The sequence below is a fragment of the Zea mays genome, chromosome 8, assembly GCF_902167145.1.
Source record: "Zea mays cultivar B73 chromosome 8, Zm-B73-REFERENCE-NAM-5.0, whole genome shotgun sequence".
Taxonomy (NCBI): Eukaryota; Viridiplantae; Streptophyta; class Magnoliopsida; order Poales; family Poaceae; genus Zea; species Zea mays.
The window spans coordinates 170251116-170394538 of record NC_050103.1 but is presented as its reverse complement, the minus strand read 5'-3'; the positions used below and the strand labels follow the sequence as shown (position 1 = coordinate 170394538).

The 143423-nt window shown below is 45.0% G+C and overlaps 6 protein-coding genes across 13 annotated transcripts; 4 read left to right on the top strand and 2 right to left on the bottom strand.

The window, feature by feature from the left end:
• Positions 1–27551: 27551 nt before the first annotated feature.
• LOC103636402 (uncharacterized) lies at positions 27552–36958 on the bottom strand. 2 transcript variants are annotated; one of them, XM_008658759.4, is made up of 16 exons: positions 36762–36958; positions 36428–36571; positions 34591–34723; positions 33370–33628; positions 33190–33284; positions 33058–33107; positions 32498–32547; positions 31300–32123; positions 30839–31198; positions 30622–30763; positions 30188–30324; positions 29025–30058; positions 28812–28845; positions 28447–28558; positions 28226–28355; positions 27552–28119 (listed from the first exon to the last, which is right to left on the bottom strand). In XM_008658759.4, exons 3-16 carry the CDS (start codon positions 34607–34609, stop codon positions 28021–28023), a joined length of 3345 nt encoding a protein of 1114 aa, XP_008656981.1. In that variant the 5' UTR covers positions 34610–34723; positions 36428–36571; positions 36762–36958; the 3' UTR covers positions 27552–28020. The 2 variants fall into 2 exon arrangements, with proteins under 2 accessions (XP_008656981.1, XP_023156685.1); XM_023300917.2 differs by lacking the exon at positions 34591–34723 and having other exon boundaries at positions 30839–31192.
• Positions 36959–39135: 2177 nt separating this feature from the next.
• Positions 39136–41262, bottom strand: LOC100275633 (uncharacterized). Its single transcript, NM_001149680.1, has 2 exons — positions 40881–41262; positions 39136–40785 (listed from the first exon to the last, which is right to left on the bottom strand). Exons 1-2 carry the CDS (start codon positions 41234–41236, stop codon positions 40725–40727), a joined length of 417 nt encoding a protein of 138 aa, NP_001143152.1. The 5' UTR covers positions 41237–41262; the 3' UTR covers positions 39136–40724.
• An 11561-nt stretch (positions 41263–52823) lies between these two features.
• Positions 52824–60979, top strand: LOC100279714 (uncharacterized). Of its 4 annotated transcripts, none has more exons than XM_035961421.1 (20): positions 52824–53406; positions 53512–54093; positions 54221–54295; positions 54594–54709; positions 54793–54907; positions 54988–55116; positions 55499–55546; positions 55934–56091; positions 56186–56382; positions 56515–56807; positions 56893–57042; positions 57129–57512; positions 57621–57770; positions 58196–58271; positions 59251–59378; positions 59496–59696; positions 59792–59929; positions 60026–60154; positions 60255–60446; positions 60562–60979. In XM_035961421.1, exons 2-20 carry the CDS (start codon positions 53959–53961, stop codon positions 60706–60708), a joined length of 2961 nt encoding a protein of 986 aa, XP_035817314.1. In that variant the 5' UTR covers positions 52824–53406; positions 53512–53958; the 3' UTR covers positions 60709–60979. The 4 variants fall into 4 exon arrangements, with proteins under 4 accessions (XP_035817314.1, XP_035817315.1, XP_035817313.1 ...); XM_035961422.1 differs by having other exon boundaries at positions 52866–53406; positions 56183–56382; positions 59795–59929; XM_035961420.1 differs by having other exon boundaries at positions 52866–53406; positions 56183–56382.
• Positions 60980–75855: 14876 nt separating this feature from the next.
• LOC103636401 (uncharacterized) lies at positions 75856–78505 on the top strand. Its single transcript, XM_008658756.2, has 2 exons — positions 75856–76477; positions 78012–78505. The coding sequence occupies exons 1-2, from the start codon at positions 76039–76041 to the stop codon at positions 78089–78091; spliced, it is 519 nt and encodes a 172-aa protein (XP_008656978.1). The 5' UTR covers positions 75856–76038; the 3' UTR covers positions 78092–78505.
• Positions 78506–81361: 2856 nt separating this feature from the next.
• On the top strand, positions 81362–90772 carry LOC100285918 (uncharacterized). Of its 4 annotated transcripts, none has more exons than NM_001413825.1 (16): positions 81416–81601; positions 81682–81892; positions 83116–83232; positions 83382–83438; positions 83790–83867; positions 84025–84069; positions 84380–84439; positions 84644–84766; positions 87314–87391; positions 87494–87563; positions 88024–88131; positions 88571–88704; positions 88789–88859; positions 89505–89550; positions 89631–89694; positions 90197–90772. In NM_001413825.1, the coding sequence occupies exons 2-15, from the start codon at positions 81734–81736 to the stop codon at positions 89679–89681; spliced, it is 1197 nt and encodes a 398-aa protein (NP_001400754.1). In that variant the 5' UTR covers positions 81416–81601; positions 81682–81733; the 3' UTR covers positions 89682–89694; positions 90197–90772. The 4 variants fall into 4 exon arrangements, with proteins under 4 accessions (XP_035817402.1, XP_020397774.1, NP_001400754.1 ...); NM_001158807.2 differs by having other exon boundaries at positions 89502–89550; XM_035961509.1 differs by lacking the exon at positions 84644–84766 and having other exon boundaries at positions 81362–81601; positions 90197–90702.
• Positions 90773–106275: 15503 nt separating this feature from the next.
• LOC103636400 (phospholipase A1 EG1, chloroplastic/mitochondrial) lies at positions 106276–107954 on the top strand. Its single transcript, XM_008658755.4, has one exon. It carries the CDS (start codon positions 106360–106362, stop codon positions 107719–107721), a length of 1362 nt encoding a protein of 453 aa, XP_008656977.1. The 5' UTR covers positions 106276–106359; the 3' UTR covers positions 107722–107954.
• Positions 107955–143423: the final 35469 nt, after the last annotated feature.

Here is a 143423-nt window from a genome sequence, read left to right as displayed (position 1 = left end):
GTGCTCGGCGACTTCCCTCGGTATGTCGGGCATGTCTGAGGGACTCCACGCGAAAACGTCGGCGTTTGCGCGGAGAAAGTCGACGAGCACTGCTTCCTATTTGGGGTCGAGCTCGGAACCGATCCGGATCTGCTTGGAGGCGTCGTTGCAGGGGTCGAGAGGGACGGACTTGACCGTCTCCGCCGGTTCGAAGTTGCCGGCGTGGCGCTTCACGTTGGGCGCCTCCCTAGAGAGGCTCTCCAGGTCAGTGATGAGGGCCTCGGATTCGGCGAGGGCCTCGGCGTACTCCACGCACTCCACATCGCATTCGTACGCGTGTCGGTACGTGGGCCTGACGGTGATGACCCCGTTGGGGCCCGGCATCTTGAGCTTGAGGTAGGTGTAGTTGGGGACGACCATGAACTTGGCGTAGCATGGCCTCCCCAGCACTGCGTGGTAGGTTCCTCGAAACCCGACCACTTCGAACGTGAGGGTCTCCTTTCGAAAGTTGGAGGGCGTCCCGAAGCAGACGGGTAGGTCGAGTTGTCCGAGGGGTTGAACGCGCTTCCCGGGGACGATCCCATGGAAAGGCGCAGCGCCCGTCCAGACCGAGGACAGATCGATCCGTAGGAGCCCGAGGGTCTCGGCGTAGACGATGTTGAGGCCGCTGCCTCCGTCCATGAGGACCTTGGTGAGCCTAACATTGCCGATGATGGGGTCGACAACGAGTGGGTATCTCCCTGGGCTCGGCACGTAGTCTGGATGGTCGGCCCGGTCGAAGGTGATGGGCTTGTCGGACCAGTCTAGGTAGACTGGAGCCGCCACCTTTACCGAGCAGACCTCCCGACGCTCTTGCTTGCGGTGCCGAGCCGAGGCGTTCGCCACTTGCCCGCCGTAGATCATGAAGCAGTCGCGGACCTCGGGGAACCCTTCTGTGGCGATGTCCATCAGCTCGCTCGCCCTGGTGGGGGTCTTGCGACCCAGCTTGCTCACCAGGTCGCGACAGGTGGTGTCGGCGAGGAACGCACCGATGACATCTGAATCGGTGACGTTGGGCAGCTCTGTGCGCTGCTTCGAGAATCGCTGGATGTAGTCCCGGAGAGACTCTCCCGGCTGCTGGCGGCAGCTTCGGAGATCCCAGGAGTTTCCAGGGCGCACGTACGTGCCTTGGAAATTGCCGGCGAAGGCTTGGACCAGGTCGTCCCAGTTGGAGATCTGCCCCGGGGGCAGGTGCTCCAGCTAGGCTCGAGCGGTGTCGGAGAGGAACAGGGGAAGGTTGCGGATGATGAGGTTATCGTCGTCCGTTCCACCCAGTTGGCAGGCCAGCCGATAGTCCGTGAGCCACAGTTCTGGTCTCGTCTCCCCTGAGTACTTTGTGATAGTAGTCGGGGTTCGGAACCGGGTCGGGAACGGTGCCCGTCGTATGGCGCGGCTGAAAACCTACGGACCGGGTGGTTCGGGCGAAGGACTCCGATCCTCCCCGCTGTCGTAGCATCCCCCATGCCTGGGGTGGTAGCCTCGGTGCGCCCTGTCATCGAGGTGGGCCCGACGGCTGTGATGATGACGCTCGTTGCCGAGGCGACCCGGGACTGCAGGCGCTGCGTTGCACGTGCGCCCGGAGTGGACCGAGGCTTCCCGCATGAATCGGGAAGTCGCGGCGCGATGTTCCGAGGGGAACCCCTGCCTTCGGGAGGCAGAGCTTTCGGCCCGTCGGACCGCGGCGTCCTCCAGAAGATTCTTGAGCTCTCCCTGGATACGTCGCCCCTCGGTGGTTAATGGCTCTGGCATCGCGCGGAGGAGTATTGCCGCTGCAGCCAGGTTCTGGCCGACTCCGCTAGAATCCGGCGGTGGCCTCACCCTGACGTCGTCGGCGATGCGGTGCTGGATGTCCTGGGGGAGATGACGCGCTTCTCCGGTCGGGGGTTGGACCGCCCATTCCTGCCCGATGTCCCGGCGGATCGGCATAAGCGTTCCTGCTCCCTCGTCGAGCCTGGCCTGCCTCTCGCGGATTTGCTCGAGCTGTGGGTCAGGACCCCCCGCCGGGACGGGGACCACAGCTAGCTCCCGAAGGATATCAACGCGAGGCACGGGCCTAGGGGGATCACCGTTTTCCGGCATACCAAGATGGTTGCCTTCGTCGGGACCCCCTAGATCGACGTGGAAACATTCACGACTTGGGTCGCGGTCCTCGTTGTCGAGGCCGCGGCTACCATCGGAACAGTCGGAAAGGCAGTTGTCACATGCGGTCATGAAGTCCCACACGACACTGGGGTTACCAATTCCGGAGAAATCCCAATAGAGGTCGGGCTCGCCATCTTCCTCGGACCCCGAGGGCTCATAGGTCGAGTCGGCCGTCAGTCGGTCCCAGGGTGACCGCACACGATACCCCAGAGGGTTTGGACTCGTCTCTATGAGAGTGCTCACCGAAGCGGGGTCGCTTGGTGGGTCAAGGTCGAATCCAAAAGACGCGAGATGGGAATCGGTCGGTACCTTTTGGTCGACGGGCGGTGACGAGGTCGCGTCTGGGACTGACTGCACCATTGTCTCAGGTACGAGGGTGACGCCCAGCAAGTCCTTCGCGAGCGTGTTGGCGTCGTGCGTTTGCTTGAGATTGGCGTGTTGCGGAGAGGCGGCGCTCGTCTTCGTCTCAGACGCGAGATCGATGCCCGACGCGCCCTCCGTTGGGACGCCGGCGCCGTCGACTCGCTTGACAGCCAACGAGGTGCCGCTTCCCGCTTGGCCTTGGTTGCCTGTAACATCCCAAAAATCCTAACCCAGGTTTGAAACCCTAATCTACCCTTTCCCCTCCCTTCATCCTCTAATTCCAAGACCTCCACTAGTTTTCTTTCATCATATGCATACATTTTGTTTGATCACAAAGCACCTCACTTAGATTCTATTTTCTAAACACTTAGAGTATCCACAAAATATTTTGTTCAAAAGAAAAAGGGGCAAAATGGGAAATAGAAATTAGAAAGTAAAAAGAAAAAGAGAAAAGCCTTCTCCTCCCCCTGCTGGACCGAAACCCGGCCCAAGCCCGCGACCTCTCCCTTTCCCACGCACCCGCGCTCCTCCGCTTTCGGCCCATCTTCGGCCTACCTCCGCGCGCGCGCCAGCCCCGCCCCTCTCTCGCTGGCAAGGCGTCCCCACCAGTCAGTCGCCCTCTCTCTCGCGCGCTCACTCCCTCTGGCAGAACGGCCCCGCTGGTCAGTTGCTTCGTCGTCCTTCCGCCGTCTCTTCACCGAAGTCACCTCCGGCCATCGCCTCCGTCCTCCCCTCTGCCACCTCGCCGCACAGGGAAGTTTGGCACCGCTCCGTCCTCCCCCCTTGACCAGCGTCCTCGCCGGTACCGCCCCGCCGTAGCGTCCCCTCGGCGGCGCTGTGCGGCATTAATGGCCGCACTGTGAAGCTCGCCGGAGCCAAGAAGCTCCACCGCTCCCCCTTCCCTCGCGCGCCTATAAAAGGCTCGCCCCGAGCCCCTCCTTCCTCGCACCAGCCCCGGCCATCCCTCTCCCCCCCTCCCCCGAGCACAATTCGCGAAGCGCCGGCGTCGTTCTCCTCTCCGGTGAGTCCCTTCCTCCTCCTCCCTCTCCTTCTTCGTTGGTCCGACAAGAAATTAAGTGGGGCGAGCAGCTCCCTCACGTAACCACGAACCCGAAGCACCACCTTCCAACCCCCGTCCCCCACCCAGAGCCCACCGGCGGCGATCCCCGCCGCGGAACTCCGCCTCTCCCCGTGGGCAGCCCCCTCCCAACCCTCTCCGGCCAAATTGAGCCTACCATTGGAATTGCCAGCCCCCGCCCATGCCAAACCACCCTCCCTTGGTCGAAGAACCGGGCCACCGGCGGCAAGCCGCCGTCAAGCTTCCCCGGCGACCGGCTTTTTCTCCCTCGCTCGGCCGGTTCGCCCCGCCGTCGGGCCGCGACGCCGTTTCCTCCCCCCCTCTCGCTGGCAAGTGGGCCCACAAGAGCGCCGTCACCCTCGCGGCCGCGCCGTCTTCCCCCTCGCTCTTGGGCCGTCGCTGGGCCGCAAGCGCTTCAGCGCGCGCGCTCGCGCCCGGGGTGGGCCAAAAGCCGTGCCCCCAGCCCAGGAGAGAGGAATTCTCTTTTCTTTTTCTTTTTCCACCCTTCCCATTTAAAATAGTTTTCTCAATATTTTATGTACAAAAAATTATCAAAAAGAATTCCCAAGGTTACATACAATAATGTTGTTAGAAAATGGCACACTATGATTGATAAACCACTATTGATGTATTGTTTTACTGCTTGTTTCCTAGAAGAAGCGGGGACCGAAGATCCGGATCCCGTAGCTCCGGAAGAAGGGTCGGAGCCCGAACTTCCGGAAGTAGATCTTCTGTGCCAAGAGAGCTTCAACGAAGGCAAGTCCATCCTTCCCTTGATGCATAAATTACCCACTCTCTCTACCACTGCCTAGACCGGGAACTATGGGGGAATGTTGCATTGTGAGCGAGAGATGGCCCGCATTAACATACTCATTCTGGATACGAAAGGTGGTTTGGGAAGAAAAGAAATGTGTTTTCTTCAAACAAAGTCCCCTCTTGAAAAGTTTTGCGATGAAGGGTACTCACCCTCATCACCCTGGAGTGGGATGATCAGGGACTCCCTGGTTTAGGGGAGGGCCTAAGGTGTTGGCTCAGCTGGTTTAGGTGTGAGCAGAAGGATTGTCCCCTCTTATAAGGACCGGCTTGTCATTTTCACTACCTGTACTCCTTTATCGTACAACCACTCGAGACTGTGTGGGCAGTCACTCAATCCGAACTCGTGCGGTCCAACTGAGAGCACCTAGAGGGGGGGTGAATAGGTGATCCTGTAAAAGTTCAAAACTTAAGCCACAAAAACTTGTTAAGGGTTAGCACAAGTATGGCCAAGTGGCTAGAGAGAACTCAAAACACGATAACCACAAGAAAGCAATCACAGAGTTGACACGGTGGTTATCCCGTGGTTCGGCCAAGTACAAAACTTGCCTACTCCACGTTGTGGCGTCCCAACGGACGAGAGTTGCACTCAACTCCTCTCAAGTGATCCAATGATCAACTTGAATACCACGGTGTTTTTCTTTCCTTTGATCTTTTCCCGTTTGCGAGGAATCTCCACAACTTGGAGTCTCTCGCCCTTACAATTGAGTTCACAAAGAAATACGGAGTAAGGTGGGAATGAGCAACGCACACAAGACTCGAAAATCAGAGCAACAACACGCACACAAGTCGCAACAAGAGCTCGCAACGCAACACAAAGAGTTCACAACTCCACAAGAGCTCTATATGCTATCACAATGAAACGAATGCGTGAGATTGATGTCTTGGTGCTTAGAAGAGTTGTAGGAATGCTTGGTGTACTCCTCCATGCGCCTAGGGGTCCCTTTTATAGCCCCAAGGCAGCTAGGAGCCGTTGAGAACACATCTGGAAGGCTATTCTTGCCTTCTGTCGTCGGGCGCACCGGACAGTCCGGTGCACACCGGACACTGTCCGGTGCCCGATTTCTTTCCTTAACAGGCGAAGCCGACCGTTGCCGACCGTTGCAGATCTGGCGCACCGGACAGTCCGGTGCACACCGGACAGTCCGGTGCTTCCTTCCGACCGTTGGCTCGGCCACGTGTCGCGCAGCGATCGCGCGGCTGACCGTTGGCCCGGCCGACCGTTGGCTCACCGGACAGTCCGGTGCACACCGGACAGTCCGGTGAATTTTAGCCGAAGTCACCGGAGAAAAACCCGAGAGCGGCCTCTTCGGCCGAGGCAGCCTGGCGCACCGGACACTGTCCGGTGCACCACCGGACACTGTCCGGTGCACCACCGGACAGTCCGGTGCCCCAGACCGAAGCAGCCCCTTGGCTGTACACAGCCAAGTCTTCTCTTCTCTTCTTCTATCTGTTTCTAACACTTAGACAAATATATTAGTACACAAAACCAATGAACTAAGGCTTAGAAACATACCTTAGCTTGTGATTTGCACTTTGATCATCCTTGGGCATATTTTCACATTTAAGCACTTGTGTTTGCACTCAATCACCAAAATACTTAGAAATGGCCCAAAGGCACATTTCCCTTTCAATCTCCCCCTTTTTGGTGATTTATGCCAACACAACATAAAGCGACTAGAACAAGTGCAAAATCACTTCAAATAAAAATAAATTTGAGTTTTGTTCAATTTTGGCATATATGGATCATCCTTTGCCACCACTTGGTTTGTTTTTGTAAATCAAATTCAAATCTCTATCTCTAAGTCAAACACACATGTTGAAGCATAAAGAGAGTCATTCCAAAAGAGATTGATCAAAGATTTCAAAAACTCCCCCTATTTCCCATAATCAATACTTCTCCCCACAAGAAGCCAACTTTGACAATAGAGACAATACGAGACAATAAAAGCTTTTGACAAAACAAAAACTCTATCCTACTATTTTCAAAATCTCTCAAGTGGTAGCTGATCCATTTCTCACTTTGGCCTTTATTTTCTCCCCCTTTGGCATCAAGCACCAAAACGGGATTAATCTTGGCCTTTTAACCTCATTGCCTCACCAAAGTCTTCAATTAAGAGCAAATGGCAATAAGATTTCATGAGATGGACTTGGAATTAGTTACCCTCTCATCGGAGTGCAGTGGAAGTCTTTCATGGTCCAAGTCCACCTTTTCCCTTTCAATCCTCCTTCGAGACTAAATTATCAAACTCAAGCACATGGTTAGTCTCAAAAGGGTCAAGTTGTAACACATCTCCCCCTAAACATGTGCATCACTTTGCAACGGACTTGTGAGGTCCAGGGGGTGTTGGTACAACTTGAGCACCACAATAAGCAACAAAATGCAGAATGAACTTGATCAAATGCATAAACACATGTATGCTACAATTCAATCCAAGTTCCGCGAATCTAAGACATTGAGCTCACTACGCAACCTGCAAAAGGTCTTCTCATCTAGAGGCTTAGTGAAGATATCGGCTAGCTGGTTCTCGGTGCTAACATGAAACACTTCGATATCTCCCTTTTGCTGGTGGTCTCTCAAAAAGTGATGCCGGATGTCTATGTGCTTTGTGCGGCTGTGTTCAACAGGATTCTCCGCCATGCGGATAGCACTCTCATTGTCACATAGGAGTGGGACTTTGCTCAGATTGTAGCCAAAGTCCCTGAGGGTTTGCCTCATCCAAAGTAGTTGCGCGCAACACTGTCCTGCGGCAACATACTCGGCCTCAGCGGTGGATAGGGCAACGGAGGTTTGTTTCTTAGAGTTCCATGACACCAGGGACCTTCCTAAGAATTGGCACGTCCCCGATGTACTCTTCCTATCGACCTTACATCCAGCATAGTCGGAGTCTGAGTATCCAACTAAGTCAAAGGTAGACCCCTTTGGATACCAGAGCCCGAAGCAAGGCGTAGCAACTAAATATCTAAGAATTCGCTTCACCGCCACTAAGTGACATTCCTTAGGATCGGATTGAAATCTAGCACACATGCATACGCTAAGCATAATATCCGGTCTACTAGCACATAAGTAAAGCAAAGAACCTATCATTGACCGGTATGCTTTTTGATCAACGGACTTACCTCCTTTGTTGAGGTCGGTGTGTCCGTCGGTCCCCATCGGAGTCTTTGCGGGCTTGGCGTCCTTCATCCCAAACCGCTTTAGCAGATCTTGCGTGTACTTTGTTTGGGAGATGAAGGTGCCGTCCTTGAGTTGCTTCACTTGGAACCCAAGGAAGTAGTTCAACTCGCCCATCATCGACATCTCGAATTTCTGCGTCATCACCCTGCTAAACTCTTCACAAGACTTTTGGTTAGTAGAACCAAATATTATGTCATCGACATAAATTTGGCACACAAACAAATCACCATCACATGTCTTTGTAAAAAGAGTTGGATCGGCCTTCCCAACCTTGAAAGCATTAGCAAGTAAAAAGTCTCTAAGGCATTCATACCATGCTCTTGGGGCTTGCTTAAGTCCATAGAGCGCCTTAGAGAGCTTACACACATGGTCGGGGTACCGTTCATCCTCAAAGCCAGGGGGTTGCTCCACGTACACCTCCTCCTTGATTGGCCCGTTGAGGAAAGCGCTCTTCACATCCATTTGGTACAACCTGAAAGAATGGTGAGCGGCATATGCTAGCAAGATTCGAATTGACTCTAGCCTAGCCACAGGAGCAAAGGTCTCCTCGAAATCCAAACCTGCGACTTGGGCATAACCTTTTGCCACAAGTCGAGCCTTGTTCCTCGTCACCACCCCGTGCTCGTCCTGTTTGTTGCGGAACACCCACTTGGTTCCCACAACATTTTGCTTCGGACGAGGCACCAGCGTCCAAACTTCATTGCGCTTGAAGTTGTTTAACTCCTCTTGCATGGCCAACACCCAGTCCGGATCTAGCAAGGCCTCTTCTACCCTGAAAGGCTCAATAGAAGAGACAAAGGAGTAATGCTCACAAAAATTAACTAATCGAGATCGAGTAGTTACTCCCTTGCTAATGTCACCCAGAATTTGGTCGACGGGATGATCCCTTTGAATCATCGCTCGAACTTGGGTTGGAGGTGCCGGTAGCGCTTCTTCCTCCATCACATGATTATCTTGTGCTCCCCCTTGATCACATGCCTCCTTTTGATGAACCTGTTCACCGTCTTGAGTCGGGGGATGCACCATAATTGAGGAAGAGGGTTGATCTTGATCATCTTGTTCCTGTGGCCGTACTTCTCCAATCGCCATGGTCCGTACAGCGGCCGTCGGAACATCTTCTTCATCTACATCATCACAATCAACAACTTGCTCTCTTGGAGAGCCATTAGTCTCATCAAATACAACGTCGCTAGAGACTTCAACCAAACCCGATGATTTGTTGAAGACTCTATACGCCTTTGTATTTGAGTCATAACCTAATAAAAACCCTTCTACAGCTTTGGGAGCAAACTTAGAATTTCTACCCTTCTTTACTAGAATGTAGCATTTACTCCCAAATACACGAAAGTACGATACATTGGGTTTGTTACCGGTTAGTAGCTCATACGACATCTTCTTGAGGAGGCGATGAAGGTAGACCCTGTTGATGGCGTGGCAAGCAGTGTTAACGGCTTCCGTCCAAAAGCACTCGGGGGTCTTGAATTCTCCTAGCATCGTCCTCGCCATGTCGATGAGCGTCCTGTTCTTCCTCTCTACCACACCATTTTGCTGTGGTGTATAGGGAGCGGAGAACTCGTGCTTGATCCCCTCTTCTTCAAGGAACTCCTCCACTTGAAGGTTCTTGAACTCGGACCCGTTGTCGCTCCTTATCTTCTTCACCTTGAGCTCAAACTCATTTTGAGCTCTCCTGAGAAAGCGCTTGAGGGTCCCTTGGGTTTCAGACTTATCCTGCAAAAAGAACACCCAAGTGAAGCGGGAAAAATCATCTACAATAACTAGACCATACTTACTTCCCCCTATGCTTAGATAGGCGACGGGTCCGAAGAGGTCCATATGCAGCAGCTCCAGGGGTCTTGAAGTGGTCATCACATTCTTGCTGTGATGCGCTCCTCCCACCTGTTTCCCTGCTTGACAAGCTGCACAAGGTCTATCTTTTTCGAATTGAACATTGGTTAGACCTATCACGTGTTCTCCCTTTAGAAGCTTGTGAAGGTTCTTCATCCCCACATGTGCTAAGCGGCGATGCCACAGCCAGCCCATGCAAGTCTTAGCCATTAAGCATGCATCTAGACCGGCCTCTTCTTTTGCAAAATCAACTAAATAAAGTTTGCCGTCTAATACACCCTTAAAAGCTAGTGAACCATCACTTCTTCTAAAGACAGACACATCTATATTTGTAAACAGACAGTTATACCCCATATGACATAATTGACTAACAGATAGCAAATTATATCCAAGACTCTCTACTAAAAATACATTAGAGATAGAATGCTCATTAGAAATCGCAATTTTACCTAACCCTTTTACCTTGCCTTGATTCCCATCACCGAATATAATTGAATCTTGGGAATCCTTATTTTTGACGTAGGAGGTGAACATCTTCTTCTCCCCCGTCATATGGTTTGTGCATCCGCTGTCGATAATCCAGCTTGAACCCCCGGATGCATAAACCTGCAAGGCAAATTTAGGCTTGGGTTTTAGGTACCCAACTCATGTTGGGTCCTACAAGGTTAGCACAAATATCCTTAGGGACCCAAATGCAAGTTTTGTCTCCCTTGCATTTTGCCCCTAACTTCCTAGCAACAATTTTCTTATCCTTTCTACAAATAGCAAAGGAAGCATTTAAAGCATAATAAATTGTGGAAGGTTCATTTACTACTTTCCTAGGAGCATGAATAACATTCTTTCTAGGCACATGATGAATAGCATTTCTTTTAGGAACAACATTTCTCCTAGTAACATTTCTATCATACTCATAAGAGGAACTAGGAGCAAACATGGCATGAGAATCATAAACATATGAATCAAAAGCATCATGACTTACATTTCTAGTTTGTCTTCTATCATGATACAAAAATGCATGGTTCCTTTTAGCACTAGTAGTCATAGGGGCCTTCCCTTTCTCCTTGGCGGGAATGGGAGCCTTATGGCTTGTTAAGTTCTTGGCTTCCCTCTTGAAGCCAAGTCCATCCTTAATTGAGGGGTGTCTACCAACCGTGTAGGCATCCCTAGCAAATTTTAGTTTTTCAAAATCACTTTTGCTAGTCTTAAGTTGAGCATTAAGACTAGCCAGTTCATCATTAAGCTTGGAAATTGAAACTAGGTGTTCACTACAAGCATCAATGTCAAAATCTTTACACCTAGTACAAATTTCAACATGTTCTACACAAGAATTGGATTTATTTGCTACTTCTAATTTAGCATTTAAATCATTGTTGACACCTTTCAAAGTAGAAATGGTTTCATGACAAGTAGATAGTTCAAAAGAGAGCATTTCATTTCTTTTAACTTCTAAAGCATAGGATTTTTGTGCCTCAACAAATTTATCATGCTCTTCATACAATAAATCCTCTTGCTTTTCTAAAAGTATATTCTTTTCATTCAAGGCATCAATTAATTCATTAATTTTGTCTATCTTAGATCTATCTAAGCCCTTGAACAAACATGAATAATCTACCTCATCCTCATCACTAGATTCGTCCTCACTTGAAGAAGCATAGGTAGAGTTGCGAGTACATACCTTCTTCTCCCTTGCCATAAGGCATGTGTGACGCTCGTTGGGGAAGAGGGTTGATTTGTTGAAGGCGGTGGCGGCGAGTCCTTCATTGTCGGAGTCGGACGAGGAGCAATCCGAGTCCCACTCCTTGCCTAGATGCGCCTCACCCTTTGCCTTCTTATAATGCTTCTTCTTTTCCCTCTTGTTTCCCTTTTCCTGGTCACTTTCATTATCAGGACAGTTAGCAATAAAATGACCAAGCTTACCGCATTTGAAGCATGATCGCTTCCCCTTGGTCTTAGTCTTGCTCGGCTGTCCATTGCGACCTTTTAGCACCGTCTTGAATCGCTTAATGATGAGAGCCATTTCTTCATCATTAAGCCCGGCCGCCTCAATTTGCGCCACCTTGCTTGGTAGTGCCTCCTTGCTCCTTGATGCCTTGAGAGCAATGGGTTGAGGCTCGTGGATTGGACCGTTCAACGCGTCATCGACGTACCTTGCCTCCTTGATCATCATCCGCCCGCTTACAAATTTTCCAAGAATTTCTTCGGGCGACATTTTGGTGTACCTGGGATTCTCACGAATATTATTCACCAAATGAGGATCAAGAACAGTAAAGGACCTTAGCATTAGGCGGACGACGTCGTGGTCCGTCCATCGCGTGCTTCCATAGCTCCTTATCTTGTTGACAAGGGTCTTGAGCCGGTTGTATGTTTGAGTTGGCTCCTCGCCCCTTATCATCGCGAACCGTCCAAGCTCGCCCTCCACCAACTCCATTTTGGTGAGCAAGGTAGCGTCATTTCCCTCATGAGAGATCTTGAGGGTATCCCAGATTTGCTTGGCGTTATCCAAGCCACTCACTTTATTATATTCATCCCTGCACAATGAGGCTAGAAGAACAGTAGTAGCTTGTGCATTCTTATGGATTTGCTCATTAATGAATATAGGACTATCCGAACTATTAAAGTGCATTCCACTATCTACAATCTCCCATATGCTAGGATGGAGAGAGAATAGGTGACTACGCATTTTGTGGCTCCAAAATCCGTAGTCCTCCCCATCAAAGTGTGGGGGCTTGCCGAGTGGAATGGAAAGCAAATGTGAATTTGAACTTTGCGGAATACGAGAGTAGTCAAAAGAAAAGTTAGAATTAACCGGTTTCCTTTGTTTGTCGTGGTCGTCGTCCTTTTGGGAAGAAGAGGACTCATCGCTGTCGTAGTAGACAATCTCCTTGATGCGTCTTGTCTTCTTCTTCTTCCCATCTCTTCGCTTGTGGCCCGAGCCTGAGTCATTGGACTTGTCATCCCTTGGCTCGTTGACGAAGGACTCCTTCTCCTTGTCGTTGATCACAATTCCCTTCCCCTTAGGATCCATCTCTTCGGGCGGTTAGTCCCTTTCTTGAAGAGAACGGCTCCGATACCAATTGAGAGCACCTAGAGGGGGGGGTGAATAGGTGATCCTGTAAAAGTTCAAAACTTAAGCCACAAAAACTTGTTAAGGGTTAGCACAAGTATGGCCAAGTGGCTAGAGAGAACTCAAAACACGATAACCACAAGAAAGCAATCACAGAGTTGACACGGTGGTTATCCCATGGTTCGGCCAAGTACAAAACTTGCCTACTCCACGTTGTGGCGTCCCAACGGACGAGAGTTGCACTCAACTCCTCTCAAGTGATCCAATGATCAACTTGAATACCACGGTGTTTTTCTTTCCTTTGATCTTTTCCCGTTTGCGAGGAATCTCCACAACTTGGAGTCTCTCGCCCTTACAATTGAGTTCACAAAGAAATACGGAGTAAGGTGGGAATGAGCAACGCACACAAGACTCGAAAATCAGAGCAACAACACGCACACAAGTCGCAACAAGAGCTCGCAACGCAACACAAAGAGTTCACAACTCCACAAGAGCTCTATATGTTATCACAATGAAACGAATGCGTGAGATTGATGTCTTGGTGCTTAGAAGAGTTGTAGGAATGCTTGGTGTACTCCTCCATGCGCCTAGGGGTCCCTTTTATAGCCCCAAGGCAGCTAGGAGCCGTTGAGAACACATCTGGAAGGCTATTCTTGCCTTCTGTCGTCGGGCGCACCGGACAGTCCGGTGCACACCGGACACTGTCCGGTGCCCGATTTCTTTCCTTAACAGACGAAGCCGACCGTTGCCGACCGTTGCAGATCTGGCGCACCGGACAGTCCGGTGCACACCGGACAGTCCGGTGCTTCCTTCCGACCGTTGGCTCGGCCACGTGTCGCGCAGCGATCGCGCGGCTGACCGTTGGCCCGGCCGACCGTTGGCTCACCGGACAGTCCGGTGCACACCGGACAGTCCGGTGAATTTTAGCCGAAGTCGCCGGAGAAAAACCCGAGAGCGGCCTCTTCGGCCGAGGCAGCCTGGCGCACCGGACACTGTCCGGTGCACCACCGGACACTGTCCGGTGCACCACCGGACAGTCCGGTGCCCCAGACCGAAGCAGCCCCTTGGCTGTACACAGCCAAGTCTTCTCTTCTCTTCTTCTATCTGTTTCTAACACTTAGACAAATATATTAGTACACAAAACCAATGAACTAAGGCTTAGAAACATACCTTAGCTTGTGATTTGCACTTTGATCATCCTTGGGCATATTTTCACATTTAAGAACTTGTGTTTGCACTCAATCACCAAAATACTTAGAAATGGCCCAATGGCACATTTCCCTTTCACCAACCCCAGGGTTAAGAAGGCTGGGGAGCACCGGGAGGATAAGGAGGGGGAAAGTTTTGTCCGGTTTGGACATGGTGGTGGCCTGACTCCTTCCGGATAACCGTTAAGGTTAGGACGTACGAGCAAGGAAAGAGATCCGGCATTCGGGTCTCGCGACGGTGAGATCGTAGAAACCGGGCTAGTGGGTAAAGTGTACCCCTCTACGCAGAGTTGAAACCTATTCGAATAGTCCGTGTCCACTGGTATGGATGAGTCTGGTATGGTATGGCAATTAGAATTTTCTCTATGAGTTTTATGGAAAGGGGAATGTGTGAATGAGTAGGTATTAGGAAAAGACTAAGGCCACGGGAGCGGGAAGCTCAGTGGCGGTTGAGTTTTTGGTTATTATAAGACTATGGGAAAAACCTTCAAGTATCTGCCTTTCTCTAAGAAAAAAAATGTTGAGTGACCACAACTCCACCAAATTGAGCATGTATATCATAGGTCTCTTTCTCTCTACGGGAGCGGGGTGGGCTTGCGGAATACCTAGTGTATTCACCCAGATTTAATTATGTTTTTCAGCAGCCGAAGACTTCTTTTCTGCTATGCTTGATTGAGAGGGTTGTGTCTGCACCCAGTTCTGCCTGTGGCTTGGGCTAGTACTTTCTACTGCGCTTCTTAAAATTTGGCTCTCTCTCGAGCTTGTACCCCCCGGTATTGTAATAACCTTTATTTAAACTCTGTACTATTTGAAGTAAGGAATGTATTTACTAGCCTCCTGGGACTAGTAATTTGTATCACATTTGAGTCCCAAAGGATCGGGACGCTTCATTGCCCCGCCTCCTCCTCCGTCGACGGGGGAGGGGACGGGACAAGCCCGAATGTCGTCCTTCCACCACGTGGGGAAGGCGTCGTCGATTTCCCCGCCGGCGAGCGGGTTGTCGACCGCCATTGTCGCTATTGCGCGGCGGGAGAAGGAGTATCATGTCGCAGCTGCCGTCGAGGGACATGAACTCAAGATTCCCGAAACGGAGCACCGTCCCGGGCCGAAAAAGTTGCTGGAGACTGCCCATCTGGAGCTTGACGGGAAGCTGTTCGTCAACACGCAGCAGGCCCCTACCTGGCGCGCCAACTGTCGGTGTTTCGAAACCCGGGGGGGTCCCTGGACCGATGAGTGAATCGTCGCCGCGTGCCCCAGCCCAGATGGGTCGACGCGAGGCGGAACGCGAAGGGGGGAAAGGATGCAGCCGAAGGGAGGCAGGCGTGAGAGAGTGGATCCCGCGACCTTCGTGTTAGCCCCGCGCCTGAGTCGGGTGCGCTTGCAGTAGGGGGGATACAAGCGTCCACGCGGGAGTGGGAGCGAGCGGCCTTGCGCGAGCGTCGTCCCGTCCTTCTCCGCGCGGGCCAACCAACCCCCTGTAAGAGGGCCCTGGTCCTCCCTTTTATAGGCGTAAGGAGAGGATCCAGGTGTACAATGGGGAGTGTAGCAATGTGCTAACGTGTCTAGCGGTGGAGAGCTAGCGCCCTAAGTACATGCCATCGTGGCAGCCGGAGAGGTCTTGGCACCCAGTTCACGTGGTGTCGTGGCTGTCGGAGGAGTGCTGGAGCCTGGCGGGAGGACAGCTGTTGGGGCTGTCGAGTCCTTGCTGACGTCCTCTTGCTTCCGTAAGGGGGCTGAGAGCCGCAGTCGTCACAGGGCATGCGGGGCGCCATCATTACTCGCATGGTGGAGCGAGCCAGATAGGACGCCGGTCTGGTTCCCCGTAGCCTGAGTCAGCTCGGGGTAGGGTAATGATGGCGCTTCCTGTTGACGTGGTCGGTCCATGCCCTAGGCTGGGCGAGGTGGAGGCTCCTCCGAGGTCGAGCCCCCGGGTCGGGCGAGGCGGAGTTCGTCGTCTTCCGGGGCTGAGCCCATGTCCGAGCCCTGGGGTCGGGCGAGGCGGAGTTTGCCGTCTTCCGGGGCTGAGCCCGAGTCCGAGCCCTGGGGTCAGGCGAGGCGGAGTTTGCCGTCTTCTGGGGCTGAGCCCGAGTCCGAGCCCTGGGTCGAGCGGAGCGGAGTTCGCCGTCTTCCGGGGCTGAGCCCGAGGTCGAGCCCCCGGGTCGGGCGAGGCGGAGTTCGTCGTCTTCCGGGGCTGAGCCCATGTCCGAGCCCTGGGGTCGGGCGAGGCGGAGTTTGCCGTCTTCCGGGGCTGAGCCCGAGTCCGAGCCCTGGGGTCAGGCGAGGCGGAGTTTGCCGTCTTCTGGGGCTGAGCCCGAGTCCGAGCCCTGGGTCGAGCGGAGCGGAGTTCGCCGTCTTCCGGGGCTGAGCCCGAGTCCGAGCCCTGGGTCGGGCGGAGCGGAGTTCGCCGTCTTCCGGGGCTGAGCCCGAGTCCGAGCCCTGGGTCGGGCGAGGCGGAGTTCGCCGTCTTCCGGGGCTGAGCCCGAGTCCGAGCCCTGGGTCGGGCGGAGCGGAGTTCGTCGTCTTCCGGGGCTGAGCCCGAGTCCGAGCCCTGGGTCGGGCGAGGCGGAGTTTCCTAAGACGCCCGAGGCCGGCCTTGGCTGCTGTCAACCTCACTCTGTCGGGTGGCTCAGCAGTCGGAGCGACGCAGGCGGCGCTGTCCTCTTGTCAGACCGGTCAGTAGAGCGGCGAAGTGACTGCGGTCACTTTCGGCTCTGTCGACTGGTGGGCGTGTGTCAGGATAAAGGTTGCTTCTCGGTGAAGACTGGGCCTCGGGCGAGCTGACAGTGTGCCCGTTGCTGGAGGGGGTCCTCGGGCGAGACGTAGGTTCTCCGGGGTCGGCTTCCCTTGCCCGAGGCTAGGCTCGGGCGAGGCACGATCGTGTCCCTTGAATGGACCGATCCTTGATTTAATCGCACCCATCAGGCCTTTGCAGCTTTGTGCTGATGGGGGTTACCAGCTGAGATTTAGGGGTCTTGAGGGTACCCCTAATTATGGCCCCCGACACATAAATACGAAGGTACCACGTCCGTCATTTTATTTGGCACTCTCTGTGATACCACGTCCGTCCGTCGTCTCTCTGCGTCGTGCGGTGCTGGGGCTAGAGATGGTAACGGGTAGTTGAAATTCGAAACACGATGGTTTTTTACGCACATTAGGTTACGGATTTGGATCAATTTTTCACATTTATGGATTTTTTGTTAATGAGCATAAATCCATATCCGACGGGTTTATGGGTACGAGTTTGTTTCTATAGTACCCAAACCCGTGAACCCGTGGGTTTTATAAACCCGACCAAACCTAGTGTATATTGTCATTTTATTTTAGAAACGAACAACAAACTTGTTATCTCCCTATTTACTTCCTATTTTTTATCAAATGGTGAATGTGTAAGTAGTTGGTGAGAGTGTTGCTCGCTTGCTATTAAAGTTTTTATTAGCGTTATATATGTGGTGGATGGATAATTTAGTGCAAGGTCACCTAATTATACAGCTTATTATTTGTATTTTATTCTCTCTACTAATAATTTTTATACCAATTCATAAACTCGTTGTTTATCACATAAATTTTGGACCGTGATATCATTAATCATTACGATACTTTATGATTATGAGAAGAACAAGTATATTGGAGATAAAATCCACGGGTACCCGTTCACCCGACGGGTACGAGTTTGGACAGAATTTCAAACACGTTATAGATACAGATTGTTTAATGGGTATAGATATTTTTCACGGGTACATATTTAGGATAGCAAAACCAAATGGTTTTTGTAACCGTTGCCGTCTCTTGGGACACGAACGCACGTGTGGCCTCTTGGGAGATTGCGGCGAACGGCTGCCTGCTGGACGGTGCATCAGTGCATGCACGCAGAGGCGAGGAAGGCGTGGCGGATACTCTTGCCAGCGTCACAGCGTGCGCGGCGCCTCTGTTCCTGGCCCGGTTCTTGTCCGGGCTTTGGCCTTGACGTCATCTTAGCATGCAGATCCATCAGATCAGTGGGTCGATCGCGGCACATTAATTAATCAACCAATCGCGCCCACCACTGCACTGGCACCGCACCTTGAGATCGGTAAACTAGCGCAACGGTCTGGCGCGCTGTGTGCGTGTGCTAGACGACGAGCACGACTCATGTCATGCGAGCCGCATCGGGGGAATTTTAATAACACGTGGACAGATGCCGTGCCCAGCTCGGCGGATGCAAGGCGCGTTTCACGTGGTGTCTCAGATCTGTTAAAAGTAAACGGTTGTGTCAACAGAGAATGAGAACTCGTAGTCCCTTTTCATTGATCTAGTACATATTTATACACAGTGAAGGGGTGTCTTTGTACCCCTTCGTGGATTACAGAGAGAGAGAAAGAGTTACAACTTTTCACTAACAGACACCTTTTCTAACAGACACCTAATCACTAACTATCTCTATTTCCCGGAGTCCTTTGCTTCATGCATCCTGGCGACGAACGGTCGTACCTTTTCTTGAACGGGTGTCTTTTCATAAAGATGAGATCACCGTTGAATTAATTCTTAACACTCCCCCTTGATCGAATCCATTTTATTGAGATCAACTTGGAATATATAAACTAACAATCTCTAATCTATTATGTCTATTATTATCTTGTAAAAACCCTGTGGGAAAAATAGATGATATGACATATGTCCTATGTTGATATTACCTCATTAAAAACTTTATATGGTAAAACCTCATCGAGGGAAAAATCCATAGAAAGAAAAGAGTATAATATAATGTCAACTAGGTTATATTTTGGAGAGTGATACTCCCCCTGATTCCTGCAAATCTCTAAGTCGTCTCATACCTATTCCTTTAACATATTTCGAAAATGTGGAATATGGTAATGACTTTGTAAATAAGTCACCGAGATTATCACATGACTTAGTTTGCAAAATGTTTATTTCCCCATCCTTTTGTAACTCATGAGGGTAAAACAATTTTTGGAGCAATATGTTTTGTAATATTACTTTTTATATAACCAGTCTCCATCTGAACAACACAGGCAGCATTATCTTCATAGATAATGGTTGGTGAGTTAATTGAACCAATGCCACATGACTGCGTTATGTGGTTTATCATTCTGCGAAGCCAAGTACACTCCTTAGAGGCTTCATATAATGCAATAATTTCAGAATGATTAGTGGAGGTAGCTACCAAAGTTTGTTTGGATGATTTCCAAGAGATAGCAGTTCCACCCTGTAAAAATACAAAACCGGTTTGTGATCTGGCATTATGGGGATCAGATAAATAGCCAGCATCAGTATATCCAATTAAAGTAGGGTCTTGACTTCTACTATAGAAAAGACCAAGATCTCTCGTGCCATTAAGATATCTAAAAATATTCTTAATTCCGGTCCAATGACGTTTTGTAGGAGCTGCACTATATCTCGCAAGTAAATTCACTGCAAATGCAATGTCCGGCCGGGAATTATTTGCAAGATACATGAGTGCTCCAATAGCACTGAGATATGGAAATTCATAACCCAAAATCTCTTCTCCTTCATCCTTTGGTCGAAAAGGATCTTTATTCATATCGAGAGATCTTACAACCATAGGAGTTTTGACTGGATATGCTTTATCCATATTGAATTTCTCTAATACTTTCTGGATATATGCCGATTGATATATAAAAATTCCTGAAGGTAAATATTCAAGTTGAATACCTAAACAAAATTTGGTTTGACCCAAATCCTTCATCTCAAATTCCGTCTTTAAATGATGACGTGCTTCATTTATATCTTTTTCGTTTCCAATAATATTGAGGTCATCAACATATACTGAAATGATACAAAATCCAGTGGAGGATTTTTTAATGAACACACATGGACAATCATCATTATTAGTGTATCCTTTAAGAGAAAGGAAATCACTTAAGCGATTGTACCACATTCGCCCTGATTGTTTTAAGCCATATAGTGACTTTTTCAACTTTACACAATACATGTTACGATTTGCCGATGGATTCGGTATATTTATTCCATCTGGAACTTTCATATAAATTTCCGAATCCAGTGACCCATATAAATATGCGGTTACTACGTCCATCAACTGCAAAGATAGACGATTTTGTACTGCCAGTGAAATTAAGTATCGAAATGTTATGCCACTCATTACTGGAGAATATGTTTCATTATAATCAATGCCGGGCTTTTGCGTAAAGCCTTGTGCTACTAACCTTGCTTTATATCTCACCACTTCGTTGTTTTCGTTTCGCTTACGAACGAAAACCCACTTGTATCCTACTGGGAAGGTGCCTTTAGGTGTTAACATCACTTCCGAGAATACTTCTCTTTTATAAAGCGAGGCAATCTCTTTTTCAATAGCTTCTTTCCACTGATTCCAGTCTGAGCGTTTTCTACACTCTACCATGGATTTAGGATCTAGATCATTAAGGATGTCAGCAACTTGTTCAGAGAAATAAGAGTCGACTACAGTAGCCTTGCGGTCAAAGGTTTCACCAGTTTCAATATAATTGGTAGCAAGTTCATCTACCCTTAAGGACACATTAGGATTTCCCATATCCATGGTCCTCGGGTTTTCCGATATTACTTCTTCGACTATGTGCGCATTCGAAGAGGGTTGTGTATCAATTCCACATTGTGTTTCATCAACTTGTTGTTGATGTGCATTTACCGTCTTTCTTTTCTTTAAAGGAGGCGAATCCTTATTGGTTGCCTTACTTCTCCCCCTTTTATTAGTAGGATTTTGAGTGGTTTTGTTTGGTACCTCCACTCTTTCAGGCGCGTTCCTAGCAGGAATGAAAGACTTTATTACACCTTTGTAATTAGTGAATGCATCAGGCAGGTTATTTGCAATATTTTGCAAACCAATAATTTTCTGAACTTGTAGTTCATTTTCTTTAGTACGGGGATCTGAGGAGGAGATACTTTTCGCATCCCAATCAATTTCTCGGCATTCTCCTTTCTGGTACTTGAAATCTCCCCCTAATGCCGGGAAATGTTCCTCATTAAAAATACAATCAGCGAACCGGGCCGTAAATAGATCACCCGTTAGGGGTTCTAAATACTTTATTATTGACGGAGATTGGTAACCCACATAAATCCCTAACTTTCTGTGGGGGCCCATAGAGGTACGCTGTGGTGGTGATATCGGTATATAAACGGCACACCCGAATTTACGCAAATAGGAAATCCTAGGAGGGTCCCCTCGTACTAACTCCAAGGGAGAGGAGTCATGATATGCAGTTGGTCTTAGTTGTAGTAGGTCGGCAGAGTGTAAAACTGCATGACCCCAACATGACGTAGGCAAAGAGCAATTCATTAGTAATGGACGTGCAACGAGCTTTATTCTTTTGATTAAAGATTCAGCCAAACCATTTTGAGTGTGGACATATGGGACTGAGTGCTGGACCTGAATTCCTAAAGCCATACAATAATCATTAAAGGCATGGGAGGAAAATTCAGCAGCATTGTCCATTCGGATCGATTGGATCCGATGTTCAGGATAATGTGCCTTTAGCTTTATAATTTGTGACATTATTTTAGCAAAAGCATGGTTTCTAGTAGACAGTAAACACACATGTGACCATCTTGTAGATGCATCGACTAAAACCATAAAATATCTGAACGGTCCAGAAGATGGCTCAATTGGGCCACAAATATCGCCTTGAATTCTTTCAAGAAATCTAAGTGGTTCCGCTCGGATTTTAAGAGGTGAAGGTCTTAAAATCAATTTCCCTGTAGCACATGCAGTGCATATATAATCTGAAGATTTGGGAAATTTTGCTTCAGTCAAATCATGACCAATAGAATTGGTGATAATTTTTCTCATCATCCCGATACCTGGGTGCCCTAGTCGATCATGCCAAATTTGAAATGCATCGACATTCTGAAAAATTACCTTGTATGCAACATGTTCAATGGGCTTGATGTATGTATAATATAATCCGGATTCTAGAGTTGGAATTTTTTCACATATCTGTTTGCCATATTCAGTAGGTTTGGTAAGAAGTAGATATTCTTCTTTATTTTCTTCATATGTTTCCACATGGATCCCATTCTTACGAATATCTCTATAACTTAATAAGGTACGAGTTGAATCGGGATATAATAAAGCATTCTCGATCACAATTTGAGTACCCATTGGAAGAGTGATAATGGCTCTACCAGAACCAACTATCAATGCATCTCTTCCTGCAATTGTTAAAACATTTCCTTCCCTTTTCTTTAAAGTCTGGAAATATTTTATCTCAGTTAATATAGAGTTTGTGGTACAGCTATCCACAAGGCATAATTCCTCCTCCAATGAACTGTTTCCGGTAGACATCTATATTAATAACAAGAATTATGTGATTAATTCTTTATTTTATTAAATATTTATTTATACATACATATGGTATCTGATATCAATATTACAATAATAATATTATGGTATATATGAGTTTTTGTACTATCATTAGTACAACTCTTATTGTAATAACTATCTTCAAATCCTAAGCAAACTCTATATAATATGACTTCTAACTATGAATTATATTACAACACTTAAATGATTTGGGTATCAAATTTCAAAAGTAGATATCTAAACTAGATATCCACATATGTCGCCCGAGTTGTATTCAATCATCATGTCGTCCATCTGCTGAGCGGATGTCTTGTTGTTGGAACAACCAATCTCCTTATCTTTCTCAGTAGCTTGATTGAAGTGGGCTTCATATCTTGATCTTTTATTGCCATCTCGGAGTGACCTTAAATAAAGGTCTACCAAATGCTTAGGAGTACGGCAAGTGGCCGCGAAATGCGTGTTACAACCACACTTGTGACAAAGACGTGGTTTGTCATTTGCAATTTTTTCATTTCCACGAGCTCTCTTGTTTTCTTTATGCCTAAGGTTCTTTTTAAAGTTGCGACCACGATGAGCAGGAGGAAATTTTGGATTTCTAAGTGGAGATCCATTAAATTTCCTTTTATTCAGAGCTTTATTCTGTGCATGGTGGACCTCGGGTAGAGGTGCAGCACCAACTGGACGTAAATGATGGTTCTTCATAAGTAACTCATCATTCTTCTCGGCTTGAATTAGTGAGTGAATAAGCTGGGAATAAACTTGGTGGTTCTCTTTACGATATTGATTACACAATACCCTGTCTGACGGGTGCATAGTAGATAAAGTTTTTTGTATCTTTTCTGCATCCGTTGGTTCTTTTTCACAAAATTTCAACCTTGTACATATGTTATGAACTGTATGATTGTAATCAGTTATAGATTTAAAATCTTGTAAGCGTAGATGATTCCACTCATGTTGTGCTTCAGGACATATAATTTCCTTTTGCTGTTCATAACGTTCTTGAAGTGCGACCCATAGGTTTCGAGGATTTTCTTCCAAAAGATATTCTTTCTTTAGATCTTTATGGATGGAAGTCCTTAACAAGAGTAATGCAGTGTACTTCGCAATATCAGTTATATTTGGATTGTTTGCGTCAGGTGCATTAATGGTATGTAAAATCCCTCTAGATGCAAAACCAATTTTGATATCTGATGCCCATGCAAGATAATTGCTACCATCGATAGCAAGTTCCTCAAATTCCTTTATTCCTTGCATTTTGCCTACAAGGTATAACCATCGATTTATTATGTTACCTATGTGGTAAATATAAAACCTTAATGGCCGTGTTGTAAAATTAAAATATTGTTTATCCTATAAAATTCTTTGAAGTCATAGATATTCGAAGTTGTTATAACCTCCTAATTATGTATTGCCACAAATTGTTATTTTTTTTAAAAAAATAAGGTAATCTCCAGTAATGGAGTAGACCAAGTATCTAGAGTATTATTTTATGAGAAGAACATGTATAGATAATCATCATATTAAGATATGATGTAGATCTCTTAGTGATAGGCAATTTAAATTGCTGCTTAAAAGGTATGGTCTCTAGGCAGAAATATTCATTTTTTTTGAATAAGACGCAGCCAATGCCCTAGTCTCTATCACCTTATGTTGATTCTTAAAATAATTTTAGATACATTTAATTTAATGATATATGTGTTATATAAGAATTTGCAAATATATGTAAATGTATATTTCTTTTAACCCTAAGAACAAATCAAATATATATTGATTGTGAGAGTTAAATCTGTAGCGTAGTGTCATCATTTTTTTTTAAAAAAATACATAAAAGGCAAAAAAATGTACACAAACACATATATACATTCACATATTCACGGTTACATTTTACAACTGTAACATAATATATAGATACATCTAACTAATGTTATAGTAGAAATGCAAAAGAAAATTGCTAGAATATGTAAACTAACACATATGTACAAATTAATAAGACGGGTATGGGTCTGAATGAACCATAACCATATTAAAAAGGGGAATTAGGGGTTCTGTGTATATCCGTAGACAACTTGGCCCATGCAGCGTTCTAGCCCATCAGCGGCGGTTGTCGAGGGTAAAAGAAAATAAAACCAGGGGCTTCGAAACCCTAGTCTCATCTTCTTCCAGCCGCCGGCACCAGACGCCATCGCGGGCTCGGCATCCATCCGCTGGCCATGCCACCATCCGCGAGCGCGGCCTCCAGCCGTGGATCCGGCCGCCAGCCGCCAGCCGCAGGCGCGCTGGACCTCCAGCCGCGGGCAGCAGGCGCGCGCTTGGCCGCCAGCCGCAGGCGCGCTGCTCGGTCGCCAGGCGCAGGCGCGCGCTGGATCGCCAGCGCCGTTCGGCCGCCATCGCGGGCGCGGCCTCCAGCCGCGGGCGCTGCACGGACGCCAGCCGCGAGCGCGCGGACGCCAGCCGCGGGCGCTGCACGGACGCCAGCCGCGAGCGCGCGCTGTACGGACGCTAGTCGCGGGTCCGACCGCCTACGGGTTCGCGTCCCGGTCGCCGCCATCTTGCCATCAGTCCAAGTACGCCGCATAAGCACGAGCAATCCCCCCTGTCTTCCCCTTCTTCCTCTGTTTTTTTTAGGACAGAGAATCCTCCCTCTCCTCATCAGAGAAGAGGAAACCAGATGCACTGGCGCCGTCAGAGTTTGGGGATTCGACTTTGACGGAGTTGAGGTTCGCCCACAGTCCGATTTGTGCACCTCGGCTGCGTTCAATCAAGGCAGGGGATGGCATCGGGACCACGGATGGTGGCGGTGGTATGACCTCGTCGTCGTTGAAGAAGGGTGGACACCCTGTTCTTGCTGCTCTGGTTGGAGGACGACCGAAACCTGGCGGTGCCGGTGTTGGTGGTCTCCAACGCGGTGCAGTAGGTTCCACCTCCGGTGTCGGTGAGTAAAGGTTTGGAGCCGCGACCGTGGCGAGCATCTCCTCCATGGGAACTGCATCAGGTTGCGCTTGAGAGTTGTAGTACTGGCGGGCAGCGGTGAGAGTAGCCTCCAGCACGCCGGCGTCGCGCAGAGCACATGGTCCGAATCCGTGAAATGGACAGTAACCATGCGGGTAAGTCTCTCCCATTTGAAACACTGATGCAGGTACTTGTGTGGACGTTGCTGTCGCCGGCGGTGGAGGGGGAACCACCACTGGTGGTGCTCGACGACGACGAGATGAACTGCGATTATGACTGCGGCGATTTGGAATCCAGACACCGGTGGCACCGGTGTTAACCAGATTCACCATTACCCTGTGAATGGCAAAGCCAATCCGATTGTCGTCGAGGATTCCTTCACGGTATGCGCGGAGGAACTCCCTGATGACGGCACGGCGGATCGCCTGAACAACGCGTCGAAGAGTAATCGGTGGCATTGTACTTACAGTTTTCTTCGCGTTCTTCTGTTCTTGTATTCTGCGATGTTTTTCCTTTCTTCGCGTTCTTCTGTTCTTCTATTTCTTCGCGTTGTTCCCTCTTTCCCAAACTCAGTGGCTGAGTCTATGTGCTGATAACGTGTTAAAAGTAAACGGTTGTGTGAACAGAGAATGAGAACTCGTAGTCCCTTTCCATTGATCTAGTACATATTTATACACAGTGAAGGGGTGTCTTTGTACCCCTTCGTGGATTACAGAGAGAGAGAAAGAGTTACAACTTTTCACTAACAGACACCTTTTCTAACAGACACCTAATCACTAACTATCTCTATTTCCCGGAGTCCTTTGCTTCATGCATCCTGGCGACGAACGGTTGTACCTTTTCCTGAACGGGTGTCTTTTCATAAAGACGAGATCACCGTTGAATTAATTCTTAACAAGATCCACACCGTACCGTACGTGTTCCGTGACCGTCCATCAACACGCGCGTGGAACTGCATTGCATATGATCGCCACCTACCTAGTCACCTAGATCTTCACTTCACTTTGTTCTATCACCCGCTGCAGGTTTAATCCGGTTGCGGATGCGGCTTTTACACTATTTCATCTGATCGGACACCGCGTAACGTATCCGTCCCAAAGAATGCACGTAGGTACAAGTAACGTGACACGCAGTAGCAGACAGTTAAAATATATAGTACGAATGACGAAGAATAGTTAGTTACTTCAAAATTAGGCAATACACCGTGTCAGCTATAAAACTAGTTTGGTAACCCTATTTTTCTAAAAGATTTTCATTTTCCTAAAAGTTTATTTTTCCCTTGATAAAATTGAAATATCTCGAGAAAATAGGAGCCCGAAAACAGAATTATTGTAGATGTCTTTTTCGATATCCCTAGGTACATGCGCACAACTGACAGCGGAGTCGATATGCTTCGGAACCTTTCCGTGCCAGCTTTTGCATGCAGACCCAGGCTCTGCCTCTCTCTGCTGTCTTGGGGTCCCTCCCACCTCCCGTCCTCCACGAAGGACGACTCTGAATTTGGCCGTAGTGGATGGCCGTGACCGTGAGCCCGTGACGTCGACCGCCGAACCGACCGTCTCCTCCAGCTCCGGTCTCCTCTCTCCTCCAGCCTGCCTCAGCTTCACGCCTTCACCCCCGTTACCTACTACTGCCCCTGTGGCCCTGTGCCATCTGCTACTTCGCCTCGGATGATTGGGCAATTAACGAGGCGAGGAATGCCCCCAGTAGTAAGTAGTACGGTGGCCCCAGTAGTAAGTAGTACGGTGGCAGCGGCAGAGCAGGAGTAGCAGCAGCCAGCACATGGCATGCGAGCATTATTTAATTTAATAAGAATATTAAATTAAGTATATGAAAAAAAACGTGCCCAGCTTCACTGCAGAACGCAGTCGGATGCTTATGAACGTTCATAGATGAGGAGTTCCAGAGCCAAAACCAAATCCGCAGATACGACCATATACTTGAAGTTGCCTAGCAAGCAGCAAGGACTACCACTGCCAACGGCACCGACACCGGATGTCCTGTACGGAGGCCAGCCAGTCAGGTCTAGTAGGGACTCGAGAGCCAGGTTTGCCAATCCCTTGTCCTGGTGCAGGCATTGTCACTCGGCTGCACTGTGCACAGCGATGGCGCCAGTAGCGTTTGCACTTTTTTACGTACGACGAGGCAGCCGTCGTCACATCCGGGAGTGGCAGGAAGGAGCAGCCGCACGAGCAACCACAGTGCACCCACCGTCCGATAGATACGATCGACCACGCGCCACAGGAACGCTGTCGCCGAATGATTCCGGCACCGACTTCTCCTCTGCGCGCCGTCGTGGTTGTCGCTTTCCCTACCCCCCTCCCCCCCTTTGTCGAGCCATCGGCGCCGTCCAACCGTGACCGTGACGACATGATCCTCTTGCCAGCCACTCGTCGTCCTCTACCGATTTCTCGCCTTCTCTTCTCGTTCCTCTCCTGCTCTCGTCTCTTCTTCCCTGGGCCACCATCGCCCATCGGCCTGTAACGGGAAAACAAATCACAAGCCACTTTCTTTCATCGCGAAAGGCACGGATGTACGAGGCCATTCCTCATCTTTACCTCATATCCGGCATGGATTCATGGTTCACAGGAAAGGTCACTTGAATTATTGAGTTAAAACCGTCAGTCCTCACATAGTCAACAGGCACATCAATACATCATTCATCATCTCGGGCTGTCCCTGTCCTTCTCGTATACAATTCCTCTACGGGCTTTAGCCAGTCTAAAGCGACAGTAACTTAGGGGAGCATGAACCCTAGCAGATTACATGGCGGGCTTCACCGAGTGTCGCTAAAATCATACTACTACTATATACTGTTGGATAGCCGACGGTACAACACAACCACCATCCTACTCGGACAGACGCCCTGGCAACAACAACGGATCAGCGCACCAGATGCTACAGGGGAGGGGAACTGCAACAACATACACAAAAATGGTTTTGGAAGAGGAGGGGGGGGGGGATATCTGCGGTGTTGTTGTTGGTCGGTGTGATGATGGATACAATGGTAAGAGGGAATGTATCGCGCCAGGGTACGCTGACTTTGTTGAACTAGAACTCTGACATGAGCAGCTTCGGGCCTGGCTTCACGCTCACAAAGTCGAAGGGGTTCGGTTGGTCCACGCTGATGTAGTCCTTCGTCGTCAGCACCTGCATGCATGGGGGTGAAACAAACATATAGCAAGCTAGTTGTGGCACTGCGATGCCCTGGGAGGCTAGCTCGGCGCAGAACCGCGAAAAAAATCAATCGGCGTACCAAGGTCTCGAAGAACATCCTCGACGCTTCCTTCCGCGTCTTCCCGCGCACCAGATGGTCGATGGCGACGCTCTTCCTCCCCAGACCGGACTCCTCGTCGAACAGAGTCTTGAGATATCTCGCGACACCCCTGAACGGAGGAGACCATAAGAATGTTGGAGCAAGGCCCTGGACATACTGGATAATCTCGTGCAGCTCTCTCTCTCTCTCTCTCTCTGTACCTGGTGCGAGAAGACCAGCCGCTGTTGTCGAGAGACTGGAACTCACTGGGATTTGGCTCGTCGGCGTCGACGAAGTCGTCGTCGTTGTCGTCGTCACCATAGTTCAGAAAATCTGGAACGGCACAAGGTCAGTCAGACGGTGGGAAAGGGCTTGTGCTAGCTCTGTCACAGCACAGGACCAACGAAGACTTAGCACGCGCTGGTTGGGGAAACGTTTGCTGTGTTCTAATAAACCCAGGATGTAATTATCGTCCGCAGGATTGATTGTGTATAAGTGAAAAAGAAACGTCCTAGGTGCCACTCGGAATCTCCTATCCGTACACGTAGGACATACACATCAGAGCACATCAGAGTGGATAAACTACCTGTATCAACGCCATGAATCGCACTCCCAAAATCCTGTAAACGGAAAACAGGAGACTAATTATTAATATGGCCTTGATGTAACTGCACAAAACAGTGCAACTAGTTCTACAGCAAGTATTGGAATGGGAAGGCCAGGAAAAGCATGATGTAGTAAGCAATTAAAAGGTTCTCATGGCATCTGCAAATTTTGAGTGTGTGTAAAATGGACTCACGTTGCATTCCTTCACTTCATAGTCATTCATCATATCCAGATCCATATGAGAACCCGTGTTGTTTTCTTGGAAGCCAGAATTATCTCCCGTAGCAGACGCGGCATTTTCATCCTCCGTTGGCCGAGGAAAACCAGAGGCATCTTGATTATACTCCACCGTGTTTTCATCCTCGGTTGGCTGAGGAAAACCAGAGGCATCTTGATTATACTCCACCGTGTTTTCATCCTCTGTTGGTCGAGGAAAACCAGAGGCATCTTGATTATACTCCACCGTTTTTCCATCCTCTGTTGGTCGAGGAAAACCAGAGACATCTTGATTATACTCCACCGCATTCCCACCCTCCGTTGGTCGAGGAAAACCAGAGGCATCTTGATTATACTCCACCGTGTTGTCATCCTCTGTTTGTCGAGGAAAACCAGAGGCATCTTGATTATATTCCACCCCAGTAATCTCAGAAGCAGGGACCTCAGTACTCCCAAAAAGATTAGCGTCTCTATGAACAAAATGATTAAACTCCCTTGTCATGCCGTCCACTGCATGAGCACAAGCTTGGCCAGAGTTATCTAGAACCACATCTTGACTAGAAACATTTGCATCATTACTCCTCTGCAAATCAGATGGAACACCTTGAAAACGGTCACTATACAATGTATCTACTTGAGCATGCTCTCTGTCAGGAGGTGCCACTTCGTGCTCATTACCAATAAAAGGTTTAGCCACCTCTTGAAGCTGAGTGCCGACAACAAAATCATTAGATGCACGGTTAACCTGGTAGTCAGGAGGAATTTGCAAACCAAAAGCAGCTGTAGCGCCATATGCAACATTTGCGCCTGACAACATGGCATCTGATTGAATCCCATCTGGTATGTGAAGTGGGCCATCAATAGTAGCAGAACCAAACCCAGCAATATTTCTATATTCTGGTATTGTTTCAGGCATGTCTAATTGACCATGTAGTTCCATTCTCTGAACAGCAGGGTGTACAATAGTCTCATATGTCCGATTGTGTAAATTGTTTAGCTCCTCAGATAGGCCTTGTAGAGACAAAAATCAACCAATCATCTCTCAAAATGCTTCCAACTTTCTTTTTTTTTCTAACTTTTGATTTGTCACGGCATGCAGAAATAGAAACCAGAAAAACAAAGACAACACAAGAAACTTACAGGAAAAGATGGGCTCGTGGAATAAATCATCTTCCAGTGAACCTTTCTCAATCATCCATATTTCGGAACGAGTGCATGGAGCCTTTTTACGAATGCGCCGTATATCCTCAGTATTGATCAACTGTTGCCGTATAGTACTGGAGAAAGAAAAGACGGTCAGCAAGTATACTCACACCAGAAGTTATTTTGGAAAGCATTCATTAATTGCTTGCAGAGACGCATTCAGCATCTCTACATAAGAGCCTGGTTCAGGTTGGCATTACAACCACATGACAAGAAGTTAAGGCCCTTAAGGGGCTATGGAGATAGGGATTTCATATCCAGACAGGATAAAAAAGAGGCAGTAAGAATTCAGCAAAGAATAAGCTTAGGAAAACAAGCAGATCCTTGTTCACATAAAAAACTCATTTGACAGTTATAAAGCAAATACATACTCAGCATGCAGGACCATGGCATCATCTATCTGCACTTTTCTCTTGAGTGTACCCATCTTCGACCCCAACCTTGGGCGTTTCAGAGATGATTCCCTTGGTGGTAGTGGTGTTGAATCAAGTGTGAACCCAGGGGTCCTACCGACTAATGCAAAGTCAAGTGATTAGGTAAACACACTAAATCCAGGCGACAGAAATGCAGTTTATAAGTTATACATACCTAAAATAGATGCCAGTATATCATCATCATGAGGAACAAAATCATTGGTTCTTTTAACATGTGGTCGGCTAGGCAACTTTTTAGTGGTCTCACTCTCTAAAGCTGGTAAGCTATATTCCAGGTGTCTTTTTCTGCTTGTTAGGCTGCCTATTATGTTACTTCCATCAGATTCAATTGTTCCTTTTTCCGCAGTTATCTGCCCCAAGTCAATCGCATGATTGAATTCAGCATTCGGAGCTGTCAGCATTTTCTCAGGCTCGGCAAATTCTGAAGTTGATAGTTCATTCAGTCTATCGTTAGATGCCACTACTTGTTGCATTGCTTGGACTTCATGTTGAAAATCTGCACTTAGTACTGTACCTAAATAAAAATAGTAGAAAAGTTACATGATCTCTAACCCTGGCTGTCAGTGACCATGGCATGGGGAAAATAAAAACCAACAAAGGATATCAAATGATTACCTTGTGCATCAAATAATGGACCATCCATCTGTACCAGGTTCACCACAGATGGTCCAGCAGAACCATCAACACATGGCTCTGAATCATTTACAGCCAAAGGTACATCTTCAATGGTTGCATTGACAGTTACCGTTTCATCAACCGATGCAGCTATACCATCAGAGCCGACCAACTTATCAGCAGCAGCTTCCAAGTGTGAAGCTTGACCCTGGGATGGTAAACCCTCACTTGTGTGCTGTTGCACCGATGCATCAGAGTCCTGCACAACAGAAGACTCAACTTGCACCGGTTTCGCCAATCCAAGTTCTGTCATCTCAGCACCCACCACATCACTGGCATTTCCTGTAGCTGAATGGAGAAAATCTGAGGCTGGTGCAGCAGGAGTGTCAGCCTTTGCAGTTTCATCATTAGTTGATGGTGATGCCTTTCTCTGTGGACTCAGAACAGGACTTTCATGGACTCTGGAAGGAACTGTCTCTTCCATTAAACCAGGTGTAGCTGGGGCCTGAGCGCTAATGAACTCTGGTGATGCAGGTTCATCACAAGTAAATGGGCTAGGTTGATAGTACGAAGTTGATGGGCCTGCAATATCCTCATTATTATGCAATAATATATCATTCAAATCAGGAGTCTGTACATTGTAACCAGTCCAGTTACGGATACTGTTTCCTCCTAGGTCATCTGCATTCAGTGGACCTAACTTTACATGACTAGAAGGCCCACCGTCCATGTTGCTGTATCCTTCAGCTGTTATGTTTGTACTTTTGTTATCATCAATCTCCATATCAGTAGAAGGGACCGATGACCGACCTTGAATAATAATACTGAAGGCACAAACAAAGAAAGATGAAACCAGTGTAACTTCAGCAAAACATGATCAAAAGGGCAACAATGCAACATCACCTAATTTCAAATGTACAGTTACTACACGCAGATAGCTGGTATTCTGACAAAAAAAGGATTTCTAAATAGAAGTTACTAAACAAAGATAGCTGGTATTCTGAAAATATCATTGAACTTCACAATCCTAGTTTTGCAGCATAGATAAACTTATAATCATTCTCGGAGAACCAGGGAGTCAAAACTTTGGATGTAAAAAATACACAGATTGTTACAGCCAGACAAAAAAAAAGTTAAATCAAATGTCCAAGAGATGATAAGAAAGACCATATTCAAAAAAAAAAGGAGGCAACTTTACCCATCATCAGACTCGAGATGAATTGAGTGGTCCTTGTTCAGAATTAATTCCTGACAACAGAAAAATATAATCAGCTCTTAGGGGTGTTTGGTTCCCCTGACTAAAGTTTAGTTCGTGTCACATCATATGTTTGAATATCAATTATAAATATTAAATATAGGCTTAGTTAATAAATTTGTATCGTCTTTCAGTCTTCAACAGTGTAATTAATTTTATAATTAAACTATATTTAATACCCGTAATTATCATTCAAACATTCTATGTTACAGGGACTAAACATTAGTTGGGTGCCTGGGTGGAGCCAAACACCCCTTTAGTCAGAAAGTTTAATGCTGGTATCATAAAGTCAGGCCACTCTTCTATCTAAATAAGATAAACTATCAATACAGATAGGACCTTTTCATTTATTCTAACTTACAATGAAGAAAAATCACAAATTACCTCAACTTCATAAATTGTTAAGTCCGCTATTAGATAGAGCATAGTAACATCATGCAATAAGAGCATAACATAGAGAAAATTATTCCAAGAGCAAAAATGGAGAAAAGTAAAATATTTACCTCCTCCAAGTCCAAGCCAATATGTGATGAACTGCCATCACCAAATCTTTCTGCACATTTAATACTTTACCATTGTTAGAATGTTATTAAAGAAATGAAGTCAGACAATATGTGGACAGACACAGGACCAACCATCTAGGCCAAACTGGGATGTTGAATATCCTGTTTTCTCTGGGTTGTCTTGCAAAGTGATCTGCTCTTTTGTGCTCACATGATGATCAGTATCGCTGGATCAAAGCAAAAAGTGTTCAGAAAAAACTGAACAGAGCATTACTAAATAGTGAACTTATTAAACAGAGGCTGCAGCTTTACCCTTGAAACACAGCTTCTGGCAGTTCAAAATCATCAAGATCGAATGTCTCAGGCAGAGTTATAGAGTGATATGGAGCAGTTGACTCCTCAGGAGGTAGATCAACAGCAGTGGACCTGAAAGCTTGTTTTATCTTCAGCAAAGCTTCGCTGCAGTCATGGAATAGGTAGTTGACCTTCCGAGAATAGATTCTGACCACGCCTAACATAAGATGACTTGATAACCGAAGTGCGATTGGAACGTCAGGGAATATGATGGAATCTGCAAGGATAGCAACCATTGATTTTCAGCTCTGAATTTTAGAAAATGTACAGTGCAGAATTGTTAGGCCAAACACGAATACTATTATTAAATTCTACACAATGTCATATGACCTTCTAGATGGTCAAGTATCAGGGTTGAGTGGTATCAACTTTGTATAGCCTGTATCTGATCCTGCTGCTACCAGTTACATTGTTGGCCGTTGGCCCAACCAAATGCAAAGTAGTGTGATCTATTAGCAGTGTGAATTAATGACGGAGCAAATATGATGAACCAAACACCACATCAATGCTTATGACAGCTGTCCCACTAATAACGATAACAAGAGTACAAGACATACACAGGCTTCCTGAAATTCATGCAAGCAATAAGAAAATAAGATGGCGAAATTAAGCCTAATCCCAAAAAAACATAGGACAGAAGAGGCATTTTTACATTTAGAGGGAAGATGAAGTGACACTAATAAATCATAGCGGTCTGTATTTTCTCTAAGCAATCTTTTTCCTTAAGATGTAATTCATGTTGTTGAACCTCCTGCTAATATATGGTAATTGGTAACCTAATTATGGAATGTGAGGTGATATAAGCTACGATATCTACAGTTTTTCTACATAGAGAATTTGTGTAATTTTGCTTTCAGTAATAACATGGTTGCATGTTTCCCAATAAACAGATGAAATAGCTAAGAGACATCAGTTTATGCTAGGTGCAAAAAGATTGTACAACATAATATAATATGGCATATGGTTGGCTGCCATGAAATTGTTACTACCCTAACCCAACATAATTAACAACTGGTCAGGCCTCCCAGAAAATAACAGGAAGAAAATAGTAGCAATTTCACCGCGTCATAATACAACAAATCAGAACTACCAAGCAGATAATGACTTTCTGTAAGTGGTTTTTTCCAGGAGGCATAACCCGTAGCGTTGGACTTCAGGCAGGTAGTTTCTCATACTCACCTAATTTAGAGATCTCCATAATTTATGACATGTGATGTGATGTAGGCTGAAATTCTCTTAAAATCTTCTTCTACATACAGACCTTGAGTATGCTTTGCTTTCTGTGGTACATGTTTGCAACTTTGTATGTTTTCTATAAAGCATGGATGATATTGCCAGATGGTAAAGATTAATTTATGCATGGTCTAAAAAAATACACAACATAATATCACATATAGTAAAAGGAATGTGTAATGATGTCACTGTCAATATTGCCTGTCTCAACTATTATAACCCTAGCTTAACAGGTCAACTCAACAAGAGAATATTGGGGCAAATAGCGAAAAAAATCAATGAGGCATGTGCAGCACAGAGATCAATGGATATATTTCATCTGCCACTAAAAAGAGCTATTTTTCCAATATTACATCGCAGCTCAACAGATAGAGCTTAGCATTTATGCGGAAGAGTAGCAAAAGGGCCTCTAGCTGAGTTGGTTGAGTGGTCTAAGTAGCACTCCTTAGGTCCTGAGTTCGACTCCCCGTTGGAGCGAATTTCAGGCTAGGGTAAAAAAAATCCCCTCGTCTATCCCACAACAATGGATAACCGCAGATATATCCATTGGACATGGGTATTGTGGAATTTGCTATCCAGGGATACGGGTATGGATATAATAAAGTATCCGTGGATAATTTTTTCGTGGGTATGGAATATGGATATCTAGTATCCATACCTGTTACCCAATGGTTATGAGGTTATCTGACACGTGGACCATCCAAATTCAATACATTATCCTACATTCCCATTTTTTTCAATTTCCGTCCATGACATCTTGTTTGGTGCTGAAATTATCGTTTGAGGTTGCTGGTATGGTAAAGATTTTGAAATGTGATAAAATTGTTGTTTGGTGTTGAATGTTAAAATTGTAGTGGGCAGGCGGGTAACGGATATCCATCGGGTAGCAGATACCCGGCGGGTATGGGTTGAGTTTTGTATCACGGCTATGGGTTCGCAAACCATATATCTGTGTCCTACCCGCCCGATTGCCATCCCCTCATATGTCCCACCCACGCCAAAGCACGGGTCTAAGGCCCGGTCCCGGTTGTTCTCACGTGGACTACGGTGCTGTTGTGTATGGGTGGGACAGGGTTCGGGGGTTTTCTGAACCTGTGTGAAAAGGTCTTCTTAAATGCAATGTGGCAGGGGGGCTTGTTGCAATAAGCTTTACCTAAGAAGTACTCCCAATAGGACAAAACTAATGCAAAAAAAAAACTGTAGTAAAATCAGACACCCCTTCGGCTCAGCAACAACCAACATAATTGAGCAAAAAAGCCATCGGCGCTTTTAACCCTAGCAGGCAATAGAACAATGAAAGCCAAATCTACTGAGTAATAATTTAACACTGGACATAACTAGAGGAGCTAGAATTCTTAAAAAATGAATAGCCCATTGAAAGCTAAAAAAAGGTTATTTGTTTACGCCTCTGATAGTAGCAGGTAGAAGTTATTTAACACTGGACATATCTAGAAGAGCTAGAATTCTTATATTACAGTTATGTAAACATTTATCAGACAAGCTGCACAGCTCGCTTTCTTCTTTTCCTTGTATAAACATCAAGTTTTCTTGGCTGGAGGTAGTATTACATACGCTATAGCCAGCGGGGACAGATACAGAAAAAAACATAAATGACCTAAATTTAGCATTTTTTTTGGTTCTGTGCAGCTACAAGACTGACGAGCATTAGCAAAACAACACTTTACCATCCTACAGGTCAAGCCACAACTCGCACAGACCTAACAGTAAAGCGCAAACCCTAGATCGAAATCAAATTGCTGAAAGCGTAAGCAAGGCCACCCACCTACTGAGACGCCGATGTCCGTGTCCGCGACCTGGTTCTTGCGCAGCTTCCGCTCCAAGTGTGCGGCAATCCATATGGTCCCGAGGGGGCCCTTCTTGGCCAAGATGAACTGCGAGTAGAACATCTCCGGCTCCCCTCCTTAGGCTGAGCAGGGACGAGCCCAGGAAAAAGACATTTTTTTAGCAAAAATAATCGAAGTTAGCTGGCAGAAGACATGTTTACGCTTGTAATTAGTCAATTAGATCAGATCCGAGTAAGAATGCCAAATAGCGCATGTTAGGGTTCGAACGCTCGGTTTCGCAAGGCGGGAAGGGAAGAGAAGAGGCGGGCATACCTGGAGGGTGCTCGTCGCCGGCGAGCTGCACGGCGAATAACTGGCGTCGAGCGGGCTACGGTGAGTGGTCGCACAAGCGTCGCCACGAACGAGAGAGTGAAGGAGAGAAGAAAGGCAGGGGGGGACACTTCAGCGGGCTTTGCTTGGACGCCAGCTTGTGCTCCGCTGACGCCTCTCTGCAGCTCTGCTGCTTGGAGCTGCAAATCGAAGACAAAAAAAATATGGCACAGGTTTCGTGCTCTCACTCCTGTGATTGTGCGGAATCCTTTTCCAGGCGACACGCGTCCAGTAGTTTCTAAAAAAAAAGATTATAAACTGATGGGTGTTTAGTTTCTATGGATTAATTTTAAGTCCCTCTATTTTATTTTAATTTAATTTTTAAATTGTCAAATATTGAAATCAATATAGAGTTTAAATTTACAAATTTAAGAACCTAAAATAGAACAAAATAAAGTGACTACAAATTAGTACCTAGAAACTAAACACCTCTTTAGATTCAGCAAATTGGTAGATACATATTGGGGTTGCTTGATTTAAGGAATCACTGCATCAAAAATAAGGTTGTGCATCATGGATTAATTTCTCAAATTTGGTGGGATGACCACATTTCTCATATTAATACTAGCTAAATAACTATGAGGAATGAGGTGGTGATAGATCAACTCATTTCATTCTTCAAACCAAATAAAAAATGAAGAGTGAAATGATAATGGATTAGTTCATTCCTCGAACCAAACACCTCGTTTGGGAATAAAATCAACCTTGGTCTCCAAATAGTTCTCACTTATTAGGTTAGTAAATATATTTAAAGTATTCTAGCTCGAATTTTCATTTGTACGATAAATAGTCCTCAATTATTAGGTTAGTAAATAGTTCTCAATTATTTGCTCGAATTTTCATTTGTACTTGCAGCTTTAAATTTGATTTCATTTGTACGATAAAGTTCAATAATCATCGTTATTCTCTTTATTAATATTTTCGTTTTGTATGAATCACAGGTTGGTCGTTTTTCTCTTTTTTTTGAAAAAAGTCATCTTCAAACTTGGCCAACGAGAATTTTAAATTCATTCTTTCCACGGCTTCAATTATTCAAAGTCCATCACTCGTGGCTGGTAAATGATTTTACGGTATGATTGACGTACGAAATAGGCTATAAGGAGTGCACAAGAGGTCCCTAAGTCTAGAGACTAAATATGAATATTTAAGAAGTTGGAATATTTAGATACCTCGTTTAAGAATGTGTTGAAGAATGATTTTTGGTTAATAACATCCTAAATTAATTTTAGTGCCTTCTTTTCGAAACTTGGATGTTAGACTATATTATATGTACGACAGTTATTGGGTGAGGTGCAAAATTGGCAAATTAAATACCTCCTTGAGCTGTGAGTCTGTGAAACTGGTCACGTGGCTGTGGAGAAAATGGTAGGAATATTCTCTTAGTTAATATGTTTTTTGGATTTATTGAATTTCAAACGGTTTAAAACGGATATAAGCTGACACGATGTACATGTACACCAATTAAATTATAACGTCGTTAAAATCCGTCATTATCAAGTGATTTGGATTGGTACTGGTCGAATCGTTTAACATGTTATCAAGCATCGATCGATCGGTATCAACCGACATCGATTCTAATATAAATCAGTACCGGCTGAAACCGATATAACCGGTACAGTATAGTCGATGCAGATCTTCCTACACGTGTGCATCGTCAAATGAGGAGTGGTGTAGGTCTCTAGGCGAAAGGGCGAAGTGATTTGACTGTTACTTCTTAATTAGGGCATGACTAAAAGCTAGTAGCTTACTAGCACGTTCATTTTGATCCAGGATTCCAGAGTAGCTCGGTTCAACTCGGATTGTTTATATTTAAATTAAGTTAAACTAATATCTTAATTTATGTAATAACAACCCATCTTATAAGCTAAAGTTATTTATCATAAACTTACACGGGAACTGTATGCTGTAACAACAAGCCATCTTATAAGCTAAAGTTGTAGGCCAGTTTGAAAATTCAAGCCTAAATTTGAACTATCCAAGATTTAATATTATCATCTATTTGTTTTAGAAAATTAACTTAAAAGGTAGTAATAGTTTTAATTCAAAACATTTGGAGAATTTTCATACATTCCAACATAATATTTTGGTGTTACAACCATTTAAGAGGCAGCAGCCTACAAACATAACATATACCGCTAACTTGCAACTCGACCATAATATAGTGTCGATCAATGCAACCTCTCACTACAACACACTAGAAATTGCTCTCACACGCTTGGATGTGTTCTCTATCAAACATATACTAGTGTATAGCGCGCGCCCATGCGCGCGTGCCAATCCGTTTAGCGCAGCATAGTATAATGTAAATGTATGATGATTATATGTATATTAGAGAGTAAATAAGTATATAAGAGCAAAGACAAGGTTAACCAGATTCTAGGGTAATTCAAGAGCCAGAGATAGCTTAAACATATAAAGAACTGAAAAGGTTTCAGTACACAAAAAAGATTCGTGGTCCAAAAGTGACGATGCTCGTCATAGACATGCAAAACAATTACCTGTGCAGAAAAAGGTGAACATCAGTTGTTGTTAAAGAGTCGATGAGCTATTGTCCTGTTGTGCTATGGTTATAAAGGTGTGCGAAGAATAATATGCAAATTATATTGATTACAAACTATGTAGATGGTGTAGTACTATCTAGATATTCATGGCCAGTCTTCAAAAGTTGTTGTTTCAACCTGTAAGAAACGAACATAATTTTAATTTTAGATAATTCTATTGGAGATGTATAATAAGAACCTTTTGGAGGTGATTCAAGAGAGTTTGTAAAATCATTGTTGATGTTGGGTCCAACTTTATGTGGTTGCTGTGTAAAAATGGTCTTAGTATTCTAGTAAGATTTTTTGGGGAAAAAGATGATGATAATATGTAAGTAGCAATTAATATGGAGGCCAACTTTATCTTAAGCTGTGTCGGTTTGAGTTACCTGGAAAGTTAACCTGTGTATATATATAAGAAATGCGTTAAGCATGAGGTGGTATGCTAAAAAAGAGTGCTATGTATGTTATGTGCGATCCATCATCTAATTCCAACCCAATGGCTAGAAACAAAAAACGAACATGTAAGTATTTGATCGAGCTAAGAAGAAAATAAAATCTATGAGTAAATCGATGGATAGGCAAGAAAAGGAATTGCATATGCAGACGCTTGCTGAAGTCCGTCATCTTTGTAAAGGTAACTCAAAGGAAAATGATGTGCGTGCAAAACGAATGACAGATCTTAGAAAAAAAGCACATGATCGATGACGCAAATGATACATGCATGAAGCAGCAAAATCGAGATTCAAAATGAAGGCAGATCATCAGACTAACCTTGCGCCTGAACTGAGGTTGCGTACTGTCAGCTATGTATAAAAGTCGTCTTATTACAGTGGTGAGTTGGTCGTGTCTGGCCAGTCCCAAGCTCTCCCAGCTACCGCCACTGCGAGTCTGAGCAAGAATGTCAGGCTTCATTTCCTTATAATTATTTTTAGGGGCGGGGGCGATTCAACAAGCCCGAAAAAATCGTGCAATAGACAGAGACATTGCTTATCTGAAAGCATGCACACATTTTCGGCTGCTTGGGACCTAGCTAAAAGTAATCTAGGATCTAGCACGTTCGTGCACCTATATATACTTTGTTCATTATCGATCGAAAAGGACATGGTGTAGAGGTAATTACCGAATCATAAGCAATCAGCAGAACGAACAGAGCTCTTTGTTAGTTTCTCTCTTGTCGCACTGTCATGCCTTGCCCACGCAATACGTCGTCAAAAGGGTCACTTTTTTTGTTGGTACCTGCGGATAAGAAAAGGTGAAGAAGAGATCGGGGTAGCATGCGTTTCATGGCCAGGCTTGGTCTTCTGGGATATCGATCTGGATGGATACTACTCGATCTGGAAGTTCCACGGCCTCTCAAATTTCACACTTATTTTGATTGATCCGGCGATCCCGACCACGCATCACCTGAAAATCTAAATCTGTCGCACCTGCGGCAAATGCAAATACCCAAATAGCTTAGGTTAGGGTTTGAGTGTTGGTTTCGCATAGAAGGAAATGAAGAGAAGGAAGGGTGTACGCGTACCTGTCGTTTCCTATATGGAGATAGCGACAGACATCCCCCAGTTGCGTTATTGAGCCAGGGAACGCTTGCCGGTTGAATGGGAGAAGAAAGGCAAGCGGTGCAAGGAGTTCCGATGCGGCGGCCGGCGGCGTAGCAAGTTGGGGATCTGCAAAAAGAGATGCCGCACCATGTTGACGTACTGTAGGCGCGCTAGCTGCAACCTTTGCAGATCCGACCGCGCAGAGGTCGCCAACAACGATGCCAGCGCCGCACCATGTGAAGGGCTCTCGCCAATGCTCAAGAAAAGGTTGAAGAGAGGCGCGGCCAACACGACGGCGTGTGGGGCGAGGAAGGGGATGGCGCTTGTCTGGAAGCATCGCGGCGTATCGTTTGACAGAGTACGTGGAAATGCAGAGAGAGTTCGTGTAGCCGTTCGTAAATGATCGGACGGTTAAAAATATAAAGGCGACGTGGATAGCCTTATCTTTGCAGTTTTGAACCGGCTTTAATATATTAATATATAATAATAATGAGTAGAGAGACAAGGCTAATTAAGCACAACACTTAGACAACACATATCACTAAGGTTCTCGTTTACCCCAAATGGCTAGGCACCGCTCTCTATTTTTAGAGGAAAGGGGTTAAGGTTGTCTCCAGCAATACTCTCTAAATTTCATTCCTAAAAGAATATTCTCTGTTCTTTACAACACACTCTAAAAGATTTCATCCTCTATATCTTCTCCTTCTCCAGCAGTATACTCTAAATTATGTTCTCTATATGAACAGTGATACCAGATTTTGTATTCTATATTTTTCCGTATTCGACACAAAGAAACATATTGTTTGTAGGTCTCAAAAATAAAATACGGTACATATTGCATTCTTAATTATGTAGCCTAAATTACTCATACTTATTTTTACCAACTCATTAACCAAGCTTTGTAGTTTACATTTCTCCGTATTGGACATGGAAAATGATCGTTCGAATGTCCCTACACAGTAATGGCGATTGGCGGCTGGACGAAGGGCCGATGGAGTTGGTCGTTGGTGCCTGGCTGTGCTCGCGATATCCTCCACCGCCGGCTTCGTGTCAAACACCGACGAGTTAGAACTGTGACGGAGGGCCAATGGAGTTGGTGAGAGCACCTAGAGGGGGGGTGAATAGGTGATCCTGTGAAAACTTAAACTTATAGCCACAAAAACTTGTTAAGCGCAATAATTGCCAAGTGGCTAGAGAGGAGTCACAACAAAACACAATACCACAAGAGATCAAACACAGAGATGACACAGTGGTTTATCCCGTGGTTCGGCCAAGACCAACGCTTGCCTACTCCACGTTGTGGCGTCCCAATGGACGAGGGTTGCAATCAACCCCTCTCAAGTGGTCCAAAGACCAACTTGAATACCACGGTGTTTTGCTTTGCCTTTCAATATCCCGTTTGCGAGGAATCTCCACAACTTGGAGCCTCTCGCCCTTACACTTAAGATTCACAAAGAAATACGGAGTAAGGAAGGGACTAACAACGCACACAAGACTCAAAATCAGAGCAACAACACGCACACAAATCGCAACAAGAGCTCGCAACACAACTCAATGAGTTCACAACTCAACAAGAGCTCTAGATGCTATCACAACGAACCAAATGCGTGGAATCGATGTCTTGGTGCTTAGGGATGTTGCAGGAATGCTTGGTGTGCTCCTCCATGCGCCTAGGGGTCCCTTTTATAGCCCCAAGGCAGCTAGGAGCCGTTGAGAACAAATCTGGAAGGCCATCCCTGCCTTCTGTCGTCGGGTGCACCGGACAGTCCGGTGCACACCGGACACTGTCCGGTGCCCGATTTCTTTCCATAAACGGCACAGCCGACCGTTGCTGACCGTTGCAGATCTGGGAGCCGTTGGCGCACCGGACAGTCCGGTGCACACCGGACAGTCCGGTGCCCCCTTCCGACCGTTGGCCCGGCCACGTGTCGCGCGCAGATCCCGCGGCCGACCGTTGGCTCGGCCGACCGTTGGCTCACCGGACAGTCCGGTGCACACCGGACAGTCCGGTGAATTTTAGTCGTACGCCGTCGGCGAATTCCCGAGAGCAGCCTTTTCACGCCGAGTCAGCCTGGCGCACCGGACACTGTCCGGTGCACCACCGGACAGTCCGGTGTGCCAGACCGAGCTGAGTCTTGGCTGTACACAGCCAAGTCTTTCTCCATCTCTTCTCTTTTCTTCTTCTCTCTGTTTCTAATACTTAGACAAGTATATTAGTACACAAAACCAATGTACTAAGGCTTAGAAACATACCTTTAATTGTGATTTGCACTTTGTTCACCCATGGGCATAGATTCACATTTGAGCACTTGTGTTTGCACTCAATCACCAAAATACTTAGAAATGGCCCAAGGGCACATTTCCCTTTCAATCTCCCCCTTTTTGGTGATTTATGCCAACACAACATAAAGCAACTAGAACAAGTGCAAAATCACTTCAAATAAACTTCAAATTTATTTTGATTCGTTTTTGGCATATATGGATCATCCTTTGCCACCACTTGGTTTGTTTTTGCAAATCAAACTCAAATCTCTATCTCTAAGTCAAACACACATGTTGAAGCATAAAGAGAGTCATTTCATAAGAGATTGATCAAAGATTTCAAAAACTCCCCCTCTTTCCCATAATCACTACTTCTCCCCACAAGAAGCCAACTTTTGACACAAAAGATATGAAAGAGTTTTGACAAACCAAAAGCTTTACTCTCCTATTTTCAAATCTCTCAAGTGGTAGCTGATCCATTTATTGCTTTGGCCTTTATTTTCTCCCCCTTTGGCATCAAGCACCAAAACGGGATCAATTTTGGCCCTTTAACCCCATTGCCTCACCAAAGTCATCAATTAAGAGCAAATGGCAATAAGAGTTCATGAGATGAACTTGGAATAAGTTACCCTCTCATCGGAGTGCAGTGGAAGTCTTTCATGGTCCAAGTCCACCTTTTCCCTTTCAAGTCTCCTTCGAGACTAAATCAAGCAAACTCAAGCATATGGTTAGTCTCAAAGGATCAAGTTGTAACACATCTCCCCCTAAACATGAGCATCACTTTGCAACGGACTTGTGAGGTCCAGGGAGTGTTTGTACAACTTGAGCACCACAATAAGCAACAAAATGCAGAATGAACATGATCAAAGGCATAAACACATGTATGCTACAGTTCAATCCAGGTTCCGCGAATCTAAGACATTTAGCTCACTACGCAGCCTGCAAAAGGTCTTCTCATCTAGAGGCTTGGTAAAGATATCGGCTAGCTGGTTCTCGGTGCTAACATGAAACACTTCGATATCCCCCTTTTGGTGGTGGTCTCTCAGAAAGTGATGCCGGATGTATATGTGCTTTGTGCGGCTGTGCTCAACAGGATTCTCCGCCATGCGGATAGCACTCTCATTATCACATAGGAGTGGGACTTTGCTCAGATTGTAGCCAAAGTCCCTGAGGGTTTGCCTCATCCAAAGTAGTTGCGCGCAACACTGTCCTGCGGCAACATACTCGGCCTCAGCGGTGGATAGGGCAACGAAGGTTTGTTTCTTAGAGTTCCATGACACCAGGGACCTTCCTAAGAATTGGCACGTCCCCGATGTACTCTTCCTATCGACCTTACATCCAGCATAATCGGAGTCTGAATATCCAATCAAGTCAAAGGTAGACCCCTTTGGATACCAGAGCCCGAAGCAAGGCGTAGCAACTAAATATCTAAGAATTCGCTTCACCGCCACTAAGTGACACTCCCTAGGATCGGATTGAAATCTAGCACACATGCATACGCTGAGCATAATATCCGGTCTACTAGCACATAAGTAAAGTAATGACCCTATCATTGACCGGTATGCTTTTTGATTAACGGACTTACCTCCTTTGTTGAGGTCGGTGTGTCCGTCGGTTCCCATCGGAGTCTTTGCGGGCTTGGCGTCCTTCATCCCAAACCGCTTCAGCAGATCTTGCGTGTACTTCGTTTGAGAGATGAAGGTGCCGTCCTTGAGTTGCTTCACTTGGAACCCAAGGAAGTAGTTCAACTCGCCCATCATTGACATCTCGAATTTCTGCGACATCACCCTGCTAAACTCTTCACAAGACTTTTTATTAGTAGAACCAAATATTATGTCATCGACATAAATTTGGCACACAAACAAATCACCATCACATGTCTTAGTGAAAAGAGTTGGATCGGCTTTCCCAACCTTGAAAGCATTAGCAATTAAGAAATCTCTAAGGCATTCATACCATGCTCTTGGGGCTTGCTTAAGTCCATAGAGCGCCTTAGAGAGCTTACACACGTGGTCGGGGTACCGTTCATCCTCGAAGCCAGGGGGTTGCTCCACGTACACCTCCTCCTTGATTGGCCCGTTAAGGAAAGCGCTCTTCACATCCATTTGGAACAACCTGAAAGAATGGTGAGCGGCATATGCTAGCAGAATACGAATTGATTCTAGCCTAGCCACAGGAGCAAATGTCTCCTCAAAGTCCAAACCTGCGACTTGGGCATAGCCTTTTGCCACAAGTCGAGCCTTGTTCCTCGTCACCATCCCGTGCTCGTCCTGTTTGTTGCGGAACACCCACTTGGTTCCCACAACATTTTGCCTGGGACGAGGCACCAGTGTCCAAACTTCATTGCGCTTGAAGTTGTTGAGCTCCTCCTGCATGGCCAACACCCAGTCCGGATCTAGCAAGGCCTCCTCTACCCTGAAAGGCTCAATAGAAGAGACAAAGGAGTAATGCTCACAAAAATTAACTAATCGAGATCGAGTAGTTACTCCCTTGCTAATGTCACCCAGAATTTGGTCGACAGGATGATCCCTTTGAATCATCGCTCGAACTTGGGTTGGAGGTGCCGGTTGCGCCTCTTCCTCCAACACATGATTATCTTGTGCTCCCCCTTGATCATACGCCTCCTTTTGATGGACCTGTTCATCGCCTTGAGTTGGGGGATGCACCATTGTTGAGGAAGAAGGTTGATCTTGCTCCAATTGTTCCTGTGGTCGCACTTCCCCAATCGCCATGGTTCGTATAGCGGCCGTCGGAACATCTTCTTCATCTACATCATCACAATCAACAATTTGCTCTCTTGGAGAGCCATTAGTCTCATCAAATACAACGTCGCTAGAGACTTCAACCAAACCCGATGATTTGTTGAAGACTCTATACGCCTTTGTATTTGAGTCATAACCTAATAAAAACCCTTCTACAGCTTTGGGAGCAAATTTAGAGTTCCTACCCTTCTTCACTAAGATGTAGCATTTACTCCCAAATACACGAAAGTACGATACATTGGGTTTGTTACCAGTTAGTAGCTCATACGAAGTCTTCTTGAGGAGGCGATGAAGGTAGACCCTGTTGATGGCGTGGCAAGCCGTGTTCACGGCTTCCGACCAGAAACACTCGGGGGTCTTGAATTCTCCAAGCATTGTTCTCGCCATATCGATTAGCGTCCTGTTCTTCCTCTCTACCACACCATTTTGCTGTGGTGTGTAGGGAGCGGAGAACTCGTGCTTGATCCCTTCCTCCTCAAGAAACTCCTCCACTTGAAGGTTCTTGAACTCGGACCCGTTGTCGCTCCTTATCTTCTTCACCTTGAGCTCAAACTCATTTTGAGCTCTCCTGAGGAAGCGCTTGAGGGTCCCTTGGGTTTCAGACTTATCCTGCAAAAAGAACACCCAAGTGAAGCGGGAAAAGTCATCAACCATAACTAAACCATACTTACTTCCTCCTATGCTCAGATAGGCGACGGGTCCGAAGAGGTCCATATGCAGCAGCTCCAGGGGTCTTGAAGTGGTCATCACATTCTTGCTGTGATGTGCTCCTCCCACTTGTTTACCTGCTTGACAAGCTGCACAAGGTCTATCTTTTTCGAATTGAACATTGGTTAGACCTATCACATGTTCTCCCTTTAGAAGTTTGTGGAGGTTCTTCATCCCCACATGTGCTAAGCGGCGATGCCACAGCCAGCCCATGCAAGTCTTAGCCATTAAGCATGCATCTAGACCGGCCTCTTCTTTTGCAAAATCAACTAGGTAAAGCTTGCCGTCTAATACACCCGTAAAAGCTAGTGAACCATCACATCTTCTAAAGACAGACACATCTATATTTGTAAATAGACAGTTATACCCCATATGACATAATTGACTAACAGATAGCAAGTTATATCCAAGACTCTCCACTAGAAACACATTAGAGATAGAATGCTCATTGGATATTGCAATTTTACCTAGCCCTTTTACCTTGCCTTGATTCCCGTCACCGAATATAATTGAATCTTGGGAATCCTTATTCTTGACGTAGGAGGTGAACATCTTCTTCTCCCCCGTCATATGGTTTGTGCATCCGCTGTCGATAATCCAGCTTGAACCCCCGGATGCATAAACCTGCAAGGCAAATTTAGGCTTGGGACTTAGGTACCCAACTCTTGTTGGGTCCTACAAGGTTAGTCACAATTGTCTTAGGGACCCAAATGCAAGTTTTATCACCCTTGCATTTTGCCCCTAACTTCCTAGCAATCACCTTTCTATCCTTTCTACAAATTGCAAAGGAAGCATTCAAAGCATGATATATTGTAGAAGGCTCATTAACTTTCCTAGGAATATTAGCAACATTTTTCCTAGGCATATTATGAACAACATTCCTTCTACCAACATGCACATGTGAAGAACTAGAAGCAAACATAGCATGAGAAAAATCATCGTCAGCATTATAACTCCTATAAGCATTTCTAGTTTGTCTCCTATCATGATACAAAAAGGCATGATTCTTTTTAGCACTAGTAGCCATAGGGGCCTTCCCTTTCTCCTTGGCGGAGATGGAAGCCTTATGGCTTGTCAAGTTCTTGGCTTCCCTTTTGTAGCCAAGTCCATCCTTAATTGAGGGATGTCTACCAATTGTATAGGCATCCCTTGCAAATTTTAATTTATCAAATTCGCTTTTGCTAGTCTTAAGTTGGGCATTAAGACTAGCCACTTCATCATTCAAATTAGAAATTGAGACTAGGTGTTCACTACAAGCATCAATGTCAAAATCTTTACACCTAGTACAAATTACAACATGTTCTACACAAGAATTAGATTTATTTGCTACTTTTAGTTTAGCATTTAAATCATTGTTGACACCTTCTAAAGTAGAAATGGTTTTATGACAAGAAGATAATTCACTAGAAAGCACTTCATTTCTATTAACTTCTAAAGCATAGGATTTTTGTGCCTCTACAAACTTATCATGTTCATCATACAACAAATCCTCTTGCTTTTCTAAAAGCCTATCCTTTTCATTCAAGGCATCAATCAATTCATTGATTTTATCTATCTTAGATCTATTTAAGCCTTTGAATAAGCATGAATAGTCTATGTCATCATCATCACTAGACTCATTATCACTAGAGGAAGCATAAGTGGAGTCTCGAGTACTCACCTTCTTCTCCCTTGCCATAAGGCATGTGTGACGCTCGTTGGGGAAGAGAGATGACTTGTTGAAGGCGGTGGCGGCGAGTCCTTCATTGTCGGAGTCGGTGGAGGAGCAATCCGAATCCCACTCCTTTCCTATATGTGCCTCGCCCTTGGCCTTCTTGTAATGCTTCTTCTTCTCCCTTTTGTTCCCCTTTTCCTGGTCACTTTCATTATCGGGACAGTTAGCAATGAAATGACCAATCTTACCACATTTAAAGCACGAGCGCTTCTCCTTTGTCTTGGTCTTGCTTGGCTGTCCCTTGCGACCTTTAAGCGCCGTCTTGAAGCGCTTAATGATGAGGGCCATCTCCTCATTATTGAGCCCGACCGCCTCAACTTGCACCACCTTGCTCGGTAGCGCCTCCTTGCTCCTCGTTGCCTTGAGAGCAAGGGGTTGCGGCTCGTTGATCGGACCATTCAAGGCGTCGTCCACGTATCTTGCCTCCTTGATCATCATTCACCCGCTAACGAATTTTCCGAGTACCTCCTCGGGCGTCATCTTCGTGTACCTGGGATTCTCACGAATATTGTTCACGAGATGAGGATCAAGAACGGTAAATGACCTTAGCATTAGGCGGACGATGTCATGATCCGTCCATCGCGTGCTTCCGTAGCTCCTTATTTTGTTGATAAGGATCTTGAGCCGGTTGTATGTTTGCGTCGGCTCCTCACCCCTTATCATCGCGAATCGTCCGAGCTCGCCCTCCACCAACTCCATCTTGGTGAGTAATGTGACATCATTCCCCTCATGAGAGATCTTGAGGGTGTCCCAAATCTGCTTGGCATTGTCCAAGCCGCTCACCTTGTGATACTCGTCCCTGCACAAAGAGGCTAGCAACACAGTAGTAGCTTGTGCATTTTTATGGATCTGTTCATTAATAAACGAAGGACTATCCGAGCTATCAAATTTCATTCCACTTTCCACAATCTCCCAAATACTTGGATGGAGAGAAAATAGGTGTGTACGCATTTTGTGACTCCAAAATCCGTAGTCCTCTCCATCAAAGTGAGGAGGCTTGCCAAGTGGAATGGGGAGCAAATGAGCATTTGAGCTGTGCGGAATGCGCGAATAATCAAAAGAAAAGTTTGAGTTAACCGTCTTTTGTTTGTCGTAGTCGTCGTCCTTGTGAGAAGAAGTAGACTCGTCGCTGTCGTAGTAGACGATCTCCTTGATACGTCTTGTCTTCTTCTTCTTCCCATCTTTACGTCTGTGGCCCGAGCCAGAGTCGTTGGATTTGTCATCTTTTGGCTCGTTGACGAAGGACTCCTTTTCCTTGTCGTTGATCACGATTCCCTTCCCCTTAGGATCCATCTCTTCGGGCGGTTAGTCCCTTTCTTGAAGAGAACTGCTCCGATACCAATTGAGAGCACCTAGAGGGGGGGGGGGGGGGGGTGAATAGGTGATCCTGTGAAAACTTAAACTTATAGCCACAAAAACTTGTTAAGCGTAATAATTGCCAAGTGGCTAGAGAGGAGTCACAACAAAACATAATACCACAAGAGATCAAACACAGAGATGACACAGTGGTTTATCCCGTGGTTCGGCCAAGACCAACGCTTGCCTACTCCACGTTGTGGCGTCCCAATGGACGAGGGTTGCAATCAACCCCTCTCAAGTGGTCCAAAGACCAACTTGAATACCACGGTGTTTTGCTTTGCCTTTCAATATCCCGTTTGCGAGGAATCTCCACAACTTGGAGCCTCTCGCCCTTACACTTAAGATTCACAAAGAAATACGGAGTAAGGAAGGGACTAACAACGCACACAAGACTCAAAATCAGAGCAACAACACGCACACAAATCGCAACAAGAGCTCGCAACACAACTCAATGAGTTCACAACTCAACAAGAGCTCTAGATGCTATCACAATGAACCAAATGCGTGGAATCGATGTCTTGGTGCTTATGGATGTTGCAGGAATGCTTGGTGTGCTCCTCCATGCGCCTAGGGGTCCCTTTTATAGCCTCAAGGCAGCTAGGAGCCGTTGAGAACAAATCTGGAAGGCCATCCCTGCCTTCTGTTGTCGGGTGCACCGGACAGTCCGGTGCACACCGGACACTGTCCGGTGCCCGATTTCTTTCCATAAACGGCACAGCCGACCGTTGCTGACCGTTGCAGATCTGGGAGCCGTTGGCGCACCGGACAGTCTGGTGCACACCGGACAGTCCGGTGCCCCCTTCCGACCGTTGGCCCGGCCACGTGTCGCGCGCAGATCCCGCGGCCGACCGTTGGCTCGGCCGACCGTTGGCTCACCGGACAGTCCGGTGCACACCGGACAGTCCGGTGAATTTTAGCCGTACGCCGTCGGCGAATTCCCGAGAGCAGCCTTTTCACGCCGAGTCAGTCTGGCGCACCGGACACTGTCCGGTGCACCACCGGACAGTCCGGTGTGCCAGACCGAGCTGAGTCTTGGCTATACACAGCCAAGTCTTTCTCCATCTCTTCTCTTTTCTTCTTCTCTCTGTTTCTAATACTTAGACAAGTATATTAGTACACAAAACTAATGTACTAAGGCTTAGAAACATACCTTTAATTGTGATTTGCACTTTGTTCACCCATGGGCATAGATTCACATTTGAGCACTTGTGTTTGCACTCAATCACCAAAATACTTAGAAATGGTCCAAGGGCACATTTCCCTTTCAGTTGGTCGGGGACGAGCTAGATCTGCGACAGAGCACCCGATGTACACCTCGCCCTCCTTCCTTGCGGCTGCCGCTTCCCCGTCGCTGCGACCTTGGCCAGCTTTCCACAGTCCCTCCTGCTTGCTCGAGAGCTTCAGCCCCGGCGCCATAGATGAGAGCTTTGCGAGCACCAGCAGGAAGCTTCAGCCCCAGCGCGCGGAGTAGAAAAAGGTGTCATTTAGCGGATGCCCGAGATCCGCTAGCTTTATCGTGTACGGGGACATGCTCTAAATTTACTGAACGTTTTAGCGTGCGTTACTGGACCCATAGAGGAGGTAGTTGTCCGCTAAATTTAAGGTACATGACCATTTACCGGTCGTTGTTGGAGACAGCCTAAGGGGCTGTTATTGCACTTTTTAGGAATTTGCAAACTCATAGATAGTTCATAACGCAAAGGGTGTGTTTGGTTTGAGGAATAAAGTGATTCATCTTCTTCTCACTTTTTTTGTTTGTGAAATAAAATGAGTTGATCCATTACCATCTCATTGCTCATAAGCTAATAATTAGTATATATACATAAGAAATGAGTTGATTTCACTAAAATTTATGAGATGAACTCATGATACATCTGACTCCACAAACTAAACACGTCGAAAATGCAGATAGTCCGTAATAGAAATCTATTTACTGTATTTCAAATAAGAGTGTGTAAAAAGCACAGAAGTGATTGGCGGATAGTCCGCCATCAGGGTATGCACAGTTCATCGACCAAAATTAGCATTCCCAGTAACTTCATAGTTCTGTCTCCCTTTTTAAAATTGAACGGTGAACAAGCCCCACAGAGGCCCAATTAATCCACTGACAAATCCACAGAGGCACTCTGTGCGCCCGATACCCATTTGCCCTCTCATTCCGATCGTTCCTGTCTACGTTCACCTCTCACCACCCATGTAATGTACTGCAGGATGCGTTGTGCATGGTTGCTCACCCTAACACCTCTTCTACTGACCGACCAGTATACATGTCTAGAAGAAAACTGCTGCGAGAGCCACGTTTTCAGTACAGGTCAAGCAACAAGGCAACAGCTAGCACACATCTCACCTTTGCCGTGTCCAACATTCTACAAACAAAGCTAGTAGTAGTGCGATCCATGCATGGTTTCAGGCAGGGCCGCACGCAGGGCAGGGCAGGGCAGGGCAGAGATTCTCCCGGCATATATTATTGCGCTGTTGGCATCGCATCTGTGTTGTCCTCCATGGGGGCATGGTCCAAGCAAGCAAAGTTGCCCTCGCTGCATGGGGATGGGTGAATCTATGGCCCTGCCCCCAACCATGCAGCGAGTCCTGTCTGCGTGCGATGTGCTGTGTGGAACATCTCTTTTCTACTGCTGCTCCTGCTGCCTCTCGGCGCATCAAAAGACACGCAAGCTTTGGCAACTGTCTCCCTGCCGAGTGTCCAGGTCCAGGCGCCGAGCAATAGCTTTCTTTCCGTAGGAGTATATTGTACCACATATACTTCTCAAAGCGAGAGTGACAGACTGACAGTTGTTCTTCAGCTGTCGTCGTGAGCAGTGAAAACCATCGAGAAGCTAGCTACCATTAACACATTAGAATACTCAACTAATCTCAGTTAGATTTGGCAAGGCTGAAACGACTCCAGCTAATCGCAGTACTCAAACATCGCCTGCCGAACAAGAATCTCGCTGGCTAATCACCAACCACCAACACCCAACAGGCCACCAGAGAGAGAGGCAAGCACGCCACGACGAGGACAGAGGACGGACTCGGTCGCCACTCGCCACCGGCTGGAGGGCACGACCGGAAAGGGCAGGACAGGCACAGGTGGTGTCGCCCACCTCTCAACCGTATGGAATGCGAGCGAGACACATGTTCCTTTCCGTTCCCGTCTTTCCAGTGCGGCTGCTTCTCCCGTGCTTCGGGCTCGGATCGCGCGACACAGCTTTGCAGGCTGCAGGAGTGCAGGTGCAGGCGGCCGGCCGAGGCAGCGCCGAGCGCCCGAGCTGGCAGCCAGCCAGCCTTGAGTCTTGTGCGTTCGACGAGGCCCATCTGTCAGCACCTCAGATTTCTATCCCCCAAAAAATATTCTTCCCTCCCAGCTCCCACGCGCAGTGGGGAAAAAACGCCCACGCGTTGCGCCGCACGCCGGCTACGAGTATCCAGCAGCACCAGCAGCGCTCCAGCCTCCCTCCAGGGCTCCAGCAAGCCGGGCCGGTGAATTAACAGCGACTGCGGTGAGGCGACCGTTGCGGTGCCGTGCATTAAACCACCCTGCCCCCCCTGTCCCCCGCCCCCCTCTGCCCCCGCTCCTCGCCGTCGGCACCCGCACCCGCGCGGCACGGCGGCGTCCGGGGTCCGGTGGGCTGGGCTGAGTCGACGAGCGCTTGAGCTGAGCCGTCCCAGTGCGGGGGCGATCGCGTCGCCTCCGGCCTACTCCAGGTGGGTGGATCCGTCGTCCTCGCCCGAGTTGCTTGTCGCCGCTTCTTTCCTCGTTCGGCGGCGTGATCTGCGTCTCGGCGCTAAGAAAGCCGTGATCTTTCGCAGGAGCTTCAACTGATCGGGCAATCGGTTGTCTTCGTCCCGCGTTGAAGTAGATTCGGTCAAAAAGTCAAACCGACGTGAGGGGAATTTTTCTGGTTTGGTTTGGTTTGGTTTGGTTTGGTCTGGATCCGAAATGCTGTGCTGGAAAGCGGTTGGTCAGTAAATCGCCGCTGCTAAAGTTTCTGCTCCCTGAGCTCAGTTGGATCGGAGAGTTTTAGTTCAGTGTGCCCATCCTAAAACAGGGCGAGTTCTGCCGTGAATTTGTTGGCTTGTGTTGTTTGATCACAACTGTATTAAAAAAAAAGGATCGATCTTTGCGGCTACAAGAGAGTGACAACAAGGAGGCTTGGTCAGCTCGTTCCTTTCACCTGTTTGGCGAGTGCTTGAGGAAGAAGACGACCTGCTCAGCTCCTCCTTTGGTTGCTCATCGAATCAAAGAAGACTAGGGAAATGGGGGTAATGTCCCGGCGGGTTCTGCCCGCCTGCAGCAGCCTTTGCTACTTCTGCCCATCTCTGCGGGCGCGCTCTCGGCAGCCTGTCAAGCGGTACAAGAAGATCATAGCAGATATCTACCAGCTGCAACCGGTATGTCAAATGCTGCAATGCTTTTTATCATTTCCACCATTTTCTCGATCTTAGATGTATTTCTGCAATTGAGGGTGTGATCAAACTTTGAGGGAATTGGATGACAATTGAAGTTTTGATGTTGTAGGATGGAGAGCCAAATGATAGAAGGATCGGGAAACTCTGTGATTATGTCTCGAGAAATCCAACACGCATACCAAAGGTAACACACCCAACATCCTCCTCTTTTTTCTTAGAATGGAATCACTCAATCATTGCAGATGTTCCCAGTAGTTAGGACTGAACTCAAGGCAGTGAACAATAAAATGCAACAGTGCAAGCACAACTGAAAAAACCCCAAAAATGATCTTGAGTGAACTGAATAATCGCCACAATGGAAAAGCTGACACATTTGTTCTGTGCTTAATGTTAAATTGCTAATATGTCAGGAAATGAAAGAATGAGCTTGGTGAAACCAGGATTTATGGTCAGACACTCACACTTGCACCTCGTTTCTGCAGATCACAGAGTATCTTGAACAGAGATTCTATAAAGATCTAAGGCATGAGAATTTTACGTTGGCCAAAGTTGTGCCATGCATCTATAGGAAAATTCTATGTTCATGCAAGGAGCTCAGGTAAGTGTTAAAGTTCTGTTCTGCCAATGATGCATCCATAACCATTCCTTGCTTCTGTACTTATCATATTATTCCTAACTTAGGCCATTGCTAGCCACAAGCTCATTAAGCACCATTCGCACTCTTCTTGATATGAAAGCGCATGATGATCTACAAGTTCTGGGTTGTCTTATGCTTGTTGACTTCCTGAATGGCCAGGTTGTTTACATTACTTGCAACAATTTACGTTTACTAGTAGATGTTCCCATATATTTAATTTAATTTGATATGTTTCGTAGGTTGATAGCACACATATGTTTAATTTGGAAGGCCTCATACCAAAACTTTGCAAAATTGGTCACGAATTAAGAGAAGATGATGAAGGGCTCCGTCTTCGATCTGCAGCTCTTCAGGCTCTTGCTTCTATGGTAAGACATTTTATTTTTCCAAAATTGTTCCTTCAAATGGTATAAGGTCTTCATTGCAGATATATTGCATCAACTACATTGATATGATTTGAAGATTTGTTGGTCCAGTATGTATATTACATTAAGTCTCTAAGATTTAGTTTTCCTTGTTGCTTTTTATTGCAGGCTCCTTTTCAACTAGCATACCATATCATCAAAGTAATCTAGCATAATCAAGTTGGATAAAAGGAAAACATTGATTTTATTTTGTTCCATTGACAGCCCATCTTATATTTATTCATGTCAATATTCTTCTTCCTGTCTAAATTACCCAATATGCTTTGTGCCTAATATTCTTTTTGCCTTGTGTGTACTATCTAACCATGCCATCTCTTGTAATCAGGTCCAATACATGGGCGACCACTCACACATTTCAATGGAACTTGATGAAGTAAGTCTTTGTTACTTTTATATTGTTACTAGGTGCATAATTAATTTCTTTCATGGTTATCTCTTCTGTACTTAAACGAACTTGATGAAGTTTTTATGCTTTTTATATTGGTACAAGATGGCTGGATAACTTCTAGTGGATGTTTTTGAGTTTTCTTATCTGCATTTTGTATATGATTGGTCCAGTCATCTGAAATATGAATGAGCGGATTTACACTGTACTATAATTCTGAAAATTATACATCTAGACTAGTTAATATAGAAAGTAGTACAGAACTAATTTTAATCGATGAGTTCTGAGAAACAATACTTTATCGACTATAAATTCAAGTAGCATTGCAGAGACTAGGAGCGCTTTTCCTAAATTCTGAATTATTCTTGAACACAGGTTGTCTCAGTGATCATAAGCTGTTACGAGGCTAATCAAACACTCTCAATAAAAGAGGTAGTCAGATTTCAAGATGATGATGATTTGGTCATTAATGGGAACTTGGCTGTGTTACCAGTGTCTGGACAAAATAGTGCCAAAGTGGCATCTGATACAATGTGAGCCCTACTGCCAGTGTAATGGACTAATGGCTCCATTTCTAGAGCACTGTACATTTTTCTTCACTCGCATAATGGTTTAATGTGTCAGCAGGTCTGCATCTGAAAATCCAGCATACTGGGCAAGGGTTTGCTTGCGAAATATGGCTAATATTGCAAAGGAGGCCACAACTGTGCGGCGTATTCTTGACCCTCTTTTCCGCCTTTTTGACAGCCACGACTATTGGTCTCCTGAAAGTGGGATTGCCCTTTCCGTTCTGCAAGAAATGCAGAAACTGATGGACAAATCAGGTGCAGCAATTTTCACCCATGTAATTTCTTTTTCACATTTCCCCCATTTCATTACTCCTTTCAATTGCTAGGCTTCAACAGCAAACATGTTGAAATACTCTATTAACATCATCCGCCCCCTCATATTGCCAGGGCAACATGGTCATTTGTTGTTATCTTTCACTATAAAGCACATAGACCATAAAAGTATTGCCAAGAATTCTGTCAAGCAAATCAATATTGTAAAAGTTGCTTCACATCTTGCAAGGCATGCAAAGTTGAAGGCATCAGTGACGATAGCAAGTGCTATCAGTGACTTAATAAAGCACTTGCGCAAATGTATGCATTTTGCTATTGAAGCATCTAATGCAAATGCTGATTGTGACAAGTGGTACAGTGCACTTTATGTGGCCTTGGAGGAGTGCCTAGTGCAGTTGACAGAAAAGGTTGTCATATTATTTTGGTTTATTGTTACTAACTAAACCTTGCTCTCGACATTGTGATATTTATGTTGTCCAAATCACTTCATAGGTTGGGGATGTTGGTCCTATTCTTGATATGGTTGGGGTAATGCTTGAGAATCTCTCTCATACTGCTACCATCGCAAGAACAACAATTTCATCTGTTTATCGCACATCACAAATAGCAGCATCTGTCTACAAGTCATCATACCATCAGAAGGCAAGTGCCTAGCATGCCAACTACTTCATGAGAAGTAATTTTCCGCTTTAAAAATATTAACCAGATGTTCCTTGTGCATATCTCAGGCATTTCCTGAAGCTTTATTTCACCAGCTTCTCTTAGCAATGTTGCACTCAGACAATAAGACAAGGATTGGTTCACATCGTGTTCTATCTACCATTGTAGCACCTTCAATGGCGTGTCCATGGTCGGACATCAGCTTTCCTATCCCAATGAAGGGTGATGATTCACATAACTTGCATTTGTTGGTTCTCTCAGCTTTCTCTTCTGAGGCCATAATCAATGAAACACGGACCAAAAACAAGATCCAAGAATCCTTGCAAGAAAACAACAAATCAGAAGCTATAGTGGATCCTGAGAATGGATACACACAGACAGAACCAGATAAAAGGAAGTATTCAGGGGGGCCATGTCTAAATGAGCATTATCGTACAGCTTTTAATGATGAAGTATGAAATCCAGCTGCCATATGTATACAGTATACTACCTTCTTCTCTTGCTTTGTGGGTTTTAAGTGCCCAACTGATTTTTCATCTTAATTTCGTCCATCCATTCAGAACTTAAAGTTCATGAAGTTGAACGACCACCAGATTGTTCTCCTTCTTTCATCTATTTGGAGTCAAGCATCTCTGGATGACAACTTACCTGCAAATTTTGAAGCAATGGGCCTTGTCTACAGCATTGCTTTATTATGTTCAAAACCAAAAGTAAGTCAAGGTTTAATATACGTTATTATTGCTATCCCATAGCCGAGGCAAACCACAAACCTATATCAAATAGCACACCTCGGGTTTTTTTTATGCTACCTTTGTTATAATAAGTTTTTTGTTCTAGCCCCCCCCCCCCACCCCCAAAAAAAAACAACACTTTGTTCTTGTTTCTTGTAATGATGTCAAGCCTATGTAACTAAGATTTGTTAGCTTGGATGCTACTGTTTCTCAAGAAAGGCTCTTAAATAATTACATAGCAGAGTCGTTCTTTATTTCATTAGGAATTTATTTATTGCATAGACACTTTTGCATATGTCGTTATGTAGAAAACATGAAGTACCCTGATAGATTCCCAGGCTAATTGGATACTGCGATATCACCATGTTCTTTAGACCTGTGTAACTGATGATTTTTTCTTGCAGAGCTCCAGTCATGTGACACGTATTCGTTGTTTCCAGTTGGCGTTCTCTCTCAGGAGAAACTCTCTTAGCCCTGAAAGTATGTTCCTTAACTGTTGCTTGCTTTGTTCATATTTCCACTTTTATACAAGTAAATGATGTCTTAATACGATGATACAAAGCTCTCCTATGTATTTGAGAAAAAAGCATAAGTCTCTACTATATTTAAGTGGGAATCTCCCTTCGTGCGTCAAATGCCCCTCACGCTCGCGCCTAGCACCTGGCTAGCCACGTGGAATTAATCTGCGCGTGGAGCACTCCCATGCACATCTGCGTGGAATTAATAAAAAAGGGACGCTAGGATGACTCAAACCCAAGATGCAAGACTCAAAGCCATGCGTCTTAACCACTGTGTCTAACATACTTTGTGTTAAAAAAGATGGATAATATAAATATACATACGCTAATCATTTCAAAATTTTAAAATATAATCGTGTCGGGCCGAAAAGGTGGCCTAAACACGACACAGTTCTCAGGCCGGACCGACACGAACCCACTTTTAATTGTGTTAGGTTGGGCCGTGTCTCTTCTCGGCACATCGTTGCCAGACGTCTCTAGTACAAAACCCTAGGTGCACCACGAGACAAAACCTGGATCGACGCGATACGACCCTAGATGTGTCGGCGCGCGTTTAGATCCATGTGAGGCGCACCGCCGCATCCGCCATGCCAACAGTGATGACACGGGCGCACACCTAGCTCAGCATTAGTTTGGCTCGATCCGGAGACGTGTCGACTGCCGATGCTTGTGCTGACCCTTCCCGGTCCCGGTTGTCTCACTTTGGCGCGATATGAGAACATATGAGTTTAGATCGTGTGTAAATAACTATCTCATTTAAACAAAGTCTACATATATAATATATAGAAATCGTAGCAATGCACTGGCATTTAACTAGTAAATGATGATCCAAGAACTTATAACCTGCTGTTCTCTTATTTTACTTCACCATATCAAATGTTATATCTATTGCAGTTAAGTTTACTGCTGATTTCATCTTACCCTTTTCACTGTAAATAAAGGTGATTTGAAGCCATCTCGTAGAAGGTGTCTGTATACGATGGCATCAGCGATGCTCATCTTTTCAGCAAAAATTGCTGATCTCCACCAGATAATTCCTCTTGTGAAAGCCGCAGCACCAGAGAAAATGGTTTGTCGATTCCCATGTTTACTTTCTAGCCGTTGTAGCATTGTTCGCAACTTTCTGTGAATGCAGTTTATATCTAGTAATGTTCGAGTTGCACTTACTCTTTTGTTGATTTTGCAGGTTGATCCTCATCTTCGCTTGATGGATGACTGCCAGCTTGTTAATACCTCTGCAGAGTCATCTAACAGCGAGATGGTTTATGGTTCCGAGGAAGATGAAAGTGATGCACTGGCTTTTCTTTCAGCCATCAACAAGCCTGACACAGAGTTAATAGAAACCGTGATGTGCCACTTCAGGGAGAAGTTCGAAAATTTACCAGAGGTGTGGGTTTAGCTTTCCTTAGTGTTTTTATTTATTTATTGCTACAGAAACAAGAACATAATAGATAATCGATTGTCTTTACCTGTGATCTTCAGAAGGTTAACGGGATAGAAGAGCAACTTCTTCAAGAGTTTTCCCTGGATGATTCGTTTCCTCTTGGTGCTCCACTATTCATGGAGATGCCACACTCTTGTTCAATGTATGCAGAAAAGGATGAAGAATGTTTTGACGAGGTAGCTACTGATCCTTCACGAGTAGGCGATCTTGTGTTGCAATGCTAATTGCCGTTGTAACCTGTTCTTTTTTATCTGCTCATCTCCTGTCCACAGGACACTGTTCCTTCTGAGCTAGACGATGACGACATCATCTTTGAGCATAGTGGGTCTCAATCTGACCGGAAAACGTCAGGTTCCATGGCTTCGTCAGATGTTCTAACTGTCAACCAACTAATAGAATCTGTATGTACCTTATCTACTGACCTCCACACGGCCACACCTATGTCTGTTAGCTTCAGAACATGTGCCATCACGTTTTCATGCGGTGCTGTTTGCCATGCAGGTTCATGAGACCGCAAGGCAAGTTGCCAACGTTCCAGTTCCCGCCAACCCTGTACCGTACGACCAGATGAAGAGTCAGTGCGAAGCCCTGGTCATGGAGAAGCAACAGAAGATGTCTGTCCTCTTGAGCTTGAAGCATTCGAGGACTGACTCACATGGTTCAGCCGGTGTGGATGGGCTTGAAACGAATGAGGTATGCAGGCATATCTAGCCATGGTGTTTCATTCAGATCTCATATCTTTTCTTCTCGATGAGGAAAATACTGTTAAGATCTTAGCATAACTCTCCTCACTTGTCATGCGCTGCAGTCTTCTCTGCTGTCTGAGCCTGAGTTACAGTCAACAAGGAAGGGGCGCATGCGCCGCTGCGATTCAGCGTCCAGCGAATCTGACTGTTCGTTCAGGCTGCCACCTGCTAGCCCATATGACAAGTTCCTGAAGGCGGCTGGACGGTAGCCTGATGCGGTTGCGGCAGCTTGGCGCTTCAGTTTTCAACTCTCTCAAGTCTGCATGAGAGTTCAGTACAAGTGATTCATCGGCACTCTCTCGTTCTCGGAGTCCATTCTTTCAAGTGTATATTATATTTACATCCCTCGACACAAGGTGTATAAAGTTCTGTTACTGTTTCCTTCAGAATAAACCGAAGTGTATAGGCACTAGCGGATGATCATGTTCAAGACGGTATTTGTTCATTTGTTGATCGTGAAAAGAAAACATTTTACACAAATCATGTCGTTTGTCTGTTGAAGAATGAACAGGCAGTCTGATCATACTGAACGGGCAACGGATTCGGCCCCGCGTGGGCGGCAAAACCCTAGCCGCCGCCCCCCACTCTCCCTCCTCTCTGTCTCGCCGCTATCAGAGAGGCTGGCCGGGAGGCCTGTGCGAGCCCCCAGGACAGAGGTGTGATACACGCCCGTGGCCAACGGCGGTGAGAACCGCGGCGTGAGGGTGCTCGGCGGTGCTCACCCTCCGACCAACTTGGAACACAAGTTTGTGGAGCAGGTATTTCTATTTTTCTTTTCTGTCTGTCCCTCCCCACGAGGTTCACCTTATACAAGTCTTAACAGAAAGCCCTACGGCCTGACAGTGGACCAACCTTATTACAAAATACGTAAACGACAATGAAACACGTATTACACTTATGCCGTAACTCCGGTGATGGTTGGCGCCGGTGTTACATCACCCCCTCCTGGAATGGAAGCTTGGCCCCAAGCGCTTGAATCAGGGAAACGAGCTTGCATCACCGTCCAGTCTTCCCATGTAGCGGAATCAGCTGGAAGTCCTTGCCATTGCACCAGCACTTGTACAATAGCCGCGCCACCTTTCTTGACCAGTCGGCGTTGGAGAATGCATTGAGGCTGCAGGTCCCTTTGAGTAAGATCAGGTATCTTGGGAAGGTCAGCATATACTGGAGAGTAGTCAACAGTATAGGTAAATGAAGGCGGTTCACAAACGAATAATTGACAAAACTGTGGGAGCTACCCGAGTCAATCAGAATAAGGAATACTTGATTGCCCACCAATGCACGAACGCGCATGGAATCAACAGATTCAGTACCGGCTAGAGCGTGTAAAGACAACTGGCAAAGATCTTGGACTAAGACATCTTCCATCTCCAACTGATTGAGAGTTTCTTCAGTCAGGGTCTGATCCAAATCATTCACCGCCAATGCATGCACCTGAGCCTTAGGCCGCTTCAGACAATGATCTGCATGAGTAGCATCATATTTCTCCCCACAGAAATAACAAAGTCCATTAGCCCGGCGATAATCCCGCAACTGTCTCTCCCTCCACAAGCCAGAGGATGAGGCAGCAGACGATTTGTCAGATTTAGGAGTGGAAGAATGATATCTGGGTGTAAAAGGTCTAGCTGAATGCACTGAGGACCTCTGTAAAGACTGCTGCTGGAGTTTGGCCAAGAAACTAGCCCGAGCAACAGTTGCGGGAGCTTGGGAATGAACCACCCTTTTAATATCCTCTTTGAGACCTTTCACATAATGAGAAGTAAAGAACAGATCATCCAAATGTGGGTTATGCATGGCCACCTGATACTGTAAAGAGGCAAAACTTTGAGTATAATCCTCAACAGTACCCTCCTGTCGAAACTCAAGTAACTCATCCAAAGCTGTGTGATAGTCATAGGTACCAAACTGATCAAGTACTGCACTCTTAAGTCTAGGCCAGGCTACAAACCCATGCTGTAATTTGAAAACCTGGTACCACTTGGCAGCATTTCCCTCCAGATGTAAAGAGACAGATGAAGTTTTCAGATCATCACTCACATTATATATGCGAAAGTATTCCTCACACTTGTCAATCCAGATCTTAGGGTGTATACCATCGAAACGTGGAAACGACATTTTGGGGATGGAGGATTGCTGTTGGTATACCTGATCGTCATGGTGGTGACGACCCTCAGGGCGCAGCCGGTGATGAGGATGACGCGGACGCCCGGTAGGCGCAGAAGCGAACCAGTTCTCTTCCTCCGCATCGGATCTGTTGGAGACTGGAGAAGAAACTGCATCCATCTTCATTTGCCACATGGTGAGGCGCGCCACAGCGTCACCCGTAGCCTTGAGTTGCTGGGACAAGAGAATTTGATCCTGGGTACTCTGGTTCATCGCCTTCGCTGTGAGATCAATCTGAGCCGCCATCTGCTGTTTGCGAGGTGTCCATGGAACGGATCTGCGCAAACATCAGATCGAGACTCTCCTGCATCTTGTTCAACCGGACGTCCTCCTTGTGTGTCGCTTCCGCCATAGCGTCGAGGAGCAGCTGGGTCTGCTTCGACGGCTTAACGGGAGGCGGCGCCGTGGTGCTGAAGAGGGGAAAACACCAGGAACGAATCGAACCGCGAGTGGAGCGCGGCCGAGGAAGGGCTGACGTCTGATACCACCTGTGATACACGCCCGTGGCCAACGGCGGTGAGAACCGCGACGTGAGGGTGCTCGGCGGTGCTCACCCTCCGACCAACTTGGAACACAAGTTTGTGGAGCAGGTATTTCTATTTTTCTTTTCTGTCTGTCCCTCCCCACGAGGTTCACCTTATACAAGTCTTAACAGAAAGCCCTACGGCCTGACAGTGGACCAACCTTATTACAAAATACGTAAACGACAATGAAACACGTATTACACTTATGCCGTAACTCCGGTGATGGTTGGCGCTGAAAGGGAATTAGGCTTACACCTAGTTCCTATATAATTTTGGTGGTTGAATTACCCAACACAAACATTTGGACTAACTAAGTTTGCCCGAGTGTATAGATTACACAGGTGTAAAAGGTTCACACTCAGCCAATAAAAAGACCAAGTTTTGGATTCAACGATGGAGCTAAGTGGGAACCGAAGGCCCTCTGGTCTGGGATCACCGGACTGTCCGGTGTACACCGGACATTGTCCGGTGCACCGCCGGACAGTGTCCGGTGCACCAGAGGACTCCAACTCGAACTCGCCACCTTCGGGAATTTCCAGAGGCACTCGCGCTATAATTCACCGGACTGTCCGGTGTACACCGGACAGTGTCCGGTGCGCCAAGGGAGATCGGCCTCAGGAACTCGCCAGCTTCGGGAAACTCCAACGGCTAGTCCGCTATAATTCACCGGACTGTCCGGTGTGCACCGGACTGTCCGGTGCAACTCCGGAGCAACGGCTATCTCCGCGCCAACGGCTCTCTGCCGCACATTTAATGCGCGCTCTGCGCGCGCAGATGTCAGGCGCGCCCACTCCGGCACACCGGACAAGGAACAGTGAATGTCCGGTGTGCACCGGACACCCAGGCGGGCCCACAAGTCAGCAGCTCCAACGGCTAGAATCCAACGGCAGTGATGACGTGGCAGGGGGCACCGGACTGTCCGGTGTGCACCGGACTGTCTGGTGCGCCATCGAGCAGACAGCCTCCCAACGACCACTTTTGGTGGTTGGGGCTATAAATACCCCAGCCACCCCACCATTCATTGCATCCAAGTTTTCCACTTCCCAACTACTACAAGAGCTCTAGCATTCAATTCTAGACACACCAAAGAGATCAAATTCTCTCCAAATTCCACACAACACAATAGTGACTAGAGAGAGTGATTTGCTTGTGTTCTTTCGAGCTCTTGCGCTTGGATTGCTTTCTCCGTTCTTGATTCTTTCATTGCGATCAAACTCACTTGTAATTGAGACAACAGACACCAAACTTGTGGTGGTCCTTGTGGGAACTTTGTGTTCCAAGTGATTGAGAAGAGAAAGCTCACTCGGTCCGTGGGATCGTTTGAGAGAGGGAAGGGTTGAAAGAGACCCGGCCTTTGTGGCCTCCTCAACGGGGACTAGGTTTGCGAAAACCGAACCTCGGTAAAACAAATCCACGTGTCACACTTCTTACTTGCTTGCGATTTGTTTTTCCACCCTCTCTCGCGGACTCGTTTATATTTCTAACGCTAACCCGGCTTGTAGTTGTGTTTATATTTGTAAATTTCAGTTTCGCCCTATTCACCCCCCCCCCCTCTAGGCGACTATCAATTGGTATCAAAGCCCGGTGCTTCATTAGAGCCTAACCGCTCGAAGTGATGTCGGGAGATCACGCCAAGAAGGAGATGGAGACCGGCGAAAAGCCCACTACAAGCCACGGGAGCACTTCATCGGAAGAGTCCCACACCAAGAGAAAGGAGAAGAAGAAGAGCTCCTCCAACAAAGGGAAGAAATCTTCTTCGCACCACAAAGAGAAGAAGGAGAGATCTTCCTCCCACAAGCCACATCGGAGAGGGGACAAGCACAAAAGGATGAGAAAAGTGGTCTACTACGAGACCGACACTTCATCAATATCGACCTCCGACTCCGATGCGCCCTCCGTAACTTCTAAACGCCAAGAGCGTAAGAAGTTTAGTAAGATCCCCCTACATTACCCTCGCATTTCTAAAAATGCACCTTTACTTTCCGTCCCATTAGGCAAACCACCAACTTTTGATGGTGAAGATTATGCTAGGTGGAGTGATTTAATGCGATTTCATCTAACCTCACTCCACAAAAGTATATGGGATGTTGTTGAGTTTGGTGCACAGGTACCATCGGTAGGGGATAAGGATTATGATGAGGATGAGGTGGCCCAAATCGAGCACTTCAACTCTCAAGCGACAACAATACTCCTCGCCTCTTTAAGTAGAGAGGAGTATAACAAAGTTCAAGGGTTGAAGAGCGCCAAAGAGGTTTGGGATGTGCTCAAAACCGCGCACGAGGGAGACGAGCTCACAAAAATCACCAAGCGGGAAACGATCGAGGGGGAGCTCGGTCGGTTCCGGCTTCGCAAAGGGGAGGAGCCACAACACATGTACAACCGGCTCAAGACTTTGGTGAACCAAGTGCGCAACCTCGGGAGCGTAAAGTGGGATGACCACGAAGTGGTTAAGGTTATTCTAAGATCTCTTATTTTCCTTAACCCTACTCAAGTTCAATTAATTCGTGGCAATCCTAGATATACTAAAATGACCCCCGAGGAAGTTATCGGGCATTTTGTAAGTTTTGAGTGCATGATCGAAGGCTCGAGGAAAATCAACGAGCTTGACGAACCCACCACATCTGAAGCTCAACCCGTCGCATTTAAAGCGACGGAAGAAAAGAAGGAGGAGGCCACACCAAGTCGACAACCAATAGACGCCTCCAAGCTTGACAATGAGGAAATGGCGCTCGTCATCAAGAGCTTCCGCCAAATCCTCAAGCAAAGGAGAGGGAAAGACTACAAGTCCCGCTCCAAGAAAGTTTGCTACAAGTGTGGTAAGCCCGGTCACTTTATTGCAAAATGTCCATTATCAAGTGACAGTGACAGGGGTGACGACAAGAAGGGGAGAAGAAAGGAGAAGAGGTACTACAAGAAGAAGGGTGGCGATGCCCATGTTTGTCGGGAGTGGGATTCCGACGAAAGCTCAAGCGACTCCTCCGACGACGAGGACGCCGCCAACATCGCCGTCACCAAAGGGCTTCTCTTCCCCAACGTCGGCCACAAGTGCCTCATGGCAAAGGACGGCAAACGGAAAAAGTTTAAATCTAACTCCTCCACTATATATGAATCTTCTAGTGATGATAATGCTAGTGATGAGGAGGAGAACTTGCGTTCCCTTTTTGCCAACCTTAACATAGCACAAAAGGAAAAATTAAATGAATTGATTAGTGCTATTCATGAAAAAGATGACCTTTTGGATTCCCAAGAGGATTGTTTAATTAAAGAAAACAAGAAACATGTTAAGGTTAAAAATGCTTATGCTCTAGAAATTGAGAAATGTGAAAAATTGTCTAGTGAGCTAAGCACTTGCCGTGAGATGATTGACAACCTTAGGAATGAAAATGCTAGTTTAAATGCTAAGGTTGATTCACTTGTTTGCAATATCTCAATTCCCAATCCTAGAGATAATAATGATGATTTGCTTGCTAGGATTGAAGAATTAAACACTTCTCTTGCTAGCCTTAGAGTAGAAAATGATAATTTGATTGCTAAGGCTAAAGATTTTGATGTTTGCAATATCACTATTTCCGATCTTAGAGATAAAAATGACATATTACGTGCTAAGATTGTTGAACTTAATTCTTGCAAACCGTCTACATCTACTATTGAGCATGTGTCTATTTGTGATAGATGTAGAGATATTGATGTTAACACTATTCATGATCACATGTCTTTAATTAAACAACAAAATGATCATATAGCAAAACTAGATGCTAAAATTGCCGAGCACAACTTAGAAAATGAGAAATTTAAATTTGCTCGTAGCATGCTTTATAATGGGAGACGCCCTGGCATTAAGGATGGCATTGGCTTCCAAGGAGACAATGACAAACTTAATGCCCCTCCTAAGAACTTGTCTAACTTTGTTAAGGGCAAGGCTCCCATGCCTCAGGATAACGAGGGCTACATTTTGTACCCTGTCGGCTATCCTGAGAGCAAAATTAGGAAAATTCATTCTAGGAAGTCTCACTCTGGCCCTAATCATGCTTTTATGTATAAGGGTGAGACATCTAGCTCTAGGCAACCAACCCGTGCTAAGTTGCCTAGAAAGAAAATTCCAAGTGCATCAAATGATCATGACATTTCATTTAAAACTTTTGATGCATCTTATGTGTTGACTAACAAATCCGGCAAAGTAGTTGCCAAATATGTTGGGGGCAAGCACAAGGGCTCCAAGACTTGTGTTTGGGTACCCAAAGTTCTTGTGTCTAATGCCAAAGGACCCAAAACCATTTGGGTACCTAAAGTCAAGAACTAAATTTGTTTTGTAGGTTTATGCATCCGGGGGCTCAAGTTGGATACTCGACAGCGGATGCACAAACCACATGACAGGGGAGAAGAAGATGTTCTCCTCATATGAGAAAAACCAAGATCCCCAAAGAGCGATCACATTCGGGGATGGAAATCAAGGTTTGGTCAAAGGTTTGGGTAAAATTGCTATATCTCCTGACCATTCTATTTCCAATGTTTTTCTTGTTGATTCTTTAGATTACAACTTGCTTTCTGTTTCTCAATTATGTCAAATGGGCTACAACTGTCTATTCACTGATATAGGTGTCACTGTCTTTAGAAGAAGTGATGATTCAATAGCATTTAAGGGAGTATTAGAGGGTCAGCTATACTTGGTAGATTTTGATAGAGCTGAACTCGACACTTGCTTAATTGCTAAGACTAACATGGGTTGGCTCTGGCACCGCCGACTAGCCCATGTTGGAATGAAGAATCTTCATAAGCTTCTAAAGGGAGAGCACATTTTAGGACTAACCAATGTTCATTTTGAGAAAGACAGGATTTGTAGCGCATGCCAAGCAGGAAAGCAAGTTGGCTCTCATCATCCGCATAAGAACATAATGACGACCGACAGGCCGCTAGAGCTCCTGCACATGGATCTATTCGGCCCGATCGCTTACATAAGCATCGGCGGGAGTAAGTACTGTCTTGTTATTGTGGATGATTATTCTCGCTTCACTTGGGTATTCTTCTTACAGGAAAAATCTCAAACCCAAGAGACCTTAAAGGGATTCTTGAGACGGGCTCAAAATGAGTTCGGCTTAAGGATCAAGAAAATAAGAAGCGACAACGGGACGGAGTTCAAGAATTCTCAAATTGAAGGCTTCCTTGAGGAGGAGGGCATCAAGCATGAGTTCTCTTCTCCCTACACGCCACAACAAAATGGTGTAGTGGAGAGGAAGAATAGAACTCTATTGGACATGGCAAGGACCATGCTTGATGAGTACAAGACTTCGGATCGGTTTTGGGCCGAGGCGGTCAACACCGCTTGCTACGCCATCAACCGATTATATCTTCACCGAATCCTCAAGAAGACATCGTATGAACTCCTAACCGGTAAAAAGCCCAACATTTCATATTTTAGAGTCTTTGGTAGCAAATGCTTTATTCTTGTTAAAAGAGGTAGAAAATCTAAATTTGCTCCTAAGACTGTAGAAGGCTTTTTACTTGGTTATGACTCAAACACAAGGGCATATAGGGTCTTTAACAAGTCCACTGGACTAGTTGAAGTCTCATGTGACGTTGTGTTTGATGAAACTAACGGCTCTCAAGTAGAGCAAGTTGATCTTGATGAGATAGGTGATGAAGAGGCTCCATGCATAGCGCTAAGGAACATGTCCATTGGGGATGTGTGTCCTAAGGAATCCGAAGAGCCTCCAACTACACAAGATCAACCATCCTCCTCCACGCAAGCATCTCCACCGACTCAAAATGAGGATGAAGCTCAAGTTGATGAAGGAGAAGATCAATCAAATGAGACACCTCAAGATGACGGCATAGATCGAGGGGGAGATGCAAATGATCAAGACAAGGAGGATGAAGAGCTAAGGCCGCCACACCCAAGAGTCCACCAAGCAATCCAACGAGATCACCCCGTCGACACCATCCTCGGCGACATTCATAAGGGGGTAACCACCAGATCTCGTGTTGCTCATTTTTGTGAACATTACTCTTTTGTTTCCTCTATTGAGCCACACAGGGTAGAGGAAGCACTTCAAGATTCGGATTGGGTGGTGGCGATGCAAGAGGAGCTCAACAACTTCACGAGGAATAAGGTATGGCATTTAGTTCCACGTCCTAATCAAAATGTTGTAGGAACCAAATGGGTCTTCCGCAACAAGCAAGACGAGCATGGTGTGGTGACAAGGAACAAAGCTTGACTTGTGGCCAAGGGATACTCCCAAGTCGAAGGTTTGGATTTCGGTGAAACCTATGCACCCGTAGCTAGGCTTGAGTCAATTCGTATATTATTAGCCTATGCTACTTACCATGGTTTTAAGCTTTATCAAATGGACGTGAAAAGTGCCTTCCTTAATGGACCTATCAAGGAAGAGGTCTATGTTGAGCAACCTCCCGGCTTTGAAGACAGTGAGTATCCTAACCATGTCTATAAGCTCTCTAAGGCGCTTTATGGGCTCAAGCAAGCCCCAAGAGCATGGTATGAATGCCTTAGAGATTTTCTTATTGCAAATGGATTCAAAGTCGGAAAGGCCGATCCTACACTCTTTACTAAAACTCTTGAAAATGACTTGTTTGTATGCCAAATTTATGTTGATGATATTATATTTGGGTCTACTAACGAGTCTACATGTGAAGAGTTTAGTAGGATTATGACACAGAAATTCGAGATGTCTATGATGGGGGAGTTGAAGTATTTCTTAGGATTCCAAGTAAAGCAACTCCAAGAGGGCACCTTCCTAAGCCAAACGAAGTACACTCAAGACATTCTAACCAAGTTTGGGATGAAGGATGCCAAGCCCATCAAGACACCCATGGGAACCAATGGGCATCTCGACCTCGACACGGGAGGTAAGTCCGTGGATCAAAAGGTATACCGGTCGATGATAGGTTCTTTACTCTATTTATGTGCATCTCGACCGGATATTATGCTTTCCGTATGCATGTGTGCAAGATTTCAAGCCGACCCTAAGGAAGCTCACCTTACGGCCGTAAAACGAATCTTGAGATATTTAGCTTATACTCCTAAGTTTGGGCTTTGGTATCCTAGGGGATCCACATTTGATTTAATTGGTTATTCGGATGCCGATTGGGCGGGGTGCAAAATCAATAGGAAGAGCACATCGGGGACTTGCCAGTTTTTGGGAAGATCCTTGGTGTCTTGGGCTTCAAAGAAGCAAAATTCGGTCGCTCTTTCCACCGCCGAAGCCGAGTACATTGCCGCAGGTCATTGTTGCGCGCAATTGCTGTGGATGAGGCAAACCCTGCGGGACTATGGTTACAAATTAACCAAAGTCCCTTTGCTATGTGATAATGAGAGTGCAATCAAAATGGCCGACAATCCCGTCGAGCATAGTCGCACTAAACACATAGCCATTCGGTATCACTTTTTAAGGGATCACCAACAAAAGGGAGATATCGAGATTTCTTACATTAATACTAAAGATCAATTAGCCGATATCTTTACCAAGCCTCTTGATGAACAATCTTTTAACAAACTTAGGCATGAGCTCAATATTCTTGATTCTAGAAATTTCTTTTGTTAACTCGCACTCATAGCTCATTCATATACCTTTAATCATATCTCTTTTATATGCTATGACTTATATGTTTTCAAGTCTATTTTCAAACCAAGTCTTAGGTATATTGAAAGGGAATTGGAGTCTTCGGCAAAGACAAAGGCTTCCACTCCGTAACTCATCCTTCGCCGTCGCTTCAAGCAACTCTTCGTTCTCGGGGAAGACAAGCATGAGCATCAAAGAAAAGGACTTTGGGGGAGAAATGAGCCCAAAGCCAAAAGGTCCGGACTTCGTCTTTGGTATAATCTTAACTCATTTATTTCATATCCAAAGGGGAAGATAGCACTTCAAGGGCTCTAATGGTTCCGTTTTTGGCGATTCATGCCAAAAAGGGGGAGAAATGAGCCCAAAGCAAAAGGACCGCACCACCAACCAATTTCAAAAACTTAGTGTTAAATATTTTCAATTAGTATCCTATTGTGTTCAAAAAAAAGGGGGAAGAAAGTAGCATTTCAAAAAGGCATATCAAAACCCTCTTGAACACTAAGAGAAGGATCTCATTTAGGGGAGTTTTGTTTTAAGTCAAAGGAAAAGCATTTGAAACAGGGGGAGAAAATTTCAAATCTTGAAAATGCTTTGCAAAACCCTTATTCACTACCTTTGACTATTTGCAAAAGAACTTAGAAAAGATTTACAAAAGATTTTGCAAAAACAAAACATGTGGTGATAGCGTGGTCCAAAATGTTATAAGTAAGAAATAATCCACGCATATCTTATAAGTATTTATATTGGCTAAATTCCAAGCAACCTTTACACTTACATAATGCAAACTAGTTCATTATACACTTCTATATTTGCTTTGGTTTGTGTTGGCATCAATCACCAAAAAGGGGGAGATTGAAAGGGAATTAGGCTTACACCTAGTTCCTATATAATTTTGGTGGTTGAATTACCCAACACAAACATTTGGACTAACTAAGTTTGCCCGAGTGTATAGATTACACAGGTGTAAAAGGTTCACACTCAGCCAATAAAAAGACCAAGTTTTGGATTCAACGATGGAGCTAAGTGGGAACCGAAGGCCCTCTGGTCTGGGATCACCGGACTGTCCGGTGTACACCGGACAGTGTCCGGTGCACCGCCGGACAGTGTCCGGTGCACCAGAGGACTCCAACTCGAACTCGCCACCTTCGGGAATTTCCAGAGGCACTCGCGCTATAATTCACCGGACTGTCCGGTGTACACCGGACAGTGTCCGGTGCGCCAAGGGAGATCGGCCTCAGGAACTCGCCAGCTTCGGGAAACTCCAACGGCTAGTCCGCTATAATTCACCGGACTGTCCGGTATGCACCGGACTGTCCGGTGCAACTCCGGAGCAACGGCTATCTCCGCGCCAACGGCTCTCTGCCGCGCATTTAATGCGCGCTCTGCGCGCGCAGATGTCAGGCGCGCCCACTCCGGCACACCGGACAAGGAACAGTGAATGTCCGGTGTGCACCGAACACCCAGGCGGGCCCACAAGTCAGCAGCTCCAACGGCTAGAATCCAACGGCAGTGATGACGTGGCAGGGGGCACCGGACTGTCCGGTGTGCACCGGACTGTCCGGTGCGCCATCGAGCAGACAGCCTCCCAACGGCCACTTTTGGTGGTTGGGGCTATAAATACCCCAACCACCCCACCATTCATTGCATCCAAGTTTTCCACTTCCCAACTACTACAAGAGCTCTAGCATTCAATTCTAGACACACCAAAGAGATCAAATTCTCTCCAAATTCCACACAACACAATAGTGACTAGAGAGAGTGATTTGCTTGTGTTCTTTCGAGCTCTTGCGCTTGGATTGCTTTCTCCGTTCTTGACTCTTTCATTGCGATCAAACTCACTTGTAATTGAGACAAGAGACACCAAACTTGTGGTGGTCCTTGTGGGAACTTTGTGTTCCAAGTGATTGAGAAGAGAAAGCTCACTCGGTCCGTGGGATCGTTTGAGAGAGGGAAGGGTTGAAAGAGACCCGGCCTTTGTGGCCTCCTCAACGGGGACTAGGTTTGCGAAAACCGAACCTCGGTAAAACAAATCCACGTGTCACACTTCTTACTTGCTTGCGATTTGTTTTTCCACCCTCTCTCGCGGACTCGTTTATATTTCTAACGCTAACCCGGCTTGTAGTTGTGTTTATATTTGTAAATTTCAGTTTCGCCCTATTCACCCCCCCTCTAGGCGACTATCAGGCGCCGGTGTTACAAGAGGCGAGGCATCTGCCCTGTTTGGGTCATGGGCGCCAGTTTCCACGCGGGGAAGGAGTTCGTGGCCAGGGCGCGTGCACGTCGCTAATGGTGGCGCGGTGGTGGTGGCGGCGCTCGCCCCACTGTCGGTGTGCGCGTGAGGGATTGGGCGTCGACGGAGCCATGGGCGAGGGCGTGACGCCTCGACAGTGAGGTGGGTAGCGGGCTGGCGATCGCCGATCGATGGTGTGCGCGAGCAGGGGGAGGCAAGGGTCGATGACGTACCGCGTACGTACCGTCGTACCGACGTACGACTGCACGCTAGCTAGAGGGCGAAGGATGCGCCTCGCCACGGCCACGAGTTGTGCTGGGAATTGGGCCGGGCCGGGCCAGCCCGGCCCAAGCCTATCGTGCTTCGTGCCAAACGGGTTCGGGCCAGGAAATCCCAAACATTTTTTGAGCCGTGTCGTGCCAGCCCGAAGTGTAAAAACAGTGGCCCAGCCCAGCCCTAAACCACGTCGTGCCTTCGTTGGGCCGTGCCGGCCCAAGCCCGGCCCGTATATTTGTCCATATAAAATCCAAATATTATAATCATATAAAATTCATAGCTTACTAAATTAAAGATATTAAACAATTATAACATCATTTAACCACATAAACTCCAAATATAACAACAATATACAGTCGATATCTTATTAAATTAAAGAAATTAAATAGATTGGGCTCAATTGGGCCGTGCCGGCCCAAGCCCCGCCCATCTATGCGTGCCGTGCTGGGGGCCCGACGGGTCGAAATTTGAGGCCCGGCCCAAGCCCGACTTCGGGCCATGCTAGCCCGACCCATATTATTTCGTGTTGGGCCGTGCTTTGGGCTTTTATTTTCGGGCCGTGCTCATGCTGGCCCGAAAAGCCCGGCCCAAATTCCCAGCACTAGCCACGAGGGCGCCGGCGCTCGCCGCTCCCCCACCGCAAGCTCGCGGCCTCCCCCGGGCCCGCGCTTATCCGGCCACGTCGGAGCCCGCTCCCACCGCCGGTGCACGGCGGGCCCGCCGTGTCCCTCCACGTACGAGATTACCAAGGGCGACACGAATCTCGGAATCTCTCTCTGTCTCTGTCCGCGCGCGCACACGACAGCGACACGCCACGTGCGCAAAGTGGAATTACTGGACTACGTAAAAACCTAGCTTCCTGGCGTGCTTTACGTGATGCACACTGCAGCACTGGAAAATCCATGCCCATGGACTTCATGTTAATGCAGTGTGGGATGATGCAGGCTAGTTCGACGATTTGTTTTAGGAAAGAGAGAGAAAACTGCACTAAATATACAAAAAGATACTCCCTCCGTTTCTTTTTATTAGTCGCTGGATAGTGCAATTTTGCACTATCCAGCGACTAATAAAAAGAAACAGAGGGAGTACATAATAGCGACATCATAGTTGTAAAAGGTATGTTTGATTCAGCTTATAGATTATATATGAGGAATTATATAATCTACGGTAAATATTTTTGTTGTAACTGTTTGGCAACCCATCTTATTGGATAGTTGATCATTGATTTTAGTCAATGTGTTCAATGGCGTTGCATGGCGGGGGCAAGGCAAAATAGATGAAACGTTTTTAATGCGTAAGGGTACGTACAACTCTGACATGCATGATACTCATGTATAAGACACAGTTAAAACACAATGTAATACAATGGGTATATGTAAAACTTGTATCTTACTATATTCATTACACTAATCAGATTATTATAAATTAAATTGACCAATTAGCTAGCCTCCGTCTCGAGCATAGAGCCAAAACATATTGTCTTTGTCAAGAGACGTGTCTGAATTTTTTTTTACATTTACGCCTTAGACACACCTGAATACACAGCTCAAGTCATTTATTGTGCATGCCCTAATGAATGACAATATTAAGTAATTTATTATCCATAGCAAGGCCATGTCTAGAAACCTCTATAGCTAATAGTTAACTAGCTAATAAATCATTAGCTAGGTTAAGACACATAATGAACTAAGTGTTATTTGTGAGGTACTCCTTCTGTCCTAATTTATAATTTGTTTGACTTGTTTGGACCAAGTTTGACTGGCTCGTCTATTTGACTTTTTTTGGACCAAGTTTGACTGAAAAATTCAAAACCAAAACTAAAGTATATTATATGATAAACAATACTGCAGTAAAAAATTAAAATAATTGTGAATTTTTTGAATAAGACGAGTTGGTCAAATTTGGGGTAAAAAAGTCAAACGAATTATAAATTAGAACCATAGAGTAGCTAACAATTAGCTGCATTATTAGTTGAGGGTGTTTGAAACACAACAACTATTTTTTATTATATAACGGTTAGTTCTAGAGGTTCCAAACATGACCTAACGAGGGATGAGTTTTTTTTACCAAATAAGTTGTTTATTTCCTATTTAGATTATTTAAGCTAGATTATATAAGAGCGTCTCTAAGGGGCTATTCATTTTCTCTCTCTGTTTGATTCTCTATTTATCTTTCCATAAAGATTACATTTTATATTTAGCATTTCACTCTAACAGACTATCTATATAGTTTGACTATTCAGAGTGGCTAGTTAAATTTAGTTAATGAGGGAGTCATTTTAGAGAGTTGCATATCTTGGGATGTCTAAAGTCTGTTTGAGAGCTATTTTATTGTTGACTAGCCAAAATTTAGTTTGACAAGACATTTAACTAATCTCTTGGAGATACTCTAATCTAGGCAAATTATAAGTTGAAACATGCAACATACATGCACTTTAGGTGATTCGATCAACAAGACAACAAAACATCTCAAATGTAATATTTACAGGCAGACGTTGCGCGACGGAGCGAGCGCGGTAAGCGGACGAAGCGGTTTGGTTAGTTAGATCGTGGCGCGCCGAGACAGAAAGACAGGGTCACGGCAGTTGGAGTCGTTAACAACAATACCGACACGTACGTACCTACAAGCCACGGAAAGGTATGCAGCTGGATCCAATAGTGGAGGAAATATAACTACCCAACAAAACCCATCTTAAACCAACAGACCCTCGCTTCGTTTATAAATACGCAGCGCCATACGCCCACCTCGAACCTGAGAACCTGACGCGGCATCATGCAAACAAAACCGAGCAGAGAGATGGCGGCCGTCTCCTCCACCGCCACCGCCTCCTCGCAGCCGGAGCTGCCGACCTCCACCGCCCACCCTACCGCCAATGCCGCCGCCAACAGCAGGCTGGCGCGGCGGCCGCGGCGAAACAACAGCTTCGTGATGGTGGAGGAGGCGTCCTATGCCAGCGGCGGCGGCGACGGCGGGGTGGCCAGGACGAAGAGCCTCACGGAGGACGACCTGGAGGAGCTCAAGGGCTGCGTCGACCTCGGCTTCGGCTTCGCGTACAGCGAGATACCCGAGCTCTGCGGGACGCTGCCCGCGCTCGAGCTCTGCTACTCCATGACCCGGAGGTTCCTCGACGAGCAGAGGGCGCCGGGACAGGATGAGGAGGAGGAGGAGCCTGCGTCGCCGCCGCTCCCAAATTGGAGGATCTTTGCACCGGGTAAGAACTAAGAACCACATTTCTCGATCTAATTCGCGAACTCGGTGAAATTTCCTCTTTTTTCCTTCCATTCAATCTGGATGGTGTGAATTAATAGCCTCACGGTAAAGGGGTGAGGTTTTTTTTAGGGTGGTGGTCTAAAATGCAGTAAGTTTCTGACCAAGTATACTTCACCATGCGTGTAAATCATACGTTATTTCTGAGTATTTTGTTTCAAACGTTGTGCATCAGTTTTGGTAGATTGCTGAACTGGTGTAATGGTGCATCATTTTTTTTCGTTTTCAGTAAGTTGATGAGTGTCATGTTTATTTACCCTCTACATTATGTAATATAGCTTAAATAAGTTAAGATACAAAACGAACAACACAGATTATTAGGTGATTATATAACCTAAATATATAGATTATGATAATTCATAAGTAAGTCATTAGATGCTTGTATAATCCATAAACTGGATTATATAACCTGGAAGGAAACAAACAGGTCCTGATAATTTTCAGTGAGATCTTTTTTTCCCCTTAAGAAGGCTGTGTGACAAAATTTAGTTATGAAAGAATCCAAGATGTCCCAGAGTAGTTTACTGCATCTCTTAGAAACACTGATTCGAAAACTCGTGAGTTCAGTCATGAGTGCTCGGACTGCCGGATTCAGAACTCAAGCTAGGAGCCATCTGTTTTTGACGGGATGTGCTACCTTTTCAGGAGTACTTTATAGGAGGTTTTGGCAATTGGCATAAAGAATAAGAACCTCTTCTTCTACTCCTTCTATTTCATAGAAGGAACAGGGACGACGGATGCTAGCTCCAGGATTCTGTGGCTTTGGTGCATTGTCCCATTCTGTGGTTTTGGTGCTATCTGAATTCGATAGCAGACGAAAACAAAGAAAATCTTTCATCATTTTGATTCACACAACGTCACCATACAGAAGCGAGCCGGCATAGCATGATTTTTTCTCGGTGATGTCACTTCTCTCAGTGAGTGCTCACAGTCGTCTCCAGGACAAGACAATCTTCACGACAAAGCAAAGCTGAGACTAGGCTCCACTGGTTTATGCTATCTCCTTTTCAGCGCAGTCACGTTTCCTCACCAAAAAAAGAGGATTATTCTAGCTCTACCGAAGGTCCATTGTTTGGAAACTGCAAGACCATCTCTAACAACATGGCCTATAAAAATATCTTATAATTTTAAAATAAACATATTTTATAGAATTTAGGGCACCAACAGTAAAACTCTAAATGTAGACTATAGGACAACCCACTATAGTGTAGTATATTTAAGACACTTAAGAGGGTGTTATATAATTTTTTTAATTACATCTTATAAAATAAGTTGGCGTAGTTTTTCCTACGTAGAGCTATATATTTCAATTTAATGTATTGTTGGAGATGTTCTAAATAGAAACACTTCTAATTAAACCTAGCTTGGCCGTTACCCCCTTCAGACTTCAGTCCTGAGATTCTGTTGTCCCTGCAATTGATTCTTTACTATGAAACACCTGTGTTAATTTCTGTGCTGATCAGCATCGGTTCTGGCAGGTGACGATCCGGAGGAAGTGAAGGCCAGGTTGAAGTATTGGGCTCAAGCAGTAGCATGCACTGTCAAGCTCTGCAGCTGAACCAGAGGCTGGTTTTAACTGCTGTCTGTTCTGTTAGCGTATGCTGCGACGGGCCGAACCGAGGGCCTGTTGGAGGTTGAACAGTCTGGTTGTATGTGTTTTGGGATTCGGGGGAGCGAAGAACTCTCTTCATAGGTTTCTTCTCTGGCTGCTTCTGCAAGAACTTGGGAGGGCGGAGGAGGGATCATGATCCGGGACAGCGACAGACCCCGATTGAGATCCATGGTTTGAGGGTTCTACGCCGCAAGCCTTTGCAAAATGCAGGACCTGCTGTTTCGTTGTTAATAATAATAATGATGATGATCACTAGGTGTTCTAACTGTCGTAGTCCTGTAATAATTAATGACGCACTGAATGGAAGTTTCGAGTTTTGGCTACTAATCCAAGGGTTGATTAGCTCCAATTTTTGATCTATTTTGTGCCACTCTCTAGGTATTGCGATCGATGTACGTTCTGCAGATTTGCAGCAAAGTGTCAGCTTGCTTGGCAAGCTTCAATCGTGTGTAGAAGATGCGTACATATATTCTCAGCTTAGCTGGAAACTGACTGAAACTCGGCAAAGAAGAAACTCCACTGAACTGTTATGTAACACTTATGTTTACATGATAAACCTGCTTATAATCTTTAACCTGCATAGTTCCTTGGGACAGATCACATAAAAATAATCTCACGCGATGACGCATTTGCATTTTGCTCTGCTGCGCTTTGCCGCTGGATAGTCGATAGTGTATAGAGGAGGGGAAAAAATCGCTGTCAGTGTCGGTGGGTGAACAGTGAGGACCACCACTTGTGCCCGGGCAGCACACGTGCCGGCAGCACGGCTCCCGACGATTCTGAAGCTTCCATGTGGAGCCCTTGACTCCACTACGGTCGCCCAAGCCTCGTACTACGGCACTAGTAACCTACCAGTTCGGCGCAGCCACACCAGACTCATGTCCAATACCGGCATCACCCTTCGACCCTTCGAGTGCCTCAATGGAGCTGCGTGCAGATACGGCCAAGGGGTAGTTCTGGAATTGCAGCCATTGTCTGGCCGGTCTCCATTTTGTCATCTCTATCCTCAGGAAAGTCAGCGACCTCCTCCGCGGTGACGGCGGTGGCCGCGCGCCAGCAGAAATGTTTTTTTCAGTTCGGACCCTGTGGTTTCTTGTTCTTCCTGGATGCAGTAGTAACAGATTTTTTTTTTTTGGTATACTAGGGTGTAGGGATGGAAGCGCCCCGTGTATTTGGAAGTATTATGAATCGAGCCACTATAGCGTGAAAGCCATAAGGCTCACTCCAATGGATCATCTAGGACTAATTTAGATCCATGATTCCTCATATGGATTAGAGGTGATCGGGGAAGGGGGAATTAGCTTCATAGAAAATTCGTGTATCCAAACTATCCTTAAGGACTAGTTTAGGAACACCGTTTTTCCAATGTATTTTAATTTTCCAAGGGAAAATGAACTAATTTTTTCCTTTTGGAAAATGAAAATCACTTGAAAAAATTGGGTTCCCAAACTAGCTCTAAAGGTTCCTCAACGGAACATAGGGAGAGCTTTAGAGGATTTGCTCTCCAACAACTCTCAATGATGAATCTAGTGTGTGTGTCTATATATATATATAGAGAACACTATGTCCCCTATATGTTAATTAACTCTAATCAAGCCACTTAACATGATAAATAATATGTACTATGATACTATGAGTGTTGTATGAAAAAATTCAAAAATTGATAAATACATGTTAATTAACTGAGTTATAACGTATAGGGAAAGTTGTCAGATAAATTATATATAGGGGGAGAGTTTTTTAAGGGGAGATAGTAAAATATATTGAAAAATACAGATGAGAGAAGATGTACAGGAAAATTTGTTGAAGAAAGCCTACATAGTCAACTCATTAATTTCGGAGGCTTGTGTTGTGTATAATTTGCTACAAGCAATAAAGGATGCTGCATGCAACCAGATCACGAGTAATCTTTGGTTCAACCTATAGTGTGTGTGATGTTCTATTTTTATGCTTTATTTCACTATTTCTCGAGACTTCTTATTGACGCCTCAACGATGTAATGTCTTAGAAATAATAAAATCTTATTTTTAATAAAAAATCGACCAAAACATAGCAGACTAGTATTAGTTTGGGTTTCAAATAAAGAAAAAGGAAAATAAGCTAGCTATGAAAATGGCTTAGAACATTTGTTTATTTTGCTTTAGTTGGTCGTTAGTCATCTTAACTATATTAGTTTTGTGGTAAATAGTGACACTTAGGATGCAGATGGAAATGCTAGTGAACTCGAACATAGGTTATTTCTAAGGTTTTTTTGTTTCTATGGACTAATTTTTAGTCCCTCCATTTTGTTCTATTTTAGCAATTCATAGACTAAAATAGAATAAAATGGAGGGACTAGAAATTAGTCTCTAAAACCTAACACCCACTAAGTAGGTTTTACAATAACCCACTTACAATCGCTTATTCATGTGTTTATCGACACTTTGACTTGTATCCCTAGTTACACTTAGAAAAATCATGGCTTGTTTGTGTTCCATTATATGTAAGGTAGCTTCCCAAATCTGGCTAGGGATCTAAACATGCCTAACTTATGCACAACTTTTATAATCTAAAGAAGTGTAGACTCCATAACCTGAGGAGATAAAAGAAACATAGCTTTCACATTTTTTGGACTTTAAGTGACTGTCATGCCCTTCACCCTACTGCAATGCACTGGCATAATGACCAAACATTAAAGGTATCACTGTAATTTTATGATAAATTGTAGTCTACCTCAAATTTTAGAATTAACGGAGCCCAAACAACCCTCCACTCTAGCATCTATGAATTCATCTTTTGGGCTAGTTTCTTTAAAATTTTCTAACCAGATTTTAGAATCTATCGTGTATCCAATCCTTACTTACATTATGTTTGACAGGGATAAAACATGACAAAAAAGAACATATATGGTGTATATGGTGCACATATTAAATCATATTTTGTAGATCTAATGTCTCTTGTTGCTCCTTATATTTTGCAAAACAACATAAAATGGTGGAGGTAGTATTGAAAGGTGTTTTTTGCAAAATATACAAAGCAACCAGAGACATTAGATCTATAATAAATGGTGATGAATTAACATGTGCACAATGTACATCAACTTCCATGTGCACCAAATATATTCCATTTCAAGGACCATCAGTGATAAAATAAATACTTTTAGAATATAGGGGTTTATCTGAAAAACGAAATCTTGCAGAAAAGACCTCCAGTCCTTCACTCTTTCGTTCCGTGGCATATTCCATAGGAATAATTTATAAAATTAAAATTATATGTACATTTTCAGGTCCCCTCTCCCTCTCCGCTCCCCATTGCCGCATTGCTCTCCCTCGGCTCGGTCCCTCTCCGGCTCTCCCTCACGGCCTCGCCCACTGCGCCTTCGAGGAGCTCCGAATCCCGATCGCCTCGGTCCCCGCGAGCTCACATGGTGGGGGCGCGCACCAGAGGCTAGGGTTCCCAGTTCCCATCATTCTCCTGGTTTGTCCCGGTTCGCTCCTGGTTTTTTCCCGCGATTTTTGCCGATTCTCTTCTGATTTTCCTGCCGTTTTGAGGCGCAGCTGATTAAAACCGTGGGGTTTTGGAGAGCCTGAGGCTGTGGCGGCGGCAGGAATGAACGGGGAGGTGGAATGCAGCGTGTGCCATGCGAAGGTGCCGGTGCCGCCGCCGGTGTCGAAAGCGTACGACAGCCACCGGAGCACTGTGTCGTCGCGGCAACGTGCGCTAAACGTGCTCCTCGTCTCCGGCGACTGCGTCCTTGCCGGCCTCCAGGTGAAGCATGCTTCCCATCTGCATTTGGTCGGTTTTGATCAGTGCGTTGTGTGTTGAATCGCCGAGTGTTGAATAGTATTGTTGAACTTCACCTGATGGGTACGATTACTGCATGAAGAAGGCGAATTGAGTAGCAAGGTGAAATTATAATGCCATGGATGTGTCTCAGTGTCTGTTGCCATGTGAATTTGGCTAGCTGGACTGTAGCACACTCTCAAAATGTTGTCAGGAGCTACGATTATTCTGGGAGTTGACAGAAGTAAACCCGACTTTTATAGAAAGCTAAGTGTTATCAACCTTTGCTGGGGATTTCTGAATTCTGATTACAAAAAGCACATAAATAGAAAACAGGAGACAGAGCTATCCAAGCTCAGAACCAACACAGCGCCACTGCCACAAGGCTAAAGATGAAGAAACTGAACCAACTGGAAGCAAAAACTACTAGCCTACAGGACTCCCTCCACCTCTAGTTCTTTAGTTTTTTTTCCAAAAAGCCTACAACCAATTCTTCATTCTTATAATCTTGTCATCCAAATATCAGGCACTCTGTTCTCTTAGAAGAATGCACCACTTCTGCAAGAACATAAAAATATATGGAATACTTCATTAGATTTTCTTGGAAAATTCTTCTCGATCCCCATCTTATTTCTAACCGTCCACATGCCCCATAGAACTATAGAAAACATGAAGAGCTTAGTATGGTAATCACTACTCCCCATAGGTATCCAATTGTCAAAAGCATCCTGCATACTGATAGGAACTCTATCCCAACCTAGAGCATCTTTGAAACAAAACCAAATTATTTTGGCAATATGACGGTTGAAGAATTCTGGGACTATGTTTTTACTAGCTGTGCATGCTGCATGCGGTTATGGTCAGTGACCCTTTTTTTTCTTTTCAGATTTGTGAGAATACACACGGAAATTTGGATGTGTCTCCTGCAATGCTGCTAGCACTAGTTCTAATTTCATTTGCTATTGCTAGGAGAAGATTTCATTATCGTGATCAATACATGATATCAATCATTAAATAGTGAATTCATTCTACCCCCCATTTTTCTAAGTACCATATGTCTGAGTATTGGGATGGAGTATATGGTTCCGCCCTAGTATTTTAAACAAAATCGTATATGGCATAATAAGCATATTCTTTCATTTTCTGTTTGCTATGTTGTACTTTTTTTTAAGAATTACTTGACACTGTTCTACCTCATTTTTTTGTAGCCTATATTAGTGTACATCTCAAAAGTGGATGGGAAATTCAAATTTAGCCCAATCAGCGTGAATTTCTTGACAGAGATTACAAAAATTATGTTTACCATTGTAATGCTATTCATCCAGGTACTTACATTTCAGCTATTTGCTTTCTATAGTTTATTTTCGTTTTCATATTGTTTAATTGGATGCGGCTGATGCGATAGCAATGGTAATGATATTCTTGTGTAGTGTTCTCTTTGCTTTCCTTACTGAATTGGTTTTATCTTTTGCAGGCTAGACGTCTAAAGGTGGGAGACAAGCCACTTTTTACAGTTTCAATATTTATGCAGGTAATATGACTTGCAAGATTGAAACTATGCCATGTTTATAGTTTGGATATGGTCAGTTCCTTCCCTGATTTGTATCTTGAGAATTTAATGTTCTCTTGGAAAACCCATATGTTGGAAATGTTTGCTAGTTCTGAAGAGAATAGGACCTCAACTACCTGGCCATAAGCTGTCATTTTGATGCATAATATCACATCTTACTAGAAAGCTCATGTGAACTTCTACAGAAACTGTATACTGGATCTTTTACTGGTTCCTGTAATCCATAGGTCTCCCTTGATTTTTTTATGAAATATTACTATACAAAGTTAGTGATCTTGTCTGCCACACTAACCATCTTTTTTCACTGCCCAGGCTGCTCGCAATAATGTTCTTCTTTCAGTACCTGCTTTTCTCTATGCTATCAACAACTATTTGAAGTTCATAATGCAGGTAAAACATCTTTTTAAGCACACAAGTGGTCAGAACTTGGTGTACTCTGGTTTTACCCTTATTTATCTGTCTGTAGTAGCAGTGGATTCCAAAGTTGTATTAACCTAACTTTGATCTTGTGCATCTTCTCTAACTACTAGTCCTATGATTTATGCAGTTATATTTTAATCCTGCTAGCGTGAAAATGCTGAGTAATCTCAAGGTATGCTACTACGGTTAACTTTTATGTTACCCTTTTCATAGAAAATGTCAGGACTATTATATGCACTGGAATGCCTGCAAATATACATATGTTAGGGCACGAGCATGTGACTCGGCAAATGTCTGTATGTACACGCATATGCACTTGGTGGCTTGGGCATGCACTTTGTTTCATCTGTTTCAAAAAGATCTATTAGCCACCACCACCACCTTGATATATGTCTATCTTTGATGTTTAACATCTGTTTGGAGTTTGGCTACACATGGCACTAATCATGTATTCATGCTATACTGAATTCTAACATTTGCAGGTTCTGGTAATCGCAGTGCTTCTTAAGATGATAATGAGGAGGCGATTTTCCGTAATCCAGGCAAGTACTCTTTGTTTTCCTATGCCTATTTTTACTTAAAAGTGATGCAAACCTAGATTTTATTGAAGTCGTGTAATTTCTATTGTGGTAGTTGGTATTTGACAATCTGTATATCTGAAATATAAGAATAGTCTCTGTGTGTACTATATTTTAGAAGCTTTTAAGGACCTATTTAGTTGACACCATGCTTTTGTATATTGACAGTGGGAGGCCCTTGCCCTTTTGTTAATCGGAATATCTGTTAATCAGCTGAAATCATTGCCAGAAGGTTCTAGTGTGCTAGGTCTTCCTGTTGCAGCTGGAGCCTACCTATATACATTGTTTTTTGTAAGTTCTGATTTTCTTATTAGTCATAATTAGGGTAATGTACATGTTAATGCAATGTAAATTACATCTCCCATGAAATTTCGAGTGCTAGTTTAAATTCTATGCACTCAATTTTTCTTCACGAGCTCTTGTTTTTTCTGTAAACAGAATAGGCATGGTGCTCTTGCAGTCAGTTGACTGCAGCAGCACAGACGCACTGCATCTGCATTGAACATTAGCTATAATAATAAAAAATTCTGCAACCATTCCATCTCTTGGACATATCGTTGAGCCCCTTCTGTTTGACACTTCCAGGTTTCAGGCTTCCAGTCATTCTCTATTCAGTAATATAACTGATCTAGGTTCATTTTATCTCTCTCCAAAATAACAGTGTTTACAACTAAATGATTCAGAACTAGCTAGCCCTTTGGAGAGAAACAATAGGCTCTAAGCACTCTTCGGCTAATTTACTAGTATTACTGCTTTGCATTCTGCTTATGAGATAATGTTCTGTGGTTCTACCTCCCTGGCGGGCTTTGAAAGAGTGTGGAGCACCTGGGCGCCACCTAAGTGTCAGTTTTTCCTCTGGTTGGTCCTACATAATAAATGTTGGACGGCTGACCGGCTCGCTAAGAGGGGTCTTCCCCATCCTAGTACTTGCCCCTTATGTGACCAGGAAGGAGAGTCTATTCATCACTTGCTTGTTTCCTGTGTCCTCGCGAGGCAATTTTGGTATCTTCTTCTCCAACGTGTCGGCCTGTTCGCCCTTTCCCCCGGGATGGAAGATATCAATTTTGAAGCTTGATGGAGTAGATCGGCTGAGGTTGTTCCTAAGGACCTCAGAGATGGCTTTAACTCCTTGGTGATCCTGGAGGCTTGGACTATCTGGAGACACCGTAATGATTGTGTTTTCAATGGTGCTCAGCCTTCTATAGATGGATTGCTTACCTCAGCCAGTGATGAGTTCAATATGTGGTGTTTTGCGGGGGCCAAAGGCTTGACCCGTCTTTCGGACCTAGCTTTTGTGTTCAACCCCGGCTAGGAGGCGGTTTTACCTCTTGTTGTTTGTGTGGGTGTGTGAGTGGTGTGTTAGGTCATTGTAAATACCATCCTTCTTCTAATGAAACTAGAAAGCCGGGGGAAGAAATCACGTGCGTGCGTACCTTGCGGAACTTGAATGTTGAACTTGTTGGCCTCATCCTCGTACGTAGTGAAGCCCTCCTGCGACTCTTAATTACCCCCCCCCCCCCCCCGCCGACCAAAACTGTAGCAATAAGCATAATATGTATACGCGGCCGGAACACCAGCAAGCATGGACACAACAACGACGAGAACTGAGAGCGTAGGCGCTGCTGTACCGGCGGTGGCCTCGTCCGCCAGAGCGTCGGCAGGGGCGAGCAGCGCCGGCGTCGCGGCAGAGAAGACAATGCCGAGCAATAAGGCGTCCCTTCGGCCCAGCAGCCCCTCCTCTACCCTGACAACCACATATAATACACAAGTAATAATACATCATGGCGCACGCGCACGTCATCCGGAGCTCGTCGAGCAGCGGTGACGTCGAATTGTGCCGGCGAGTGAGGTGACGACCTATGCTGGTAGGTCGTCTGCGAACCACTCCGCGACGGCGACGGCTGGAAGGGCGCCGGCGAACTGCCCGCCTCCGCCGAAGCCGGCCCCATCTGCCAACTCCTCTCCCACACCGGTGACGACCGTGGCAGGAAGGGCTCCCCCGGCGACGCATCGGCGACCCGCTCCCACCAATCGGCGATCTCACCGGCGACGACCGCGGCTGGAAGGACCCCCCCCCCCCCCGGCGACATCGGCAGCCCCACCAGCGACGACCACGACTGGAAGGGCCCCTCCAGCGACATGCTCTCCGACGGCGACCCGCTCCCTCCCATCGGCGACCCTAGATCCAGGAAATCAACACCCGCACCCGCGCAGCGAGCGAAGATACCTGTGGCTGTAGGCAGTGGTGGCGCCGGCCGTCGGCTAGGGTTCCGCCTAGCCGCGTGTCGCCTGACGGGAGAACAAGGTCGTCGAAGGGGGCCTGCTGCCGGCTCGTCGAAGGTGCCCTACAGAAGATCCAGTGGAAGGAGCCCAACAACATTGCTGCAGATCGAGGCGGATTCTCTGAAAGCCGTCGGAGCAGCAACGACTCCCGAGGGAGAGGGGGAGAAGGCGAGGCGGTGGAGCACGCGGAGGGAAGTGGATGGGAGAGCAGGTGCGAGGCGAGCCGACGAGAGAGACTGATGGCATGGGATCGTTCAGAGGTGAAATGGAGTAAGTTTTTGGGTCCGAACCAACGCACACGCTTCGTGCCGCGGGAGCGTGTGGCCACGCGCCGGCACGCATGCGGCTGAGACCCCGTGAAATGCGGGGAGGAGTCCAAAGCGGGTGAAGTTTTAATACTTTAGATGATACGCAGCTCTCCTGCGTGTTCGAAAAAAAAACTGCTTTGCATAGTGACCTTATGTGTTTTTTTGCTCATTTAGTTGAAATTGCAAATTGCAAATAGCAGAACTAATGTGGTATGTGATATTCCATACTAACGTTATGCACAACCAGGTAACAGTTCCCGCATTGGCTTCAGTTTACAACGAAAAGGCTCTTAAAAGCCAGTTTGATACCAGTATTTACCTTCAGGTATGTGTCCGTTTGGCTAGTTTTCTTGCCCTGGCATCTTGCTAATGCTTTTATGATCTGTGTGAAACTACGATTTCATTGCAATCTATCTCATGTTTCCAGAACTTGTTTCTGTATGGTTATGGTGCGATATTTAACTTTATTGGGCTTGTTGTCACTGCTATCATCCAAGGTAATTACTGAGAATGCATGTCTACTTGAAAGCAACACGCTTGTGCATAGTTTAATGTAAAGTCATTTTAAACTGTTCTATTGAGCTGAGCTGAGTTGTCAATTACTCAAGGTCAAGGCTATATAAATACTATTTTTTAGATAAGTAAAAGATACTGGTAGCTTGTTGATGTCAGCATGATATTTTTTTTGTAGGTTATTTTGGTTTGTCCTTGTAACTGTGTTGTTCATGATTTACAAATTATCCTTACAACTTGATTTGATATATTGGCTCCGTAAATATGACATCTACTGTAGACAAGGCATCCAAGTCTCAGATATCTAAACTAAACTGTAACTGGTGACCTTTGACTAAAAATATCACAATTCTGTTGAAACTGTTTGCCCACATATTTTTTTTTTGCATGATTAAGTACTTTGATGGTTCTGTAAGAAATCAAATATCATGTACATTTTTTCAGGGCCCAGTAGTTTTAACATTCTAGAAGGCCACTCAAAGGCCACGATGTTTCTTATCTGCAACAATGCTGCACAGGGCATATTATCATCATTTTTCTTCAAGTATGCAGGTATATTATCAGAAAAGGGGAAAACATTAGTTCTTATTCAATATGCTATTTAACCACATACACGTATCTCAGAAAAAGTTGTTATCTTGCATGCATGTACCCATAGAAGATTACCTTACATCTTACCGAAGTCTTGCCTAAATGCTGAATATGGACGTTTATTAGCAGTTGAATGATTTCACATTTATTTCTGGTTGGTCAAATATCCTGTTTGTAGAGTGCATGCTCTGGCGATTCAGCTTTTTCGTTTTTGGTTTGTGCGGGTTGTAATATGGACGGTATTTTTCTTTTTAGTATAAAGGTGCACATTCTGCTTTTTTGAAGAAAAAATTGTACATGCACATGAATAAGCTAAATCAGTAGCATTTCCATGTTGATTGCTACACCTATGACCTATGTAGTAGTTTTTGCAAGTGAAGCAAATCAATGGTGAATGCAGATACAATTTTGAAGAAGTACTCATCAACAATTGCGACTATCTTCACCGGAGTAGCCTCTGCTGTGCTGTTTGGCCACACACTGACGATAAATTTTGTTCTTGGAATTTCAATAGTAATCATATCTATGCATCAGGTAACTTGATTTTCGCCTTGCATTAATTCAACAGTGTTGACATTTTCCTACAACTAAAATTTATTTTATTTATTTATTTTTCAGTATCTTTCTAACCAAATTAAGGACGAAGTGCCTAGCAGCAAAGTTGAAATGGCTGAAGCTCATGATCACAGGTTTGTCATATCATATTGTTGATTATACTGTAGTTGTGCTCACACCTGCACCCGGTCTGATCTATGGTCGGTCGTTTTGACTAAAAGATGAAGTTTGGTTTGAGTCCTCCAAATGAGTTCATTCGCCTCCTTCACATAGATCCTTTTCTTGAGGGCCAAAGTGAATCCATTGACTTGTGTAGGCTATTTTTTGTTTATATCCATGTGGCCAAAACAAGATATTTAGCTGGGATACAGACAACGTGATTCCCGCATTCATAGTTTGATCAGGTAGGTGAAGTCGTGGTGTTGATCACGTGGTTTGCCTCCTCTTGTGGCCATGTGTTGGTATGGAGTAGCAGTTCCTTGGTAGTCTGATTATTTTGAAGTAGCATCTTTATCTTTTCGGTACACCCCGGGACAGCCTCTAAAAAGTCTTGTGCTCAGGTGCCCGTTTTAGAGTAGTTTGTGCTTTGGGTAAGGTTTCACACACTTTCCAGACCATGAAAATTAGATATTTGGAACAGTTGAGAAGATCCATTCTGTCATCTACCATTCCACCATCAAGGCGATGTTTCTTGTTTTCCAAAATCTTGGTGCAGTGCATCTTATTGCATTTAATGAACTTTCAAGTTTGCTAACAACATTTTTAATGATGCTCAGCAGAAAAGAACCTAGTTATGTCAACGTGCCTGATTCAGGGGCAAGTGAGGTAAGTAACTACTGCCTAGAATTTCAGGTGGTTTGGTTCGTCCTTCTGAATAACTAATGGTCATTCTATGCATGATGAAGTCTAAACACCGCCATGGATCTGACGAGAGGCAGCCACTTCTTCCCGTATGATTTTGTAGAAGAGGTGGTTCCCCCCTTAATTTCTAGTAGATTGTAACCCCTCCGTTCCAAATTATAGTTCACATTGGATTTTCCTAAATCAAACTTCCGTTCCAAATTATAGTTCACATTGGATTTTCCTAAATCAAACTTCTCTCTTTCTTTGACCGTGTGTATAGAAAAATGCATCAACATCTAAAACATCAAATTAGTTTTGTTAAATCCTCCATAGGTCTTTTTTTCTTGAACATGGAGTAGAGCTCTGTATCTTTGTGAAAGAAGAAAACACAAAAGATGTTTGGACTGTGTACTTATTTCGACTTTTATATTTTAATGTATTTTTCTGAAAATTTGGTCAAAATTAGAGCAGTTTGACTTAGTCACTTAGGACAAAACCAAAGTGAACTATAATTTGGAACGGAGAAAATATGTCCAATTGGTATAGAGATATGTACTATACTTTTGCCAAGTGCACAACATCCATGATATGATATATCAGAATTAAACTCTTCCATTTCTGACCGCAGGCGCACTGTTTCCTCAACAGAGCAGCATGTAAAGAGAGTATTTTTAGCGGGTATTTGACCTAATTGTCTCTGAAGCAACATTGGTGCCATGCTGTTGGCGGGGTAAAGTATATGCATATTCGGCGGCAGTGACGAGCTTCGTGAAGTACACTAATAGAGTAATGGTCTTTGGATGAATGAGTCGATACCTTTAGCCTAATGGGTGGTAAAACTAGTGTGATAAGATCAGCGAGGAATAAAGTCACCACCATTTTTTCCTGTCTTGTGAGTTGGTGAGTTGATATTGATACAGCCATCAGCCGTGGTTCTACTCTCTCTCTCTCTTTCTCGCGGCACCATGTAAATAGAAATATCAGTTCATTTCTGATGGCGCGTGCCACGGTGCCAACCAGAGATTTTATTCTTGTATGTGCGTGTTGCATGAGAGATACTACGGCGTGTTTACTGATCACTGAGCTTTGCATGTCTTCTGAATTACAGCAAAACGCCTAATTGGTACTCCATTAGTGTTTTGCATGTCTTTCGAGATTCAACTGTTGTAATGTTTTTTCTGCTTTGCATGTCTTTCGATTCACAGCGGAATGAATTACCATTACAACAGTTGGACATGTATGAACCACTTGGTGATTCCATTAGCGTTTGTGCCACCAAAAGAAGGGTTTTCTACAATTCCCCATCTTTTCAATAACAGTCTCAATGCTGATGACTGAATATTTCACCTAGTCACTAGTCCTTATACTGGCATTTCCTGAGAGATGAATATGAACACTGTTGACATGCTGTAAAGCCGCAGATGCAAAGTTGTTAGTGCAGTACTAATGAGTAACGACGTCTTCCATGCAGTTAGTGATGGAAATCTGAGAGGTGAACCACAACGCTCATAATTGGGCGGAGCTTAGCATCAGATTGCACACACAAAGCCGCTACAGCAGCGAGCTGGAGTAGACAAAAAACAGAGATTAGAAAAATGTGGATAGTCAAAATGGGCCATTAGCTGTCCCAAGCTTATGCATACAGCACATGTAGAGATAGTATGGGGAACCTTTGCGACTCCTTTTGCTGGATACACACCCATCAAACGCGGATCTACACACTGCTTCACCTTCTCTTCAGTTAACATTGGTGTGGTCTGCAGAATCGAAGAAAGGCATTATCAGAGAACTAGTGAGAACAATGACCCCATTAAAAATAGTCTTAGTGTCATGTTATCATCATATCAAACCTTTAAGATCATATGAGGTGCTGTTTTAGGGGTGTTTGATTTCTAGGGATCATTATTCCATTTTAGTTCATAAATTGCTAATGCGAAAACCAAAATAGAGTTTTAGTTTCCGTATTTAGTAAATTTAGGGACTAAAATAAAATGAAGAGATTAAAAATTAGTCTCTAGAAACCAAACACTTCCTTAATCTTCAGCATGTAAGGTTAGACCCTGTTTGGTTTGAGGGACTAAAGATTAGTCCCTTCATTTTAATCTCATTTTGCCCTAAATTGCCAAACGGTGGGACTAAAACTGTGACTAAATTGTTTTAGTCTCTAGTCCCTCAAGGGGTGACTAAAAGGGACTAAACCATATACATTTCACTTTTTGTCCCTCTTTATTTCAGTTGCACTAATGACGGGAGAATGCTAAGGGATATTTTAGTCTTCTTATGATTCATTTAATGTGTTTTGAATAGTTTTAATCCTTAGAACCAAACAGGGTAAGGATTTAACTTTAGTCTCCTAACTAAACTTTAGTCCTTAAACTAAAGGAACCAAACGGCGCCTTATTCATATAGCAAAGAACTACAGCCTATGCAGCGGATAAACTCCTTTGGAATAACTACTATTGTGCTGAAATCACTTTTGAGGAGCCTGAGAAATTCAGGTCCAGCTGTTCACTCTCAACAGATCACAGCTAGAATATTCTCACAGCTAAGGGCTATTCGTATGAGTCACCTAGAGTCCTTATTCTTCTTCATAAAATAATGATACACAGATCTCTAGTGTGTACAAAAGGATAAAAAAGGAGATGTTATGTTGGGAAGTTTCTGTCAAGACAATAAAACAATTCAGCATTTGTTTTTCGAATGCCGATTTGCTCGTATGGTTTCGAGCCCGGTGTTTTGGGCGTTAGGAATCCTAATACCAACTTCCACTTCAAATATGTTCGGGAATTGGCTTTCACAATTTGACAAAAAATTAAAAAATTTAGCCCTACTAGGCGTAGCAACCATCTGTTGGTCACTCTGGCTTAGTAGGAATAATCTGGTTTTTCAAAAGAAATTTAATATATCTCCTTTGCAGGTTATTTTCACTACTACCCACTGGCTACGATCTTGGGTGTACTGCAGAGGCATGATCAACATTCTATTGTGATGGAAGCTTCACAACACTTGGAGCGGGTGGCTATGAAGTTCTTATCTCAGGCATATGGGTGGCGTTCTAGTCGTAAGATTGACGGCCATTAAGAATATGCTTGCCATGTTCCTTTTCTTTTCTCTTTTTCTTTCTTTTCTAGGTTGTGTGCATCTTATTGTTGCAGAGAGGCCGAGAGATGATTTGTATCAAACTTTTAAATGCAATGAAAATCTTCCTTATCGAAAAAAAATGTTGGGAAGAGCTTGGATCCACTAACTCTGAACATATGTCTGATCCTACAGATTTCCTCTCTATTCTACCAAGATATTTGATGCGTGATGTTCAAGTTCACCATCATCACATTTACTGCCACTCAAAACCATTGATAAAAACTCTAGCTCTGGGATTACCAGACGACGTTATTATCTAGCCGATGAATACCCACATCATACCATACACACAAACCATAAAGCGTACAGGTTTATACACCATTATTATACCGTACAGCTTGGACCCTCTGGCACTAAATTAACCTTTTAAGAAACACCATTATTATACAGACGGGCAGAATTCATTGTTTCACTATTGCAGACACTAACAATTAGATATAAATTCACATCTAACCGCAAAAAGAAAAAGAGAGAGAAAGTTAACAAGTGAACACACCCAAGCTCTCAGGTTGTGCTGGTCTATAGGCATTGTATGGTCTATTGGCTTTCTACCTGTCAAAAGCTCCAAAAGAACTATTCCAAAGCTATATACGTCACTTTTCTGGGTAAGTTTACCAGTCATTACATACCTGCAGAATCAAACAAATTGTAGATTGATCAGACAACAGCGTTACTTCAACCAAGAATCTAAAAAACAATGGCCATTATCAAATTAGTTGCTGCTAGCTGGAGAATATCAGATGTATGCAAACACATGGTTGAGATGTGTCCATAGTGATGAGTGATTGTAAGTAGATGATTGATTTTGGTTAAGCATTGACTAACCTTAGTGTGAATATGGTGTGTGCAATATGTTTAGCTTGTGGTACGCAGGTGTAAAGCTTGGATATGGACAGCGATAAAGGTAAAGGTCAAGCGGGTTCATGTCGATGGAATGAGAGTGATGAAGGACTGACCCCGAGACTTGGAATGAGGGATTGGATTGGAGAAGCAAGTGGTTTTCATATTACTTTTTTTTCTAGAACTACAGCAAAACAAAATAACTAACATTGTCAAAAGTGGACCTTGAGTGCCTTTGGTTGGGTTTTTGGGAACTGATTTTGCTTCAAAAAGCAAAAAAAAAACTATCATTGGGGTAGGAAACGGAAGCTGTTTTTTTTATAGAAATAACTACTGTTGGGTAATACAATTTTGAAAGCGCATTGGATCCTGCTTTCTGCTTTTTAAATGGTAAAAATAGAGTTATTTCATAGTTGTTTCAAGGGAGATAGAGATGGGAGGTAGGTTTCTATACTTGTTTGAATTAAACAGATTACGACTTTTCACAATCCACGACCCACAACAAATTTTCACAAATCATAAATCACAATAGCTTTTCAGAAATCACAACTCAATCAAACACACACTTTATATAGTTGGCAAAAGATGGCTTGTAATGATGTAATCCAAATCCAATGAGCAAAGGCTAAAGAAATTAAACTGTTCATGTGAAGTGCCAGAAAGTTGAGGATGTGATTGGTTTCTAATGTGTTCCTTTATGTTCGACTTCAGAAATAAAAAGGCATACTTTTTAAAATTAATCAGACAACTTAGAAACAAACACCATCCAACTTGCTGTCCTACTCGAAAATTAATTGGACAATACATGCCAAAGCAGAAAGCACAACTAAAGTTAAGTAACACAAGTAGTTACTTTAATAAAAGGGTTCTTGCTCTGGGGCATGATATCCGTAGGCCCGAGGTGAGCTCATGTGCAACTGGACAACCATGAAGTCTGGTTTGAGAGACTGAAGTCTGCTATCTTTGCCTTGAAGTCTTCAAACAAGAGGATATTACTCGATCTAATATCCCTATGGACAATGGAAGGCTGAACTTTCCCGTGAAGATATTCGAGTCCTTTTGCAGCATCAATAGCAATTCGCACTCGCTGATATCGTGCTGTTGCGGCGGTTTAGCCCGCGCCCCAGCCTGTCTGAACTCTGACCGGAAAAGCTGGAGCGCGCAAATCCACGACAGTCTGGTGAAACTTGGAGCGCGCAAATCGATCGGCGCACGAGACGGGCCAAGGCACCGTCAGCGATCCACGACAGCCTCACCAGTCACCTCCAGGAGCCTTCAAGGAAGCAGAAGCTGTAACGTACCAGGAGCGGATTCGGTAGCAGCAGAAGCTGCAGCATGCTCGAGTCGAGTCGAACAGTCAAAGTGTGCTCGGCTGGGCCTTGGCAACAGAGAAGCGGGGAGCCGAAAGCCTCCCTGTAACCTAGGCCCAAAGTTTCGCCTGCCTGCCTCTCTGTCTCTGGGTTGGGTACATATTCGGCTCAGCAAGAGCAAGGGCAGGCCCACGCTGAATCTCTTGTAGGCCCCTGGGTCGTAGTGGGCTTGGGCCTACGTCCACTCCTGATGGCGCGAGGCGAGGAGTGACCGGTCGGTGGCGTAGCGTCGGAATGGCCCGCCACCGCAAAAGCCCATCTCGCTCTCCTCGGTTTTGTTCGAGCAAGTTTCAGGCGGACGGGATGACGCGGTGCCGCCAATTCCGGCTAGAACTGATGCACCAGTAGCACTAGGAAACTGGCCTCTGTCTCGCCTCCAAGTCTCCAACTGCTCATCTGCTTCTGTTATTAGTGCGATGTTCTTCAAAGCAGGTGGTACTGCATCTGCGTACTGATCGAATAAACTACTATGAGGTTTCCTTGACATTATTCTGCCGGCACCAAATCTGATAGAATTCCAGGCTAGCTTCTTCTTCTTTTTGAAATCAATCAAATTAAGTCATCCAAGTATTCCGCAGGTATGCATGACTAGTGAAGCACGTACGCAGATATATATGCGTGAGGGTGAGTTATTATTTTTACTCGCAACTACAAAAAGATACTGCGTGACCCAATCACATTAAAAAAAAACCACGCGTCAGAAATTAAAACAATAGTACACAAACCAGATCGAGCTCCGATCAAGAAAGGGCGGTGATGATGACCGTGTGATGAATATACATACATGTGTCCAGCCACCGTACCCTATATATGTGTATTATCGTGACGTTCAATATATATGGATGGAAACGACTACGTACGTACGTATATATTTTGGATTTGGAGCACATGCATAGACGACACCTCATCATGCATCCCATGCGAGCTTTCCAATCTGACGTGACGTAGCCAAGTGGAACACGTACGTGCGCGCCGCATGCATGCATGCGTGTACACTGTTGGTGATTAATTCGTGTGTCACACAGCTCGATCGTACGCGTGTGCCGGCCGCGCCGCCACACCAAGCCAAAAGTAGTCGATTCGTCGAACTGGAAAGTCACCAGCAGGCAGCAGGGCGCGGGAACCTTACTTGTGATCCACTCCAACCGGAGGAGCTCTCATCTCATGTCACCGCCGGCCGGCCGGCACGTACACACTCCCGAGGGGAAGGAGGGAAGTAAATGCAGGCCCGGCCGCGTCAAGTTTTCGCTCTGCCCTTTTCCGCTTTCGTCTGTGGTTTCAGGCTTTCAGCGACCGGACCGGATCACGAAGAGAAGAGAAACTAGAGACGGACCGCGGACGGGAACAAGAAGAAGCACCACCGCCACACACCGGCCGGCCGCGGCCGGCCAATAATGCATGCATGCATGTGTCCATGGCGCGTGCATCTTTGACGATCGACGAATGCTTGTTGTCAAACGAGGGAGGGACGACGTTCGGTTGTCGTCGTTGCTCGATCTATCGTCGCCGATCGATGGGTCTTGCTCGGCCAGCTAGCCGGGCGGCCGACGAGAGAAGCTGGAAAACTTTGCCCGCCATTATTCCGCCGGCCGGCCGGCCGGCGATGCTACGTACGTACGACGTCTCCTGATCTTCGATCGACCACAAAGAGCAACAAAAGGGCAACAAGCAAGGCAGCAACGCGAGAGCCTAGCTACCAGCTGCCGACCAAGACTCACGACGACGACGTACTCTCTCGTACTACGTGGCAAGTCGATCGCCGTCGACTAGCTAGCTAGCTAGGTGTCGAAACCTAAGGCGGCGCGACACGACGAGAAGGTGCGTGCGTGCGTGCTGTATGGATAGATGCCGGAAGACGACGGGGCGCCCCGCGCACGCGCGTTTGTTTGCATCGCATGCAGCGAGAGGCGCGTACGTACGTCGCCATGCACGCCGCGCCACCACCGTCGTCGACGACGTATATTCCGGCCGGTTGATGATATCACCGCAGCAAGCGTGCATGTACGCGCAGAATTTGAGAGTGGCAGAACGAGGAGACTAGTGCTGCTCCTACTACACTCATCGGGTACGCGCGGTGGCCACCAAAGTCTACGGCAAGAGTCTTTCACGCGCGGCACCGTACTCCGCTGAAGTGGAGGAAGGAAGACGCGACTTGCAGCGGCGGGAACACAAGCTAGCTAGCCTCGATCGCGTGCTCGCTTTTGCGACCCACCTACACCAGCCAGACGGACACCAGGGGGCGCCAGCAGGACGGCCGGCAGGCGGGTCAACGGGGGCCATCAATTCATTCGATCCTCCTCTGCGCGCTCGCTTCATTCACACTCCGCATCTCGATCTGATTCTGATCGGCATCTCCAAAATAATGCAAGCAATTAAGCTAATGGCCGCAAGCTCCATATCGTCGCTCGCTTCTAACTTGTTTGCGCCTACGACTCACTCTTTTTCCCGGCCCTAAATAAACTAGTCTCAGAGTTGTCTTCAATCAGATTTCTTTTTCGGTTAATCAGATTTATTTAAAATACAAAAAACGTGACACTAAATTAATATTAGACACACTATGCCATATATTTTTTGTAATGAATTAAAAAAAATTAAATCTCATAGCATGATTCTATGTGTTTTTTTAAATACAAATATTTTTGTGGTTATAGAATCAGACTCCTCGTATGCATTGACCATAACTTGCCTCGTGTTTTGTACGCTGCATCCTAGAAACTGAGCACACATACACTGCACCTGTAGATACCTAGAAAACGCGGCGAGGCTCACCAATCACACGGATAATCTCATCACAATCGAACATGCTTTTTTTGTCTGATTGAAGGGGTATTTATTACCCCAAGGTGGGACATAGTTGTTAGCACTCGGCTAGCCTTTTCTGTATTCATCAGACCGTCCGACGATTATCTGTCGCACAATTGTGCAAGGTACGAATGGTTCACAGCAACTACGTACTCCCTCCGTTTCTTTTTATTTGTCGCTGGATAGTGTAAAATTGCACTATCCAGCGACAAATAAAAAGAAACGGAGGGAGTACTATATTAGAACTATCCTTTACCGACCGTTGGCGTGCACTAGTCTGATGCCCTTTGTTGGACCAGTCTTACGTCCCTATTTCCTCACTAGAACCTTTGTTTCGATGGGCCATAAGACTTAACCAATGGTCCTACGCTCATGTGTCTCTCCTTGGTCCGATGTTTCTATATATTAAGCATGAATAATGCCACCTTATGATTCGATGCCATGTTCAAACCTACAGGTGTGTCAACGTATGGTCCGACTCCTTGTTCTTTTCTTGGTGTGACACCATTGTGAATACCCCAATTAGGGTTTGCTCTGGCGTATGGTTCGATGCCCTTAGGGTTGGTCTGGCACCTTGGTCCAATGCCTTGTAGACTTATTTCTTCGTGCTCTTTGCAACCGTTTTGGTTCCATCTCGTTTCATATACTCCTTGTATGTATTTATAGATCTTCAACATGCCATCTATGGTCTTATTTGAGATGTTGCTCATTCAAATTACCACTTCGCCTATGCCAAAGTCTACTTTACACACTTCGGATTATACATAAAAATATTAGCAAATAATGCTAGTTCAAATGATCATATTATTGACAATCAACAACCAGAATTACACCAACCTGTAAATGGGTTAAGATCTATTTTCTTTATAGGACGTACTAAAGGCGATCACCTCGACACCTTTGTTTCTGATGCTCTCCTGACCATTAGCTGATGTGGTCACCATTTGTGCCCGCATCTGTTACTGTTTGCTCCTTTCTCATATAATTATTTAAATAGTAGCGATTCTATAATTTTATAGAATATTTATCTTCAATTTTCATAAAGAGTTATTAACCATGCCAAAGAAAGTTTTTAATATATCTCCAATGAAACATAATTCTTATTTTCTACTCGTTAAAATACTATCATGTGATTTGAAGTATTTATGTAGCAACTTATTAGATATGAATAGACATCTAATAAAACTCTCAACTAAGATTGACCTGTCGTAGTAACGTGCAGTGTGTGGCGCCCGCACCACGCACACACATACTGTGTGGGGTCCACCGGAAACCAACCACCTGCAATGCATGAAGTTGATGACAAGCAAGCACAATACGTAAGAATATTACATATAGCCGCCGTAGATATCAGATCCGAAAACTGAGTAGCATGTTAGTATCATTATTTTTACAGTAATTATGTTGCGTTTAATTCAAAGCATTAAATTTAAAGTAGTAATAAAACTGGTTATACAAGCCGTTGATAATTCGCTAATTAATCCATCGTCGTACACCTGCGCTGTTGCGCGCAGCGCCTGAAAAAGTAAATATCCAAAATTCCAAAGGAAAAGGGTTTCACCACGATGACGACCACGACGACAGACGCCGCTGTGCCGACCAGCGACTGTTACGTGTACGGGACGACGACGTGCGTGCGTCGTGCTCGTGCGTGCAGTCAAAACAGATTACGGATCATCTACTCGGTCACGTTCTTGTCTTCGCTAGCTGGCTGGACTTGCGTACATACGTACGTAGGTACGCAGACATGTACACGTAGTACAGTATTTGTATGTATATATCACAATGGTTCCAACTTCCACGCAGGGGCATTCCATATACGTACGCGCGCACTGCTTCCAAGTTTCTGGGAAGCGGCACGCGACGCGAATACGCGATCGAGCGGGACACGACGATCGACGATGCGTGCGCGCCAACCGTCCGGCACCGGCCGATCGGTATCGGTGTCAGCCGAACATCCGATCCTCCGCCGCCGCCGCTTATGCTGCCACGCGCGCGTCGACTCGCTGGTGCCGCATGCAGAACCGTACCGCAATCCGGCGACCGGCATGGACTAGTGGAGCGAGCGGACGACGATCACCGGCTAGTCCAGTCCATGCAGAACCGTACCACAATCCGGTCGCCGGCTGCGGTTTACCAGGTAGCCGCTAGCCCCCGATCAACGGCAACCTACCTACCTATCGAGAGTGCGCGCAAAAATAAAGCTCCCTGACAAGTTGCATTAATATATCATGGAAGGTGTTGTGATTCTTCATGAGACCTTACACGAATTACATCGTAAGAAGCAAAATGGGGTAGTGTTTAAGATTGATTTTGAGAAAGCTTACGACAAAGTACGGTGGTCTTTTGTTAGACAAACTTTGCTGATGAAAGGTTTCTCGAACAAGTGGTGTGATTGGATTGAGGCCTTCACCCAAAGAGGTCACGTGAACATAAAGATTAATGACCAGCTCACCAATAACTTTCAAACAAAGAAAGGTCTAAGACAAGGTGACCCGTTATCTCCAGTCCTGTTTAATGTTATTGTTGACATGCTAGTTACTCTTATCAACCGTGCCAAGAGAGAGGGGCATATTGAGGGAGTTATCCATCACCTGCTAGACGATGGTCTTTCCATCCTCCAATACGCAAACGATACAATACTCTTTATGGATCATGATCTTGATAAAGCTTGAAATCTCAAACTCATTTTATGTGCGTTTGAGCAACTGTCCGGTCTCAAGATAAACTTTCATAAGAGCGAGATCTTCTGTTTCGGGGATGCCAAAGAACATGAGCAGGCCTATTCAGACCTTTTCGGGTGTAAAGCGGGGGCGTACCCCTTCAGATATTTGGGGATTCCTATGCACTTCAGAAAACTTAGGAATGCAGAGTGGAATAGTGTTATAGAGAGAATAGAAAAGAAACTGAGTAGCTGGAAAGAAAGCATCTCTCGGTGGGAGGACGCTTAGTCCTTATTAACTCGGTTCTTTCTAGTCTCCGGGTATACATGTTATCTTTCTTTGAAATACCCCGTAAGGTTCTGGAAAAGATTGACTTTCTTAGATCTCGTTTTTACTGGCAATCAGAGGATGAAAAGAAAAAATATAGGTTGGCAAAGTGGGGCGTCCTCTGCCAACCAAAAGAGGTAGGGGGGATCGGGATTAAGAATATTGATTCCTAGAATAAGTGTTTGTTAGTTAAGTGGTTGTTCAAGCTAGCCAACGAAGAGGGAATGTGGCAACAAATCTTAAAGAGAAAATACTTTCGTAACAAGACTATTGGAGAGGTGCAGGTGAAACCTGGAGACTCTCATTTTTGGTCGGGTCTTATGAAAATAAAAAGAGCCTTTTCTCTTACATGGGCGGTTTGTGACCAATAGAGGGATAAACGTTAGATTCTGGGAAGATAGGTGGCTAGGGGATTTTTCACTAGAGCACAGATTTCCTTCCCTTTACTACATTACTAGGCGAAAGCATGCTACAGTGGCCAATGTTCTCAGCTCTACTCCCCTTAATGTCTCTTTTCGTAGAGGTCTACAAGGTGATACGTTGAGGCAGTGGAACTCACTAGTGGCCTTGGTACTTGATGTGTCCCTCAACCCTGCGAAAGATCACTTCCGTTGGAATCTGACCCAGAACGGAGAGTACACAGTGCAATCGTTATACTCTATAATGATTTGTAGTGGACAAGGCCGGCACGACCAGACAATTTGGAAGATGAAAATACCGTTGAAAATTAAGATTTTCGCGTGGTATTTGAGAAGGGGTGTCACTCTCACGAGAGACAACTTGGCTAAGCGTAATTGGAACGGTCCTAAAAATTGTGTTTTCTGTTATTACATTGAATCCATACAACATCTGTTCTTTGAGTGTCATTTTGCCAAATTCATGTGGCGGGCGGTGAGTCTCACCTTTGGTTAAGGACACCTTATAGCGTTTATGATCTTTTTAATCTTTGGGCCCGGGGATTCTCCCCCAAGGATAGACTAAAGATTCTAGTAGGGGCTATAGCCATATGCTGGGCAATTTGGCTAAGTAGGAATGATGTGGTTTTTAATAAAAGTCCGATCAAAACTTACATGCAGGTACTTTACAGAGGAACCAGTAGGTACTTTACAGAGGAACCTACTGGTGTCGTTTCTGGGCGCAACTTCAAAGGCATGAGGAAGACGCCAAGGTCATCAGGGAGGCCTGCAGGAAGCTTGAGACGACGGTGATGCAGATCTTCGCTTTTTATGGGTGGCAGTTTAGTAATAGGATCGCTCTGTGAGCGTTGTTTGTACTTTTTGCTGTCCACCCAACTGCGTTTGGGGTTTGTATCGCCGCTTGTGGCTCTTTGAGTTGGATCTGTTGGTCTTGTGTTGGCGTGACAGGCCGTCATCTTCGTGATGTAGGCTGGGAACACTCTATCCCATTATATATATATATATATATATATACGTGTATGCCGCGCGCGTGCTCACCAGTCACCACGACGGCCGCGCCACACGCGTATAGGTGGAAGGCGGCCGTACGTGCATGGAGGCGAACCCCGAACGGTGTACATGCATGGAACCGGCCCGGCCGGGACGACCGGGGACCCTAGCCGGCCTACGGTCGTCTATACATTGCACCCGGTCGGCCGGTCCGTCAGCACGCAGGGGCGGCTAACGCAAAAGCGCGCGGTCCAAGCGGCACGAAAGAATCCCTGGTCCACCGCCGGAGACCTCCGCCTCTCTCGTCTGTCCGGCGATCGAGTGTCGTCGGCGATTCTCAGCGAGTCAGTGCCACGGACCTGATCAGGTCAAGAACCGTTCGTACGTGCACCGGTGCACGCGCGCGAGCGTGATGCGCTGCGCCAACCTCTCTCCCGGGATCGACGACAACGACGACGACCTCCTCTTTTCGTTTCGGCGTTGGCAGCTAGGCAGGCCGGCCAGAGTCCGATCCGTCCGGCGCTCTCGCTGCTCGCATGCACGCGCGCCTAACTAGCTAGCTCTAGCTAGCTGTGCGCGGGACAACGCACGTCGCCGTCGCAGGCCGGCCGGTCGACACGATGTGTGCTTCGTCGACCACGACCAGTTCCCTGTGTGCGGATGGAGCGAGCGAGGCGCGGACACGGATCGGATCGCGCGCGACCCGGGCGGGCCACGGTTCGCTTTCCGTTGACGTAGGCGCGCGGAGTTAAAGAGCGCGGGAGCCTACGGCTACCCAGACCTGCAGACCCCGAGTGGCTGGCTGGACAGGGACGCGCCACGTCGCCGGCCGGGGCTGTGTACGTCCGCTTCAAATCATCAATTCCGCAAGTCAGCCAGGTAGCTTTGCTCAACTAAGGCCTTGTTCATTTGTGTCGGATTGATGGGTCGGAACGATTCCTAGCCGGATTGCTTCTCTAATTTATATAAACTTTGATTAGCTGGAACGATTCCGGGTGTAATCTGATGTAAACGAACAAGGCCTAAGAGTCTCTCCGATCGTCCTTAATGGACAGCCACTGTTGCTTGACCCCACGACGGCCTCTCTTGCGCGCCCGCCCGTGGACCTCTCGCGCGTGTTAACTCATCCAAGTCAATGCAACACAGAGCTAGCCAAGCATCCTGCTGCATCCCTACGTCAGGTGAGATGATCGAACACATGCATGATATCGTTTACTTCCATGTATATCATGGCTATAACTCTGGATGTATGTTGTATATAACCTGACGATGCGCGCGCGTATGCGTAACCATATACGTACATTAAGTACTAGTGCCACTAATAAGGTGATCGAGCGCGCGTGTATATATATATATATATATATATATATATATATATATATATATATATATATATATATATATATATATATATATATATATATATATATATATATATATATATATATATATAAGATAAATCCAAACATACTACAAGGTACAAGCAGGGACGTACACATGAGGGGCGCTAGAGCTGGATGACCGCCCACACCCACTACCTATATACTTAAGTACAGTACTTAGTTGTTTAAACAATTCAATCAGCGTTGTCTTGATTATTAGTCCAATGCAAAGGTGACCTAGTTCTGCTTCCGCTGGCCTACTGCGATCTTGTACGACGCCAACGCCATCATCGAACCTAGCCAAACCGATCACAATTCCAAAATCAAAATAGAATACATCGAGAAAATCAATCCCCGCCGTCACCATGCACGTCGTCAAAGGACTAGACTGCAGACGATCGATCTTCGCACGTACCCGTATATATGCTTAATTATAGAACAACTAGGCACGACAGGAAGCCTAGTTTCTTGGTAGAATGTGATTCTGGCTCTTTTGGTTGCTGGCCGGTATTGGTAGTGTTAAGCAAACGGCAAGTGAAGAACAGTCCAGATTCCGCAATAAGAAACTAGAGATGTAGCACCTACCGAGCGAGGACCGACGACAGAGAGCCACATGAAATGGCTTCTTCCTCGACCGAGAGCGCTACGTCAACCCGCTGCTTGCTCTGGGTCTCCGGCCGGCCGGCCGGTCCCGATCGTAGGCTAGGCTTGTCTCGTTGTCTGTAGCAGCAGCATTGCCATGGCCCTATCTTTATGACCAAGGAGGTTTCGTTGTTGCGCATTCTCCAGTGACCACTGCACTGCGTCAAAACGTGACCGTACCGATGCCTACAGCTAGCGGATCCTCCTGTCCATCGTCCCCGCGCCACCACCAAGTCAACCGCAACATTGTAGCGCGTTTCAGAAGTCGACCGCGAGACTGCAGCATTGATTATATATATGTGTTCTGGCGTTTCATCTTCCACCCCCGCCCCGCAGGCTTGACAAATCCTGTGGAGTCAACAGTGTGTTTGATAGCAGGACAATCACTGACAGTTCGATAGGAAATAAGCAAACTCATCAGGACGAAAAGAAGACAAAAAACGATAAACGATGCTCTGAGAATTAGATCGCTTTTGCTTATGTTTTTCCCCCCCTCGGCACCATTGATGCTCGCAGCAGAGCTCGATCACATCGAGCAGCAACACACTAGACATCACTATTCGGCTTGTTGGATCCAGGCATCGCCCCAATTTAATGGCCGAAAGGCGAGGATGAACAACAAAGAACGCTGACGGCCTGACGCTGCTGCTACTCGGCGACAGACGGGCCGTTGACCCCTCGCCAAACCACCGGTGACCATTATTACTCGCATATATATACTCTCTCCGTTTCTTTTTATTAGTCGCTGGATAGTACAATTTTGCACTATCCAGCGACTAATAAAAAGAAACGGAGGGAGTATATAGTATGAAGGAGGAGGAGAAAGTCGGACGACGACATCGCATCGGTGGCGCTACACGTCCTGGAAGAAGCAAGACCCAGCCCCGACGCCGGTCGCCGGGGGCCGTGTCCACGTCGATCGCCCCAAAAGGCTGGGTCTGCGCGGCCACGTCGCCGCCGTGACGCCCGACGGGGGTGCGTGCGTGCGTGCGCGTCGTGGGCCGACGGCGCGCGGCCGCGGTTCGGCCACGTCCGCGGGGGGCGTGGATGGGTGTCCGATCGGCCTTCTTTCCAACTGGCAACCTTAATTGCCCGATTGGTCAACTTCAGATCAGATTGGCCTACACTAGTTCTCGGCATAGGTTATTTTAGATACCTGGTTTGGTGTCAGTAGAAACCTCCAAGGCAGGCAGTCTGACTGACGGCTATAGATTCTGAATGTCCCGGAACTCCCTTCGTCCTTCGTGGTTCAGGACAGAAAGGTTGCTCTTTTGACACTGCAAACTGTTCTGTCTCGTATACTAGGAAGGAAGGGAAACCACCCCAGTGCAGCCAGCAGGAGATCAGTGCCGAGTACTCCGTCTCCTAGCAGACAGACAGCAGTACCAGCTTGCGGGCAGGCAGTAGGCGTATCCAGTACATTTTCCTATCCTGCTCTGCTTCAGGTCCAACACACGACATGATCCAACAATCCTTAGATTCCGTCACATCCGGCCTGTGGTCTGGCCCTAGTCGGGGCCCTGTGATTATGACGGCCATCCCCCGCCGGGGGGAGGATCTCCTCCTAATCTCAGCTCACGACCAACCCCCAACCAAACGCAAAAGAAGATGTCAGAGTTCAGCAGCCCCTGCAATTCATCTCACCATGGTCAAGGTCAATCACTTGCCAAACTGACTTTTTTTCTTTCCAAAATGCAAACGAGACGAACAACATCATCACAATTCACAACACACTTTTGTGGCCTCTCCACGAATTGAAATCCCAGTAGATTACCCCTCCTAATGGCGGTTAGCCCTTGCTTGTGCATACCCGATCGCAATTATGCCAGAACACTGGGGGGCAGGTCGCCGTGCCCGTGCGTGTTGCTGGTGCCGGTGCCGATGCCGGTGCCCCCCACCCAAGTTATTGACAAAAGCGCGCGCGTGTGGGCGTGGCGTGCATGGCCCCGGCCGCTGCAGCTTTCCTCTCAGGTCTCAACTCTCAACTTCCTCCCCTCCTGTAGCAGTGACACTACGGGTGGATTTGGAGGGATTGCGACATGCGTGCAAGCCTCCACAGGTGAATTCCTTTCCACACCCTGTTCTCTTTATAAGCCCCCGCTCCCCGCGCGGCTAGCTCCATCCATGCAACACTCTCCCCCTCCTCTCCTCCTCGTCGTCTATGGTCTTCGCGTTCCCACCGCCAACAACACCAGCGCGCCTAGGTTGCTAGCTCACCATGGCCTTGGCATCCACCGCAAGGGCGGCAGCGGCAGTGGCGGCGACGGCGATTCATCAGCAATGCGGGGGAGCGACGGCCGCGCATACGCAGCAGCGGCGAGCCCGGTGCCGCGCGGCGGCTGCCAGCGTCGCCGCGGCGTGCGCGCCGGTGAAGGCAGTGGGGCCACGGCGCGGGGCGCGGAGCACCACGGGCACGGCGCCCGTGGTGGCGGGCATGTGGCGGCAGCTGCAGGGGTGCGACGACTGGCAGGGGCTGCTGGATCCGGCGGCGGCGGCGCACCCGGTGCTGCGCGCCGAGGTGGCGCGCTACGGCGAGCTGGTGCACGCGTGCTACAAGGCGTTCGACCTGGACCCGGCGTCGCGCCGGCACCTCAGCTGCAAGTACGGCCGCGGGCGGCTGCTGGAGGAGGTGGGCATGGCCGGCGCCGGGTACGAGATCACGCGCTACGTCTACGCGGCGTCCGACGTGGCGGTGCCCACCATGGAGCCGTCCACCAGCGGGCGCGGCCGCTGGATCGGCTACGTGGCCGTGTCCACGGACGAGATGACGCGGCGGCTAGGCAGGCGCGACGTCCTTGTCTCGTTCCGCGGCACCGTGACGCCCGCCGAGTGGGTGGCCAACCTCATGAGCTCGTTGGAGCCGGCGCGCCTGGACCCCTGCGACCCGCGCCCGGACGTCAAGGTGGAGTCGGGGTTCCTCAGCCTCTACACCTCGGTCGACACGACGTGCCGCTTCGGCGGCGCCGGGAGCTGCCGGGAGCAGCTCCTCCGCGAGGTGTCGCGCCTCGTCGGGTCGCGCGCCAAGGACAGGCCCGCAGCAGGCGAGGACGTCAGCGTCACCCTGGCGGGGCACAGCATGGGGAGCGCGCTGGCGCTGCTCTTCGCGTACGACCTCGCGGAGCTGGGCCTCAACCGCGGCGCGCCCGTCACCGTCTTCTCCTTCGGCGGCCCCAGGGTCGGGAACGCCGCCTTCAAGGCCCGCTGCGACGAGCTGGGCGTCAAGGCGCTGCGCGTGGCCAACGTCCACGACCCCATCACCAAGCTCCCGGGCATCTTCCTCAACGAGGCCACGGCCGGGGTGCAGGCGCTGCGCCCGTGGCGCGCCTCCTGCTACACCCACGTCGGCGTGGAGCTGCCCCTCGACTTCTTCAGGATGGGCGACCTGGCCAGCGTCCACGACCTCGGCACGTACGTCGCATTGCTCAAGAGCGGCGACAAGGCGGGCGCGGCCTGGCGCGGCGACTGCGGCGTTCTGGCGAAGGTGGTCGAGTTCGTGGGGCGGCAACGCGCGGGCGCCTTGCCGTGGCAGGACGCCGCCCTGCAGATGGGCGGCCTGGTGCAGACTCTGGGGCTCATCTGAGTCTGGCATCAGCAACCGGCGGCCGAGATTTAACACGGCCAGGCCAGCAGCAGCAGCCCAGCACCCAGCACCCAGCAGTGGTCCTCTTGGATAATTTTATTTACTCTTTTGGAGGATCCCTTCCCTGGTCGTTTTTTTTCGGCATTTCTTCTGTACAGATCCATTGATCGATCAACGTAGCCTGATATCTTCACAGGGGCGACATCAAAAGGGAATTTCTTCGTTTTAGATTCGTTTTTTGTTGGCACAGATACAGTGTACAGCCGGTAACCATATAACAGAAGCAAAGCTTGCTGGAAACAGAGCAGACAAACACGCAACAGAAGCCATGTCATCCGTTTTATTTTACTCGAAAAACAAAGCTCTTCTCTGTTCCTGCTTCTTGTTGGTCTCCAGCTTGCATGTCTCAACACCACACCAACCCCCAACCCCTAACTCCCCCTAAAAAAAACTTTGTCGAATGGTCCAGGCGTTGGATCTGAATCGGACGGCTGTCATCAGCTGGACACTTGGCCGGTTACTACTCTTCGTAGTACACTCACCGCACAAAAAGTAGGACAAAACAATCAACAACACTTAGCGCTACTTTAAGTCACAAAACCGGAGAGGTTCGTAGGTGCTAGAATTTCCTTCTTATTTAAATTTAATAAGTGTTGGTCGCTTGTTCTCAAATGCTATGAATTAAGAACAAGGCAACATAAAATGTTAAGTGTTAATGTCCTTCGTCCAATGAAGCATTATTCCTTTAAGGATTAATGAACTTCGGACGAAGGTTAGAGATAATATAATTACGAAGGTTAAATTTTCGTAATTGAATTCCAATGGATTATATAAAATTAATACGGAATATGAAGCATCAAAGACAAATAAATTATAAATGAACAACATCATTCTTATATTGTATTAACTTAATGTATTCGAATATTAGATACATATATACCTCTGCCTTGGCAAAGATTGATTTCCGAGTGATGCAATTGCAATTACAGGAATGCGTGAACAGTAAAGGAATACTGTTCACTATTTATAGGCACGGGACACAGCCTGTGAGGAATTACAATTATGCCCCTCATAAAAGTTTACAACAACGACTCAAACATTTATGGACTAAAAGGTCATTCTACTTTTAAGTCGGTTTGTAATTCCGAAGCTTCATGAAGAGGAACCTTCGGTCATCACATGTGGACAGCTTCAGCGAAGCTGTTTCTTCCTGCAGGACCTTCGGCGTCGAAGCATGGTCCCAACAGTAGCCCCTTCGCGGTGCTAGATCGTTTTTCGTAACGAGCTTGATCCGTGAAAAAAGTCTCTTAGGCTTCGGGAAGCCGAAGGTCCGAAAAACACCTTCCCTGAGCTCGTTGTCGAGAAACGATTCAGTTTCCGAGCGCGTAGTGGTCCCACCTTGCAGAGTTACTATTTGGTCTCTGCGGTCCACCGCGCAGCGAGTGCAAGCAACTATTCGCCTGGTGTAAAAATCCTGACGATTCACCTTCTTACCTGCAGCACTATATAAACAGACGGGTAGGTGTGAAGTTACCACAGCATTCATTGCTATTGCACTGTTTTGCTGCCAAAATTTTTAACCATAGCCGAAGCTTAACTCTCGCAATCAAACGAAGCTCCAGTTTAAAGCCTACTCCGTCAGAAGAAAAAGTTTCGGAAGAAAAAGTTTTTAGTTCCAAAAAATTCAGAATTAAATGGCCAGATTGCGCTCTACCGCTAGGGTTGAGCGCGAGGGAGGCGAAGCTGAAGGATCGGAGAGTGTTCCTATCTCCGAAGCGATGCAACGATCTGGGCTAGTGACCTCGGAAGCAATCCGTACTGCCGAGGCAGAGCAGACTGTTGCCGAGACAGAAGAAGTTGTTGCCGAAGCGAAAGAAGGAAATATTGAGGAAGCTGATCCCGACGATGATTATCATATTGTCGTGCCAAGCAAACCCAGCCACTTGGACTTCGGAAAGTCGACTGTCTCCAAGGCTGACCTCTCCAAGATGGTGAAGTCGGGTTATTTCAGTGAAAATGAGAAGAAACTACTTCGCTTCGGGGGGGAAGAAACTACCCCGAAGCCAGAAAAGGATGAAATAGTCATTTTCAAGAGCTTCCTAAAGGCTGGGTTGAGATTTCCCTTGAATAGGATGATTTCTGACGTGCTGCAAAAATCTGGCATCTATTTTCACCAACTGACTCCCAACGCGATTGTCAGGCTCAGCGTCTATATCTGGGCTCTCCGAAGCCAGGCGGTAGAGCCATTTGCCGACAGCTTCTGTCGAGTTCATGAGCTGCATTACCAAACAAAAGCCAGAAAAGATGGATTGCATGAAAATTTTGGTTGCTATAACTTTGCTTATCGGAAAACCACGAAGTTTCCCGTGATCAGCTACCGAAGCAAATGGCCGGCAGGCTGGAAATCAGAATGGTTTTATGTCAAAGTTGACGAAGACAAAGAAAAGCTGGTTCAGAGCCCTCTTGAACTAACCTTCGGAGAAACAAGACCCCGATGCAGAATGGAAGTAGAAGGTCCAACTTGGGTTGCACTGGGCGAATTCAAAATTATTGCAGAGCATATTGGCACTAGAGATTTAGTGCAAGAATTCCTGGCCTTCAGGGTTTTTCCAACTATGAAAGAGTGGACAATGCCGAAGCTTAAAGGGGAAAAGAAAAAGGGGGAACTCGTCCGACTGCCCTACCATTATAAGTTCAAGAAATACTTTAAAGTACCCTGCCAAGAATGGCTTGATACAATTGAAACAATGAGCAATGAAATTCTTGGGAATTACTCTAAAAAAGAGGACCAACTGATGACAGCGGCCTTCGGCACTCGGTCGAAACGAAGGTTGAACAGAGTACTTGATGCCATAGGATTTGAATATGCTGACTACGGTCGTCTAGGCGGAGATGCTGGGGGCCCGGAGCGAAAAAGGATTGCTAGCACTACTGACGAAGAAGTCGTCAAGGCAACAAAAAAGAAAAAGAAAGATTCTGATAACATTAGCGCTGAAGAGTTAAATCCTGAGCCGAAGGTGCCTACGGCAAAAAAGAGAAAAAGTGCATCCCCAGAGCCGGAAACACCGGTCCAAGAAGAAGACACTCCTGCTTCTCCTTCTGCTATTGAAGTAGAAGAAATTATGAAGGTAATGACTGAACCTTTGCCTTTCAGGCTAAGTCCGCTGGCACTAGAACTGACGAAGTTTTTTCAGAAGGACAAGGCAGCTTCGGCAGTAGAAAGTCCTGCGAAGCCAAAAAAGCGGAGAATTATTCAAGTAACAGATGTGATCCATCAAACGCCGCCACCGGCAACGGTGCCAAAAATTGTTTTTGCTGAAACTGCCGAAGCCGAAGCTTCTGGAATGAAAACTGCTGAAGTTGAAGTCAGCGGAGCCGAAGCTACCGGGGCCGAAGCCGAGGCCATCGAAGAGTTCAACCTGGAAACCACAATTGAGGCTATTGACAACATACTGCTGAAAATGGCTGAAGAGGAAGCTACCATGGCTACAGTGAATACGGCAACTGAGAAGGGGAAAGAGCAAATTGATGAAATTTCAGAAGAGGAAGATTTTAACTTTCAAGATTTGCTCGGACAAGAATTAACGGACGCCGAAAAAGAGGAGTTGAGAAAATATGCCATATCTTGCGGATACAAATCAGGGGCCATGCTTTTTGGTGGGGTCAACGAAGGGAAATTAAGATGCCTTCGGAACCGCACCGAAGCCAAAATTGTTAGAACTCTTTCCAAAAGCATTGGCTTGCCGAAGCTGGAAGCGGACTTGTGTCGTTATCAACGACACCACATCGCCGGAAGCTTGCTTTATGCCAACTTCAAGGTAACAAATATTTTTGCTATTTTATTACTATTATTATTAACTTTTGTGTCGTGTTCTGACGAAGATCATTTCGACAGAGCATATTATTAAGCAAGGTTCCGAAGATGCAACAAGATCTGGAGGAAGAGAAAAACAAAATCGTCATTCAAGATTTGGCTGAAAAACTTGAAAATCATGAAGCCAATCTGAAAAAGAAAAACGTCGCAATTCAAGGTCTTGAAATCATGGTCAAAGAGCACGAAGGTGCACTAGAAAAGAAGGATTTTATTATTCAGACCATGGAGGGCTCTTTGGCTGAAATCCAAACTGAAAATGACAAATTAAAGAATGAATTGCTCCGTCAATCAGAAAAATTCGAGCAAGAAAAGAAATATTTTGAAGCAAGCCTGAAGACTGAAGTGGATAAACACTCAAATCTGCAGAAATCGTTTACAGAACTTCAGGAAAAATGCTTAAGCTTCGGCATCCGATGTGTGCAGCGGCTGAAGAACGTGTTTCACTCTGTCGGAGCTAGCTCTTCGAAATTTACACCTTCAGCTGAAAACTTGCCAAGAACATTAGAACATATTGAAGGCGAAGTTGATGCCCTTGACGAAGTTATTGGTGGGCACGCTGACTTCTGCGCCCTAGTAGCTTCTCGGGGCACAGCTGCTGCTTTTTTGAAGGCTGGCTGCACACATGGAAACACTATGAACAGACCAAACTTCAGCCTGTCAGCTTCAGATTTGTTAGATATCCCAAGCTTAGCCAGAAGCATCGGAAATAGATTCATGACCTAGATCTGGGTAAGTGGCGGGCGGAAAATGGCAGGCGACGAAGCTCGAAGCCATCTTAAGCCGGTAAAAAACTTATGTTTGTTACTTTTACCTTCTCCTTTGAAATTTGTACCTTTCTTACTGTGCTGTTTGATATATACAGGATGACGAAGCTGAAGATTGACAATGCTGAAGTTTGACAAATCTGAAGACGAAGCCTTAGCTGAAGCCTAAAATTGCTTATAATGTGCTTTCCTGCAAAAATTCTTGGAGAAACTTTTGTAATATAGATATGGAGTAACTTATGTAAATTTGTACATACCTTGTAATATATTCTGTCTCCTTTAACCGCATCCAGTCTGCTTTGCTGTGGACGAAACTTCTCTTTTGAGCCGAAGGCGAAAAACACCTTCCCTTCTTTTCGTACACAACGAAGCATAAAAATTTTTTCCTTCGAATATTTTTTCCCTTCTCCCTTTTTTCTGAAGCACCTATATTTTTTGTGCAGCATGATGATGATGATTCTATATATGTCTAAATGGATGTTCATGAATGCAAATGACATGATGATATGTTATGTGCAAATGAATATTAGGACACATGCTCAAAAAACCATAAGCACGACCCTTCATCCCCTCAAGAATGATAAAAATCTTTTTGCCGTTTACTTTTCGGCTTCACCGTTTACTTTTCGGTGTATCAGCGTTGACTTTTCGCTGTAAGCCTCCCTTAGGAGCTTCTTCGCCTTTTACTTTCAGCGGAATCAGCGTTTATTTTTCGCTGTAAGCCTCCCTTAGGAGCTTCTTCGCCTTTTACTTTCGGCGGAACCATCGTTTATTTTTCGCTGTAAGCTCTGCATTCCCTTAGGAACGACTTTTGAGCTTCTCCCTGTTTTCTTTTCTTTCTCTTTGCACTCGAGGGTGCGTTCTCAGCTTTTACATTTACATTTTTGGGGGATATCGCTCTTATAGAATTGAAATAAGGAAAAGAAAAATTACATGTTGTGGCCCCATTAAAAACCTTTCTCCCCCTTTGGAAAGGAAAAAGGGTGCCACAAAAAAGAATATAAAAAATTACATCACACTAAACATAATATCTCCGAAGCTCATCCACATTCCACGATCTAGGAATGTCATTGCCGTCCAAATCCTTCAACCTGTAGGAACCAGGTCTTGACGAAGATACTACCAAAAAGGGGCCCTCCCACTTCAGCTGTAATTTGCCTACTGTTTCGGGGTTAGCTACTCTTCGAAGTACCAAGTGTCCTGGTTCAATGTTCTTCAACTTGACCTTTCTATCGCGCCATTTTATTGTTTCAGCTTGATATTTATTGATGTTTTCCACAGCTTGGAGTCTGACCCCTTCAATAGCATCTTTTTCTACTGAGCAATCAGCTTCGTTTTCGCCCTCTGCCGAAGCTACTGTCCTTATTGATCCTGTTTTAGCCTCTTCTGGGGTTATTGCTTCGTCACCAAATAATAGTTTAAAGGGTGTAAAGCCTGTTGATCTTGAGATGGTTATGTTATGACTCCACACCACTTTGATTAACTCGTCTGGCCACTTTCCCCTCGGCTGATTGAAGATTGACTTCATTATTCCTATCATTATGATCCCATTGGCTCTTTCAACAAGTCCATTTGACTCTGGGTGTCGGACTGATGCAAAATGGATCTTCGTGCCGATTTGATTACAAAATTCCCTAAAGGCTTCAGAATCAAATTGTGTCCCATTATCCACAGTGATAGCCTTCGGTACTCCGAAGCGACATACAATGTTCTGCCAGAAAAACTTTTGAATAGTAAATGAAGTTATTGTGGCTAAGGGCTTCGCCTCAATCCATTTGGAAAAATATTCCACTGCCACCACCACGTATCTTAAGTTCCCCTGTGCCGGTGGTAATGGACCTAGCAAATCCAGACCCCACCTTTGCAACGGCCAAGTGGGTTGTATTAACTGAGTTAAAGACGAAGGTTGTTTTTGATCTCTTGCACATTTCTGACAACCTTCGCACTTTTGAACTAAATCCGCTGCATCCGAAGCTGCCTTTGGCCAATAAAATCCTTGGCGAAAAACTTTTCCAAGCAAGGGCCTAGATCCAATGTGTGATCCACACAGACCTGCATGTATGTCCTTCATTAACTCTATACCTTCGGATCTGGATAAGCACTTGAGTAATGGGGAACAGACCTCGCGCTTATATAACTCCCCTTCTATTATAACATATGGTCGAGCTCTTGTTTCTATTCTCCTGTTATAAGCTTTGTCATCTGAAAGAAAATTACCCTGAAGGAAAGAGATGATCTCAGTTCTCCAATCTTCACTATAAACAGGGGATATGTTAAGGATTGCTCTTTCAAGAAGCTCGACCGAAGGTGCTTTTATTGTTTCAAAAAATACTTCCGAAGGTACAGGCAGCCCCTGGGCTGCTGACTTAGCCAATAGATCAGCGTATTCATTTTCTCCATGAGGAATATTTTTGACAGAGAAACCTTCGAAGGAAGCCTCAATCCTTTAGACTGTATCTAGATACTTTTCAAGCTTCGGGTCCCTTGCTTTGTAACTTTTGTCAATATGACCAGAAATAACTTGGGAATCAGTCTTAAGGATGGCCCTTCTGATTCCCATTGCCTTTAATTTCCGAAGACCCAAAAGCAGAGCTTCATACTCGGCGATGTTATTTGTGCAACTAAAATCAAGTTTTGCCGCATAACAAGTTTTAACTTTGGAAGGTGAAACCAACACAGCAGCCGCTCCCGCTCCGAAGGTTCCCCAAGACCCATCGCAAAACACTGTCCATGCTTCAGCGTCTTTATTTGTTTCTTCCTCCTGAGCCCCTGGCGTCCAGTCAGCAATGAAGTCTGCTACCGCCTAGGACTGAATCGAAGATCTATGAACATATTCAATACAAAATTCATTGAGCTCTGCAGCCCATTTTCCAATCCTTCCAGTAGCTTCTCGGTTCCTCATAATATCCTTCAGAGGTTGTGAAGAAGGAACAATTATGTTGTAAGCTTGAAAATAGTGCCGAAGCTTCCTGGAGGCCATCAAGACAGCATACAATACCTTTTCCAACTCTGTATAATTTTTCTTTGACAAACTAAGAACCTCGGATACAAAATATATTGGGGCCTGCCTCTTAACTTGGCCTTCAAGCTTCTCCTGAACAAGTGCTGCACTTACCGCTGAGTGCGAAGCTGCCACATATAATAACAAAGGAGCCTCTGGCGTAGGTGGAGTTAGTGTTGTCAGATCTATCAAATACTGTTTCAGCTCTTCAAAGGCCTTTTGCTGGATTGGTCCCCATTGAAAGACTTCGGCTGACTTCAGCACTTCGAAGAATGGTAAGTTTCTTTCTGCTGATATGGATATGAATCTATTGAGAGATGCCAGCCTTCCTGTCAATCTTTGAGCCCCCTTTTTGTACTTGGTGGCTCCATTCGAAGTATAGCTTCGATTTTACTTGGGTTGGCCTCAATTCCCTTTGTTGAAACTAAGCAACCAAGAAATTTCCCCTTCTTTACTCCGAAGACACATTTTTCTGGATTCAGCTTTAGACCAGCCTGTCTAAAATTAGCAAAGGTCTCTTGTAAATCAACAATGTGGTTGTCCTGCTTCGTGCTCTTTACAATGATATCATCAACATAAGTTAGTACATTCCTGTCTATCTGAGAATGGAGAACCTTTGCTGTCATTCTGCTGAAACTTCCTCCAGCATTCTTAAGCCCTTCAGGCATCCGAAGGTAACAGTATGTTCCACTAGGGGTTATGAAGCTGGTTTTTGATTCATCCTCCTTCTTCATCCAGATTTGATGATAGCCTGAATAGCAATCCAGCAAACTCATAAGTTCTGATGAAGCTGCTGCATCGACTAGAGAATCTATCCTTGGCAGTGGGAACTCATCCTTCGGACAGGCCTTATTGAGATCAGTAAAATCGATGCACATTCTCCATTTACCATTGGCCTTCTTCACCATAACAGTGTTAGCCAACCATTCTGGGTATTTTACCTCTCTAATAACTCCAGCACTGAGGAGTCATTTCACTTCATTCTGAGCACCTTCGACCTTATCATCAGACATCTTCCGAAGCCTCTGCTTCCTGGGTCTGAAGGATGGATCAACATTGAGCGAGTGCTCAATAACATCCCTGTTAACTCCGCAAAGATCATTAGCGGACCACGCAAAAACATCTTTATTGTTGAATAAAAACCTTATCAAGGTTTTCTCCTGCTCTTCGGACAATTGAATCCCAATAGCACCTTCTGCTCTGCTATATCTTCACACAAGAGCATGGGTTTCGGCTGGTCAGCCGAAGCAGCTTTTTCCCTTCTGAACTTGTACTGCTCACAAGCTTCAGTTCCATCTATGTTATGGATTGCTTTTGAGTCTGTCCAATTTCCTTCGGCCCTTCTGGCAGCTTCTTGACTTCCATGAATAGCAATGGGCCCTTGGTCCGAAGGTATCTTCATGCAAAGATAAGCTGGATGCAGAATTGCTTCGAAGGCATTAAGGGTACCACGACCAATGATTGCATTGTAAGGGTACTCCATGTCAACAATATCAAACATAACTTGCTCAGTCCTTGTGTTGTTGATGAATCCGAAGGCCACTGACATTGAGATTTTGCCAAGTGCTACAATCTGCCTTCCTCCGAAGCCGCAGAGGGGATGTGTGGCATCAAGAATTTTATCTTTGGGCTCTTGGATCTGTCTGAAGGCCTTAGCAAATATGATATCAACTGCACTGCCTGTATCAACCAAAACATTGTGGACCAGAAATCCTTTGATAACACAAGAGATAACCATAGCATCATTGTGTGGGTAATCCTTGAGTTGAAGGTCCTCTTGGGAAAAGGTAATAGGAATGTGAGACCATCTTGACTTGACGAAGGGTCCTTGCACCCCGACATGTTGTACCCTTCTCTGTGCTTCCTTCTTCTGTTTCTTGTTGGCTGGTTCTGAACATGAACCGCCTGTTATCGGGAGTACGAGCTTCGGAACCGAAGCAGCTCCAGCTTGAATATTGAATGAAGCCATTAGCTCAGAAAAGTGGAAGTGAGTTCACCGGAGGTGGGCGCCAATGTTGGTCGCTTGTTCTCAAATGCTATGAATTAAGAACAAGGCAACATAAAATGTTAAGTGTTAATGTCCTTCGTCCAATGAAGCATTATTCCTTTAAGGATTAATGAACTTCGGACGAAGGTTAGAGATAATACAATTACGAAGGTTAAATTTTCGTAATTGAATTCCAATGGATTATATAAAATTAATACGGAGTATGAAGCATCAAAGACAAATAAATTATAAATGAACAGCATCATTCTTATATTGTATTAACTTAATGTATTCGAATATTAGATACATATATACCTCTGCCTTGACAAAGATTGATTTCCGAGTGATGCAATTGCAATTACAGGAATGCGTGAACAGTAAAGGAATACTGTTCACTATTTATAGGCACGGGACACAGCCTGTGAGGAATTACAATTATGTCCCTCATAAAAGTTTACAACAACGACTCAAACATTTATGGACTAAAAGGTCATTCTACTTTTAAGTCGGTTTGTAATTCCGAAGCTTCATGAAGAGGAACCTTCGGTCATCACATGTGGACAGCTTCAGCGAAGCTGTTTCTTCCTGCAGGACCTTCGGCGTCGAAGCATGGTCCCAACAATAAGAAATAGATTTTAGCACCTCTAACCCTCTCCGGTTTTGTGACTCCCAAACTAGCTCTTGAAAGCCACAAAATCGGTGGGGATTGGAGATGATAGTTCTTATTCAATTTGAATAAGAAAAGGATTCTAGTCCCTTCAATCCTTCCAGTTTTCTCACTCCCAAACTAGTCCTTAGGGGCTGATTTGGTATCCAGAGAATTAGAAGGGATCTATAAAAAAATCTCTATATTATTTAAATTTGAATAGGAAGAAGATTCCTTTCCCATAGACTCCCTCACTTCCCTATCCACCAAACGAGACCTTAGGGCGCATTTGATACATAAGGCTAACAATTTGTTGGGATACATAAGATGATAGATATGATTTGTAAGGTACCCAAGATAGCCTAAGAGCTAATTGTAGGTGAAAATAACGATGATATTTATTTCAACACTTAACTGTATATTCTAAGGAAAAAATAATGGACAGAAGATAGTTTTTTTCGATTAATACGGTTATTATTCCTAGACTAGGAGTATCTTAGCTCCTTGATCGAAACGGGCATCTTCAGTTGCAATGCTAAAATTAGAATGACGTTACATGTCGCAAGTGCGTCACCTTGTTTTGTTGCTGGGATCGTAGGACTTCCAGGAGGATTGGTCACGGCTCATAGAACTGTTGCTTTCCTTTCGTGAAGACGGAAAACTTTGCCCTCGATATTATATTGCCAAAAAAATCCATACTTTGTTGCTTAGACGTATAGTTCGTAGTCTGCAAGATGAAGCTCAGAAGATATATTCAATGATCATGATGTTGAATAATTAGACAAATTCCAAATTTAATTTCGAATATAAATCATGACCAATTCAGAAGAACTGAAATAAAAAGCCAAATCAGATGATGCGTACTGATTAGACTTACTGATAGATGGCGTGCGCCGGAATCAGCAGGGTCGACGATGTTGAAGTAGCGAAATCAGCAGGGTCGACGAGGTCAGAAGATCACGAGCAGTCGCGTGAAGACGCTTCCCAAAAACTTTATTCGCCCTCTCCCGGTGCAGGATCTAGAAGACGAAGGGTTTCAGAGACCTGCTCTCCTGATCGCAGATGCACCTCTGCGGTCGGGACGAAGGGAACTAAAAGGCGGCTCAGCTATGAAGAGAGGCGAAAGCGAAACTGGGATGATTTGGAGGCTGGCTGTCGGGCTCCTTATATAGGGCCGAGTCCGCGACCCCCGGTCTTATCCGCCCACAAAAATTTCGCGATCAGTTGAAATTTTATAGCGATCGGTTAGGATAAACGTAACAGTCAAGAAACCAAAAAATCAAACGGCAAAAGGTAGCCGCGCCCCCGCAAGGCGAGGGGCCGGATTTCGACGGACCATTCACGCGCATGTCGTGCGCCCGCGCCCTTCGCCCTGCCCCGCCCCGGCCAGGCGAGGGGCCGGATTTCGACGGACCATTCATGCGCATGTCATGCGCCCGCGCGCCCTTCGCCCCGGCGAGGCGAGCGAGCGCGCGTGTGTGGCTCTCCACACTCTCTCCTCTCATCCATGACTTGTTGAGTGAGTGTGGCTTCCATATTTAAGCTAGCTCTACTCCACTAGAACTAGCAATATGATGCTATTTGTTCCACCAATTCCCTAGCCATCCACTTGTATGGGCTTTTGAGATTTTCCTGGGATTTATTAGAATTTCTTAACTGGGCCAAGCCCATAAATCCTAACACATGCTATGTGTTCCTATTCATCTTAGAATCAAACTCTATAACATGTTTAGATTTTTTAGATTACGGAAACAAAATTTTCCAGCCTTTCATAATTTCTTATACGGGAATACAAATCAAAACATAAAACAACTTCCATCACATTCACAACATTAAATCATCGAGAAATAAAGATCCCTCTAATTTAGCATTAGACCTCCATAGCCACCACCTCCAAGGATCGACATGCCCCACGAAACCTCTAGTTGAGATTGGTCTTTCTGCAACATTCTCTAGAATCTGAGCCAATATATTATCCTGAAAATAACCTACATAAGTGATGATTTTGATTAAAAATAAAAAGACACCATCATTATGACAAATACAAATAGAACAAAACATTGTCGCTACTCCAATTAGGGGTTTTTTCTTGAGTGCAGTTCCTTTGTTACCAATGCAAGATCCAGTTATATGATAAATATTGTTGGATCTCTCTATATTTAAGACAAAGTAAATAATTCTCTAGATATTTCTAGCAATGTAACAATCAAATAACATATATTGAATAGTCTCATTTTGATTACAAAAGCTGCATTTCGTACTACCTATCCAACCATACTTGGCTAGGATGTCTTTAGTGAGAGTACCTACCCTTCTAAATACCATAAGAAAATATTAGTTTTAAGAGGAAGTTTTAGTCGTCAAAGTAAATTGAGTTACGAGAGAACTCATTAAAAGAAAGTACATTGAATGCACTGAGAAGTGGTCTTCTTTATGCACCCCCCAAATAAAAGTATCACAGCCACTCAACCAATTTTACGTAAGGTGACAATGGACTCTATATTTTACACTATAAAATTTAAGAATCCAATCGAATTAGAGTCAGACTCTATTTCTATTTATTTTTTAACTAAAAATATGAAGAAACATTTGGATTGTTGTCCATTATCACCCCAACAATAGCTCTACGAAGAAGTTACATATTTTTTATACACGATATCACGGTATATTCTGAGGTGACCCCAGGATCTGTTGATAGTTACAGAGTTGAATGCTGACGACTTTGTTTGTCCATTGCTAGCTAGTAATTCTGGTTTGGTACAGGAGGTCTTTTTTTCCCATACATTTTGTCAAATACGTATTTGCCAGGATAATGCCACGTCCATAACGAAACAAACGAACCTGCTATGTGGCTGCTAGGTGTTGATATTAAGCATACACCTTTCGTCCACGCGTAGTTTAAGATACACATCTAGACTATTACTCCCTCTTTCCCACACTAAAATTCGTTTTAGGATTTTAATAGATATATAAAATAATGAAAATCATCCTTCGTTGAATATAGATATGAAAATCAAGAGCTAAAACAAATTCTAATTTGGGACGACACTTATTTTAGACGGAAGAGAACATGGTGGTGCTAATACAAAGTTCTCCGTTGCTAATGCTGATGTTATTTTAATTCGTACTACTACTCCAAACAATGTCAAAAAAACCACATATCAGTTTCTGCTGATATATTACCATGATTTTCAAGGTAAATGTTAAACACCGAAGACAGTCCTTTCTATCATAATAATGTTTTGATAAGTCAGTGACCAATCTAAAGTAATAATGTTTTGATAAGTCAGTAACCAATTTGAAGCATATGTTACACGTGTGTCGTAGGGTGCCTTTCTCGCGGTTAATAGTCCGATAAAGGCATATCAATCATTGACAGCCCTATTTATCCCGGCCGCCGACGCCAAGAATCACGTCGAAAACTCCACACTGCACCGATTTTCGCAACCACGCAACAGAGCAAGATGACAAGAATCAACTGAGGTAACTATAGTCGTCCACGCAACCACGTTTCCAAACGGACGCACGGCCACAGGCGAGAAGTACTCACTCCCTCCGTTCATAAATACTCCCTCCGTTTCTTTTTATTTGTCGCTGGTTAGTACAATTTTACACTATTCAGCGACAAATAAAAAGAAACGGAGGGAGTATATGATAACGTTTACTTTTTTAAAAAACTTTAACCACTCGTTTTATTCAAAAAAATAATGAGTTATAATTTATTTTGTTGTGATTCGTTTTATCATTTAAGATAATTTATACTTAACTTAAAATTTTACATTTTTAAATAAATATTTTAAATATAAAACGAGTGGTTAAAGTTTTTGAAAAAATTAATGATATCATATATTTATGAACAGAGGTAGTACTACTCAATGCTCACTAAATAAAAAGTAGAAAGCACTAATCTAATAGTGATAATTAGCCTGGGTTTCCACAATGTTCTCTAGTCAGCAGCCACTTTTCTTACCAAGATCGTCGACATAACCTGATCATGATAGTTTATCCACGGAATCATTGATCCATCAACTGAATTACTTCGTCTATTCTAAACTATAAGATATTGAATTTTTAATACATAATTTTTACTGTACACTTAGATATATATATTATATCTAAATACATAGTAAAAACAATATATTAAAAAAATAATATATATAATTTAGAACAGAGTGAAAAGATCAATCAATTAGTACAAATATAGATTATTTAACTACCATATTAAATTTATTATTTGGATCGCACGCATCCTTAAGGAAGAAGTTCAAGCCAAATTATTACCAATCGATATCCCAAGTTCATTGTCAACAAGAACATCATTTTCTTTTAATTTTGTGTCCAGTTGAGGTGTAGCAGAGCCACATCTCCATGTACTTCAAACTACAGAACATCAATATAGTATTGAATAATCTCTTTAACTCTCGAGGGCTAAGAAAAGGTTCCTAAATAAATAGTCTATTTAAATTTTAATTAGTAGCTAGCTAAATTCCTTGAATGTTACAAAAATAGAATATAAAATAGAAGTTAGTTTACTATAAGTAAATAAAGTTAGAATAAATATATTTAAATAAAAAAGGTAAAAAAAAAGAAACCACATTGATCATATTGATTAAGACTGTAGACTTTCAGATCTAGCAAAAGATATAAGAAAAATAATAATCCAATATAGCTACAACATGTATGAAAAGTGATACAACAATATATATAATCAAATCACATTACAACATGATTCCACTTGGTAACGAAAAAACAAAGAAAACAGAGGGAACCTCTAAGTGAGGTATTACACATGTTATATGGTGGCTCAAGTTCTACTTAGACTAGGAGTCAATAAAGGTGAGAGGTGTCTTATTAGGTCTTTAAGTTATATTAGAACTTTCATTAATTGTATAATCCTAGTGCAAGTAGGACTCCTTACATGTATGATGGTCTTATAGAGATTATATAAACAAGGAGCATAGGATATATGTATCAACCAAGCCAACATAAGGGTCTCATCCAAACCTTGTAAAGATAAATTAGTAGCAATCAAGAGGATTAGGCTAAAAGTTTTATTGCACTAAATTCTTGCATATGACAAAATCGAGCAGGTCATAATGGGTCAAGTAGGGTTGTGAGAGAGCAGCAATCACTTATACTCTTTTAGAGTTGTGATTGTAGAATTTGCAGTTGACTTTGCCAAAATTCTAATGTCTTATCATGTCTGCATCAACATCACCATCTAGGATTTTCTACGTAAGTAGACTATATAGTTCTTGATATGATGCTGAAAGCTCTCTTGTGGTTTTGGTGTTTGGATGACAACTCAATTAAAGGACTAACAAGTGTGTTAAGTGTTGAACAGGTGCTTAGTGTAAAGCTGACAGGGTTCAACACAAGTGAACAAATGTGATGGTCCAAGAACTGGATTATGGATACATGATGGACATCACAAGTAAGATGGACATTGCAAAAGTGATACTCGGGTGAGTAGCTCGGAGACAACTGATCAAGCCAAGGACTGAGGCAAGAAGAGCTTCGAGGTACCAAGTGCACGGGAGAAGGTCAAGGAGACTGAGGAACCCAAAGCCAAGGGTGAAGAAGAAGGCTTGCAAAGTCAAGGGTGATCGAGTTGAGAACAGCTACGACACATCAAGGATCACTACATAAGGACGTGACTTACAACCAATGAGGTAAAAGCTACAGTCATGTGGTGTAAGTCATAAGGCTCAAGATCAAGCTCTAAGAAGGAGATCAAGGTCACTAGAAGGAGAACAAGTGTCAAAACCAGAACTGGAAGCAGCCCAAAAGAGCTAAGTTCATCTTGATCTTTAGTTTGGGTTGTTCCTATGTTTGGAGATGTTCTATGTGACCTTTGCAGGATGTTGGAGCTAAGAAATGTCAATCTAGATCAAGTCAAGCCAACTTGATGATTTATGAGTCCAACATCAAAGCTCAAGCATGTGGAATGCTATAGATTTAATGGTTAAGAGAAGGTATGTTTCTATACTTAGTACATTGGTTTTGTGGACTAATATACTTGTCTAAGTGTTAGAAACAGAAAGAAGAAGAAAAGAAGAGAGGTGCAAAGGGCTTGGCTATGTACAGCCAAGGCAGCTCAGTCTGGCACACCGGACTGTCCGGTGGTGCACCGGACAGTGTCCGGTGCGCCAGGCTGAACTTTAGCGAACTGGCCGCTCTCGGGAATTCACCGGCGACGTACGGCTATAATTCACCGGACTGTCCGGTGTGCACCGGACTGTCCGGTGAGCCAATGGTCGGCCGGGCCAACGGTCGGCCGCGCGATCTGCGCGGGACACGTGGCCGAGCCAACGGCTAGATGGAGGCACCGGACTGTCCGGTGTGCACCGGACATGTCCGGTGCGCCAACGGCTCCCGCATCTGCAACGGTCGGCTTCGCCATAGAAGGAAAGAAATCGGGCACCGGACAGTTTCCGGTGTGCACCGGACTGTCCGGTGCGCCACCCGACAGAAGGCAAGATTTGCCTTTCTGGATTGCTTCCAACGGCTCTTAGGCCCCTTATGCCTATAAAAGGGACCCCTAGGCGCCTCCAGCATGACATAAGTGCAGCCAACAAGTGTAGACATCACTCGAATCAATTCTCACTCTCCCTCGTGTGTGTAACTCTATAGTTTGTGTAGAAGGCACAGCTATAAGCCTTAAGAGAGAGGAGAAGTGCTGCTTAGAGCTAGAGCAAGGTCTTGAGCGTGTCGTTACTCTGCCGGGGTGCTGCCAAGAAGTTTGTAAGCAGCCGCGGTTCTGTTGTAACCCCACTCAATAGTGAAAGGCTCTATCTGTCATATTGACAGATCTGAGCAAACGGAGGAAGGAGTTGAAATAGACTCCAAGCCCAGGTGTGGCTAACTCCAACGAGGACTAGGCAAGCATTTCAGGCTTGGCCGAACCTCGGGATAAACCCTTACGTCTGTGTGCTCTGTTCTATCCTGACTCTCTGCCTTACTCGTTTTTATATCTGCACTTCAATACTTATCTGTGTTACAAGCTTGATTTGAAGTGCAGGACATATTGAGACAGGATCTTCCATTCCGCTGCAACCTACTCGAAGAGTCTTCTCACTCCACTGCGTACTAAGTCTTCGAGTAGAGTAATAATTTAAGTTTTAAAGTAATAAGTTTAATTCGCCTATTCACCCCCCCTCTAGGCGACATCCAGATCCTGTTCCCGGGTCAAAGGGAACTTTCAATTGGTATCAGAGCTAGGCCTCTCCAGTGTGGGCTTAGCCGTCCGGAGATAACGATGTCGTCACAAGAGGTAACTGTAGAACTTCTTTTAGGCGATGGCTCTAATTACAAATCTTGGTCTGTCTCTATTTATAATGCTTTCATGAGTGTTGATCCTGATTTGAGACAGATCTTTAGGAGAAGTATTTTTCCATCTGATATTAGTAAAAATCCCTCTAATGATGAACTAAGATGTTTTTCTCTCAATCACCGTGCTTGCAGCATCTTAGTTGATTCTCTTTCTAGAGGTGCTTATTTTGCCATCATGAGTAGTGGTAATAATTTAATTGTTGATGCTCATGATTTATGGAATAGAATTAAAGAAAAATATTCTATGGCAAACTGTGATGCTCCTACTCCCTACATTACTTGTGATACTAACCATTCAAAGGGAGAAGAACAAGAACGATGGCACCCAAACGATGAATCCACCTCGTCGACAGGTTTGTTCTCCACTAGTGATAAATGTTTTATTGCTAACAATGACGGTGGAGACGAAAGCCATGATGAGGAGGAATATGAGGATGATAGCGAGGATGAATCTTCATCATCACAAGGTACATTTTCCTATATTGCTTCCACTGACATTAATGACAGGGAAAATGAGACCGATGATATGGAAGAAGAGGAGATTCGCCGTTTCTACAACCATCTCAACAAAGCAGACAAAGCTCTCCTGGTTAAGTTGTTGAGAAGGAACAAGGAACAAGGCGAGACGCTTCTCAGGCTAGAGGAGACTCTCATCAAAACCAATGATAGCCTGGAGAAGATGACCAAAGAACATGAGGAGCTAAAATACTCTCATGGGAATTTGGTCCAACGGTATGAATCGATTTTAATTGAGCAAAGAAATAATCATGATGTATTATCTAATACTGCTCAACTTAAAATTGAAAATTCTATGCTTAGGAATAAAGTAGAATTGTTGAGTCATGATAACCTTGCTCTGACGCAAAAATATGACTTATTGTCTTGTTATCATGATAATCTCTTGGATAGGCATATCATGCTTGAAGTTGCTCATGAGGTCGTAATTACGAACTTAAATTCATGTGAACTTCATTCTTGCACAAGTACACATTCAGATATTTCATCACCATGTGCTAACCCCTGCTGGTCAAAAGAAAGCCAATGTTTGAATAAGCATCAAGCTGCAGGGTCACAAAAGAAATTGTGTGGGAACAAGAAACAAAGACAACTAAGGAGAAGACACATTGCTCAACTCTCTCAAGATATCCACGGGCGCGTGGTGAAGAAGCTTGAGAAAGGAAAAACTGCAGCAAGTGTCAAGCTCAATAAGAAGAATGTTCCTAAAAATGAAGAAATCAACATGAGCTTGAAAAAAAGTAAAGATTCAATTAATCATGTTGTTTGCACTGACCTTTTCTCTATGTCATCTAAGAACAAAAAGAGAAAAGGGAAAAGGAGGTGTTTTAAGTGCAACAAGTCAGGACACCTCATCGCATCGTGTCCATACACCAACAAGGGTGAAGGGATAAGGAGATGCTTTGGATGCAATGACAAGAACCACACGATCACTGCTTGTCCTCTACTGTGTGGTGAGCAGGGTCATCTATCGAAGGTATGTAATAAAGGTGAGGTCTCTAAGCAAGTAAATTTGTCTCAATCTCATTCGCTTAGGAGACCCAAATCATACACCTGTGCTAGATCTATAACAAGATCACCTAGAACTAGCATAAAGGCTATTTGGGTACCAAAGGCACATTTAGATGATTATGGACCCATACCGAGGTGGGTACCAAACCGTGCCAACTAGACCACGCAGGTGCCTCGAGATGGACTGGAGACCCTGGGAGAGCTTAAGATGGTTAATTCAAACTCTATGCTTAAGCTATCAATTTTAATGTCTATTTATTGACCCAAGGTTGAATTATTGTGCAATACTAATCCCATGTTCATCTCGAGTTAAATAAGTTGTAGATGTCCTTGATCATTATTGGTGAATCAAGCGAAGGACTTTGATGAGAATCTGCAACTTGCTCTCCAAAGGACGGTACCCGTGTATCTTAAGTGCATTATTTCTAATCAGCATTGCTTTTAAGTTGGATTGTCGTGCTATACCTACCCTTGGAGTAGTTATGCTTTTGAGATTGCTTGTGTTAAATATCTTTCAATTAATGATCCATGATTTTCAAGATCATAATCATGCTTGCTTAATCGTAACTGTGTGCTTTATAGGGAATATATCTTGAATCATTCAATGGGTAGCTTTTCATTTGATATATCCACCATGATTAACTCTCTTAGTGTATGTGGATAAACATGTATCTTTTTGTAAGTCATGCTATGTGTTTTTTTAATGATTAACCTATGTGCAAGCATGATAGTTTTGTTTAGTCCATGTTCACATGATTACTTTGTCTTGGTACTCTGTGTATACCAAAACAAGAAATCCATGTTGTGTCTCTAATGCACCCTCTCGAGCTATGAGGTGCATGAGCAAAAGGAGCCCTAAATTGGTGACAACAGGTGCTCTCACTACACACTACCTAAAAGAATGAATCTCATGGCATTCAGGTAAAAGGCAAAGGTATGGAGAATGGAACTATGCAATTTCATTGAATATCTTGAAGTTCCGTTGATTGTGATCATAGCTATGTTCTTGCCTTTCAATTGGTAGTATCTTGGATTAGGTGCTTTATGCTTTAAAACGTTGTTTCCTTTGGTGTACCTAAGAAAATACTTCTTAATCATGGTGTGCTTAGACATTGTGCTTTATATGTATAATCTTGTCGTTTTTCAATTGGTATATGTGTTGCAATGATCATCATGTGTGAAGCGTGCCTTGGTGTTTTTAAATGTTATATATCATGAGGCATGCATTGTTTCCACTAGTCATAAGTTGTATTATCTCATCTATTCAATTGGTATCTTTTTGTGATGTAATTGATATATTATGCCTAGACCAAGGTATGTTTCCCCTTTACTTCTGAGGATGCTAGAATGTGCAAGGTGCAAGTCATTCAAATACTTGATGCACAACTTTAGGGGGAGCACACATAACTTATGTCTTTTGAGACTAACTGTTTTTTGAGTGATCCTATATAGTCTCAAGGTGTAAAAGGGAAGATGAGCAAGAAATGGAGCGATCAGGACTTGGGTACCTCCACAAGTCGAGTAATTGGTATCTAAAGTTGTGAGTAATTACGTATTTAAAGGTTGCTCGTGCTCTATAATAGTTGGTGATCCTAGATGCTTATCTTTAAATATCATGGAGCTATGACAGTAATGATTTTTCAATTGGTAGCCTTGGTAGTGTGCTTCAATTGGTATCTTTTGGTAATCACTAGAATAGAAGTTTCTTCCTGTGCCCAATACTATAACTTGTTCTAAGTTTGGTGTCTTAGCAACAAGAAAAGATTAGGATAAAGAATCAGGCACATGTGTGGAGAAGCTCTCGAGAGATTAAATACTCTCAAGATGGGAAGTACACTACAACATGGTAAAGGTACAAAAGGAAGTAGTAATCTTTTTGCGTATTTGTATCTTACTTAAATGTTGGTAGTGCATATGCTCAATAAGTAAGGGGGAGTTTTGATAATGTGTCTCTCCTCCTTAACACCCTGCTGTCCCTTGACATCATCCTATGTTCTTGCTTGAATATGGTTTTGGTGTTTGATGTCAAAGGGGGAGAATATGTGCATTAAAGCTTATCTCAACCTGAGAGGAAAGCTTATCCTAAGGGGTGATGTGTTAGTTTGAGCTTTGGTGATGTGTTAGTTTGAGCTTTGCTAGTGTGTTATTCATATGCTTCTTGCAGTATTATATGTGTTGCATCATATGGACTAGTGCTTCCGTTGCTATGAATTAATTGGCATCTATTGTGTTCATTCTGAAATAGACAGTCATGTGGATAATGATGCATGTGGTTTATGGTGCTTAAGATTGCTTTAAATTAGTATCTGAGTTTAAATTGGTATCTTAATGGTGAATAGTGGTAGGTTGATATTCCTGTGAGATATCCACTAAATTGAATGGTGTTTAACTCTGATTACGTGCATTGTGTGTTATAGCATCATGGTTTGATCTTTGACACAATGCATTCCAAAAAGTGCTAAGGTGTAGAAATGCTTCGAATTGCCTAAGTATGTGCAAATTGGCATATTAGGCCAAAATTATGATTTTGAAGTAAGCACATATTTAGGGGGAGCAATTCTATAAACTTAGATTTCAAAGTTTGTGCTTTAAATCATATTCTAATGTAAGCTTTAATTGCGTTGCCATCAATCACCAAAAAGGGGGAGATTGAAAGCTCTCTTGTGGTTTAGGTGTTTGGATGACAACTCAATTAAAGGACTAACAAGTGTGTTAAGTGTTGAACAGGTGCTTAGTGTAAAGCTGACAGGGTTCAACACAAGTGAACAAATGTGATGGTCCAAGAACTGGATTATGGATACATGATGGACATCACAAGTAAGATGGACATTGCAAAAGTGATACTCGGGTGAGTAGCTCGGAGACAACTGATCAAGCCAAGGACTGAGGCAAGAAGAGCTTCGAGGTACCAAGTGCACGGGAGAAGGTCAAGGAGACTGAGGAACCCAAAGCCAAGGGTGAAGAAGAAGGCTTGCAAAGTCAAGGGTGATCGAGTTGAGAACAGCTACGACACATCAAGGATCACTACATAAGGACGTGACTTACAACCAATGAGGTAAAAGCTACAGTCATGTGGTGTAAGTCATAAGGCTCAAGATCAAGCTCTAAGAAGGAGATCAAGGTCACTAGAAGGAGAACAAGTGTCAAAACCAGAACTGGAAGCAGCCCAAAAGAGCTAAGTTCATCTTGATCTTTAGTTTGGGTTGTTCCTATGTTTGGAGATGTTCTATGTGACCTTTGCAGGATGTTGGAGCTAAGAAATGTCAATCTAGATCAAGTCAAGCCAACTTGATGATTTATGAGTCCAACATCAAAGCTCAAGCATGTGGAATGCTATAGATTTAATGGTTAAGAGAAGGTATGTTTCTATACTTAGTACATTGGTTTTGTGGACTAATATACTTGTCTAAGTGTTAGAAACAGAAAGAAGAAGAAAAGAAGAGAGGTGCAAAGGGCTTGGCTATGTACAGCCAAGGCAGCTCAGTCTGGCACACCGGACTGTCCGGTGGTGCACCGGACAGTGTCCGGTGGTGCACCGGACAGTGTCCGGTGCGCCAGGCTGAACTTTAGCGAACTGGCCGCTCTCGGGAATTCACCGGCGACGTACGACTATAATTCACCGGACTGTCCGGTGTGCACCGGACTGTCCGGTGAGCCAATGGTCGGCCGGGCCAACGGTCGGCCGCGCGATCTGCGCGGGACACGTGGCCGAGCCAACGGCTAGATGGAGGCACCGGACTGTCCGGTGTGCACCAAACATGTCCGGTGCGCCAACGGCTCCCGCATCTGCAACGGTCGGCTTCGCCATAGAAGGAAAGAAATCGGGCACCGGACAGTGTCCGGTGTGCACCGGACTGTCCGGTGCGCCACCCGACAGAAGGCAAGATTTGCCTTTCTGGATTGCTTCCAACGGCTCTTAGGCCCCTTATGCCTATAAAAGGGACCCCTAGGCGCCTCCAGCATGACATAAGTGCAGCCAACAAGTGTAGACATCACTCGAATCAATTCTCACTCTCCCTCGTGTGTGTAACTCTATAGTTTGTGTAGAAGGCACAGCTATAAGCCTTAAGAGAGAGGAGAAGTGCTGCTTAGAGCTAGAGCAAGGTCTTGAGCGTGTCGTTACTCTGCCGGGGTGCTGCCAAGAAGTTTGTAAGCAGCCGCGGTTCTGTTGTAACCCCACTCAATAGTGAAAGGCTCTATCTGTCATATTGACAGATCTGAGCAAACGGAGGAAGGAGTTGAAATAGACTCCAAGCCCAGGTGTGGCTAACTCCAACGAGGACTAGGCAAGCATTTCAGGCTTGGCCGAACCTCGGGATAAACCCTTGCGTCTGTGTGCTCTGTTCTATCCTGACTCTCTGCCTTACTCGTTTTTATATCTGCACTTCAATACTTATCTGTGTTACAAGCTTGATTTGAAGTGCAGGACATATTGAGACAGGATCTTCCATTCCGCTGCAACCTACTCGAAGAGTCTTCTCACTCCACTGCGTACTAAGTCTTCGAGTAGAGTAAGAATTTAAGTTTTAAAGTAATAAGTTTAATTCGCCTATTCACCCCCCCCCTCTAGGCGACATCCAGATCCTGTTCCCGGGTCAAAGGGAACTTTCAGATGCAAGCTTGTCCCATACTTGCAATATTGTTTCAAGGACCAATAAACTATTTTATGTAACTAGGAAATTGGATTCTAACAAGCATCTACAAGGGCTATCTAACACAAACACTAATATTTTTCCACACTCATAAAAATCATCAAAGTACTTTTGATCCCGAAGCCACTCGTTTCCTCACTGTATTCTCTACATCTCGCCATCTCATCATAGAGCTTAGTTGCATAAGTCTTCATTTCCTCTCTTCCTGAGTGAAGAGTTTTGACATCATGATTGACGCCGATAAAGAGGAAACATCCAAAAAGGGCGTATATAAGTTCTAACGATCATGACTCCAACCTAACGACATTCATAACAATGATAGAAATAGGTTTTGACATATGAGTTAATGACAAATCATTAAAAATATATTAGTTCTCGGTTACTCACAAACAATTGGTTCGACAATTCTATGATGCACATGAGGTAAGCTCATGAACAGTGTAATGGGCATTGTTTACCTTTTTTTCTTCATAGGTCAGAATTAATAACAAGCAGAACAAGCATGGTGGAAACATAATGCAATAGATCATCATACATAGCATGTTGGCATTATGACATCTAAAGTTTGTTTGGAAGGGTTTGATTTACTAATGGATGTCGACACAATGATGATAGGAGGAACAATGGTTGTTTGAAGTAGCAATGGTTTCAACAAACATGTGTAGTGCATTGATGAACATAACGGTTTTTAGGGGGTGGGAGGCAAGTATGGATTCAACAGTAAATGGATAATTAATTTGAAGTTCGTATTATAGATTCTAACACACTAGACAATTTGTAAGAAACTTTGAACAATGGATTTATCAAGATTTGATGTCACCAAAAGAACCAAAGGTCACCTAGGTGTGTGTGAGAGAGAGGAGTGAAACACTAGTACACAATCGTATCTTTAATCCAGGAGTTTGGTAAACGACACGTTAGCTATATGGTAGTTATGCTGATGGACCTATATTAGTTGCATGTAGGGACAATGGTGGACCTACGATGATTCTTGGATTTTTTTTAATTATACCGTATAACATAAATGCTCACAACGTATGTATACTCACATCTATGAGGGCATGCACACGAAACACTATCCTTATAAGATTTTTCGAAGATTGAGCCGATAAATCATCGAGACAAGATTGATGAAATCATGATAGATACCTCAGTATTGATGGACTTACCATATAACTACTAGGATATATATATTTGTTGTCTGTTTTTTCAATTGGAAACTAGATCACATCGGTACACATTTCCTCGCTTTCCCACTTCACATGTCAGTCGCACGACTGACGCTTAGTTATATTTATTGTAAGTGTTTGTTTTGCAAGTTGAGAAAAACGCATCATCAATCACTTTCGTGCTAGGAAAGATTTAAAAGTTAAAAGGCAGCAATTTTAGTTCTCATTAAGTATTTTGTAATTTGTTTTTACTAGTTTTGTTTCATGTGTATGTTGGGTTTGAACATTTTTATGCCTTTAATTATCATATTACAATGAACTATGGTGCCGTTTGGTTCACATATTTGTAACGTAATGGGTAACGGATAACGTTAAATCATGTTTGTTTTAGTCCACCCGTAATCAGATACCACACTAAAATTTGATACCAGCCTATTCAAATTTGTTACCGCCAGTAATCGAACCGAAACCATTACCATTACCATTTGCGTTACATTTTTTGAACCAAACAGCACCTATATTTTAGACCTTTGTATTGGATTTTTTTTGTTTGGGAGAAAGGAATACCCAATTCACTATCGGTAAGTCTGTTTTGTCGCAGTATTTAATAGATATGGTTCCATCAAAACTGGATACAGTTTTATCGTATTGAAAATAATTTCACCGAATTACATTTAAAAAAGTTTTTTTTAGTGCGGCGTACTTCTGGTAGAAACCTGTACTCTATATCCGTAATGTCTGCACTACAGTGGTACGCATGGATCGGATTTGAAACCGACGGATGAGTCAAATCGCTGCAATATTGCAATGCGAATGGGGTCATGGGGATCCTTTTCGGGCGGCCCTGTGCCTGTCACAGCGGCCGGGACAGGACGTGACGGGGATGATGGGAGGCTCTCTTGGTCTAGGTGGCCAATTGGAGGCCAAGTCGGCCTGCGATCCTGGAGGCAGGAGGCAGGAGCTGCGCGCGCTTGCGGAGCGCAGGCAGGAGCTCCGTCGACGGCCGGAGGACGGGCGGTGAGTGTGACAGTACAGCAACTGTTGCCTCTCACTCACAGCCGATCGACGTATCCTTCCGTCCCTTTCCGCTCCACGCGCGTCCTGCTCCTGCATGCGTCGCCGTTGCATTGGTAGCTAGTACTGTGCCCGCAGCTCTCTCTCTCTCTCTCTCTCTCTCCAATTACAGCGACAGAGATCGAGGGGTAGCGACAAGGATCCCCGCCGTTGCTTTCGTCGTCCCGCCGTTCTCGTCTCGGATCAGAATCGTCCATGGAAAGGTACCTAGCTAGCTAGCACTAGTATATTCTCCACTATCAGCTGGCAAGGCATGCATGTCTCCGACTCCGACTCCGACTCCGACTCCAGCCGGCCGCCGCTGTCTGCTCCATTTGACATGTGTGTCAAAGTTATTGCGCCACGTACGGTACTGTGACGCGGCCCAACGATCGCTCCATTTTCACCGATGCTTCTGGATGAATGCAGAAACAACGGTAGATCGAGCGATATTCACAATGTAATGGTGCACAGGGACCGTGTTGGATATACAAAGGTTATTAGTGACATTTATGAAAGGACGTGTGTGGTTTTAGGACGGTGAGAGTAATCTAACTGTATTATAGGATTGAAAAGAGAAATCATAGCCAGGGACAGACATATTGCGAGTCAAATTAGTTGTCCCAGTTAAAAGAGATGAAGCGAGTAGCCATGTCACAACACTCGTAGTAACGTGATTAACATTTTTCATCCAAGTAGGTGAACACTTGAACGCTAGTCATTTCGAAGGCCTACTCTTGCCAAGTCTATACATACAAATCCATGACAATAGAGATGCAAAAAAAGCAAATAATAGAACATAGAGGGGGAAGAGAGAGGTCTTCAAAGGAGTACATGAGAGTTGTGACTTGATACGGAGAGCAGAAGGGGGTGACTGTCTCTTATACTAGCATATAGGTCATGCTAACGCTACAATTCCGAGGATGGAAGAGGTCGGCGGCGGCACGAGGGGAGGGGTTGGCAGCAGTGGTGATGTTGTGAGTGAGGGTGAGCGGCGATGGGGACGCGGGGGAGAGGGGAGGCTAAAAGGGCGGCGTCGCGGTGGAGGGGGAGGGTTGGATTTGAGTAAGAGAGAGAAGGTTATCCAATGATCCGATGTTGGTTTTGGTGGTGCGTTAAGTCTGGGTACATATTGCTTGGTGGGTTCAGTGGAGGTTATGGGTGTTGGTTGTATGGGTTTGCAAAGTTTAAACAGGTGGATTATATAATGGTGAAAGGAAAATATGCTAGATAGCCATTTCTACCTGTTTTAGTGATTAAGTGCCCAACACACCATCATAGACTAACTACACTACCAGAACAGAGTTACAAAGCCTCGATAACACTCGGCAAACACTTTGCCAAGTGTGGCACTCGACAAAGAGGACTCGGTGAACTGTACATCGATAATAACTTTTTTGCGAGTACTTTATATCGGGCACTCGGTAAAGAAAAGTCGTCGTGACGACGCAAACTGGCGATTGACAGAGGCTTTGCCGAGTGTGTTCACTAGCACTCGACAAAGAGGGATCCTTTGCTGAGTGTCTGCTGAACCGGCACTCGACAAATGGAGCTCCAGTGGGCTCCCACGCCAGCCTCTCTGTGCTGAGAGTCGCAAGCTAGCACTCGGCAAGGGAGCTCCTTTGCCGAGTGTCTACCTTCCTGGTACTTGTGCTCAATAACATGATTATCATTTTTGCATTCATTGTTTTCCATTTTCTAAGTGACTTGCAGTTCAAATTTGAATTATCCGAAGAAATTCAATTAAGTGAACTAAATATAATAGGTATATAAAACACTTTGATAATTGTGCCAAAATTGAACATGTAGGTCCAAAGAGTGTTAGGAGAAGACACTCGACAAAGAGAAGACTTTGCCGAGTGTCCACCGTCGGCACTGGGCATAGTTAACGGCCGTTAGCAGCAGACGTTTGCGAACAACGTTTTATCGAGCGTTGACAAACAAGCCTTTGTCGAATGTCTGTTTATGCTGAGCGTTCGGCTCTCAGCAACGACACTCGTTATCGAGTGTTTTCTTTCGCCGAACGCTTCACTCGGCAAAGTAAGTTTTACCGAGTGTCTGATAAATTGCCCTCGGCAAAGAGATAGGCACTCAGCAAAGAGCCGTATTCCAGTAGTGCTAGTTTGATATAAATATGAGCATATGTTCACTTGAAGGCAATTTAAAGGTTATAAGTCCTAAAGAGATGAAATGTAGGCTAGAAAGTGCAACTTTTGATAAAAGGGTAAAACTATGAGGTTTGAGTACTTACATAAGTTGCATAAGTGCAACTTTTGATAAAGGGTAAAACTATGAGGTTTAAGCACTTAGATAAGTTGCATATACCTTATTCTATGTTTCTAGCACTTCTGTTTGAACTCTAACTCAGTTCTATGAGAAAGTGTTTTTAGGACTAAGTTTGAGCCATATTGCAAATTCTGGTGAAAGACTGAGTAAAAGGTAAGTTCACTACACTTAGTCAATTGGATTATGTTCTAATTATGTTTGTCTAAGTCATAGGGAAGTTCACAAGGACAACCAAATTGATCTGGAGAACTTACGTGGCATAGGACATAGGCGTTGGGCGGCCTGACGCACCGGACCACATCGATGTGCACCGGACTGCCTGTATGGCTGATCAGTGAGCTCTCAGAAATTATTTTCAATAATTCACCTGACCTTCACTATTCACGGTCTGGTGGCACGCCTGCCGTCTCCAACGGGTGCACGCTGGTCAATGGCTAGCCAACGTGGTATCTGGCCCTAATACTTTTCTTGAACATCCATTTACATCCCACATGCTTGCACCTGTAAGGATGATCAACTACTGCCCAAATTCCATTAGCTATAATTGACTCCATCCTACTTTAAACAACTTCCTTCCATAAGCTAACATCAAGAGATGAGTATGCCTCTTATATGATTTTGAGGTGTCATGCACAAGGTATATAATATAGTCTCACCAAAAATCTTAATAGTTCTTTGTCTCTTACTCTTTCGAGTGACTATAATATTATCCTTCTCTACATTTTCAAGATCAACATGTATTACCAGTTTAGGCATCTTGAAGTATAAAACATTCATGACTAGAAGTGCTAGGTTTATTTTTTATTGGTAATTCACTCTCAAAATATAGCATTTCTAGATTTCAAAATTGTACCAACATTTGTCAAGTACTCTAGAATCTATTACTAAAAACATCTATAACCCACACTGTTCAAAGCATAACCAAGAAAGACACAATTACAATTTTTGGTCCAAGATTTCGCTTCTTGTTGATTGGCATATTTACTTTGGGCCACACAACCCCATGTTTGCAGATAAGAGAGATTGAGCCTCTTCTTCTCCCATTGCTCGTATGGTGTAATATTTTGTTTTTTGTTGGCACTTTATTTAAGCATGATATGTTGTTGTAGTTGTGTCACTCCACAATTCCTTATATAGTTCCTGTGTTTGGTAATTTATGGACTAAAATATTACCAACTGGAGTATAGTTGTTCTGCTTGATGCAGTGGAACAACGAAGCGGTGCCAATCAACAACCGAATGTTGTAGCTCAGTACTAGGAAGAAAATGGAGTGAGTAGTTGAGAGCACCTAGAGGGGGGGGGGGGTGAATAGGTGATCCTGTAAAAACTTAACTTATAGCCACAAAAACTTGTTAGAGGTTAGCACAATAATTGCCAAGTGGCTAAAGAGAAGATCTTGCACAATACGACAATCACAGAGAATTCAACACAGAGGAGACACGGTGATTTATCCCGTGGTTCGGCCAAGTACAAAACTTGCCTACTCCACGTTGTGGCGTCCCAACGGACGAGGGTTGCAATCAACCCCTCTCAAGCGGTCCAAGGACCCACTTGAATACCACCGTATTTTGCCTTGCTTATCTTTATCCCACTTGCGAGGAATCTCCACAAATTGGAGTCTCTCGCCCTTACACTTAAGATTCACAAAGAAGCACGGAGTAAGGGAGGGAAGCAACACACACAAATCCACAGCGAAACGCGCACACACACGGCCAAGATTCGAGCTCAAAGACTATCTCACAGTTTCTCACAAGAACAGAGCTCGAATCACTTAGAATCACAAACGGATGCGCAAAGACTGAGTGTGGATGATCAAGAATGCTCAAGAGTTGCTTGGTTTCCTCCTCCATGCGCCTAGGGGTCCCTTTTATAGCCCCAAGGCAGCTAGGAGCCGTTGAGAACAAATCTGGAAGGCCATCTTTGCCTTCTGTCGTCGGGCGCACCGGACAGTCCGGTGCACACCGGACAGTGTCCGGTGCCCGATTCCTTTCCTTAAATGGCGAAGCCGACCGTTGCAGATGCGGGAGCCGTTGGCGCACCGGACATGTCCGGTGCACACCGGACAGTCCGGTGCCCCCTCCCGACCGTTGGCTCGGCCACGTGTCCCGCGCGGATCGCGCGGCCGACCGTTGGCCCTGGCCGATCGTTGGCTCACCGGACAGTCCGGTGAATTTTAGCCGTACGCCGTCAGCAAATTCCCGAGAGCGGCCTCTTCGGCCGAGATAGCCTGGCGCACCGGACACTGTCCGATGCACCACCGGACACTGTCCGGTGCACCACCGGACAGTCCGGTGCCCCAGACCGAAACAGCCTGTTGGCTGTACACAGCCAACTTTCTTCTCTTCTTCTTCTTCCTGTTTCTAATACTTAGACAAGTATATTAGTACACAAAACCAATGTACTAAGACTTAGAAACATACCTTTGCTCTAGATTTTCACTTTGTTCATCCATGGGTATTGATTCACCTTTAAGCACTTGTGTTGACACTCAATCACCAAAATACTTAGAAATGGCCCAAGGGCACATTTCCCTTTCAATCTCCCCCTTTTTGGTGATTTATGCCAACACAACATAAAGCAACTAGAACAAGTGCAAAATCACTTCAAATTGGTTTTGATTCAATTTTGGCATATATGGATCATCCTTTGCCACCACTTGGTTTGTTTTTGCAAATCAAACTCAAATCTCTATTTCTATGTCAAACACACATGTTGAGGCATAAAGAGAGTCATTCCAAAAGAGATTGATCAAAGAGTTCAAAAACTCCCCCTATTTCCCATAATCAACACTTCTCCCCACAAGAAGCCAACTTTTGACAATAAGAGACAATAAAAGCTTTTGACAAAACAAAAACTCTATTCTACTATTTTCAAAATCTCTCAAGTGGTAGCTGATCCATTTATCACTTTGGCCTTTATTTTCTCCCCCTTTGGCATCAAGCACCAAAACGGGATCAATCTTGGCCTTTTAACCCCATTGCCTCACCAAAGTCTTCAATTAAGAGCAAATGGCAATAAGATTTCATGAGATGAACTTGGAATTAGTTACCCTCTCATCGGAGTGCAGTGGAAGTCTTTCATGGTCCAAGTCCACCTTTTCCCTTTCAATCCTCCTTCGAGACTAAATTATCAAACTCAAGCACATGGTTAGTCTCAAAGGGTCAAGTTGTAACACATCTCCCCCTAAACATGTGCATCACTTTGCAACGGACTTGTGAGGTCCAGGGAGTGTTTGTACAACTTGAGCACCATAATAAGCAACAAAATGCAAAAAGGAACATGATTAAAAGCATAAGTACATGTATGCTACAATTCAATCCAGGTTCCGCGAATCTATGACATTTAGCTCACTACGCAACCTGCAAAAGGTCTTCTCATCTAGAGGCTTAGTGAAGATATCGGCTAGCTGGTTCTCGGTGCTAACATGAAACACTTCGATATCTCCCTTTTGCTAGTGGTCTCTCAAAAAGTGATGCCGGATGTCTATGTGCTTTGTGCGGCTGTGCTCAACAGGATTCTCCGCCATGCGGATAGCACTCTCATTGTCACATAGGAGTGGGACTTTGCTCAGATTGTAGCCAAAGTCCCGGAGGGTTTGCCTCATCCAAAGTAGTTGCGCGCAACACTGACCTGCGGCAACGTACTCGGCCTCAGCGGTGGATAGGGCAACGGATGTTTGTTTCTTAGAGTTCCATGACACCAGGGACCTTCCTAAGAATTGGCACGTCCCCGATGTACTCTTCCTATCGACCTTACATCCAGCATAGTCGGAGTCTGAGTATCCAACTAAGTCAAAGGTAGACCCCTTTGGATACCAGAGCCCGAAGCAAGGCGTAGCAACCAAATATCTAAGAATTCGCTTCACCGCCACTAAGTGACACTCCTTAGGATCGGATTGAAATCTAGCACACATGCATACGCTAAGCATAATATCCGGTCTACTAGCACATAAGTAAAGCAAAGAACCTATCATTGACCGGTATGCTTTTTGATCAACGGACTTACCTCCTTTGTTGAGGTCGGTGTGTCCGTCGGTCGCCATCGGAGTCTTTGCGGGCTTGGCGTCCTTCATCCCAAACCGCTTTAGCAGATCTTGCGTGTACTTCGTTTGGGAGATGAAGGTGCCGTCCTTGAGTTGCTTCACTTGGAACCCAAGGAAGTAGTTCAACTCGCCCATCATCGACATCTCGAATTTCTGCGTCATCACCCTGCTAAACTCTTCACAAGACTTTTGGTTAGTAGAACCAAATATTATGTCATCGACATAAATTTGGCACACAAACAAATCACCATCACATGTCTTTGTAAAAAGAGTTGGATCGGCCTTCCCAACCTTGAAAGCATTAGCAAGTAAAAAGTCTCTAAGGCATTCATACCATGCTCTTGGGGCTTGCTTAAGTCCATAGAGCGCCTTAGAGAGCTTACACACATGGTCGGGGTACCGTTCATCCTCGAAGCCAGGGGGTTGCTCCACGTACACTTCCTCCTTGATTGGCCCGTTGAGAAAAGCGCTCTTCACATCCATTTGGTACAACCTGAAAGAATGGTGAGCGGCATATGCTAGCAAGATACGAATGGACTCTAGCCTAGCCACAGGAGCGAAAGTCTCCTCAAAGTCCAAACCTGCGACTTGGGCATAACCTTTTGCCACAAGTCGAGCCTTGTTCCTCGTCACCACCCCGTGCTCGTCCTGTTTGTTGCGGAACACCCACTTGGTTCCCACAACATTTTGCTTCGGACGAGGCACCAGTGTCCAAACTTCATTGCGCTTGAAGTTGTTGAGCTCCTCCTGCATGGCCAATACCCAATCCGGATCTAGCAAGGCCTCCTCTACCCTGAAAGGCTCAATAGAAGAGACAAAGGAGTAATGCTCACAAAAATTAACTAATCGAGATCGAGTAGTTACTCCCTTGCTAATATCACCCAGAATTTGGTCGACGGGATGATCCCTTTGAATCATCGCTCGAACTTGGGTTGGAGGTGCTGGTTGCGCATCTTCCTCCATCACACAATCATCTTGTGCTCCCCCTTGATCACACACCTCCTGTTGATGAACCTGTTCATCGTCTTGAGTTGGGGGTAGCACCATAGTTGAGGAAGATGGTTGATCTTGTTCATCTTGTTCCTGTGGTCGCACTTCTCCAATCGCCATGGTTCGTATAGCGGCCGTCGGAACATCTTCTTCATCTATATCATCACAATCAACAACTTGCTCTCTTGGAGAGCCATTAGTCTCATCAAATACAACGTCGCTAGAGACTTCAACCAAACCCGATGATTTGTTGAAGACTCTATACGCCTTTGTATTTGAGTCATAACCTAATAAAAACCCTTCTACAGCTTTGGGAGCAAACTTAGAATTTCTACCCTTCTTCACTAGAATGTAGCACTTGCTCCCAAATACACGAAAGTAAGATACATTGGGTTTGTTACCGGTTAGAAGCTCATACGACGTCTTCTTGAGGAGGCGGTGGAGGTAGACCCTGTTGATGGCGTGGCAAGCCGTGTTCACGGCTTCCGACCAGAAACACTCGGGGGTCTTGAATTCTCCAAGCATAGTCCTCGCCATGTCGATTAGCGTCCTGTTCTTCCTCTCTACCACACCATTTTGCTGTGGTGTGTAGGGAGCAGAGAACTCATGCTTGATCCCTTCCTCCTCAAGGAACTCCTCCACTTGAAGGTTCTTGAACTCGGACCCGTTGTCGCTCCTTATCTTCTTCACCTTGAGCTCAAACTCATTTTGAGCTCTCCTGAGGAAGCGCTTGAGGGTCCCTTGGGTTTCAGACTTATCCTGCAAAAAGAACACCCAAGTGAAGCGGGAAAAGTCATCAACAATAACTAGACCATACTTACTCCCTCCTATGCTCAGATAGGCGACAGGTCCGAAGAGGTCCATATGCAGCAGCTCCAGGGGTCTTGAAGTGGTCATCACGTTCTTGCTGTGATGCGCTCCTCCCACTTGTTTACCTGCTTGACAAGCTGCACAAGGTCTATCTTTTTCGAAATGCACGTTAGTTAAACCTATCACGTGTTCTCCCTTTAGAAGCTTGTGAAGGTTCTTCATCCCCACATGTGCTAAGCGGCGATGCCACAGCCAGCCCATGCTAGTCTTAGCTATTAAGCATGCATCTAGACCGGCCTCTTCTTTTGCAAAATCAACTAAATAAAGTTTGCCGTCTAATACACCCTTAAAAGCTAGTGAACCATCACTTCTTCTAAAGACAGACACATCTACATTTGTAAATAGACAGTTATACCCCATATGACATAATTGACTAACAGATAGCAAATTATATCCAAGACTCTCTACTAAAAATACATTAGAGATAGAATGCTCATTAGAAATCGCAATTTTACCTAACCCTTTTACCTTGCCTTGATTCCCATCACCGAATATAATTGAATCTTGGGAATCCTTATTCTTGACGTAGGAGGTGAACATCTTCTTCTCCCCCGTCATATGGTTTGTGCATCCGCTATCAATAATCCAGCTTGAACCCCCGGATGCATAAACCTGCAAGGCAAATTTAGGCTTGGGACTTAGGTACCCAACTCATGTTGGGTCCTACAAGGTTAGCACAAATATTCTTAGGGACCCAAATGCAAGTTTTATCTCCCTTGCATCTTGCCCCTAACTTTCTAGCAACAATTTTCTTATCCTTTCTACAAATAGCAAAGGAAGCATTTAGAGCACAATAAATTTCGGAAGGTTTATTCACTACTTTCCTAGGAGCATTATGAACTACATTTCTCCTAGGCATTTGGTGAACAACATTTCTTCTAAACACATTTCTACCATGCATAACATGAGAACTAGAAGCAGTCATAGCATAAGAGTCATAAGCATGTGAATCAAAAACATCATTACTTCTAAAAGCATTTCTAGAGTATCTCCTATCATAGTACATGAAAGCATGATTCTTCTTAACACTATTAGCCATAGGAGCCTTCCCTTTCTCCTTGGTGGAGATAGGAGTCTTATGGCTTGTTAAGTTCTTGGCTTCTCTCTTGAAGCCAAGACCATCCTTAATTGAGGGGTGTCTACCCACTGTGTAGGCATCCCTTGCAAATTTTATTTTATCAACTTCACTCTTGCTAGTCTTAAGTTGAGCATTAAGACTAGCCACTTCATCATTTAGTTTTGAAATTGAAACTAAGTGTTCACTACAAGCATTAACATCAAAATCTTTACACCTAGTGCAAATTGTAATATTTTCAACATACGAGTTACTTGCTACTTCTAGTTTAGCAGTTAAATCGTTAATTTCACCTTTTAAAGAAGAAATGGTTTCATTACAAGTAGAAAGTTCACAAGAAAGTATTCCATTTCTTTTAACTTCTAGAGCAAGTGAATTTTGAGCACTAACAAATTTATCATGTTCTTCATATAAGAGGTCTTCTTGTTTCTCTA

Coding starts and splice junctions, on each gene's coding strand:
- LOC103636402 (XM_023300917.2), bottom strand. CDS start 36,551: ATGTTCTACTCGCAGTTCATCTTGGCCAAGAAGGGCCCCCTCGGGACC. Junction 33,629..36,427: donor GGACATCGGCGTCTCAGTAG/GTGGGTGGCCTT, acceptor CTATCCTTGCAG/ATTCCATCATATTCCCTGAC. Junction 33,108..33,189: donor ATCCCAGTTTGGCCTAGATG/GTTGGTCCTGTG, acceptor TTAAATGTGCAG/AAAGATTTGGTGATGGCAGT.
- LOC100275633 (NM_001149680.1), bottom strand. CDS start 41,236: ATGCTTCCAGACAAGCGCCATCCCCTTCCTCGCCCCACACGCCGTCGT. Junction 40,786..40,880: donor CTCCATATAGGAAACGACAG/GTACGCGTACAC, acceptor CATTTGCCGCAG/GTGCGACAGATTTAGATTTT.
- LOC100279714 (XM_035961420.1), top strand. CDS start 53,959: ATGGGGGTAATGTCCCGGCGGGTTCTGCCCGCCTGCAGCAGCCTTTGC. Junction 55,117..55,498: donor TTCAGGCTCTTGCTTCTATG/GTAAGACATTTT, acceptor TCTTGTAATCAG/GTCCAATACATGGGCGACCA. Junction 56,092..56,182: donor AAAGTGGCATCTGATACAAT/GTGAGCCCTACT, acceptor TTAATGTGTCAG/CAGGTCTGCATCTGAAAATC.
- LOC103636401 (XM_008658756.2), top strand. CDS start 76,039: ATGCAAACAAAACCGAGCAGAGAGATGGCGGCCGTCTCCTCCACCGCC. Junction 76,478..78,011: donor TTGGAGGATCTTTGCACCGG/GTAAGAACTAAG, acceptor CGGTTCTGGCAG/GTGACGATCCGGAGGAAGTG.
- LOC100285918 (NM_001158807.2), top strand. CDS start 81,734: ATGAACGGGGAGGTGGAATGCAGCGTGTGCCATGCGAAGGTGCCGGTG. Junction 83,439..83,789: donor CAGTTTCAATATTTATGCAG/GTAATATGACTT, acceptor TTCACTGCCCAG/GCTGCTCGCAATAATGTTCT. Junction 84,440..84,643: donor GGCGATTTTCCGTAATCCAG/GCAAGTACTCTT, acceptor GTATATTGACAG/TGGGAGGCCCTTGCCCTTTT.
- LOC103636400 (XM_008658755.4), top strand. CDS start 106,360: ATGGCCTTGGCATCCACCGCAAGGGCGGCAGCGGCAGTGGCGGCGACG.